A 137,381-nucleotide genomic window follows, 5' to 3' on the forward strand; every position below is an offset into this window, starting at 1 on the left:
CAAACCCATACCACCCGCATCGGAAGTATGGAATCTTAACCACTGGACCAACAGGGAGGTCCCTGGCACTTTTAATATCTATAGGGTAGGAAAATGGAAAATGACTACTTCAGGTACAGGGTTTAGCTCTAGGTGTTGAAAATATTCCAGAATTAGACAGTGGTGATATTTGCACAACTTTATAAATATACTAAGAGCCAGTGAAAAAGGGTACATGCGTGAGTGCTAAGTCTCTTCAGTTGTGTCCGACTCTTAGTGACCCCATGGACCGTAGCCTGCCAGGCTCCTCTGGCAATGGATACTCTAGGCAAGAACACTGGAGTGGGTTGCCATGCCCTCCTCCAGGAGGAGGTCTTCCTGACTCAAGGACTGAACCCGAGTCTCATGTCTCCTGCGTTGGCACTAGCTGATCACTGCATGGCCTGCATCACTAGCTGACTCCTGCACTGGTCACTGCATGGCCACGAGCACACCTGGGAAGCCCCGATGAGTGTATTATATTTCAGGAAAAAAAATTAGGTACTTTAATATATTTAATTTATATTTAAATATATTTAATATATTATTTAACTGACTGGTAATCTGCTCCACTGTGTGTGTGTGTGAGTGTGTTCGTATTTTCATTGCCATTTTACAGAAGGGGAAACTCAGGCTCTGGAAAGGGAAGTGATTCAGAGGTTGTTACGAGAATTAACCATAAATAGCTAATGTTTATGGAGCCTAAACTGCTTGGTCTAGGGTATCTTTCTAACAGTCCCATGACTTTCAACTCATTTTGTAGACAAGAAAAACAGGCTTTGCTGAAGGTCACGAGTAAAAAGAATGGGATTCAATCCCAGGCAATCTGATGGGGGAAGCCTGACTCCCAAATACCCAATTTCTCAAATGAAAAGGACTAACAGGGACTTCCCTGGTGGTCTACGCTCCCAATGCAGGGGGCCCAGGTCTGGTCCCTGGTCAGGGATCCCACGTGCGGTAACTAAGAGTTTGCATGCTGCAGCTGAAAGATCTCACATGCTGAAATGAGGATCGAAGATCCCACGTGCTGCAACTAAGACCCGGTGCAGACAAATAAATAAATAATTTTTAAAAAGACAAGCAATTGTTGGTGAGGATGCAGTGTGTGCAGAACCTCCTCCTCTGCCACCACCGCTGTGACTTGGCACAATCATTCTGGAAAACTATTAGTCAGTATCCACCAGAGCTGAACATCCGTGTACCTTATGACCCAGCAGTTCCACAGATATGTGCACATATGTGCACCAGAAGACATGTACAAGACTATTCAGAACAGCATTAGCCTTATTAGCTTGGTACTGGAAACAATGCAAATGTTTATCAACGGGCGAATGCATAAATATATCTCAGCGCAGACACATGACAGAGTCTTAACACAGCAAAGAGATGAACACTCTACTACCAAATGCAACCATATGGATGAATCTCACTGACAACATGCTGAGCAAAAGCAGCCTGACGTGGAAGTGTGGATGCTGTAAGGCTTCGTTTATATAAAGCTCCAAAACAGGCTGGTCTTCCCAGGTGGCACTAGTGGTAAAGAACCCGCCTGCCAATGCAGGAGACGTAAGAGATGCAGGTTCCCTGGGTCAGAAAGATCTCCTGGAGGAGGACATGGCAACCCACTCCAGTATTCTTGCCTGGAGAATCCCCGAGGGGCCTGGCAGGCTACAGTCCATAGGGTCGCAGAGTCAGACACAACTGACTCAGCAGACTTAGCATGCACTTACCAAAAGAGGCTAATCCCTGGTGTTAGGCTGTGGTTTAGCCTTGGGGTCACTAGAGGGGATCAAGAAGGGGCCACTAACATTTTGTCTCTTTATCTGGGCTCAGGAAACGTGCGTGTTCATTGTGAGTATTCACTGAACTGGACACTTATGAACAGTTTTTATATGGATGTTGAACTTACAAGTTTTTGAAAAGAGAGACTAAGGGACTTACCTGGAGGTCTAGTAGTTAAGACTCTGTGCTCCCAATACAGGGGGCCCGGATTTGATCCCTGGTCAGGGAACTAGATCCTGCATGATGCAACTAGGATCCTGGCGTGGCCACAAAAATTTTAAACAGACAGAGAGAGCTTAAGTTTGCATGTGCAGCCTCATGGAAGCCTGCCTGGCCTGGGAATGGACTGGGCATCTAGGTAGTGGCAGGAGGAGGAATCACTGAGTAAGTTGAGGGAATAGAGGATGGAGAGGTAGGTGAGAGAAAGAGGAGTCTTAGCTGGGTCTCTAACCGGTGGCAAGTTGGAAAGTCATTTCCCCTATCTGGGTCTCAGTTTCTGTATCTGAAAAATGGGTGAGCAAGTCACGAAGGGAAAATTGATAAATATGATAAATATTCCATCAAAGTGAGGAAGTTGGACTGAATGATTTTTCATATCAGAAGCACTCAATTGTTCTATCAAAAAATATGAGTCTCAGACTTCCCTGGTGGTCCCGTGGTTAAGAACCTGCCTTCAGGAGATGCAGGTTCAATCCTTGGCCAGGGAACTAAGATACTACATGGGGCAACTAAGTCTGTGTGCTGCAACTAAGACCCAACGCAGTCAAACAAATAAATCTTAAAAAAAAATATATATATATATATGAGTCTCATCGTAGGAGGAATGAAAAAAGTCACTTCCCTTGGCAAAAATACACTTCTTGCTTACAGAATTTCTGCTTCTGTATTTACAGTTAGTGATATTACAAGTAAGGTCATATTATTATACTTTAAAAAATTTTTATTTGGCTGTGCCAGGTCTTAGTTGCAGCATGTGGGATCTAGTTCCCCGCCCAGGTATAGAACCCCTGTGTTGGGAGCACAGAGTCTTAGCTACTGGATGGCCAGGCAAGGCCCACTAGTACAGCTGGATGGTAGAGAGGAGAGGAACGCAGCCCCTAGTAGGGCAGGGAGCGGGTGGCTGGTGTGCAGGGCCAGCTGGGGGAGAGCGGGGAGGAAAACAGCGGCCTGTGGCAGGATCGGGGGGAAGGGGTTATCCGCCTAGAAATTTTCTTTTTCTTTTTGGCTGCACCCTGAAGCTTGTGGGATCTTAGTTCCCCAACCAGGGACTGAACCCAGGTCCTCGGCAGTGGGAGCTTGGAGTCCTAATCACTGGCTGGCCAGGGAATTCCCTGCCCAGAAACTTCTTTATCCAGCACTGTGGCTGCTTCCTTGGCAGCCAGAGAACACTGTTCCAGGCCAGGAGGAGGCAGGAATGCCATGGGCCAGATTACAAGCTTTTCCCCTCTTCTGCTGGCAGACCAATAACATGGGATTCTATTTTTGCAGGACCATTTGGCAAAATCTACTACATCAAAAATGTTGGTACTCTTTGACCCAACAAGTTCAACTGTAGGAATCTGTCCTATGAAATATCTCCATAAGTGTGCAAAGATGTACAAAGACGTTCCGGGCAGCACTGCTTATAATACTGAGAAACCAGAGAATGGATGAATAAATTCTGATAAATCTCTACCATGAAATACTATGTAGCTGTTAACAACCTCATGTGTAAAACAGGGATAATAATAGGATCCGTCTCTCATAGTTTTCATGAGGATTTAGTGAATTAATACCTGTAAAATGCTTCCATAGTAATGCTAGCTGTAGAAATAAGGAAAGATGCAATGTTGATTAAAAAAGAAATGAGAAATGTGATCCCATTTGAGTAAATTAACAACAGTAAACACACATTAAAAAAGAAGAAAAGTCTGGACATACAAGTATCATATGATGACACTGGTGGTCTTTAGTGGAGGGTAGGGTAATGGAGACATTTATTTTGTAAATCTCAATAAATTTTTAAGTAATACCTGTGTATTGCTTTTGAAACCAGCGGGGGGGCGGAATCCTCCAAAACAGTAAAGGAAACAAGAGGAGATAGTGGAGTAGAAGACGGCATGAGAGGGACCTCCTTGGTGAACCAGTGGCTAAGACTCTGGGCTTCCAGTACAAGGGGCCTGGGTTTGATCCTTGGTCAGGGAACTAGATGCCACAACTAAAATCCTGCATGCTGTCAAATAAATACTAAAATATAAAATATATATGGCATGAGAAACCCCCTCCCCTCTTCTTGAGGACCCGGAAGTCCAGAGATCAAAGCCACCCAAACAGGCTCCCTGGGGAATTAAGGGCCCGGGTTTGATCCCTGATTGGGGAATTAGGATCCCACAAGCTTCGAGGCATGACCCTTCAAAAAAAGAAAAGGCTCACTGTTTTGGCCGATCAGACACTGCGGGGTGCAGCTTCCCACACAGCTTGTCTGACACTTTATTCTCATTCTGGACCCCATGGGGACATCTCTTTAGGGCACAAGGACGGGAGGTTGGCTCATGGGGGAGGCTGGGCCATCTTACACAAGCCGTTTGCCCTCTCTGGGCCTCAGCTGCCCTCCTTGCAACATGAGCAGAAGCAGCCCAGCCTCTTGGTATGTTGTGAACAGCTAGGGGAGCAGAATGTGCCACTGGCATCAGAGCAGAGTGAGGGAGGGGGGCCAGCCCGGAGCTGCTGCTTCACCAAGAAGAGCCGCTACGCCAAGAGTCTGTAAAAATGCCGACGGCTGCCATTTTTCAGTGGGCAGTTTGTACTCACAACACTGCTGACACCAAATGCGCGATGTCTTCTCCAGTTCTCCAATACCAGCTGGGTGTCCTCCAATTCAATTCAGCTCTGACATTGTCTACCCGGAGTTAGTGTCAGATCCCACAAGTTAAGGGCTCGGTCCCGCAAGCCTGCCTTCGCTTCAGACACGGAAGTACTGACCGACTGGCTATAAACAGGGGGATCCTTGACCCCTGACTGAGGTTCCATCATTTGTTAGAAAGGCTCACAGGACTCAGGAAAGCTCTTATATTTTGCAGTTCTTCGTAAAGGAGAGAACTCAGGAGACGTGAATGGAAGAGACGCATAGGGCAAAGTATGGGGGCAGGGGGTATGCGGAGCTTCTATGCCCCCGCCTGGTGCACCACTCCCTGCAGTACCCCAACCCAGAAGCTCTCTGAACTCCTTCATTTAGAGATTTTTATGGAGGTTTCATTTCATAAGCACGATTGATTAAATTGCATAACCCTGGGGACTTGCTGGCACTCCAGTGGCTAAGACTCCAAGCTCCCAATGCAGGAACCCTGGGTTTGACCCCTGGTCGGGGAACTAGATCCCCACAGGAACTAGACTAAAGATCCTGTGTGCCACAACTAAGACTTGGGTGCAGCCAAATAAATAAGTAGAAATGAAAATAAAAACAAATCATTAGCTCTTGATGGTTGAACTCAATCTCCAGCCCCTGTCCCCCCAACACAACCCTGGAGCTGAAATTCCAACTCTCTAACCATGCCTTGATCTTCCTACTGACCAGCTCAAAACTGTCTAGGGGCCACTAGTCATCTATTAGCATACAAAAGACTCTGAAGTTTCCAGGGGTTTTAGGTGCTGTGTGCTAGAAACTCGGAGACAAAAACCAGGTATATCTGTTTCCCAGTGGACCACAACCAGGCCTCCCAGTGGCTTGCCAGGCTCTGAACACTGGGTCTCCTGTCTAAGCAACACTCAGCCACGTGTCACCTGGGGCTGATGGCCCCCAGTTTATGGAGCACGCCTGGCTTGGAGTTGTTTGTTTACATGTGTTAGAGAGAGTAGGACGGTTGTTCCAGGTCGTACAGTTAATGAGCAGTGTCACCTGGATTTGAACCCGGTGTGTCCGATGCCAGAGTCCCAGTGTGTCTTTCCACTGGGCTGCTTGGAGGCACTGAGGGCTGATCTGACCTCCTGAAAACATCAAGTAGCAGAAGACGCACATACCAGGGTGGAAGGGGCAGCCGGCACACAGTAGGCGCTTTGTGAATACTTGCTGAGTCAACAAAGGATTGGCAAGTCCTTCTCCCCACACTCTCCAGGGTTCAGGGTGTCATCAGCTGCAGAAGACTCATATCCATGATCTAGAAGATTGTAGGTCAGCGAGGGCCACAGACCTCGTGTTACTCAGAGGGAGAGTGGGGATTGGTTGGGCTCAGGGGCTGTCTCAGACCACTGGCATGGTGCGTCAGTGACCATGCCAGGCCTCTTCCCCGCCAGCTCTGGAACCTTCATGCTGCATCACTGGAGTCTCGCAAGAGCAGGCTGGGAGAAGTAGAATGGGGACAATTCCACAGAGGAGGAAAGAGAGAGTTGGAAAGCAGGTGTGCAAACTCCTTCTTTGTACATTTCTGGCCACCTGTGTGTACCAAGTTGAAGTCTTGGTGTGGCCCAGGGTCAGTCCCTGGAGAGTAGAAAGGGGGGTACCTTGGAGGGGTGGAATCACCATCAAGGCCGAGACCTTCCTGGCCCCTCAGATCCTTGCCTGGCTGGGAAACATTAGGGCCAGAGGATGCCCAGCCCGTCTGGGGCTCCCTGGCCCAGAGCTGTGGACGGTGGTGCCCAAGCTGCGCCTGATCTGTGACTTTGGGCCCCGCTCTGAGTGCGATCCCTGTATAAGGAGCGAGTGCTTTGAGCACTGGTTTCTCATCTTTAAAATGGGTGTGGCAGGACGTCCCTGGTGGGCCAGTGGTTAGGACTCTGGGCTTCCAATGCAAGGGATGGAGATTCAACCCCTGGTCAGGGAATTGAGATCTCATGTGCCGTGTAGCCAGGTTGATAAAATAAAAATAAAATGGGTGTGTGATATGATGTTATATTTAACCTTAGGGGGTTGTTGTGAGGATCAAATGAAGTGAGTGACAGCCAGTGGTCGGCACTGATAAGTGTGGTTTCCTTCTTCGTTCCCTCTCTGCCTCTCCCACCCCTGCCCTTTGTTTTTTCCTTCCTTCCTAGCCAACACCTCTGGGCATGGTGTTAAAGAACTAGGTGCTCCAGGACACAGAGAACAACCTCCACCAGGGGACCTGGGGATGGAAAAAGCCTTGTCAGACCAGCTGTGGACGGGTGACAGACAGCTCAGCCCTGCCCAGAATCCCCGGGCCCCTCCAGTGCTGGGGAGCTCTGGGAGTCACACCAGCTGTGGCCCCTCACCAGCTCCATCAGGGCTTCAGGCCCCTGGACTGACATAGAAAGGGTGTCCCAGGGAGGCACATTTTTCACCCAGAGTCTTACAGCCAATGGGGTCCCTCAGCAGCTGACCATTACCTGCCCACCAACCTGCCAGCTGACCACCAGAGCCAGCCAAGGGGATGCATCGCCTACTTATTGGTGCCAGGCCCTGCCGGAGGAATGCCCTGTTCCTTCCTGCTGGGGTCGGCCAGGGTCCCCTATGCAAGGTCAGCTCGTGTGCATACGAAGTCGCTTCAGTCGTGTCTGATTCTTTGCGACCCCATGGACTGTAGCCCACCAGGGTCCTCTGTCCTTGGGATTCTCCAGGCAAGAATACTGGAGTGGATTGCCATGCCCTCTTCCAGGAGATCTTCCTGACCCAGGGATCAAACCCACAGTCTTCTTCATCTCCTGCATTGGCAGGTGGGTTCTTTACCACTAGCACCACCTAGGAAGCCCTAAGGTCAGCTCAGAAAGGAGAGACAATAGGAGTTGCCTCCTGTCCCTGTATCTCAGGAGGAGGAAAGACAGATGGGGAAATGGATGCGGTGGGCACAGGCCATGAGGACACCTACGAGCACCCATGAACACACCCCTTCTAGTGTGCTGCGTTTTGAATACAGAACACACACACACTCACGTTGCCCAGCAGTCCGGGTAAGAATGCTTAGACCCAGGTTATAGATGAGCAGAGTCATCTATAGATGAGCAGAGAGGACAGGGTCACCTGGAGAAAAGTCAGAGGCAGCAGGGGGAATAGAAGCTTTGGAATTAGGCTGCCTGAGTTTGAATCCCAGCCCTGCCTGACTTTAAGCCAGTGCCTTGACTTTTCTGAGCCTCTGTTTCCTCATCGGTAAAGTGGATAGAATACCCTTTCCATCTCAGGTTATTAGAAAGAAAGAAACAGCGACAGAAAAGCCCCACACAGTGCCCAGCACACAGTAGGTGCATGCCTGTCACACAGTAGGTGTACAAGAAATTTTGGTTCCTGCCCCGACTCCCAGCTCCCTTGAGTCTCCTTCCTCTGCTTCACATCCGAGCCCAAATCTCTTCCTCAGCCCTGATCAAGGAGTGAGAATTGACCTAAAGATGGCTTCTGCCAGCCTGACAGCTCCAAAACCTGTTTTTTGCCCATCACAGGGCCAGCAGCAGGGTCAAGGGCAGCCTCAGAAGGAGGACCCTGGGAGGGGAGTCTGAGTGTTTTCGCAAGTGAGGTCATGGAGCCTCCAAAAAGCCGCCCCTCCCACTTCCATTTGCCGGTGCTTATTACCATCCACCTCAGTTTACAAAAGTCACGTGCACCCGTATCAGACAGTTTCATTCACAGCATTCCAGGACCCCAGGTGGGGCCCTGACCCCAGCTCCCAGCAGCCCTCTCACCTAGGCCCAGGTTGAGTCCTGATCCCCGCCCGAGCCCTGAGCCCAGGTCTCAGATAGACTGTGTCCTTACAAGGGTAATACATTGGTCACCTGATACAAAGAACTGACTCATTGGGAAAGACCCTGACGCTGGGAAAGATTGAAGGCAGGAGGAGAAGGAGACGGCGGAGATGGTTGGATGGCATCACCGACTCAATGGACACGAGTTTGAGCAAGCTCCGGGAGTTGGTGATGGACAGGGAGGCCTGGCGTGCTGAAGTTCAGGGGGTAGCAAAGAGTCGGACACAACTGAGTGGCTGAACTGACTTAGGGGATAAGGGGGGGTGTGGAGGGGCACAGTCAGAAGAGTCACCCTCACAAAAGAGGGAACTCCTGGCTGCCACATCTCAGAGCTCCTCAGTGGGATTCTCCCTCTCCTCCAGGAGCCGTCCCTGCCCTGAGGCTGAGGCGCTAAGCCTCCCTAGGGTGGGCCTGAGCCCACTGCTCAGGTTCCCAGACCTGAGAGTCCCAGCCCCCTCTTCTGAGGATCTGAGCAGGTGTTGAGAGGATCTGGGTAAGATAGAGGCAGGGGCTAGATCCTTGGCCCCGTCTGCCACCTGATTCAGCTGAGCCTCCAACATCATCCCCCTTGGCAAGGACCAGACCCACCTGGCTTGGAGGGGGCTGCCCGGTCCTCTGAAGCGGCCCCAATTTATTCTGTCCCTGTTTCTATACCATTGGCCCAGGAACAAGCCTCCCTAAGTCCCAAGAGGGAGAGCCAGGCCCAGAAAAAGGAGGTAACGTGCCCAAGGTCACACAGCCAGCCACAGACAAGAGACCAGGCCTGACTCTGGCTTCCTGACCCTGCAGGTGGACTCAGCAGACCTGGAATGGGGGCAGGGTGGCTGGGGAGCCGGTGGGAAGCTCCTTCTCACGTCGGTAGGAGCCAGCATGGGTGCCTTGCACCACTTGCCTGGCTCCTGCCTGTTGGCTAGAAGCCTGGTGGCTGGGAATCCACACGGCTTCTCCCTGTCCAGCCAGGAGAAGTCTGGGTCCTTGTCCCTGACCCACCGGCCCACCTGGAACCAGCTTCTCTACAGGCACCCACACCTGCCCAGGGCAGGGGGCGACAATAGGGAGGAAGGTCCTTCCTCTTGCTTCCTGGCCCACACTCAGCTCCCTGGAGAGTCCCCTGGGCACCTGACCTCTCCCCTCATCCTCACCCCTGGCCGGAGATTCAGTCCCACCCAGCTGGTGGGACTGAGACAGCGGGGAGCCTGGGAAGCACGATGAATTCTTCTCCGATTCTTGATCTCGAGCCTTCTCTAGGGTATGAAATTGCCTCCTTCTCGAGGCAGCTGAACTTCAGGGAGGCAGGCAGGTTCGCGAGACTATTAACCCCTAATGCTCGGCAGAGCCATAGGAGCGCCCCTCCCTCTTTGACAGGTGGGGAGACTAAGGTCCGCGTGAGCGAGGCTCCGACTCCCCTAGGGCTAAGCACCTGTCCCCCCCTGCCCCTCCATACCCCTTACTTGGATTCCGCGCTATCTGCGGGCGGGGTGGCGCCCAGCCAGGGCCACCGGGTCTCCCCGGGCGGCGTCGGGGGCGCACGCGGGATGCTCGGGGCCGCGGCCGCTGCCTCTCGGTGTCTTCTCTACGCCGGCGGCAGAGGGCTCTGTGCACTGCGCTGCGTCCCCGGCCGGGCTTTTAGCAGTGGGTGTGGACTCTGGCACTGCCGGGGCCCCCGCCCTCCCCGCCTGCTTGGGATGTCCTTTGCCCCTTGATCCGGTGCCTCCTTCTCTCCTTAGCACGTGGGTGGCAGCCGCTCACCCAGCTGGCGGGCCGTGGGGCAGCTGTGGCCCGGGCTATGGGCTCAGGCGCCTGCCACTCCCCGTCTGCGACCCGCTCGTGCCTGATCACCTTTAACCACCCCCACCCCACCCCACACACCCCCTCCCCCGGCTCCGCGGGGGCTTGGTGCCCGGCGCCCAAATCTAGGGCTGGGTTGGAGAGAGGAGGAGCCACAGGTGTGGAGCCAGGCCCAGGTGGGCAAAGGCAGCGCCTGGGAGGCCGCAGTTACACTCTGAGCCCCAGCCCCTCTTAGCTCTCTTGAGTTCCCATCAGGCTATCTGAGCACCATTCATTCCCCTGGAAGCCAGCTCCATGCGGTGTTGGGTTCCGACCACCTCCGTCTCTGATTTCCCTTCACCCTTAGGATCCCCACTCCCATTCCTTCAGAGCAGCCCTCCCCTTCTCACACCCCTACCCCTTACTTCCCTAATCTCCTCCTCCACAGCCTCTACCTCCTTAAGCTCCGGTTCCTCCTGGAACCTCTTTCTGACATCTTTTCCCGCTGGGTCCCTGTGTCTTTCTATGACCCTGCCCTCTCCCGGAACCACTCCCCACCTTCTATGCTCATCCTTGAGGCTCTGTCCTCCTCCCTGAACCCCACCACTTTCCTGAATCCCCTTCCCTCATCCCCCCTTGCCTCCTAGGGCCCACTGATCTCCCCTTGTGTGACCTCCCTTTCTGGGTCCCTACATTCCTCCTGATTCTTAGCATTCATTCCACAAACACCCTGGACACTCACAGGGTAGCAGCCCAGAGAGACGACAGGGACAGGCCAAAAAGTATTCATAAATAAGAAATATTTTTTAAGTTCGAGTATGTCTCATGCACTATTTAGGGTATGTGTGTGCTTGCATGCTAAGTCACTTCAGTCGTGTCTGACTCTGTGTGACTCTATGGACTGTAGCCCGCCAGTCTCCTCTGTCTATGGGATTCTCCAGGCAAGAACTGGAGTGGGTTGCCACGCTCTCCCCCAGGGGATCCTTCCCCTCCCAGGGATTGAACCCGCGTCTCTTATGTCTACTTGCATTGGTGGGCAGATTCTTTACCACTAGCGCCACCTGGGAAGCCCTCTTTCAAAGCTAGTGGAGGTGATGGAATTCCAGTTGAGCTATTTCAAATCCTGAAAGATGATGCTGTGAAAGTGCTGCACTCAATATGCCAGCAAAGTTGGAACACTCAGCAGTGGCCACAGGACTGGAAAAGGTCAGTTTTCATTCCAATCCCAAAGAAAGGCAATGCCAAAGAATGCTCAAACTACCGCACAATTGCACTCATCTCACATGCTAGTAAAGTGATGCTCAAAATTCTCCAAGCCAGGCTTCAGCAATATGTGAACTGTGAACTTCCTGATGTTCAAGCTGGTTTTAGAAAAGGCAGAGGAACCAGAGATCAAATTGCCAACATCTCTGGATCATGGAAAAAGCAAGAGACTTCCAGAAAAACATCTATTTCTGCTTTATTGACTATGCCAAAGCCTTTGACTGTGTGGATCACAATAAAGTGTGGAAAATTCTGAAAGAGATGGGAATACCAGACCACCTGACCTGCCTCTTGAGAAATCTGTATGCAGGTCAGGAAGCAACAGTTAGAACTGGACATGGAACAACAGACTGGTTCCAAATAGGAAAAGGAGTACGTCAAGGCTGTATATTGTCACCCTGCTTATTTAACTTCTATGCAGAGTACATCATGAGAAACGCTGGGCTGGAAGAAACACAAACTGGAATCAAGATTGCCAGGAGAAATGTCAATAACCTCAGATATGCAGATGACACCACCCTTATGGCAGAAAGTGAAGAGGAACTAAAAAGTCTCTTGATGAAAGTGAAAGTGGAGAGTGAAAGAGTTGGCTTAAAGCTCAACATTCAGAAAACGAAGATCATGGCATCCGGTCCCATCACTTCATGGGAAATAGATGGGGAAACAGTGGAAACAGTGTCAGACTTTATTTTTTTGGGCTCCAAAATCACTGCAAATGGTGACTGCAGCCATGAAATTAAAAGACGCTTACTCCTTGGAAGGAAAGTTATGACCAACCTAGATAGCATATTGAAAAGCAGAGACATTACTTTGCCAACAAAGGTCCGTCTAGTCAAGGCTATGGTTTTTCCAGTGGTCATGTATGGATGTGAGAGTTGGACTGTGAAGAAGGCTGAGCGCCGAAGAATTGATGCTTTTGAACTGTGGTGTTGGAGAAGACTCTTGACAGTCCCTTGGACTGCAAGGAGATCCAACCAGTCCATTGTGAAGGAGATCAGCCCTGGGATTTCTTTGGAGGGAATGATGCTAAAGCTGAAACTCCAGTACTTTGGCCACCTCATGCGAAGAGTTGACTCATTGGAAAAGACTCTGATGCTGGGAGGGATTGGGGGCAGGAGGAAGAGGGGACGACAGAGGATGAGATGGCTGGATGACATCACTGACTCGATGGATGTGAGTCTGGGTAAACTCTGGGAGTTGGTGATGGACAGAGAGGCCTGGCGTGCTGTGATTCACGGGGTCGCAAAGAGTCAGACACGACTGAGCGACTGAACTGAACTGAACTGTCTAACAAGAGGGAGCATGGATGAGTCTTTAATGACTCTGGCACAGGTCAGGCTGGGATCGGGGCTGGGATAGAGTGGGCTGGGAAGGAAGGATGGATTCTGCCTGTGCAGGAGGAGGTATGTGCTGAGCCAAAAGGATGGGTCTGTTCTTCAATAGCTTTAGGATAAGGCATTGAGAGGAAGGCATTCTGGGTGGTGGGACATCTAGGGCAAAAGCAGGAGAGGTGCAGAGATGCAATGTGAGACTGAGGAATGGTCAAGAGTCTGGCATGACTGGAAGAGGATCTAGAGGTTGAGTATGAGATGGGCAAAAGGAAAAAGGAAAAAAGAGGAACACAGGCATTAGACAAAGTAATGTAGTCTCCATCTGGGAGAGGATAGGGAGCTGTAAGTTTCCATCAAAGGCAAGACTGGTCAGATTTGCTAGAACTAGAGGGAGGCAGTGGAGGGCCAGAAAGGGGTGGGGAGCTCAGCCCAGGAGTGGTCAGTCCGCCTGAGCTGGGCGAGGACCACACAACCGTCTTGGGGAGGTGGGTGGAGGATTTACCCAGCAGAAGGGACTGACTGTCACTTGACCAAAGTTCTTGGGCCTCATTCAAGATTCTAGATTCAGCCCCAGAACAGATTCTTTGTTAACAAAACGATACACTTGTAAATGTCAGGAGAACTGGCTAAAGAGGGGACTTCCCTGGTGGTCCAGTGGTTAAGAATCCACCTTGCAATGTGGGGACTGGGTTCAATCTCTGGTTGGGGAACTAAGATCCCACACGCACACGGGGATAAAAAAGGTGACGGAGGAGTGATAATCCCAAATTCAGGGGTGTGAGCAAGCAAGGTAGGAACACCCAAATGTAAGGTTTTGGTGAGGTTCCAGTTCTGGGGTTGAGTGGTAGATTCACTGGTGCTCATTATAGATGAATAAATCCACAAATAAATGAAATAAATGCAGGCCAAGTAGACACCAAAGAAAAGAGTGTATCAAAAAATAAGAATTACTATTAATCTATTTCTGTGTACCTGCCTGGGTGTTCTTTGGAAGGAATTATGCTAAAGCTGAAACTCCAGTACTTTGGCCACCTCATGCGAAGAGTTGACTCATTGGAAAAGACTCTGATGCTGGGAGGGATTGGGGGCAGGAGGAGAAGGGGACGACAGAGGATGAGATGGCTGGATGGCATCACTGACTCGATGGACGTGAGTTTGAGTGAACTCCGGGAGTTGGTGATGGACAGGGAGGCCTGGCGTGCTGCGATTCATGGGGTCGCAAAGAGTCAGACATGACTGAGCGACTGAACTGAACTGAACTGAGGTCCGGATTTTATTTTATTGCCTTTTCTTTTTTAATATAAATTTATTTTAATTGGAGGCTAATTAAATTAGCCAATACTGTATTGGTTTTGCCATACATTGACATGAATCCACCACAGGTGTACATGTGTTCCCCATCCTGAACCCCCCTCCCAACTCCCTCCCCATCCCATCCCTCTGGGTCATCCCAGTGCACCAGCCCCGAGCACCCTGTATCATGCATCGAACCTGGACTGGTGATTTGTTTCACATATGATAATATACATGTTTCAATGCCATTCTCCCAAATCATCCCACCCTTGCCCTCCCCCACAGAGTCCAAAAGACTGTTCTATACATCTGTGTCTCTTTTGCTGTCTCGCATACAGGGTTGTCGTTACCATCTTTCTAAATTCCATATATATGCGTTAGTATACTGTATTGGTGTTTTTCTTTCTGGCTTACTTCACTCTGTATAATAGGCTCCAGTTTCATCCACCTCATTAGAACTGATTCAAATGTATTCTTTTTAATAGCTGAGTAATACTCCATTGTGTATATGTACCACAGCTTTCTTATCCATTCATCTGCTGATGGGCATCTAGGTTGCTTCCATGTCCTGGCTATTATAAACAGTGCTGCGATGAACATTGGGGTACATGTGTCTCTTTCAATTCTGGTTTCCTCGGTGTGTATGCCCAGCAGTGGGATTGCTGGGTCATATGGCAGTTCTATTTCCAGTTTTTTAAGGAATCTCCACACTGTTCTCCATAGTGGCTGTACTAGTTTGCATTCCCACCAACAGTGTAAGAGGGTTCCCTTTTCTCCACACCCTCTCCAGCATTTATTGCTTGTATACTTTTGGATAGCAGCCATTCTGACTGGCATGAAATGGTGTGAGGTCTGGATTTTAAAAGAGGATGTGTATGTATCTGTTCTAGAATAACTGGATGTCCACATGCAAAAGTATGAAGGCAGACCCCTAACTCCCACCATATACAAAGATTAGTTCAAAATGGACCAATGACCTAAATGGAAGAGCTAAAAACTATAAAACCTTAGAAGAAAACATAATGGTGAATTTTTATGATCTAGAGTTATAAAATGATTTCTTAGATATGATGCCAAAGCACAAAGCAGCGGAAGAAAAAAATAAATAGGACTTCATCAAACTTTTTGTAAAAACTTGTGTGCATCAAAGGGCCCCATCAAGAAAGTGAAAAGACAACCTACAGAATGGGAAAAATTATAAACCATATCCCTGATAAAGGACTAGTGTCCAGAATATATAAAGAACTCTTACAAACTCAATAATAAAGAGACAAATATGGGCAAAGGATCAGAGTAGACATTTCTGTAAAGCAGATATTAAAAACAACAAATCGCATAAGAAAAGATGGTGAACATCATGAGTCATCAGAGAAATGCAAATCAAAATCATGAGACAACACTTCATACCCACTAGGAGAATTATAATTTAAAGAAAGATAGACAATAACAAGTGTTGGTGAAGGAACTGGAACCTTCTTTAAAATGATTAAAATGGTAAATTTTGTGTCATGCACGTACCACCAAAAAGTCAAAAGGAATTGAGCTCAGCTGGTAAAGAATCCGACTGCAATGTAGGAGACTCCAGTTCAATTCCTGGGTCAGGAAGATCCCCTGGAGAAGGGAAAGGCTACCCACTCCAGTATTCTGGCCTGGAGAATTCCAGGGACTGTATAGTCCATGGGATCGCAGAGTTGGACACGACTGAGCGACTTTCACTTTCACTTTTTTCTCAAGAATGAATCTTAAAAACATTCTGTTTTTAAAGAAGTTGGCCACGAAAGACCACATATTAAAGAATTCCGTTAATGTGAAATGTCCAGAGCAGGCAAGTAGGTTAGCTGTCTGGGGCTGGTGGTGGGAGTGGGGGTTTGGAGGAACTGGGGAATCACTGTTAATGAGTAGAGAGTTTTGGTTTGTTTTTGTTGTTTCACCTTGTGGGATCTGAATTCCCTGCCCAGAGATCGAACCCATACCCCCTGCAGTGGAAGCATGGAGTCATAACCTTTGAACCACCAGGGAATTCCAGGTACAGTTTCTTTTAGGGGTGATGAAAATGTTCTAAAATTGTGCCAATGGATTCACAATTTTGTGAATATACCAAAACCCATAGAATTGTACAATTTAAGTTGTTGACTTGTGTGGTATGTATCTCAATAAAGCTGCTTTTTTTTTTTTTTTTTAAGGGGGTAATGATTGAATCCTTGGAGAATAATGAATTTAAAGACTGAACCAGGGAGCAGAACCCCAAGAATAAAGTGTCCCCTTTCTTCCGGCAGCCCCTGGGAATCCCTGGCAGAGAGTAGGTGCTCCATAAGTTAAATTGAAGGAATTGTTTCTAGAAAGAGGAACCCATTGCAGCTGCTGTTTCTGGAGCACGACCAAGTGGCAGGCATTGTGTTAGATACATAGCAAGTCACTGAATCCTTCAACCATCCACTTCAGAGATGGTATCATTGAGACTCTGGGAATTAAGGAATTTGCTCTTGGTCACATAGGAAGCAGCAGAGCTCAGAAAGGGACCCAGGCTGACTTCAAGCTGTCTGACTTCAAAGCTAAGGTCTAAAAATATACCCTTAAAATTATTGGGTGAGCATGTGTGCTCAGTCATTTAGGCATATCCGACTCTTTGCGACCCCATGGACTATATAGCCCACCAGGCTCCACTGTCCATGGGATTTTCCAGGCAAGAGTACTGGAGTGGGTTGCTATTCCCTCTCCAGGGGATCTGACCCAGGGATCAAACCTGTGTCTCCTGCATCTCCTGCATTGGCAGGTGAATTCTTTTACCTCTGAACCACCAATTTTGTATAAAAATTTTCAGTTCAGTTCATTCAGTTCAGTCGCCCAGTCGTGTCCGACTCTTTGCAACCCCATGAATCGCAGCACGCCAGGCCTTCCTGTCCATCACCAACTCCCAGAGTTCACCCAGACTCACGTCCATCGAGTCAGTGATGCCATCCAGCCATCTCATCCTCTGTCGTCCCCTTCTCCTCCTGCCCCCAATCCCTCCCAGCATCAGAGTCTTTTCCAATGAGTCAACTCTTCGCATGAGGTGGCCAAAGTACTGGAGTTTCAGCTTTAGCATCATTCCCTCCAAAGAAATCCCAGGGCTGATCTCCTTCACAATGGACTGGTTGGATCTCCTTGCAGTCCAAGGGACTGTCAAGAGTCTTCTCCAACACCACAGTTCAAAAGCATCAATTCTTCGGCGCTCAGCCTTCTTCACAGTCCAACTCTCACATCCATACATGACCACTGGAAAAACCATAGCCTTGACTAGACGGACCTTTGTTGGCAAAGTAATGTCTCTGCTTTTCAATATGCTATCTAGGTTGGTCATAACTTTCCTTCCAAGGAGTAAGCGTCTTTTAATTTCATGGCTGCAGTCACCATTTGCAGTGATTTTGGAGCCCAAAAAAATAAAGTCTGACACTGTTTCCACTGTTTCCCCATCTATTTCCCATGAAGTGATGGGACCGGATGCCATGATCTTCGTTTTCTGAATGTTGAGCTTTAAGCCAACTCTTTCACTCTCCACTTTCACTTTCATCAAGAGGCTTTTTAGTTCCTCTTCACTTTCTGCCATAAGGGTGGTGTCATCTGCATATCTGAGGTTATTGACATTTCTCCTGGCAATCTTGATTCCAGCTTGTGTTTCTTCCAGCCCAGCGTTTCTCATGATGTACTCTGCATAGAAGTTAAATAAGCAGGGTGACAATATACAGCCTTGACGTACTCCTTTTCCTATTTGGAACCAGTCTGTTGTTCCATGTCCAGTTCTAACTGTTGCTTCCTGACCTGCATACAGATTTCTCAAGAGGCAGGTCAGGTGGTCTGGTATTCCCATCTCTTTCAGAATTTTCCACACTTTATTGTGATCCACACAGTCAAAGGCTTTGGCATAGTCAATAAAGCAGAAATAGATGTTTTTCTGGAAGTCTCTTGCTTTTTCCATGATCCAGCGGATGTTGGCAATTTGATCTCTGGTTCCTCTGCCTTTTCTAAAACCAGCTTGAACATCAGGAAGTTCACAGTTCACATATTGCTGAAGCCTGGCTTGGAGAATTTTGAGCATTACTTTACTAGCGTGTGAGATGAGTGCAAGTGTGCGGTCATTTGAGCATTCTTTGGCATTGCCTTTCTTTGGGACTGGAATGAAAACTGACCTTTTCCAGTCCTGTGGCCACTGCTGCGTTTTACAGATTTGCTGCCATATTGAGCGCAGCACTTATCCCAAAGTATTCACCTGTGTGTACCTACACTCAGTCTAAGAAACCGAACTATCTCTTTAATTCTAATTAAAAAAAAAATCTTTTGGGATCTTAGTTCCCTACCAGGGGTTGAACCCATACCGCCTGCATTGGCAGAATGGAGTCTTAACCACTGGACTGCCAGGGAAATCCCTGAACTATCTCTTAATGCCATTGAAGTCCCCTCTGTTGCCTTCTCAATTCCATCCTCTGCCAGACTGCCACACTGCTGAATTTGGTTATTTATTGTTCCCGTACTTTGTACATATCTCCAAGCAATATGAAGTATGGCTCTGCATGTTTCTAAATTTTACATAAACATTATTATACTGAGTGTACTCTTCTGAGACTGCTGCCTTTATTTGAGGTATTGTTTGTGAGATTTAGCCAGATTGACATGTGTAGCTGCAACGTGCCCATTTCTGTGTGTAGTATGAAGTCTTCTGTTGCCCTGGACATTTGGGCTGTTTCTAGTTTCTTGTTATTACAAGTAGAGTCACTGCAAACATTCCTGTTCTTGTCTTCCAGTCCAAGGCAGTGAATGTTCCAAGAAGTCTGTATTAGCTGCTTATTGCTACTATAACAAATTGCCAAACAACACAGATAATTTATTTATTCATTATTTGTTTGGCTGCCCTGGGTCTTAGCTGCAGAATGTGCGATCTCGAATCTTCGTCTCGGCATGCAGGAAGTAAGTTGCGGCATGTGAACTCTTAGTTGTGGCATGTGGGATCTAGTTCCTTGACCAGGGCTTGAACCCGAGTCCCCTGCATTGGGAGCACAGAGTCCCAGCCGCTGGACCCAACAACACAGACAGAATCTCTTACAGTTCTGGATGTCAGGAGTCTGTGATAGATGTCCCTGGACTGAAGTTAGGATACTGGCAGGGGCGCACCCCCTCTAGCATGTCTCGGGGAGAACCCACTTCCTTGTGTTTTCCAGTTTCTAGAGGCTGCTTGATTGTGGCTTCTTTCTCCGTCTTCAAAGCCAGCAACGTACTGCCTTCAAGTTTCTCACTGACTCCAGCACTCCAATTTTATTGTTGTGTCTTCTCTGATTCTGACCCTCCTGCCTCTCCCTTCTAAGAACCCCTGTGACTACAATGGGCGCACCTGGGTGATCCAGCATACTCTCTGCATCACAAGATCGTTGATTTAATCACAGCTGCAAAGTTCTTTTCACCATGGAAGGTGACATATCCACAGGTCTCAGGGATGAGTACGTGGCCAACTTTGGGGTCTATTACTCTGTCCACTGCACATTGAATGTTCTTTACGAGTTTGTCAAATTGCTCTCCAGTGAACTGATTCTCTCTCCCACTAGCAGCATGTAAGCATTCCTGTCACTCCCCAACCTCACCAACACTTGATATTACCTGACTTTTTAATTTTTGCCAACTTGACACTTGTGAAATGTCTGGATTCTGACTGCTATATGCTCAGGAAAGAGATGGTGGTCGATGGTGTTGAATGTGAGAAAGAAGGGCTCTGGAACTCAGAAGCGGTCTATGACCTTGGCTAGAGCAGGGTCCTTGAAGTGGTGGTGGGGTGAAGTCAGAGTCAGTCAAGGAATAAGGGGAGGTATAAGGAAATGGGGGCTTCCCAGGTGGCTCAGTGGTAAAGAATCCACCTGCCAATGCAGGAGGCATGGCTTCGGTCCCTAGATGGGAAAGATCCCCTGGAGTAGGAAGTAGCAACCCACTCCAGTATTCTTGCCTGGAGAATTCCGTGGACAGAGGAGCTTGGCGGGATACAATTCATGGGGTTGCAAAGGGTTGGACACAGCTGAGCGCACACACATGCTGATGAGGAAACGAATGCACGGAGTGCAGGGTGTAGATGGCATGTTGGTTGGCTTGGACTGTCACAACAAAACACCACACACTGGGTGGCTTAAACAAAAGATGCCTATCTCATAATTCTGGAGGCTGGGAAGCCCGAGATTAAGGTGCCAGCAGATTTGGCTTCTGGTAAGGGTTCTTTTCCTGATTCGCGGATGGTGGCCTTCTAACTGTGACCCCATATGGTGGAGAGAGAAAAAACTTTGGTCTCTTTTCCTCTTCTTAGAAGGACACTAATCCCATCATGGGAACCCACTTTCATGACCTCATCTACTTACCTCCCAAAACCCCACCTCCAAATATCATCACATTGGAGGCTAGGATTTCAAAATACCAACTGGGGGGCGGGGTACTCAGTTCATACAGAGGGAAATGGCAACCCACTCCAGTATTCTTGCCTGGGAAATCCCATGGACAGAGGAGCCTGGCAGACTACAGTCCATGGGGTCGCACAGAGCTGGACATGACTGAGCACACACTCAGTTCATAACCGGGTACTTTTTAAAATACTGGGTGGGGGTGAAAGGGACGTATCAGTCTAAAGGCAGAAATTAAACATGAAAGAGACAGAGAAAGAGAGACATATGAACTTCCTTGGTGATCCAGTGGCTTAGACTTCACACTCCCAATGCAGGGGGCCTGGGCTTCGATCCCTGGCCAGGAAACTTGGACCCCACATGCCATGACTAAGAGTTCGCATACCGCAACTGAAAGATTGCACATCCTGCGTGCCACATCTAAGACCAGCGAAGCTTAATAAATATTTTGTAAACATATTAACTAAAAAAAGAATCCGTTCTGCTATGCAGGGTACACAGGTCGGATCCCGGGTCCAGGGCGCCCCAACTACTGAGCCTTCATGCAACAACTAGAGTCTTTGCACTGCAATGAAAGACTGTTCATGTGGCAACAAAGATTCTGCCTGTTGCAACTAAGACCTGATGCAGCCAACTAAATAAGTAAATAAATAATTTTTTTTAAAAGAGAGAGAGAGACATAACTAACCACAGTAGGGGGGAAGGCTCTCAGAGGAGGCAAGGTGAAGGTGAGACCCATAGCAAGGGTACTTCGTTAACTTTGGAATGAGGGGAGGTTTCTCTTCCTGGAGGCGAGAGGGAAGGAAAGGCATTGGGGTGGGTGTAGAATAAAGAGGGGTTGGTGACGAAGAGGGACAAGCTGAGGGAAGAGCTCCCATCAGATCTCACCAAGGCCTCTTAGAGTGAAGAAAGATTGGAGGAGGGGGGCCAAAGGTGGGCCAGACAGGAGGGAATGTCTAGGAGGCCCCTGGAAGAACGGCGGAAATAGTGGGTCTGGAGGAGACACAGAAGAACCAAGGAGCTCATAAACTGGGACCTGTGGCAGGGCTCTTGATAATATCCAGGATCCTGATGGAGGGACAGCAGGGACTGTGGGGCACACAACGCCGCCTGGGGAGGTAAAGAGGGTTTCCTGGAAGTGGTGATGTTCCAACTGAGTCTGGAGAAGGAAAACCAAATTTCAGTTACCATAAAAATGTGGAGGAAGAGGACTTCCCTGGTGGTCCAGTGGCTAAGACTCTGCACTCCCAATGCAGGGGGTTTAGGCTCAATCCCTGGTTGGGGAACTAGCTCCCACATGACGCAACAAAAAAAGATCCCACATGTGGCAAGTAAGAACCAACACAGCCAAATAAATAAAAATAAATGTTTTGAAAAATGTGGGCAAAGCGTTGCCTTCACAATGCATCAGCAAGCCTGTCCTGCCCCATTCCATCTGTCTGTCTCTTTCTCAGACATCTCCAGCACACCCTCCGTCCTCTAGCTGGATTGAGGACCTGCATATACAGGAAGAACTGAGATTGTCTGTCTTTCACCTAGAACGTGATTTTGGGTAGGTGACATCATCTCTGAGAATCTGTATCCTCATCTCTGAAATAACAGTAATTCATATCAGGTATTCATTTAACTACAGGTAAGAGACTCTACAGGCTTCCCTGGCGGCTCAGTGGTCAAGAATCCACCTGCCAAAGCAAGAGGCGAGGGTTTGATCCCTGGGTTGGGAAGATCCCTTGGAGAAGGGAATGGCAACCCACTCCAGTATTCTTGCCTGAGAAATCCCATGGACAGAAGAGCCTGGCGGGCTACAGTCCATGGCTTCGCCAATGAGTCCGACATGACTTAGCGACTAAACCAAGGAACTCAACATTCACTGCCTCTTTTCCTCACTTTGTGTATCATCGCCCCATTTTGTAGAAGGGAAAACTGAGGCTGGGGGAGGTGAATGACTTATCCAAGTCATCAGCAGGTCAGGAGCTTCTGGAGCCTGGCCAAATTCAGAAAATCGTTCGAATTCAAGGGGTAAATGTGAAACAGCCTTGCAACCTGTAAACGCCTGGGGTAGGAGAGTCCGTGCCTGGAGGCGTGGTGACTGAAGGCCGAGAGAAGGGGAGCGGAGAGAGGCGGCCCTAGAGATCCAGACGGCGGAAGGATGATGGGTTGCCAGGATATCCGCGGGTGCGGGAGGCGCGCCGCCACCGGGGTGGGAAGGGGTGCGGCCCGCCCCCTCCGCGCCCCACCCCCAGCCTCCACGCCGCGGCCCCTTTAAGAGCGGGCGGGGCGCCCTCTGGCGGCGGAGCGCCGCGCGCCGCCGGAGATCGAGCCCGAGCCGGATCCCGGAGCCGGAGCCGGAGCGGAGCGGAGCCGGGGCGGAGCGGGCCGAGCGGGCCGAGCCAGCAGCCGAGCTGGGGGCGCGGGCGGGCGGCATGTACCGGGCCCGGGCGGCGCGGGCGGGGCCGGAGCCCGGCAGCCCGGGGCGCTTTGGGATCCTCAGCACCGGGCAGCTCCGGGACCTGCTTCAGGATGAGCCCAAGCTGGACCGGATCGTGCGGCTCAGCAGGAAGGTAGCACGGGGGGCGCGGGCGGGGGGCGCGGGGGACGGGCCGCGGCCTGTCGGACCTGCCGACCGACCGAAGGGCCGCGCTGGTCGGGCCGCGGGGCCGCCGGAGCCTGGCACGTACGAGTGGGCCCGGCGGAGCCGCCCCCGGGGGAGGGGGCGCCCGGAGCTGGCCTGGGGCGGGTGGGGCGCGCCGGAGACCCAGGGAGGCGCCCGTGCACCCCAGGGATGGCCGCGAGGCGTGTCCTACGGCGGATGCTCCAGGGAGGTGTGTTCCGGGGGGCGGCTGTGTTGTGGGGGGCCCTGGCTCGCACACCCACGTTCTGTAGGGCCAGAAAGGGGAGGCGCCTTCCATAGGGAGAACTAGGGGCCTGTTTGACACCTGGGGGCACCGTTGGGAGGGTGTCCGTATGCCGGGGGTGGAAGAAGGGGCTTTGTGTTTTCCGTTGGGGAGGGGTACTGAAAGCTGAGGTGTGTGTTCCATAGGCCACCATGAGAGAAAGTTGTATATTTCACAGGAGATAGGCCCGGGCTGGTTGTCTGTGGGGGGCGGAAAGGGAAAGTGTACATTGGAGGGAGGCAGGCGGGAGGGCCATGTGCATCCTATAGGGGACAGATGGAGGGTAGTGCGTTCTCCAGGGGCAGGGAGGGGAGGCTTGGCCCGCCTAGTAACAGAAGGAAAAAGCCTTCTCCAGGGCCAGGAAAGAAAGGGGTCTGCTTTCTGCAAGAGAAGGAGAGCTGGGAGCAGGTGCTAGGGGATCGGGGAGGAAAAGGGGGTGTGTATTCCTTGGGGTGTGGGGATTCCACTGGAGGGCAGACGAGGAGTGCGAGGAGGGGTGTGTGTGTGTGAGGGGGTGCCAGACAGGGACAGGGTGAACACCTCACTCTGGAGAGTCAGAGCAGGGGATGGGGAGTGTTTTCGGAGCAAACACCTGAAGAGGAAGCAGACAAAGGCCTGGAATGAGAGGGAAGCTGCCCATGCATGGAAAATGGGACAGAGGAGGGAGGGGGGCTCCTCGGGGACCTGAGCAGACATATTAATTGAAAAATTAAAGATTAACTAACATTTGTAGAGACCTTCGTAGTTTTCCTCACTTCAGTCTCCCAACAACCCTATAAGGGAGACGTTTTTAAGCTCACTTTGTGGACTAGGAAACCGAGGCAAAGTGGGGTCTGGGCTCTCCCAGCGCCTCCACCTGTTGGCTCGCCATCCTGAGGTTGGGGCGCCTTTGGCTTGGCCTGTGGGCACTGCCGCCTGGGTGGGGGGGCGGTCGGCGGCTGTGGGGAGAGTCCCTGAATGGGCCTCTGGGCTCTTCCCCGCCGGCAGTTCCAAGGCCTGCAGCTGGAGCGCGAGGCGTGCCTGGCTTCCAACTACGCGCTAGCCAAGGAGAATCTGGCGTTGCGTCCCCGCCTGGAGATGGGCCGCACTGCCCTGGCCATCAAGTACCAGGAGCTCCGGGAGGTGGCTGAGAGCTGTGCAGACAAGCTGCAGCGACTGGGTGAGGGACGGCGGGGAGAACTGCCCGGGGTGGGGGTGGGGGGTGCCTGGGAATTGCCAGGCTCTGAAGGTTGGGAACTTGGGCACACCTCTTCTTCGGGCAAGCTTGCAGGGGTGCTACTCCTGGGAAATTCCCAAGTTGGGAAAGTGAGCAGTTGGTGAGTATAGCTGGGTTGGAGAGACCAGAATGGGTCCCTGGGAGAAGAGGGGACCCGCTGCCCAAGGGCCTGGGGTGCTCTAGGAGACAGCCTCTGCTTCCTCTTTCGCACCAGGACGGGGTGCGGGGGGCACACAAACTGATGCTGTGGGGCGTTGTCCAGGTGAGGAAACTGAGGCCCCAGAGAGGGGAGGGGAAGCGTAGAGGCACACACAGGTCAGGGAGAGAGTCAGCAGTGGGCCCTGGGGCTCCGGCCTGTCTGTCCAGGGTGACAGGCCCTGAGGGCAGGGGCTATTCACTGCGTCCCTCTGCGGCCCTCAGAGGACAGCATGCACCGCTGGAGCCCCCACTGCGCGCTGGGCTGGCTGCAGGCTGAGCTGGAAGAAGCTGAGCAGGAGGCTGAGGTGAGAGGAGGGGGCAGCTGGGCCTGGGGACCCGGAGGGGGAACCCAACCTATCATTGTCCCCTCCCCTTGATTCTTACATTGCAGGCGTGAGAGCCCCTCTTCCAGGAAGCCTGCCCTGAGTGCCTGGCCCCCAGGAGGGCCTGCTGAATTGCTGTCCGCCCTGGACACAAGGCCCACCGTCCCCACCTGTGACTTTCCCCCGGCTTCCTGTGACCATCTCCGGCAGCTTAGGCTGGGGCTACAGAGGAGCCGGGGCAGTCAGTCGTCCCAGAACAGTGGGAGGGAGCACAGTGCTCAGGGTGTGGAGGGGTGGAGGTGGAGGGCCCTGGCCTGGAGGAGATGGACTCCCGTCCCCTTCACATGTGTCCCCATCCCTGGACCCCCTCGTCCCTGCCCCGGCAGGTCTGGTGATCGTGATCAAGGCTTGAGAGGAGAGGACTTGGTCCACAGTCACTCAGCAAGGGGCAGGCGAGGCTGGAACTCAGTGCCCCATCCCAGACCGGGGCGGTGGGGTCCATTGGAAGGGATTCAGGATGGGGGAGAGAGGACCAGCCCTGAGTCTTCGGTCATGGTCCTCCTAAACTGTCCCATCCCTCCTGTCCCAGGAGCAGATGGAGCAGCTGCTGCTGGGAGAGCAGAGCCTGGAGGCTTTCCTGCCCGCCTTCCAACGAGGCCGGGCCCTGGCCCACCTGAGGCGCACCCAGGCGGAGAAGCTGCAGGAGCTGCTGCGGCGCCGGGAGCGGTCTGGCCAGCCAGCCCCTACGGCTGCCGCGGAGCCCCCCAAATCCTTCCCCGCTGCCGCAGTCCTGCCCACCGGGGCCGCCCGGGGGCCGCCGGCAGTGCCCCGGAGCCTGCCCCCCTTGGACTCCCGCCCAGTGCCCCCACTGAAGGGCTCCCCCGGGTGCCCCCTGGGCCCAGCCCCTCTGCTGAGCCCTCGGCCCTCGCAGCCAGAGCCCCCCCACCGGTAGGATCCAGGGTATGGCCCCCCCATGGGGGGCCCAGACAAACTTGATGCGTGGCTCCTCCTCCTCCCCCACTGCCTGGGTGGGGGGAGGGGCAGGCCCCTCCCCCTGGCCCTAGGCAGGCCCTGGCCCTGGAGGCTGAGCTGGGGAGGAGGGTCCACTGGGAGATGCCCAGAGAGAGGGCTGGGGGTGGGGTGGGCAGGGTCTGATGCCTCTGGCGCTGAGGAACCTCTGCCTTTTTTTTCTCCCCGGCTGGGGCCTCCTGGGTGATGGGCCAGCCCCAGTGCAAGAACTTGACTCGAAGGGGCCTGGGAAGTTGCCCGCCTCCTTCAAGGGGCCCTGCCTAGGGGGCCCTAGCGCCCCTGCCCCTCCGCTGGGCTCGCACAATGCCACGGCTGACCGGAGTGTTTTCCATCATGTCCTGAGCCTACCTTTCCCCCAGTGCTGGGGTCCACCACCTAGGAGCCAGGGGGTCAGGCCCAGGGGCAGGGACACCATGGCCATGGGGCTACCACTACCTGCCCCGCTCAGGCTCCAGACCATGGGGCGAGGTAGGCCAGGGGCTTCTGACCTGCAGGGGTGACAGTGGGCCATCCCCTGGAAAGACCATTCTGTATTTTTCTGTCCCGTCTCCTTAGAATGGAACCTTTTTGAGGGCAGGTCCTTGTCTTTGTATGTTCTGTCCCCAGCCCCGCCTCCCAGGGGCCGTCAATAAATGTGATGATGAAGATGACCATGCTGCCCGACTCCTCTCTGACCCCTCACCCGGCCTCTCAGCTACTGCAGCCTCATCTCAGGTCCTGAGCTGCCTACTCTTGAGAGGCCCTCCTTTCCTCTCTGCGCATGCAAAGCCCAGCTGTCCTTCGGGTCCAGCACTGTTTCCGCCTCTTTCATGAAACCTTCTCTGGTTGCCAACCCCAGAGAGTCTTTTCCTAGCTCTGCACTTCCCAGCCCTGCTGGACAGAAGCGCACGCTGCGTCCCAGTTCTCAAGGGCCGCACCGCTGTGCACCCTCCTCTCCTCGGCGCCCTGTAGGCCCCATCAGGATGGCCCTGCTCCTTCTCTGGCCTGTCAAATGACCGCGCCCACTGGGTGATGGAGGGGCTCCCCGAAGGCTGAGGCTGTCTGTCTTCAGCTTGGCTGATGACGGTGGGACAAGACGACGGGAGAGTAGGAGCATGTCTTGGATCCGCTTAGGTCAAGTTTGATGAGACGAAGTTTGGCAGGGAGTCAAGGAAGATCCTCTCAGTGAGAGGAGTCAGAGTGCTGTAGAAGCTACTGTGACCTCGGTCCACGTTAGTAGGGAAGTAACCATCTAGACCGAGGCGAGTGCTGGGTTGGCACTACTTCTTACTGAAGTTTTAAACTCTAAGGGAACCCCACAGCAGCAGCACCTTTGATACAGTAAGTGTTAGTTGCACAGTTGTGCCTGACCTTTGCAACCCCATGGACTGTAGCCCGATAGGCATCTCTGTCCATGGGATTCTCCAGGCAAGAATACTGGAGTGGGTTGCCATGCCCTCCTCCAGGGAATCTTCCCGACTCAGGATTGAACCCAGGTCTCCTGCCTTACAGGCAGATTCTTTACCCCTGAGTCACCTGGGAAGCCCGCCTTTGGAGTAACAATAAAGAGAAAAAAAGGACTGGGACTGAGTCCCCTGCAGAACAGTTGAGGGATCTGTTTGGCATACAGGTAGGTGATGGCTGCCCTTTGAGTCTAAAGGGCTGCTTCACATAGAGCCAGAGGTCAGAGTCAAGACCAGTGGGTGGAGACCACAGGGAGCCAGATTTTGGCTCAGGATGAGGCTCTAGAGCCATGGCTGCTACTAGAGGTAGGTGGTCCCCGTTCCTAAAGCTGTCTGAGCAGCACCTGAGTGACTGCTTGATGGGATCTTGTTTTTTAATAATTTTGTTTTTGGGTTTTTTTTTCCCTTGGCTACACGGTGCAGCTCCTGGAATCTTAGTTCCCTGACCATGGATTGAAACCAGGTGCCCAGCAGTGGAAGTGTACAGTCCTAACCACTGGACTGCCAGGGAATTCCTCTGATGGGATCTTTAGAAACGTAGGCAACAGTTAAGAGGGACTGGCCCATTTGAGCTTCTGACAGCCCGTCAAGTCCAGTCAGATCCCTCCCAGCGGGGGCAAAGCACTGCCAGTGCCTGCTCAAGAGGCTCCACCCCACGGCGGCCTCGGCGCTCCTGCTCCTCCCTGCTAGCACTTGAGCTGCTGGAGGTGAGGGACGCCAAGATGACACCTAGTGCCTGCCTGAGACAGCAGACAGAAGACTGAGCAGCCTTGGAAGAACTTCTGCATTCTCAGCAGGGCCTGGTGCAAGCTGGGCCCCTCTCACCCTGGCCTCCCATTCCTGGTCCCTGCTTCCAGGGTGTTTTTCCAGGTTTGTAACCACAGGAAGAAGGGCTAAGGATGGGGATGCCGGAGCCTACCTCCACTACTGTGAGCTGGGCAGAGGCTAATGTCCACAGTCTGGTTCAGCCTCCCCTCCCCGAGGCAGGTCAGAGGAAGAAATGACCAGGCAAGGGCGGGACCAGAAAGGAAGAGCGTTACCATGGGACCCAGGTGGGGGCCCTCAAAAGGGCTTCCACACCCCTCCCCTTCCCCAAAGAGCTCAGTTTTAGAGGGCACAGGGAGTGACGCCCCTCAGGATTCAGCTCCAGCATGAAAAAGACCAAAGACCTGAGGGAGGTGGGTACAGATGCCGCCAGAGTGCCTGGCCCTAGTTCTGGGCCACAGGAAAGGCTTAGAGTTGGATGGTTAATAAGCTTTATTAGCCTCTCTGCTTGAAGGAAAATGGAATGTTCTGGAAAGTTCCAAGCAGTCTGGGCTCTCCTGCCAGATCACTTCTGTAACTGTCTAGGTTCTGGGGTACCAGGGAATGTTCTTGGCTATCATCCTCTGTGAGAGAGAATAAACTTGAGGGGCTACATCAAGGGGCCCATGAGAAAAGTTCTATTACAGACCACTGGTGCGTTTACAAACCAAACCCCCCAAATCGCCCCAGTAACAAAACTCCCACCCCTTTTTGATAAACACGTGTTCCTGCCCCTCAGAAGTCTGTTATGTGCATCTCCTTGCTTGGAAATCACTAGCTTCTGTGTCCTTTCTTAAGTCTCCTGCTTCATCTTCCAAATATGAAACACTACACGTAACTTCGTGTCTGTGTGCGCGCGAATCAAGGCTCACTGAGCTAAGCAGGCCTGAACCACAGTGAGCTCAAATCTCTACCCCTGAATCGTGTGGTCACTGCAAAGCCATGGCTAAGAAACTGCCCTTGACCTCCAAGGCTAGAGAGAATCCAGTGGTTTCAGAGAGACCAAGTAGGACTAGCTGAGGGTTTATCCCAATTTATACAAGGATTTTACATGAAAGACCAAGTGCAGGAATGGCATTATTGTACCAAGGGACCTCTGGCTTTGTCTGGGACCCTGCCCCTGCCACAGGCCTCTCAAGAGATTCTTCCTGTTCCACAGAAAGTAAGATTTACACTCTGCCTCCCAAAGTGTGAGCTCTTACGACGACACAGGAGGTTATCTGGGGATCTGCGACCTCAAACGCCTGGAGGGGCCAGGAAGGTCACAGTGCCCAGCAGCACCATTTCCACAAAGCACACCCGCCCCTATTTTCCTGGAAATGTGAGACCCCTTTTGTCTGTCTATTTTCCCTCTTTATAGACATGGGATACAGAGAGAGATTTCTTTACTAACAGCGAAATGGTTTCAAGTGTGTGCATTATGGCTTCTGACACATCCCTTTGCTGGTCAGAGTGCAGCAGCCTGGGGAGGAAGGACTTTGTCTACAAGGCAGACCTGACAGCTCTTCCCACGCGGTCATGTGGGTATGGGAGGAAGCTTAATGGTGGCATTTTCTCATTTTTTGGAGTGAAGTCAGAAAGCTAGATTTTTATGCAGTCTCCCAAGTTCTTAATGTTTGCTAAAGTTAAGACACCGTGCTAGCCACAGCCAAACACTACGTGCAGGTTGGCTGTGGCCTGTGAACCACGAATCTGGGTCAGTCCTTGGTTCTCCTAAAACAGGCCTTCTTTGGTCTAGCGGCAGCCCCTCCCAGGACCAAGGGTGTGAATGCTGAAGGGACAAAGGCCGAACGGGAGGGCTGACCTCCCTCAATAGTAGCGCCCAGGCCCCAGGTTGAGACAGCCTTAAGAGACACTGGTAAGATGGCTAGATCCATTGATACTATAATCTTACGACAGACGGGGAAGCGGCGCCTCTGGGGGATGAGAGCACTGAGCACCCCCGCATACACAAGTTTATGAGGCCCAGACTCAGGTCTTGCTATCATCCTAAAACCAACAGACGGATCCTCAGCTGCTTTGCTCAAACCCCATGGCCACCAGGGCTCCAGAGGCTGGCTGAGAGCCAGGCCGCTGAAGGCAGGTGAGGCGGGCCTTCTACAGTCCTGCTCAGAGGCAGGTGATAATGTGACCACATTCATCACAGGGCAGAGGAACGGACGGGGCAAAGGCCATGAGAGAGTGCTGAACTCAGAGAACTGAAGTAACCCTGCCACTTACCGGCTTCCTTTCTCAGCCTCTCTTCATGGGACCTGATGACCTTCCAGGAAGCCCAAAGGCCCGAGACAAGACCCCTCCTCCTCGCCATTTTCCCAAAAGTGGGTGTGGTGGCCACTCACTTGGGCTCCACCCTTGGTGTCTCAGCTTCAGGCTGTGGCTATAAGGGATGGAGATATACACATGGTCAGTGATGACCATCGGGCAACTCGCTGGCCTAAGATAGGCTATTCTTCTTTATCTTGGCTGAACCATTACAGAGGGTAAGGTGCACCCAGAGAAAGAAATGCCAGAACTTCAGAAGGAAGCAAGAAATCTTACTCCTTTAGCACTGTGAAGTGTAAAGGATCTTTTCACCCAGCAATTAAAAAAAAAAAAGGACAATGGAGGGGAAAAGTTTGGCTCAGGAGGAATAAAGTCCTGATTAAGCCCAAAGGCAGTATCACAACTGCCTAGACATACACACCTTTGATTCCTGTCTTCTCATTCAAGTCCCTCCATTCAGGATCTGTGCATGCTTCTCACTGGGCCTGGTACTGAACTACACCCCCACCCACCCCAATGAGCGCAGCCTGGAGCAAGCTGGACCCCTCTTGTCCCAGTCTCTCTTCCTCAGTCCAAACTTCTACTTTTTAGCTTGTGACCAAAAGGAAAAAAGGGACTAAAGCTGACCATGTCTCAGGAACACGGGAGCAGCCCCTGAAAGGCAGGGGCTAATGTCCATGGCCCGGTTCAGCCTCTCCTCCCAAGGGCAGATAAGAAACTGAGAATGGACAGATGCGGGTGGTGGTGGGGAGAGAAATGATGTAACAGGAACCAGTGTGGGAGGGTACTTCAGAAAGCCTCCCACACACCTCCTTGCCCACGATGAGCCCAGACTGTTTGAGGGATGGTAGGGAGTGGTGTCTCTGAGTTCAGCTCTGGCCTAAAAAAACCCCAACAGGCAAGACAGCACTAGAGAGAATAAAGGGGGGCGGAGTGGGGCGCCTAGTTCTAGGCCTAAGAAGAGGCTTAGAGGTGGATGGTTAATAAATTTTATTGACTGCCCTGTTTGGAGTTGCATGGAATGTTCCAGAGGTTTCACAGAGTCTGGACCCATCACCCCAAACCTTCTGGAATTTTCTATTCACCTCCATGTTCTGGGGCCCCTAGGGAATATTTTTGGCTGTGATCTTCACCGAGAGAAAACAAACTTGAGAGGTATATGTCACAGCCAATGAGAAAGGCCCTGGATATCACAGACCATTAATGCTTTTACAAACAAAACCCCAAAGAACCCTAACCCCATTTGATGGAAATTTGGATGAAATCTTGCCTCACAGACTGTTCAATGGCACCCCACTCCAGTACTCTTGCCTGGAAAATCCCATGGATGGAGGAGCCTGGTAGGTTGCAGTCCATGGGGTCTCGAAGAGTCAGACACGACTGAGCGACTTCACTTTCACTTTTCACTTCCATGCACTGGAGAAGGAAATGGCAACCCACTCCAGTGTTCTTGCCAGGGACGGGGAAGCCTGGTGGGCTGCCGTCTATGGGGTCGCACAGAGTCGGACATGACTGAAGCAACTTAGCAGCAGCAGCAGCAGCACAGACTGTTCAGTCCCAACTCTGGCTGAGAATTACCAGTCTCTGTACCTTTCACTAAGCTTCACTTCCTGTTGTCTGTGCTTTGAAAGAACAGACTTTCCCCACCTGTTTTCCAAATATGAAACATAATAACATTAAACGTTCTTTTTAAAAGTACACATGCCCCTCCCTTCAAACCAAGGCTTGCTGAGCCCAGCAGGTCTGAACCAGAGTGAGCTTAAAGCCTTACCACTGAGTTACATGGGTCACTGCAAAGCCATGCTGAAGAACTTGCGCCCAACCTCCAAGGCTAGAGAAAAGACCCAAGTTGAACCACCTATGGGTTTATACCCAAATTACACAAGAATTGCACACACAAGACTGAGTGCAGGAATTGGTGTTAATATAGCAAAGCACCTCTGGCCTCGTTTAGAAGCTAGACTTAGGTCCTGACTCTTGTAGTAGGTCTTCTGCACAAGTTTTCCTATCCCATGGCTTTCTGCTCAACAGCGCATACATACTTGAGTTCCTACTGCCTCACAGCTAATCCACACCCCGTGTGCAGAGATTCAGGGTTAAGAGGGCTGGATTACAACAGCTCTAGCAAGTGATCACCCACTTGTTTAGCACCAGTCAGGAACAGAGGAGGGGAAAAAACGGGGGGAGGGGACTTCTCTGGGGATGCAGTGGTTGAGACAGGAACATAGGTTCGATCCATGGTTGGGGAACTAAGATCCCACATGCCTGAGCTGTGCAGCCATAAAAAGAAAAAAAGGCCTCAGTTAGCTCTGAATAAGGAAGTGCATTTCTACATGTCCCTCCTCTCCCTCAATAATCTTGTTTACTCAAACTCCCCCAGTTCCCACAGCCTCAAGTAGCCATGTTTCAAGGACTTGGCTTGTGGGGACTGTGATAAGCGCTACCAGCAGAATGGGAGGCTGGGCCACTCTCACGCAACTCTTACCTCCGCTTTTGTTGCTCTGTTTCTAGGAGGAGAGGAACTGCACAGTTAGCAATGAGGCTGGCTGGTCAAGGAATGACCAGGTGCCAGGCACAGTGTCCCAAGGATAAATCTGGCTCTACCGACATCAATATTTTAATCACTGAGCCTACTAGAACATGGATAATCAAGTATGACAGATCTCGAAAGAGCAAACAATTTGCTCCCCTGCCATCATGCCCACAGATGAATTTTCTGCAAGGTCATATATTCGACAAGTATGGGCACAGGAAGACTCATGACCTCGCTTTCTTTCCCACTCCCAGAGGCCACCAACAGAAGGCCAAGTGGGATCTGACTACCCAAGAATGGCCAAGTTCCCACGGATTACATCTTTATCCTACATCAGGTCTCACCTGTGGCTTGGGGAACTCACAGAAAGGCAAGTTTCGTAAGACCCCAGATTTTTTCGTTTGGACAGCCACGATTGGTCACATTGCACGTTTCAAGGTTACACAGGAGCCCCACGCTACACGCACGGGGCAGGAGCAGACGAGTCTTGCTTGAGCTTTACAAGAAAGCCAGAGCAAATGTTCCAGAAGTTGACAACATCTGGAAGCAGGCACCCCAGGGCCTCCAGAAAACCCCTCACTCTCAGGCTTTCAGGACTCTTCATTAGGGGCCTGTTTTCTCGAGCATCGAAAAGCCTCCTTTTCTGGAGCGGGGCGGGGGTAGGGACGTGCAGGTCAATGGCTAAGTTGGACAGGTGGGCAACAGAAGGGGGAGAGCAGTTCCTTCGGGCCCCAGCAGAGGTAGACAATGGGAGGCAAGGGGTTCAAGAAGACACGCAGGGCCATTTTCTTGGGGGTGGGGTGGGGCGGGGGGGTGTTGGCTGGGGGCTGCTCCCCTGCCCTCCACTCCGATTAAATACGAGAGCTCACGATGAGGAAGACGGTGAGCAGAACGAGGACGAAAGCCAAGTCTCGGGTCTCGTCCCAGCCTAAGCCCTTCTTGGCCCGGTCCTCCTGCATCTTGCGGAAGGCCTCCCGGCGCGCCCTCAGGCGCCGTTCGCGTTCCAGCTGCTCACCGTAGTGCGCCTGGTAGAAGGCGTCAAAGTCGAACATGGTGCGCTTGGCTCCCGGAGAGGCCGGACCGCGGCCGTGGGCCCGAGGGCCGGGCGGAGGGGTACGAGGCGTCTCGGGGTCGGCGGCGGGAGTCTTGGAAGGCCTGACACCCGGACCGCGCAGGTCCTCGTCGCTCAGCAGGCCGCGGTCATACTTGCGACGCAAGGTGGTACTGCCCAGCACCACGTAAGCCTGGGAGATGCGCGTGAAGCGCTCGGCAGCCTCAGCGCTCCCCGAGTTGCGGTCCGGGTGGTAGAGGAAGCTCTGCCGGTAGTAAGCTGCCTTGATTTGCGCCTGCGTGGCCGTGGAGGGGACGCCGAGCAGATCATAGAGCGCCGTGCGCGAGTACGGGCCGTCGCTCCGGGTATAAGTCCTCGCTTCTGGGCCCAGGCCCGATCTCGGGTTTTGGGGAACCCCCCGGGGCTGCCACAATCTCCACAGTAACAGTTGCGACCACTTCAGATCGCGCCGGGCTGCCATCTTGAGTGAATCTGGCGGGCAGTGCAAGATAAACTGGCCAATGGGAGACGTGCGTTTTTCGCAGCCGGTCGGCCCTGTAGCCAATCGAGTAAAAGAGAAGGCGGGGAGAGGGCGGGTGGAGCATGCGTGTTACGGGGCGGGCGCCCGGCCGATGACATAAAAACCGGGCTCCGGAGCCACTCGCACGAGTTCTGCTGTTGAGGCGGGGTGATGGCTTTTCGCGGGCGGAGACCTGAGCTCCGCGGGCCCCCGGAGCTGGTGAGAGCTGTGACCACCCCCGCCCCTCTCTTTTCTCCTAGGGCGTCCGTGTCTTGATATCTTACCCGACTCCCCCCCAACCTTTTTCTCGTTCTTGCAGTATTACGACAAGAATGAAGCCCGGAAATACGTGCGCAAGTAAGGGAAGCCTGGATGTTGCTGGGTATCGGGGGTCGGGAACCGGCAAGTTGCCCTGAATGCGGAGGTGCTTGGAAAGCACGCAGAATTTGGGGGTGGCGGAAGGAAGACACTTGAATTGATCCATTGTTGACACCGTCAAAGTCAGCTCTTCAGTAAACCAAATTCTCTGGGTCTCGGTAATCTTAGTATTAGGAAGGGAGTGATCATACCTGCTTTGTTTAAGGTGACAGCTTATTTCAAGCATGTGAAGAATTAGGTAGGACGGAGTGGTGATGTGTAAACTATCAGTGCTGTCTGTAGGGGGGAGAAATAATACCCGTAGAATGTTTACTGTATGTCTCTAAAGAAAATGAAATATTTATTAATTTTTTTATGTTACATATTAAAATGATATTTTGAGCATATTGGATTAAGTAAAGTATAATATTGAGTATATTGGGTTAGGTTAAGGACTACTACAGTTAACTCTATGTACTTAGTTTCTTTTTAAATAGGGACTCAAGAATGTCCTGAGTGGCTTGTGTTGTATTTCTCATGGAGAGCACTGTTATAATTTTTACTGTGCATTGTTGACCCTTCTACATGGGAGTAGCTACAGTGGATAATTCTTCTAGAAAACATGTTTTTAAGTAAGAGGATGTCAGAGCTTGGTAGAGTTGAAAATACCAAATGATGCGTTATGAAGTAAATGATTTGTTCCCTTCATAGTAGCTCTGCAGCTGGTACAGTTTAATCTGTGTCACAGTAGAATAACACGTACTACATGGTCTTTGGGGGTTACTTTTAAATAGTCATAGTGCAGTTTATTGGCTGGGAAAGAGTACCTCAGGATGATTGTTTCCTTTGACTTTTCTTGGTCTGGGTGAGGTTTTAGCCCAGAACCCCTTTACCACGTTCTTGTGTTTTTAGCTCACGGATGATTGACGTCCAAATCAAGATGACTGGACGGGCACTGGAGCTTCTTTGTGTGCCCGAGGACAAGCCCTGTTACGTGTTGGATATTGGGTGAGATCCTGGGGCCCAGTTCAGACAGTCCAGGTGAGGGGATGTCCTTGGTCCTCACACTGTTGAGTCTCTGATTGTCTTCCAGCTGCGGTACTGGCCTGAGCGGTGATTATCTCTCAGATGAGGGGCACTACTGGGTGGGCATTGACATCAGCCCTGCCATGCTGGGTAAGTATGCCCTGTTTAGCACTGGGGTGGACACCCTTCCATGAGTTTGGAGTGGTGATGCAGATTGTCCTGATTCCTAACCCACTCTTTTCCAATGTAGATGAGGCCTTGGACCGTGAGACGCAGGGAGATGTGATTCTGGGGGACATGGGTCAGGGCATTCCCTTCAAACCGGGCACCTTTGATGCTTGTATCAGGTAAGGGTCTTCATTTCCTGCTTTTAGTCCTGCAGGTCAGTGCTTCCCAAAGCAGAGTTGTACAGAATACATAAATATACACATTCCCCAGGATTCTCAGGTCTGTTAGATCGGAGCAAGGCCCCCCAGATGAGTCTTCTTTGTGTTACAAAACTACTCCTATGCTTAACTTGTCCTGCTGGGTTTAGGTACCATGGTGTATAGATTTCTCTGCTTTGTGTGTGAGGGCTTCTAAGATGGCTCTGGGAGCCATCTTGTGGGCCCCAGCAGCCATCTTGTGGGCCCCAGCCTCCATCTTGTTGACTTCTTTTCAAGGAGTTTTATAGTGGAGAGTGGCCCTCAGGCTCCAGTCTTTTCAGTGGCTTGGGAGTCTTTTCTGAGGAGTCAGGGTCAGGCTTTGAGTGTGTTGTACATAGTACTTTGATAACATATTTTAGAACATTGGGCCCACAAGATGACTGCTGGGACCCACAAGATAGTTCCCAGAGGCTCAGAAGCCCCCACCCTGCTACACGCACAAAGCAGAAAAATCTATATACCCTGGTGCCTGAACCTGGCAGGACAAGTTAATCATAGGAGTAGTTTTGTAACACAAAAGAGAGGACTTTGGGGGTCTTGTTCTAATTACTGTTAGAAACATGAAGTTGTTCTTTGTCTTCTGTGGTAAGCTCTGTGGAGTATTTGGTTTAGTGTTTTGTTGCTGGGGTGGAAGTAGGGGCTAGGAGAGGATGTCAAAGCTGAATCATTATCTGGGAGGTGAAGACCTTCCTATGATAATAGATTGAGCTGTAGGGCTACACAGTAAGAACCTGGATGAGGAGTACAAATCTACATTTAAATGTTTTTTTAGGGTAAGTGATTAACATATATGTGGAAACAAGATTGGAGGAGAAAAAACGTTTCAAAGATAGCAACCGTGTTTTAGTAATGATCAGGTGAGATGTTCTAAGCTGCAGAGAGTCAAAGACCAGCAATATGATCTTGGGTGTTTCAGCAGTAAGCAGTCATTTTTAGTTTGTTTTTAAAAGGAGAAGGTGGTTTGGCCAGCATTTTTGTCTCAACATTTGTTACATGTAAGAAATTGTACTACATGCTATGGAGTTTATGGAAATAAAATTCCGTGTTTTTAAGACTCTCCATAGTTTTTTTGGTGCTATAAGGTGTGGACCAGGGGATTTCCCTGGTAGTCCAATGGTTTAGACTCTGCACTTGCTCTGCAGGGGTTGCAGGTTCGATCCATGGTCGGGGAACTAAGATCCCACGTGATGTGCGTTGTGGCTGAAAAATGAAAGATGTATACCAAGTTATTAAACATGAGCCCCAGGGTGAGGTGTACACTAGGAAGTCTGGGGACCCACCACAGTTATGAAGAGAAATAAGAGCACAGGAAAACTTTGAGCAGGAGGGGCCGGGGCTGGGCCTTGAAGGCTGGAAGGGATTTGGAGAGCCAAGGGAGAGGGTTTCAGAGTGAAGAAGCAGTGTGAACACAGGCATAGGAGTGAGTGGGAAAAAGGCATCTCATTGATGTAGCGATGAATGAGAAATTCCCTGGAAGCTGAGATATGTGGGTTTGGTTCCTAGAAAGCTTTTTACTCCATCCTAAGAAGTTGGGTCTTTATTCAGTAGTTGTTGATGGAGCACTGGTGAGTGATGAGACTTGGTCTGTGTTATAGGAACATTACTTAAGGGAGAAGATGCAAGAGAAAAGTTCGGTTGTTGAAGCAATCGAAGTGATAATAAATGCTGACCCAGGAGAGTGGTGGAAGGACGTAAAAGCTGGGAGAGGCAGTTGGGCACACCACCTGGGTTTGGGGTTCTGTCTTATGTGTGTGCTCAGCAGTGAGGAGGGGAATACTGGAAAAGAGGGCATATTCGTTGCTTGAAGTTTTACTTCTTTAAATATTTATTTGCTGCGTTGGGTCTTAGTTGCGGCATGCAGGATATTTACCTGTGACTCGCAGGCTTAGTTGCCCTGTGGCATATGGAACCTTAGTTCCTGGAACAGGGATTGAACCCACTTCCCCTGCACTGGCGGGCAGATTCTTAACCACTGCACCTCCAGGAAAATCCCTGCTTGAAGTTTTAAATCTGGGGATCGTGGAGACCCCTAGCAGGTAGAGTTGAAGGAAATGATTTAGGAGGAGAGTGAATGGCTTTGTGGAAGCCGGAAGCATATTTCTTTTGAATGGAGGAAGGGTATGAAGGGGTAGGTGGCAGGGAGAGCCTTGACCTGCTGAGTGATGCTGAACCAAACTTGAGATGCGTGAGAAAGTTTGAGGATGTGTTTCCTTGGACTGGCAGCAAGGAAACCTTTCATGCTCACCTTCTGGAGGCCCTGTTTGGTCCAGTGTTGTAAGATAATGATCCGAGGTGCTTGTGCCAACAGAGTTGTGGGCAGGAGGGTTTCATCTGGAGACTGAGGAATGTGGCATTGGTCACAAAGAGGCAGGGGTGGGCCGTGCATGTCGCTCCCTTTCCTGACGTGGTCTCTTCCTCTTGCAGCATTTCTGCAGTGCAGTGGCTCTGTAATGCTAACAAGAAGTCTGATATTCCTGCCAAGCGCCTGTACTGCTTCTTCTCTTCTCTTTACTCTGTTCTGGTGAGTTACGAGATCTCCCTGTCCCTCCCTCGTCCTGCAGATAGCGTGATGAGGCAGAGGCACCCCATGGGAAGGACACAGAATGGCAGGACCTTACTGTGGCTAATGCTGTCCCAGTGGACAGCCTTAAAAGAAGCGGGTGGGGTGGGGACCCGACACGCCAGTGAAATGCAAAGACACTGATGACCGAATCTGAGACTGATCACAACTGCTGTGTCTATGCTGCTGAATTTTAATCCTACGTTGGCTTGGGGGCCTGGACTCCCCAGATCAAGGACAGGGATGGCATATCAAGGGCACACACAACACTTTCCAGAGCTCACATCCTCCAGCTCCCACCTTCCTTCCCCCTCCCACCAGTGCTCAGAGAGGAGAGCAGGGTGGCTATTTACTAGTGAGAGAACCTCTTATTAGCTTTATCTTATCTTTAGAAATGATGGCATTGATTTCCATTGTTTACTAGGATTAGATTAGAGTGAGATTCTAAGTCCTAAAAATCTGTTGGTTCTTTTTTTTTTTGGATCCAAGTGTTTGCTTTCTTTTATCAAAAATTTGGCTGTGCTGGGTCTCAGTTGCGGCACGCAGGATCTTTGGGCTTAGTTGCAGCATGTGGGATTTATTAATAGTTCCCAGACCAGGGATGGAAGCTGGGCCCCCTGCATTGGGAGCACAGAGGCTTAGTCACCAGACCACTGGGGAGGTCCCAGATCCAGGTGTTTCTTGGTGCCCTTAAGTCACCTTCCTTCACCCCTGACTCTTCTAGAGTGGGTTTGGGCAGATAGCTTACTAGTCTTGTGCATTATGTAGTCTTTTCTCTGCTCAGGCTCTGGGGTTAATCCTGAAGTTCTGAGGGCCTCGGTGTTTACTTTTCCCTCTGCTGAAATGTTCTCCTCTCAGACATTTCCATAGCCACCTCCATCCTATAGTCAGGCCTCTGCTCCAGTGTCCCTTAGAGAGAGGCCTGCCTTGAAAACTGAAAGTAAGCTGGATAGTTTCTGTCACTTACCATCCCTTGTTCTAAGTTGTTTATCTTTTTGGCACTTAATCTGCTGTGGATTAGCTGCCTGAGCTGCAGACATTGGGGACTGTCTCTTTTGTTCATGGCTCTTTCCCACCCCCAAGAACAGTATCCCTTGCACACAGTGGGAACTCAACAAGTATTTTGTGAAGAAGAAAAGGGGAAGCATCTGGGTCTGGACCCCACGGATTATTTGAGAGACCACCACGTTTCTGTTGCAGGTTCGTGGAGGCCGAGCTGTCCTGCAGTTGTACCCTGAGAATTCAGAGCAGGTAAGCCCCTTGGCTAGTCGGGGTGCATGCAGGTAGGGGGAGCCCAGAACAGGTCAACTGTCCTGCTTCTCACTCTCCTGTCCTTCTGCTGTTGGGAAGTGACAGGACAAGCCACCTTAGGCTGCTCGGTGGGAAGGGAGGAGCTGAGAGTGGTCCTCCTCGCCGGCCATTTTATGGCCTAAGTCCTAAGGAGGGAGGGGTACCTGGGGCAGGTGGGGGATAGGGTGTTTGTCTCCTCTTGACAGACCCTCTGGTATTACTGATGTCCATAACTGAAGAAATAATGGGGGTCGGGGAGGGGATGTTAACAGTTGTATGCTGTGGAGTGTGATGCACGAGCAGAGGCGGGTCAGAGGTACCAACTCCGATGGACAAATATCGAGCTGTCCCTGAATGAGTCTGGCTCTCAGCTGGTGATCATTCATTGCCGGAGATTTAAGTGGGGAGGTGGGTCCCTGGGGTAGAAAGTGAGAAAAACGGGGCGGGGGGTGGTGGTTGGTGGTTCTGTGATCCCCAAGGGAGGTGTCTGCCATGGCTGGCTCCAGCCTGCACCTTCCCTGCATGGTTTTTGGGGACTCAGAATTGGGAACAGTCAATAAAGACCTTCAGTTCTCCCAGGCGAGGTCCGTCCTGGGACCAGATGAGGGCCCGGGGGATGAGCAGAGAGCCGCTGTTAGCCGGCTGCCCTGCCTGACTCCCTGCCGTTCTCTCCCCAGTTGGAGCTGATCACCACCCAGGCCACCAGGGCCGGCTTCACTGGTGGTGTGGTGGTGGACTACCCCAACAGTGCCAAAGCCAAGAAGTGAGTGCCGGGGGTCAGGGTGCGCCCGTGCAGCAGGAGAGAGGGTGGCGGGCTGGCCCTCACAGGCCAGTGACGAGTGGACCAGAGCAGTGCTGGCTTGGGTCACTGGGGCCCGGGTGTGTCTGCATCTGTTTGTGGCGGGGTAGGGTAAGGGTTTCACTTGTCCCTTAAGGCTTTCCGAGCCCAGCCCTCACTCTTCGTTTTCTCATTTCAGGTTCTACCTGTGTTTGTTTTCTGGACCTTCAACCTCTCTACCAGAGGTGAGGGCCCTTGAGTTTGTAGGCCCATCTGTCTGGGGTTCCCTTCCTGTGGGGTTAGGCCGTGGACCTGCTGGAAGGACTCACAGGCCTGGGTGCCAGGCCTTCGGGGTGGAGCGGGCGGGGAGGTTGAGAGATCTCCACGTCACCAGAAAGCACCTTGGTCTCTGCAGGGCCTGAGCGAAGATACCGAGGAGGAGAAGCCTGCCGAGTCCACGTTCACGGCTGATAGGTGAGAGGCGCCAACTCGGGGCAGGTGGTCGCCGTCCCCAGGTTCAGGCAGCAAGACTCTTCCATGTCTCTGCTTTCGCCAAGTCTCTCAGGGTCTGATGTGGCAGTGACAGCAAGGTGGAGAAGGGACTGGGGAACCCTTTGGGATGGCGTTTGCACCTGCCTCTGGCTGAGAGAGTAGAGCCCTGCTGGACGTCCATGGGCAGCAGGTGGCCCCCTCCTTCCCAGGCTGCCTCTGTCCCCTGGATCCCAGGCCCCCTCCCTGTGGCTCCTGCAGCTCCCTGTCCCCCTGCATCCTCATCTTCACCCTCTCGAGTCATGGCTCTCAGCACGTGGCAGTGCTGCGTAGTTTATCCCGACTTTAAAAAAGATCCTCCCTTATTCCCGTGACGGCTCCTGACTGTCACTGCATATCCACCCCTGCTTATTGGCTCCCACTGCGGCAGAACTCCTCGCACTGGCCCTCTGCCTTTCTCAGTCCTCTCCTGGCTCAGGCTTGTCTCATCGCAAATTGCTCTTGCCACCACAAGCCTGTCTTAGCAAACCCATGAGCCTTTTTTCCTTCTCCATCTTCATTGTAACTTGCTTGGTAAGTAGGAGCTAAGGCAGCCAATTGCTCCCTTAACGCTTTCTTCACTTGGCTTCCTACCTACCTCCCTGGCTGGTCCTTCTCCGTTCACTGTGCAGCTCCGCCTGGACCCCCTTTCTCTCCGTGCTGCTGCCTTAAACACCAGCTCCAGGTTGAGAACATCCACGTGTATAGCACTGGTCTCAATCCCACCTCTGATTTCCAAACCACCTGCCCTCCTGAATGTCCAGACCTGGACTTCCCACAGGCCTCCAGAGCAAAACAGAGCCCTTGGTTTCACCCCCAAACTTCCTTCCTCCGTCCTGCCTGTTGTCTACCCTTCCTGCCTGCCTTACATCTCACATCCAGTCAGTCCACCCCTTTCCCCCATACCTATATGGTCTCCATCCCCACTGCCCCGGTTTCTGAAAGCTGCGTCCCTGGTCTCCCCTGGCCGTGCAGCCAGACAGATCCTTCTCTTTTGCTTTTTAAAAGTGTACATCATATCTTGCGATTTTCCTGTTCAGTATCTTCAGTTGAGTTCTTAGTTTTACTTCCGTAACACTGTTCACAGCTCTGAATCAGAAATACTTGATTACATGGCATTATTTCTACCCCCAACTACAGTGAAAACTTGGTGGGGACTTGTATACCTGACACCAGAAGAATGTGTTGTTAGCGAAAGGTGTTTAGTATTTGTTGAAGGAGAAATGATTATGAAGAGTAAAGAAGGAGGTTATTTCTTCATTCTGATTAGAGTGAAAGGTCTTCAGACTTTAAGACATCAAAGAGGAAAAATAGGCGGAGTAAGGATGAGTTAGAAAGGCCCAGAGATGCTGAAAAATCATGAGTCCAGTCCTCGTATCTGCCACGCACTGATGCCTCCTGACCCCTTGGCCCTTCAGGCTCATCTCCCTTAGTTTCCTCAGCCCATTCCCCATGGGGACTTGGGGGCGCTCTCCTTGCTGTTTCTCCTCCAAGGTACCCAGCACTTGCTCCCAGCAAGCGGTCCCATCTCCTGCTTCACAGGGAAATTCAAGTGGTTTAACTCCCTCCGTCCACCTTAGGCTCCCTCTTGTCCTCACAGCGGTGTCTACAGACAACATGTCCTAGCTGTAAACTTAGGTAAGTTGTGGGACCTTCAGCAGCCGTTTCTCATCTCTCATTTAAAAATCTGGCGAGGGGGACTGTGCCCCCGGCTCAGGCAGCATGTTGAGGAGTTGAGGGCATGTCTGTGCAGGACTTGGCGCGGTGCCTGGCTCAGACCCTGTCTCCCTACAGACTCTTCCCCTTGAAATCCTCCGATTTGGGAAGGGTGGGGAGGAGGCTGTGGGCTGATGGGGCTTTGCTTCAGGTGCTGTCACTTTGGTCTGATCACATTTGAGCCTCTTAGAAATATTGTTTTGGCCAAAAAGTTCATTGAGGTTTTTCCATAACATCTTGCAGAAGTGAAAATTTTGGCCAATCCAATACACAGATAAATTAAGAAAAGGTATTCTAAACCTTTGCCAACTCATTTCTAATTTCCTCCCCCAACCCCATCAACTTTGCTTGACCGATGTATTCCTCACCCCTCGCCACCCGGCCTCCACCCTGCCACTCATCACCTGCGCGCTCCGTAGGTGCCGTCCCCTCTGGCCTTTGCCTGTAGACACCACTTACCTCTTCCTGTGGTCTGCACCGCTCGCCGTCCTTGCTGCTCCTGTGGCTCTCCTGATGACTCTTTCCCATCGACCCTCCTGCAGCTCACATCTTGCCCCCATTTGCTATGCTACCCCGGAGCTTGTCCTTCCTTACGAACTCCTGGGGTTCAGTCCTGCATCTTTAGCTGCTTCCTGCTTTGCATCTAATACACTGGACTCCTGCCCCCTCACTCTGAGCCTGTTAACTTTCTTCTGTGAACTGTTGTCTCTACACCCTGAAGTCTAGAGTATGTCATTCCTTTGGTCTAAGGCCTTGCTGCTTCCTGGAGAGAGGGCACGCTCCTTGCTGGTGTTCACAGCTCCATGAACTGGTTCAGACAAGTGGGAATCTGAGTTGTTGTTTTCTTTTAATCTGACTTTTATTACTGGGTTAGAACAGATGAGACGTAGCAGCAGGAAGATTGTGTCACGCAGTCTGGCTTGGAGTAGACTTCCAAGGATGACTCGATCCTCAGCAGACTCTCAGATTCTCCCTGGGACCCTCCCCTTCTTATACCCATCGCTCTAGGCACCAAGACTCTTCTGCTCCCTAACCTTCCCGCTCAGTCAACTCAGAGCCTTGCTTTCATGTATTGCTTCCTGTCTGGACTCTGCCCCATCTCCTGCATGAAGAAATACTCACAGCGGCTTAAGCTCGGTGGCATACTCGTTGCCCACCTCACTCCCTCAGCTGCTCCTAGCCTCTCTGCGCTCGGCCAGGTGTGGGTGGTCGCTGCCCCTGCCCAGCCGTGGACTCTTCACGGGCAGGGCTGGTTCGTACCCGCTGTAGAACACCCACGGGCTGGGCCCACCCAGGTACCTCGAGACGGTTGCTCACATGGCAGACAGCCTCCGTGGCGTGTCATCGCTGAAAACAGTTTCATTCCGGCTGCCAGGTGGGGAATGTGCCTTGAGGACTCGGCCTCTGCCCTTTCTCAGGGCCTCTCTCCCGTAGAGCTGAAGAGAAGAGTTCTCCTCAGCCGGGACTGGAGCCCAAGATGAACTCTTGAGGGTTGTTTTCGGGGCTGCTGTGAGCTGGGCAGCCGTGTTTTCCTACCTCGGACATTCACAGTTGCTGGAAGCCCCAGCTTGCTTTGGCTAGGCTGTGTTTTTGGAATGTCTTTGTCTGGCTGTGCTGGGTCCTGCTGGGTCTCCCTTGCTGCAGCAGCAGGGCCTACTCTCTAGTAGTGGTGCAAAGGCCTCTCATTGTGGTGGTTTCTCTTGTTGCGGAGGGCGGGCTCAGTAGTTGTGGCACCATGGCATGTGGGATCTTCCCAGACCAGGGATCGAACTTGTGTGGACGGCCAGGCCGATTTTTAACAATTGGATCACCAGGGAAGCCCTGGGGTCTTTTTTTTAAAGTTAGTTTTATTTTTGGCCATGCTGCACAGCATGTGGAATCTTAGTTCCCTGGCCATGGGGATCGAACCCACGTCCCCTGCAGGGGAAGTGAGGATTCTTAACCCCTGGACCGCCAGGAGAGTCCCTCCTTGGATAGGCTCTTATGAGCTGATCCTGGCCCCAAAGTAATTTGGCCCCTGCCTGCCCCGCAGGCAATTGTATGTAGGCCTAACACACGGTTCCCAATCTTGAGGATACTTGCAAATGAGGGGGACCCTCACCTCCTGCTGAATAGCTGCTCTGGCCCCAGCAGGTGTCACCAGGAAGGGGCTGTCCAGAATGGGGACCACAGAGGCCGCCTGCCTGGCAGGGGGACTTGCCACATTTCTCTGCCCGGCTACACCTGGGTGCCAGCTTAGGCTGCTCTGTCCCCTTCCTGACAGCTGTGTCCCCCCACAGGATCCCGTACAGGATAGCAAGACGGGGTGTGGTGAGGAAGAGCCGAGAATGGGTCCTGGAGAAGAAGGCACGCCGCCGCCGGCAGGGCAAGTGAGTGCTGGAGGGGTTGGGTTGTGGGCTGAAGGGGGGCTTGGCCACCCAGGGCCTGGGACTGTCTTGCCTCCAGGGTCCCAGGGGTTCATAGTTCACTTTCCTGAGCCTGTTTTGTCCTTCCCTCCCCTGTTCTCTCTTGGCACAGGGAGGTCTGCCCTGACACCCAGTACACCGGCCGCAAGCGCAAGCCTCGCTTCTGAGCAGGTGACTGCGTCCACGGGGACCCCCCGGGCAGAAGCTGTGCAATCCAGCACAGATGCTTGCCTCTGCAGAGTTCTCTCTATTGAAGTGCCTACTTGAGCTGCTGACAAAACGCGTTTTTCTTAGAAGAAGTTTTAGAAAAAGTTCGAAAAAGTTTTAATGTTCTAAAAGCATTTTCTTCACTTAAAAAAAAAAATTTTAAGAGCTTCTTTGTTCTGAAAGCAATAAACCACTTTCTGTGGAGCCCTGGCTCTGGCATTTTTCCCTCCCTGACAAATTTCAGAAGTTCTTCTGTTGTGGGTGGGGCTTTATTCCCAGGTGTGAGTTAGGTTTAAAGAACTTAAACGTGTGAAAGCTTTATTCTAACCTACAAGGAACAAGGTAGACTCCTTTAACTTCAGTTCAGTTGCTCAGTCGTGTCTAACTTCTTTGTGACCCTATGAATCGCAGCACACCAGGCCTCCCTGTCCATCACCAACTCCCGGAGTTCACCCAAACTCAGGTCCATCGAGTTGGTGATGCCATCCAGCCATCTCATCCTCTGTCGTCCCCTTCTCCTCCTGCCCCCAATCCCTCTCAGCATCAGAGTTTTTTCCAATAAGTCAACTCTTCACATGAGGTGGCCAAAGTACTGGAGTTTCAGCTTTAGCATCGTTCCTTCCACAAAGAACACCCAGGGCTGATCTCCTTCAGAATGGACTGGTTGGATCTCCTTGCAGTCCAAGGGACTCTCAAGAGTCTTCTCCAATACCACAGTTCAAAAGCATCAATCCTTTAAGAGTACTTATATGTTAACTTTGGTAAGACTGTATTTTGTTTTACATCAGGCAAAGTTGGGAAGCAAGGGCAGGGTGACGTGTATCCGTGGTACCCTGGGCCTGAGGCCACTGCCCAGTCATGGTTTCCCAGTGGCCTGGGCTGACCTTTGACCCTGAGCTGCTGCCTCAGGTGTTGACGGGCCAGCACTGGGCTCTTGCAGGTCTGTCTGCTCTCCAGTCACTGGTGGTCAGAGGTTCTGCCATGGGGTTGGCTGGGGACTGTCTAGTGGACTGGAGGGGATGCAGTGGTGGTTTGTGATTCCTGGTAAAGTGTGAAGAGGGGGTCCGTCTGGGCCCACGGTACAGAACAGGCAACAAGCTGGAGCTGGGAGGTTCAAGCTGCTGGGGGGCCGGCGAGAAGGCCTGGAGGTTGCAGGCGGAGGGAGGCGGCTGGGATCCTTGGCCTCCTGAGCCCCGTGGTGCCACTCAAGTTCACCCCCAAGATCTAAGGCCGTGACACTAAGAAAGCTGGAGCAGAGGCGTGGTACAGATACAAATGTTTATTCTACATAAAAACTTCACAAAATGGGCAGCTGGTTGTACCAAGACCTTTGGTGAGGGGTGGGGGTGGGGTGGGGAGTCGCTGTTCAAGAAGGCAACACGGACAGTGGTCACAGTCACTGGGCAGGAGCGAAGCGGAGGGCGGGTGGGGCACAGGCCTGGCCCCGGCCCTCGCTGCATGCGCACGCATGCACACTCCTTGACTGTCGACGAGGAAGAGGGCTTCTGGGCAGGGAGCACGTTTCAGACTTGAGAAGTCCCGGGCCGGTGGGGAGGAGGGAGGTGCCCCCTCCCTGGCTGAATACTGCATCTGAGACATCCAACACCCACGTGGTGGGGATGGGGGGCAGGCAGCAAGGGTGGGACAAGATTGCAGGCCTGAAGTGACACTGACTTCTCGAGCACAGGAGAGCCGGGACCACTGTCCCACACATGCAACACACAATGGCTTGAGGACCCAACCCGGGGAGAGCTGATGGCCCGGGCATGGGCTTCGCCAGTGCAGAGGCCCGACTAGGGCCTGCCCTGCTGCCCTAGCTCCAAGGGCAGGAGACCAGGCCCCCGGTCAGCCTCTTCCAGAATGTTCCCTGGGGTCAGCTATAGCCCTCTGGGGGCTGGAGGAACTAGGGAAGGAGGGAGGCTGAGGCAGCCGAAGACCTGTTGGGACTCTGCCCCCAGGTGGGGGAGGAAGCCGGGTCTTGACTCGGCCAGAAGCCACCCGGCCACGGCCCCTGGCAGTGATCGGCTGTTAGAGGCTTAGAGCTGGGCTGTCTCTTAGGGCCACCCCTCCCCTAAACCAAAAAGCAGCACCATGTGGCCAGCTGGTCCCCAGCCCTCAGAAGGGGGTGCCCATTCAGGGGGACAGCTGGAGAGCACACAGGACGGGGCAGGTAGGCTGGTCAAGAAGAGGCAAGGTTGGGGTCCAGAGAGAGCCTTGATCCAGAAGGGGGCAGACCCTGGGATGGAGTGGAACTACTGAAGGTTGGGGGACAGGAGCATGGCTAACTACCCTGGGGCAGCCCTCCTCGATCAGAAGGGCCTGGGCCTGAGTCTGTCCCTTGCTGGCCCGTCCCCACCCGGCTGGCTCTTTCCCAGCCTGGCTCCCCTCTGCCTCTTCGGTACAGACGCACACTGTCACAAGATCATGCACACAACGGCTCAGGGCGGGGTGGGAGTGGGGGTCCCTGTGGCAGAGAAAGGAGCAGTCTGGGGCGGCGGGGAGAGGGCTCCGAGCCAGAGGCGGGGCAGCAGCCAGGGGTCTCCTGGGGGTGGACCGTCCAGAGCAGAGTGGCAGGCGGGGTGGTTTCTATCCGAAGATGCCCCCGAAGGTGGAGGCGATCACGATGCCCAGAACCACACAGCAGATGACGATCATGATCTTCTTCTGCATGGGGAGACACAGAGAAGCCTCAGAGAGCGTGCAAGAGGGTGCCGGGAGGGAGGCTGAGCCTCCTCTGAGCAGAGCTTTGAGGGGTGGGGGGCCGCTGGGGAGCGGGCTCTGGTCAGGGCTGAGGGTTGGAGAGTTTGGGGGACTGGATGAGAAAGAAAGTGATGGCCCGGAGTATGTCTGGGTGGGATTTTAATGGGGTGCTGAAGGTCTGGGACTCCAGTATTCTTGCCTGAGAAATCCCATGGACAGAGGAGCCTGGTGAGCTGCAAGTCCACGGGGTCACAGAGTTGGACATGACTTAGCAACTAGACAACAACAAGGCCTGGGAGAGCCAGGTGGAGGCTCTGGTCGGAGCTGAGGGCCGAGGGGAGGCAAACGGGGAGGGACTTGTGATGCCTGAGGGCGGGGGACTCTGGGTACGTGAGGATGTGGGCTCCGGCAGGACGGGACTACTCACCCGGCGAGCCTTGCTCTGGTACTTGACGGCCTTCTTGGTGTCAGACACGGCCCTCTCCACGTAGTCCACCGAATGTTCCACGTTGTACTCAATCCTGTCAATCATCTCCCCCTGCAGGGCCAGGGGCACCCCAGCTCCAGAGGGGCCCCCTCCAGGCGGCGAGGGGGCCCGAGGAGGGATTTTGGGAAGACAGCGCCTGGGGTTAGAGAAAAGGGGAAGGTGAGGAGGAGGGGGGTCCAGGCACCCCGAGCAGCTCCCCAAAATGCAGCCATCCAGGGGCGGGAACTGGCCATGCAGCCTCAGCCAAGGGGGAGGGGACCATGCAGAGGACACTTGTCTGGGGCTCTGACCCCAGGGCCAAACAGAGGACAGCGCCAGGCAGAGCAAGGCGGGGGCGCGAGTGGTGGTGGGCAGGAGTCTGGCCATGGTGAGCCCTCCCCAGGCATGATGGTTCCATCCAGTCCTGACAGCTTTTGATGCCCCCGCCCAGTCCCACAGCCCTCGTGGGCCTGGTAGTAGCCCTCAGAGGCCACTCGACCATGCAGCTGACCGCTCTCTCCAATTCCATGGCCCCCACTGGTGGCCACAGCACCTCTCACCCCAATGGAAGCAGCAGCTTCCTAAGGTCTCCCTGCTTCCCCACATGGACCACGTCCCTCCCACACTAAGATCCTCCAACTAGAAAGGACTCCAGGGCCCAGCACCGCCTGCCAGGACCCCCGTCCCACCCCTGTCTCCATCATTTCCAACTCTCCCTGGGCTCTAACTGCCCGGAACGCCTTTCTGCTTTTCGGGGAAGTCAGGCTTTTGCTGGTCCTGATCAGAACTGTGGTGTTTCTGGTCCCTCTACTTGGGCCAGCTCTTTGCTCTTCCCCTGGGGAGTCTTTGGAGTTCAAATGCCACCTCCTCAGAGAGGGCCTTCCCTGACCATCCCGTCCAGTGGTCACTGCAGTGACTGTCACTCCAAGCGTGGCCCAGGGACTAGTAGCATCGGGATCACCCTTGAACTTTAAAGACATACAAATGTATGAATCCCTACCCCCAAGTCAACCCTAAAGGAAATCAACCCTGAATATTCATTGGAAGGACTGATGCTGAAGTTGAAGCTCCAGAACTCTGGCCACCCCTTGCAAAGAGCTGACGCACTGGAGAAGACCCTGACGCTGGGAAAAATTGAAGGCAGGAGGAGAAAGGGGTGACAGAGGATGAGATAGTTGGATGGCATCACTGACTCAACGGACGTGAATTTGAGCAAACTCTGGGAGACGCTGAAGGACAGGGGAGCCTGGTGTGCTGCAGTCCACGGAATCACAAAGAGTTGGACATGACTGAGCAACTGAACAACAAACCCCCACCTGCGAATCTCTGGGAACAGGGGCCAGCACAGGGAAGTGTAGAACAAGGGCTGTGAGTGTGGCTCTTGATCACTTTCAAGGCTGAGAACCACTGCTGTCAGGCTGCCGCCCTCTAACACCCAGTGCGGGTAGAGACCACGCCACTCGTCATTCACTGATGCTGCCCTATTGCCCAACAGACATCCGCTCTGGGAAGCAGGCCCTCCGTGGTCTTGCTCGTTGCTATTCCTCTGACTCCTAGAAAAATGCCCTTCCACGTGCCCACGTGACAAACAGCTGGTGAATGAGACAGGACAAGGCCGAGTGAAGGTGGGCAGGGCCATGCAGGGCCTGGGGTCCTGGAGAGCCAAGCAGAGCCATGCAGAGAGGATCCTTCAGGTGGGCAGTTTCAACCGCACGCAGCGAGTTACCTGAAGACTGGGTCCCTCCCAGGCGGGGGCAGCGTGGCGGGCAGAAAGGGGAGGGTTAGTGCAGCCCTGGGTGCTGCTAGGGGTGGGGTGTGGTGGCGGGGGGGCCCCGGGCACCCACCTGGCTCTCCACGAGCATGGCCATGTCCATGAACATGTCGTGCAGCTCCCGGATGCTGTTCTCCAGCTTGATGATCTCGCTGTGGCGTGTCTCAATCTCACTCAGGGCCTGCTTCGAGATGCTGGAGTCCATGATGATCTAGGGGGTGCGAGCCGTGGGCTGGGACCCGGGGACCCATCGAAGGGGGAGGGGTGGGGGCCAGGGCAGCAAGAGGCCAAGGGCAGAGGCCACCGGGATGGGCAGTGGCCTGAGCAGAATGTTCTGGAAGCAGGGCCTGCTGGAGGCTTTGTCCTTAGCCACAGCCCTCCCCCCACTTTCTGTTAGGCTCCCACCATTGTTGTTTAGTCACTAAGTATGGTCTGAATCTTTTGCAACCCCATGGACTGTAGCCCACCAGGTTCCTCTGCCCATGGGATTTCCCAGGCAAGAATATTGGAGTGGGTTGCCATTTCCTCCTCCAGGGGGATCTTCTCGACCCAGGGATCGAACCCAAGTCTCCTGCACTGGCAGGCAGATTTTTTACCACTGAGCCACCATCGAAGCCCAGGCTCTTACCAGCTGTTACCAGATTTCTCTGAGACCTGATTTCCTACCAGTAGGTTCCTACCTGTAACGTGGGTTAATAACAGTCCCCACCTGCATCTGCACACCTTTAACAGCCGAGTGGTAGTTCTCACCACCGGTGCTGTAGGAGCCCAAAATGACTGCGCGAAGGACCCAAGCCTTGAATGGCCTTTTTCCTGAAACCTCTCCTCCTGTTCTTCCTCCCACCCTGAATGTAGCTGATCCCTCCTCCTAAAATCACATGTCCACACTGCATCCCTTACCTGTATGCCACCTCCTTCAGGAAGCTCCCCTGCTTGGCAGCACATGGAGCTTCACTTGAATATAGAGAGGCCGAGGGCACCGTGTCCTCCCAGGTGGGAAGGGTCCTCAGGATGGTGGAAGGAGCCCCCTAGCTGGTGGCAAGTGAGCACAGGGCACAAGAAGCCGGCCCGACTGGGAGGAAGCAGGAGACGGGTCTTACTTCCACCTTTGGCACTAAAGTGGGACCTCTGCTTGTCCCTTGCCCTCTCCGGGACTCAGCCTTCTCTTCTCTAAAACCTGCCTCACCCGGTGATGGTGTCCAAACACTGCCCAGACATAGCACTTCGCACACACACCCGGGACTCCGGTGGGAGGGGTCCACACTTACCCCGGAGGCAAAGATGGCGGGGTTCCCACTCTCCAGCATGTCCTCCAGCTCCTCGCTGGTCGTGGTCCGGCCGGCTGCGATCAGGGGTCAAACTGAGCCAGGCCCTTCCCCAGAGTGGTCAGCGGCAGTCTGGCCCCGCCCCGCCCCCGCCCCTTCAACTTACTGATCTCCAGCTGCCTCTGGATGCGGCCCTTGCAGCGCTCGCGGTAGTCAGACTGCGTGGCGTTGTACTCGGACATCACCTCCACGAACTTCCGGGACAGCGTGGAGTGCTGGGGTCCCGAGACGGGGGTATAGGTGTCAGGCCCAGCCCATCGGGGCCCCAGAGCCTCCGGCGCCCGGCTACTCGCCCCGAAGACCCCTCCCATACCTGTGTCTTACGGATCCTCAGGTCTGCGGAGGAGCGGTTCAGGCCTTCCTCCTGCTCGATGCTCTGCTCGATGCCTGGGGAACAGCCGGCTGCTGATAACCTGCCCCGTTCGCCGCTCCCTCGCGGCCCACACACCCGGGATCGGGTTCGGAACCTCCCCTGGAGGGACTCGTGTTGTCTGTTGAGTGGGGTCACACAGGAAGCAGAGGAAGGGGCCGCGCCACGCACTGATGCAGGAGGGGCCGGCAAAGGCTATTCCAGGCAAGATGTGTGGGTGTGTGCGTGTACACTCACCTGTGAGGCCCCAGGCACACGCTAAGCTGTGTATCTGAAGTGTGTGAGTGTGAGCATCCACTATGTGCTAAGCCTGGTGGCGCAGGCCCACCCCGTCCTGATTATGAAGGTTGTACGGAACACCGGCTGGGGCATGCCACGGGGGCGGGGCAGGTGGCCACAACCACAGGGCACAGACATGACCCCGGCATTCCGCGGGGCATGTATACCTGTGCTCCCAGGAGTGCATGGGGCTCCTGCGTGGGGTCAGGCAGTACCAGCCACTCCTCTAACACTCTAGCCTAAGTGGGGGACAGTGTCCAGAGTGTCCCCGGCAACATCCTGAGGCCCAGCCCAGTGCCTGGCACAAACAGGTCTCGCCAGGTAGCTGCTGAGTGAATGGCACATGATGGTACCCTCACAAGGACAGCAAGGAAGACCCAGTGTACCCCTCTGAGTCAGTGAAACCCCCTGGGCAGTGTGGGGGAAGCAGGCCCGGAGTGCCCCCCACACCCCAGCCGAGGCCTGGAGCCCAGACTCACTCTTTAACTTGGAGCGGACTTTGTTTGCAGTCTTCTTTATGTCGGACATGAGTTCCTCCAGCTCCTCCTTTGTCTCTAGGGAGGTAGAAAGGGTGGGGTAGACACCCTGGGCTCCCCCGTGGAGGGCCGAGGAGGCGCTCCGGGCAGACCCTGGGTCTCCTTGTCCCCTGGCTAAGGCCCTGCCTGTTCTCCCATCCTGGGCTGGCCCACGCCAGCTGCAGCCTCACCCCTTCTTGCGCTGTCTTCCAAGGAGCCTCCCTTCCTCCTTGGCTGGCTTACCCCCCCCACCCCCTGTAGATAACAGATGGGTCTAAATTTAAGGCAGAAATAATTGTGGAGCAGCTGGCGATGCTGGAGTTGGCACTGGGGAACATTTAGCTGATACTTGCCGGAGTCGAGGGTGGGGGGAGCGGGCTCACCTAGCGCTACCTGGTGGCTCAGGAAGGGCTGACGGGCCAAGGGCCAAGGAGGCAGAAGGCAGACCCATCGAGCACCCTGGCCAGGGCAGACCTGTTCTACTCACAAAGCCCTGCTCCCCAGGTCTGAGCTCAGCGAAGGCCAACTGCTGAGGGCCAGGTAGGTGGGTGGCACCTGGCCTGGGTGGGAGCTGAGAGAAGTGCTGGAGAGAGGGGGCTCCTGGGGTACGGTTGGCTCTGGAGGTGGCATGCGGCTGGGCCTAAGAGAGGGTGGAGCTGGGGGAGGGCAGTGGCATAGTTTCTGGCCCTTGTTCCAGCCGGTACCATCTCCCTAAACCTGGCAGAGGCCATGGAAGTGCCCAGCTTGCCCTGCTCCTGGGGAGGGTCCACTGGCAAAGTGGGGCAAGAAGGCTCTTCCCGCTGGGGAGCTGGGTGGAGCTCAGCCTCAGGGTACCCCCGGACTCCACCCCGGAGAAACCCGGACTGAACGCCTGGATTCAACCTTTCACGCCCACCCTGTGCGTGCTTCTGGGGCTGGGGCTTCTCCCCTGGGGGGACTCAGGAGGGGCACTGACAGTGGCCAATTAAGTGTGGGCAGGGCACTTCCCAATTGGCATGTGAGTGAGGTGGAGTGGGGGGCTTCCAGGAGCGGGGGTGCATGAGCCTTATTCGCAGGAACAAAGGAAAACTCGGTTACCAGCTGCTCTGATGTCTCAGCCTCTTTTGCTCAGACCCAAAATAGCCCAGCCTGGATGGCAGTCCCTAGAGAAGGCAGAGCAAGCCTTGGCCCGGGAAAGCCCCCCACTTCCTGCCAACTTTCCTTGTGATGCCTTGGCGACCCTGCTCCGCCTCTGCCCCAGAACCCTTCTTGGGGAGCCCCTCCCCGCTTGGGAAGTGCCAGGTCCTGACTGCTCAGCTCACAGGTGGCAAATTCTGAAGTGGTCACTGCTGATATCCGATGAAGGCAACACAACACAGCTAAGGTTGGGGAGCAGGGCAACTCTGGCTCCCCATCCTCCCCCTCCCCCCACCTGCTCCATCTTCCGGCAGGTGAGAGGCCAAATCCAGCTCTTTACAGTCTCACCCCACAGTCAGCCCTCCTCCTGAGCCTCACCAGGAGTGACCCACCAGGGACATGCGCTGACCCAGATACATGTGGGCATGCAGACAAACCATGTCACGTGACGCCGTCCCTGACACACCTCTAGGTGGGGCGGGAGGGGAGCCAGGACGACCTGAGGACCACACTGGAGGTATGCCCTGCTCTGGGGGGGTCCCTGTCTCCTCTCCAGCCCTTCCCGGTTCAGTCTCCCCAGCTCCCAGTTGACTCGTTCTGCCTTCCAAGGGCCTGGCGCTGGGCTTGGTTGGTGTGGCACTGGGCTCAGGTCCAAACATACTTTGGGGCCGTGGAGAGATTTATTCTGGGTGCTTGAGGATGCCTGTGGGCCTGGGGTTGAGAGGCCACAGATAGAGAGGCAGTGCTGGAACTGAGAACAGAATCAAGCCTTGGGTGCCTGGGTAGGGGGCTATGGGCCCTAGGCCCTTCCTCCTGAACACCTGGGCAGCAGCTGGACCCTGCCCCGTGCTCTGTCCTGGGGCCTTCCAAAGGAGCTGGAGAAGAGAGAGGGGAGGTGAGCGAGCTTCGAGAACAGGCAGGCGGCAAACACACCCAATCTGATGAGTCCAGGCGGCTGGCCTGAGCCCTGGCCCATCACTGCCTCCCTGGGCTGAAGGTGAACCCCTTCTAGGGGAGGGGATCCCAGGTCAGCATGCTGTCAGCCTGGCCTATTATTACTGTAGTAGTAATCAGTGCCTCACAGGTCAGGGGGACCTGCCCAGGGACAGAGTAAAACAGACACACACATGTTCCCTGTGCAGGGGGAGAGGTGACTTCCTGGAGCCCTGAGAATGCCCGGCTCCGAGGCACCAATGGCCGAGTGCCAGGGCCGCCAGCTTTTTCCGGAAACTCTGCCTGCTTGGCCGGCTTGCCCTCCCACAGCGCTGATGCCTCAGAGCAGCCATCTGCTCCCCAGGGGAGGCGACGGAAAGGGAGGGGCTGGGCTGGGACGCCTCCTATTGATCACAGGCAGCTCCTCCCTCCATCCCTCCCTCCCAGAATCCAGGGCTGTCCTAGAAAGCAGCCAAGTTACCTGGGGATGGCGGGGCCGCCCCTCCCACCAGGCATCCCACGGTGATTAAGGGCACTGAACCGCCCCTCAACCCAGGCCTGGGACAGCCTGTGTTTCCTGACCCTCCCCAACCTGGCCAGGCCCCTCAGACGGCCAGCAAGGCAGGGCGTTCCTTCCCTGGCTGCAGCGTCTTTCTGGAGGCCTGCGGACGGCCCCCAACCCCGCACACCCACACACTCACTCTCGTCAGGGTTGGGGGAGGCCAGGATGGCGCTGTGTTTCCGCTTCACCTCCTCCACATTCTCCGAGATCTTGTCAATGAAGCCGCGGATCTCTTCCACCTGTGGGCCGAGGTCAGGTGCTCTGGGGGCGGAAATCCAGGGAGGGGCCTTCTGGGGCCCAGAGTAGGGCCGGAGGAGGTCAGGGCCAGGCTGGGCAAGGTTCAGGTGTGTGTGTGTGGTGAGGGGGGTGGGTAGTGCTGATCCAAGGATTCTTCTAGATTGGGGTGGGGGTGGGAAGGAGTGGGCAATCCCCACTTTTGCTCCCCGCTGAGCCTGTCTATTTACCCTCAAAATGGGCTCACTACTTGGTGCCTGTGGGCTGCTGAGCTCAGGCGCGGGTATGTAAGCGCCCCAGGCCGGCTGAGAGGTGAGACATGGCCGCCCCAGGTCTGCCGGTGTTTGGGGAGAGGCGGGAGTGCGGCTCCCACCTGCTCGAAGAACTCATCCATGAAGCGATCTCGGTCCACGGTGACAGTGACGTCGTCATCATCGTCGCTGTCCTTGGCCTGCAGGGGGGTGGACACACAAGCGCCCCTGTGGTAGGACCACTGGGTCCCATGGGTCCTGGGACCCCAAGCTGCCCAGGATCCCCCTATAGCAGGGTCTTCGGTTGGAGCTCCGAGGCCCGGCCATCCTTGTCTGTCCCCTTGGCAGGGACAAGGCCTGGCTGTGCCCTCAGCTCCCAGCCTCAGTGAGACCTGCAACATCCCTGGGGTTGTTCAGTCGTGTCCGACTCTGTGACCCCATGAACTGCAGCCCACCAGGCTCCTCTGTCCATGGAATTCTGCAGGCAAGAATACTGGAGTGGGTTGCCATTCCCTTCTGCAAAGCATCTTCCTGACCCAGGGATCGAACCTGAGTCTCCCACATTGCAAGCAGATTCTTTTACCTACTGAGCCACCAGAGAAGCCCCTAGGCCTAGGCACCACCAACACCTCCCTGCTAAAAACTAGGATGGCTCAGATACAGGTCATGCCCACAGCACCCAAGCTGGTCTGATAGCTACTGCCCATGGAGAGCTCTGGGAACCTCCAGGCCTGCTCCCTCAGACTGCCTGGAGACCTCTCTTGTTAGTCTTTTTTTTTTTTCTAAATATTTATTTACCTATTTGGTTGTGCCGGGTCTTAGTTTTGGCACATGGGACCTTCGATCTTCATTGCAACGTAAGGGATTTTTAGTTGTGGCATGTAGGATCTAGAACCCTGAGCAGGGATGGAACCCAGGTCCCCTGCATTGGGAGCACGGAGTCTTAGCCACTGGACTATCAGGAAGTCCCTCTCCCTGTTAGTTTTGGCATTGACATTGATCCTTTCTCCTTCCAGGCACAGAGTTGGGCCTGGCAGGCACCAGAGGCCAGTCATGTTGTTATTTGGCTCGGGGCCTGCCTTGGGTCTCAGCCGCAGGTGTCGGCTCGGCCCCTCCGCCCCAGGAGCCGCCACACAAAAGCCAGCCCATCACAGGGTTGGAGGTAATTACATCTCTGACTTCCCAGCATGCCGGCCACGCTCATTACTGTCCGTATCACACCTGGAGTTAGCCAGGGTTGGCTCGCTCTGCAGGCAAGGCCAAGGCCCCTCACAGCCAAGGCCAGGCTACTCAGGGTAGGACGGGCACCTGGGATTCTCGGGCTGGGTCCTGCCCCCTCATCCTCAGTGCCCCATGGGGAGGAGGCACTGGCCCTCGGCCTGATGCTCTCTTGTGAGGATGCGAGCAGGCAGAGGGGGAGGAGAGGGGGTGCTGGGGCCCCGCCACCTCCAAAGGGACTGGGTTCTGTGCCCAGACAGACACCGACGGGCTGAGGGACTTCCCGCGGGGTCTGTCTGCTCCTCTATGAAATGGGGACAGCGATGCTCTGCTGGGGGAGGGCGGGCCCACGAGTGATGGGGAACCGTAGCACGTTCTGCAAAGGACTGGGGCTCTTGGGGTCCCACCACCCCACCCAAGTGGGGCCAACCAAGAGAAGGGGCTGGTTGGGAGCTTTATGGAGGCGGCCCCTCTCATCAAGAGATCACACCTCCTCCCCCAGCAGCTAAAATAAGTCCTCGCTCCCACAAGTGCCTGTGGCTGCCACCAGGTGGTCCCCATCCCCCACCAAGCCCACCCTTAGCCACAGAGAATCTAGAAGCCGAGCTGGAGGAGGAGCACTCCCTAGGGAAACCAAGGCAGGGTGCGATGGGGGCACCCAGGGCCCCCTCCACAGCAGCTGGCCAGCTTGGGAGGTGTCCTTGGGAGCTCCTGCCATTCAGCATCCTGGCCTCTCTGTCCTTCCGGTACCCAGAGGATAGGGGTGAGCGGAAAGAGGTGGAAGGAGAATTTTCCAGCTCCATTCCCTCTGGGAGTAATGACCAGCTGGAGCCCAAGACAAGTCACCAGAAATGAGACTCATCTCTGAGTCACCAGAGACGAGAGTCACGGCCAGGGGCTCCAGGGCTGGTGCCCCCCACCCTCTGGGCCTCAGCTTGCCCACCTGCAAAATGGACTTGTCTTCTCCAGGCATCCAGCCAGGTCTGACCTGCTCCCTGCACGGCCTCCGTGCACAGAGGCTGGATTCGGGTAGTTTCTCCAACAGAAGGATAGCAGGGAGATGCCACATCCTCCTCCACGCTCTCCATCAATTAGGTGGCGCTAGCAATAAGAGTCAGACACAACTGAGCGACTTCTCTTTCACTTTTCATTTTCATGCATTGGAGAAGGAAATGGCAACCCACTCCAGTGTTCTTGCCTGGAGAATCCCAGGGACAGAGGAACCCGCAGGCTACAGTCCATGGGGTCGCAGAGAGTCGGACACAACTGAGCATGCACACACGCACACATATACATTAGGGCCTGACCTCACAGCCTGCGTCAAACCAACCGTGGCTCTGAGCAAAACCGGGAGTGGATGCTCCCAGGGCATCCCTTCCAAGTGCTACAACTTCTTCCTCCTCAGGCTCTTTTCACTCTCACCCCTCCACCCACCTCCACTTTATCTCACTGCTCCAGTCTGAAATCTGATCCCAGCACACCCCACCTATAACCATCCACTCCTAGAATCTGCCCACTGTCCTCCCTGCGGTCCCCAGGCGGCTCCCGCTGCCTGCAGTGCTGATTCCATGAAACCGACATTCCCTTCTTCATTAGGTGCCACCTCTTTCGGAAGCCTTCCTCATCTCCCCAGGGATGGGATCTCGCTCCTCTCATTCCCCACACCCTATTCACATCCCTACTGGAGCCACTGCAACACACTCTCAAGCCCTGGGAGACCTGAAAAGCCACCTTGGCCACAGCTTCTAGTCTCAGCTTTCACACCTCCAGTGGTGGAGAGCTCACTAGCTCCCCCAGGCTCTTCTGTCTATCTGGGGCAGCCCCAACTGTTAGAAAGCCCTTCCCTTTCCTCCAAGCTGGCCCCAGGCCATAAAGAACCTGTTGGTGCCCTCTCCCTGGGCTGGCCCTGCCAGAAATCTGAGGGTAGCATCTGCATCCTCCCTGGTTTTTTTTTCTCAAGTTGACCAAGTTTCCTCTGCTTCAGATCCTTCCCAGAGGCCTTAAGTTGAAGCCCCTACCCCAGATCTGTTCCACTTAGTCTCTGTCTTCTCCAGCAGGACAAGATAGAAACTGAATCTGCTGCTGACTGTGGTCTGAGCAGGGCCAAAGATCCGACCCACCACCTCCCTCTTTCTACAAAGTCGACCTCTGTTAATGCAGCCAGAGATCACAGAAGCCAAGGAAGAAGCCCTTCCCCTCCCTGTTTACTTGGTTGGCTTTTGGGCTCAAATGAAGGATCTTCATTTGTTCTGACCCTTGTCCCAGTCTGTGAGAATCTGATGGTTTATGCCTTTGTTGCCCCCTCCTACTTTATCCCCATCTATGCCAAGGCCCTGATTGATTAGGGCCCCAGCTCCCTTGGGAACCGGCCAACCCTCTCAAAGTGGCAGTCACAGCTCCAGAAAGACGGCTGGACTAGAGTTGGGACTGGAGAGGCTGTGGTGCGGAGGCAGCAGCTGGAGTCGTGAGGCAGTTACAAGCTCCGAGGTACAACCGTCTTCCGGACAAACTCCCCCAGACATCACATGGGCACCTTGCCAACCACCTGGCCAGAACTAAGTTCCACTTCTTCCTCCTGAGCCCCCGTTCTTAAAGAGTCTCCGAAGCCAGAAACTGGGGGGCATCCACACTCTTCCTCCTCCTCTCATATCCAACCAACATCCAATTGGTCCTGGTGTTTGTTTTTTGATCCTGGTGTTTTTAATTCGTGGCTTCCCAGGTGGCTCAGTGATAAAGAATCTGCCTGCCAGTGCAGGAGATGTGGGTTTGATCCCTGGTTTGGGAAGATCTCCTGGAGGAGGAAATGGCAACCCATTCCAGCATTCTTGCTTGGAAGATCCCATGGACAGAGGAGCCTGGTGGGCTATAGTCCATGGGGTCACAAAGAGTCGGACATGACTGAGCATGCACGCACATTTTTAATTATCTTTCAGGGGTTCTCAACCTTGGTCCAGCAACAGAGCCCCTTGGGGGTAGGGTGTTTTTGTTTGTTTGTTTGTTTGTTTGTTTGTTTTTAAAAAAAACTTCCAGACCAAATGAGAATCTATGGGGGTGGCGCGGTGAAGTTGTTTTTTTTCCTTAAAGCCCCTCAGGATTGGGAACCATTGGCCTGGTCTCTGGCCAGCTGGCTATCTTGACTCTGGTCTCATCGCCTCCAGCCTGAGCAATCAGAAAAGGAAGTCAGGGTGGGTGTGAGCACTGCCCCCACCACAGGGACCTGTTGAGACAGGGGAGGGGACCCCACTAGAAGCCCCCGCTGCGCAGCCCTGATGGTCTCTCTAGGCAGAGGCACCAGGATTCCACGATCCCTTCCTGGAAATAAGAGTGTGATTCCTCCAAGAGGTGCGGAGGCCAGGCAGTCTCCAGGCCTGTCCCGGGAGATGGCGGCTGGCCAGCAGGCAGGGTTGATTCATTGCTGCTGGAGCAGGAGTTGCTGTTGTCTGTCTCGAGGGCTATTTTCTTTTCCCCCTTCTTTTTAATGACTAATCAAAGCCTATCTCACTAAAGCAGAGAGGCCCAGAGCTGAGTCAGGGGTGTGCCAGAGACTGAGATAGGTCTCTAGAAAGAAAGGACTCTCTCTGACCCCTTCCTCTTTTCCCCACCCTGCAACCACCCCCCCAACCGCCCCCCAGATCGCCTCTGCCAGTCTACCCCTTAGCAGGGCCCCAGCACAACTCAGGGAAGCAGCTTCAGGGTGTGGGGAGGGGCTGGGCTCTGCCTCCCTCCAGGTGCTGTGTGACCTGAGATAAACTCCTGGCCCTTTCTGGACCTCAGTTTTCCACTCTGTAGAATAGGAAGTTGCACTAGATAGTCCCTGGACACCATCTGCACCTCAGATGGACATGTGCCCAAATTCATTATTAATTTTTTTTTTTTTTTTTAAGAAATCCCAAGAAGGTGATGGGAAGGAAGGAAGGGCCCCTAGCCTGGGTCTATTCTTACATCCCCCCTTTCTTCTGCTCTGCAGGGTGAAGCCGGCCGGCTCCATTATGCAGACAAATGAGCACGGAGAGGTTAAGGCACCCACCTGCCTGTTCTTGCTCCGAGACCCTCAGTCCCTTCAGAAGTCGGCAGAGGGGGCACTGGGCTTCACCACTCAGGCCTGCCTGCTGCCCCAGTGAGCGAGGGGGGACCCTGGGTGTCAGACCCAGGCATCGCCAGCCCCTCTGCTGTTTCTCATACGGGTCCCTTCTTTTGGCCCACCCTCCCTCCCTCCTCCCAGTCAAATCCAGCTCCTCCCCCCGGCGATCTCAGACCTCCTGTTCCAGGAAGGTTGCTGCTCTGACTGCCCCCCGCTCCCTCCTCTCTCTGGCTTCTGGCTCCTGCACAGGCCCCCGCTGTGTCACATGGCCCAGGAGGTACAGAAACAGAGTTCTGCGCCCAGGGAGGGGTATCAGCTCTGAGCAGTCCTTGGAAGGAAAACCGGGGAGGCCTTAGAACTGGGGGACGGAGGTGGCTGCTGGCCAGGCTGGGGCTGCCTGGGGACACCTGTCCCCAAAGTCCCCCTGGTTTTATACATTCTGGTCGCACACGTCCGCACCCGTCTCCTTGGGCTCCAGGTTGCCCTTTTGATCTCCGAGGGCTGTTGGACGCTTTCAGGCCCCCACACTGGCCCTGGATGACCCCTTCCTTCTCTCTCTGCAGGAGAGGATCAGCCCCCGTGAGAGATGAGGAGGGCTGGAGAAGGCTGGAGGGCTGGGCCCGGCCTGCAGCGCGGAGGAAACATGCCAGCTCCTTCCCCAAGTGTGACTTTTATAAATAAGCTCCCTTCTCTTGCCTTCCTTCTTCCAAATGTGGTGGCGTGGGGTGAGGAAGGAGGAGGAGGGGGGAGGGAGGGGGAGGGAGGGTGGGGATGGTGCAAGCAGCTGTCCCAAGCACCACCCTCTGTCCAGCCCAGCCAGCACTGGCCCTCTCGGTTCCTTGGGGATTCTGGTTCCTGGGGTTCAAGGTCTCCCTCAGATATAGAATTGGAGTCAGGAGACCCGTGACTGCTTGCCCTAAGAAGCTGGATTCTCAGTTTTCCTATACCTACTTCCTAGATGGGAATCTGTGCAGCCCAAAGGAAGACTTGTGGGAATGGCCGCCCCCCCCTAGACTAACGGTTGCACCCCACTCAGTGTGGGCTTCTGCCAGCTGATCCTCAAGGGTGCTAGCAGCCCCTAAGGGACAGGGCCACCCAGCCACGAGTACGGCAGCCTGCGTGGGCAGTGAATGCCTGGAGTGGGGGAACGTCTGGAGAGGAAGCCTCAGATTACTTTAGAGAAGCCAGGCCTCATCACCTAAGGACCAGTCTGGCTAGCGTGTGTGCGTGTGTATATGTGCTGGGCTCGGGGAGGGATTCACCAGAGCAAAGACCTAGCTTCAAGCTCCTACAGTCCAATGTCTCTTAGCCCTTAGGTCTCAGCCGCGTCTAAGTCTGACTGTTTTCAGGCCTAGGTAAAGCCCCTTCATCCCACCTGATCTGCCAGGCTAGCCACATCTCTCTCTCTCATGCCTCTGTCTTCCCTTCAGTGAAGGGGATGAAGGGGATGAAGGTGATGAGTCAGAAGACGTCAGATGTCAAGGGCTCTGTTCCCCCTGAGCACTGGTTCCCACAGACACTCTGGTCTGACCCACCAGGCACCCAAACACCAGGAAATGCACTACACGCCCTTCATCCCCAAGATAACAACGCTCCTTCTGATTCAACTGCGCGCAGGAAACTTGAGGGCAACCGCAAGCCTGGCAGGGGAAGTGTTTATAGACACCATATTCGACATGAGGGACCATCTTCTTCCTTTGAAACCTCCAGGGGTTTACCCTGAGGTGGGGGGTGCTGGGGGGGGTGGTGCTGGGCACTCAGCCAGGAATAATACAGGTCTAATGGGAGAGTGGGGCTGGCAGCCACAGCAAGGGGGTGATGGAGGCAGGAGAGCACAAGTGCCAGCCCCAGGCTGCCCAGGAGACAAGACTGGTACGATGGGGGAGAGCCAGGCACAAGTGCAGGGAAGCTGTGTGCAGAGAGGACCAGCCATGGGATCACAAGCCCAAAGGATACTTGGGACTTTCCATATAAGGGGTCCAGGTCTCTGGCTCTAAGCTGGGTAGCAGGGGAAGGGTTCTAGGGAGACTCTGCCCCACCCCCCACCCCCGCAAGAGATCAGCAGGGTGGTCAGCCAGGGCCTCAGAGGAGCCTCAACCTGGTCTAGAGCCCTGATGTCCGGGTTCCCCGCAGGCAAGCTTCACTTCCTTCTGTGCACGGTCCCGGCCGCGTAGCCCCTCCCAAGATTGCCATCTTTAAGGGCAGAGGTGCTAACACCCTGGTTAAGAGCAGAGGCCAGGGGAGAGGGGCTTTGATGATAAGGAGCAGGCAGCAGGGATCTCTGTCTGGGCTGGCAGAGGGCGGACTCTGACTCGAAACCTTTGCGCATCCTTCTGCTCCCCCCACTGGAACCACGCCCCAGAAGCCACACCCCAGTGGCCTCCGAAACACAGGTGGAAAAAAATAGGTTCAAGTCGGAATACGATCTGGAAAACCAGGAAGGGTCTGGAAACGCCGGCTCCCGGCTGCCCGGAAGCCAAGAAGAGGGAAAGACAGCGGGCCTGACCCCTCCCGGATCGGGGAGGGCAGCAGCTGCCGATCACCACCGGCTGGGGAGCCACAGGTGATGGGAGCTACAGGTGACGGAAGGTGATGGGGGCGGCGGCCGTCCCGCGAGACAGCGCCAGCCCGAGAAGCCCGGCCCCACCCGACCGGCCAGGTTCCGCAGCGCGCCCTGCAGCCGGGCTCTGGACAGGGGACCGCCCCCGGCCGTTCCCTTCCCACAGGTCCCGCCGTCGGTCTAAACCAGAGGGAGGGCAGGAGGGTCAGTGAGGAGGCACAGCGGGGAGACAAGGGTCGGGACCTGCTCCGCCGGGCGACGGGGAGGCCAAGCTTCGGTCCCGCCACCGATATTCCAGAATATCCCTCCGAAAACAAGGGGGGCGCCGAAAAGTTTATCTAGGACCCCAGGTTCCAGCCGCCAGCCCGCGGGCCATCGGAGCCGAGCTCACGCGAGCTCGTGACCCCAGTGGGTCCGAGGGGCGGGACCCGGGGCGGTCGGGGTCCCCGGCTTGGCACCGCTCGCTCCCGCCCTGGCCGGGGACGCAGGGGCGACCGCCCCAGGGGACGCTAGAGCCGCTCGGGAAGCGGACCCGGCGCTGGGCGCCGGCGGCCAGCGGCGCCGCGCAGGGGTCGGACTCACCGTGCGGAGCTCCTGAGTTCGGTCCTTCATGCTCCCGGGAGTGGCAGCGGCGCCGGCTGCAGCCCGGTGAGCCCCGCATGCGCGGCGGCCGCCCCGCGGCTGCGCAGCGCCAGCCCGGCCCCGCCCCGGCCCCCGGGACCCCGGCCCAGCCCCCAGCCCGGCCCCGCCCCGCGCCTGCTCCGCCCCGGTGGGTCCCAGCCGAGAGCCCAGCTCTGGGGCTCTTGATACCCGGGCTCCTACCCCATCCCGCTTAAGGTGCTCCGAAGGGGCTGAAGGGTCACAGACCCCGGGACCTCGTTCCCTTGCGTTCCCAACGTCCGTTCGACCCCGCCCGGAGGTCCCATCCCAATCCTCCCTCGACTCAACCGCTCAGCATCCCTCCTTCTGGACATAGACAGTGTTTTTGGATCTTCACCTCCAGAGCTCCTCACATCTCTGCTAGAGGCCAGACACCACCTCCCTCCTTAATTTTATTGCCTTGGGGTCTGCAGCATCACCCCACTCCACAAACCTCCAGAGTTCCAGCCTTTGTGCCTCCCACCCCTTCGGCCTTCCCCCCAGTATCTCATCCAGACTCAGGCTCAGGAGGATTTCCTCTTTCCCCAGGATTTCTCGGTTCACAGTCTGATGCTGAGTGACCACCTCCTTTAGTTTCTACTCTCAGCAAGATTGCAGGAACCCCTCCATTTGGGGGGAAGGAGATCTAGGTTATTGCCTCATCTCGTTCTCCTTCCCCTGTATTCCCAACCCTGCATCCCAGCCCCGAGCCTGAGAGCTTATTTCCTGTCTAGAAGCTGAGGGTAGCTAAGCAGGGGCCCAGCTCCACTGGACTAATGGGAAGATCTTCGCAGCGCTGGAGAGGGATGGTGGCTGGGGGTTAGTCAGTAGCAGATGCTCCTTTCCGGGTTCCTGCCAGCCTCTTGTTGAGCAACAGCCACTTGCACACCCCCAGCTGCCCCCTCCGTGCCCTGGCCCAGACGCTCTTGACCTGGAGCCAAGCATTCCCCCTTCCCCTCCCCGGGGGCTGCCAAAGGTGTTGCTCTGGAGTTGAGCCAGCCCCCTGCTGCACAGTGTGTCAGAGCCTGGCACTTCTCCCAGACTGTGGGCTCAGGTTAGCTGCCTGGCAGACGGGCTGGAGGCACTGTTCCAGCCATCCCTCCTTCCCTGGAAAGTCCGGCCCAAGGCTAGCTCAGATGTAGCCTGGCCTGAGAGACAGCCACACCCCTTCCACTTGTCCAGACCTCAATCTTGAGTAACCCACACAGCAAGTGCTGGTGGTGCCCTGTTTGACAGATGCAAGACCGGGACTCATCTACTAGGGGGCTTGCCCAGGGTTCCAGGGGACAGGTGGCAGGGAGAGTGCTGATTCCTGGTCCAGAGTGCTTTCCTGTGTGCAGGGTGACTCAGTGGGGTGAGTCATGGGTGCAGCCCCGGAGCTCGTTGTCTGGCCCTGTGGGGAAGAGGACAGGAAGGGGAGACACAGCTCCTGCCCTCAGAGAGTCCTGGTACCATGTCAAGCATCCCTTATTGAGATGCATATTAAATGGTAGCGTGAAAAATTATAAAGAATGAATGTGTGCCCTTCACCTTAAACTACCTTTCTGATACAGGTCTTACGCTCATTCATTCATTCATCGAACATTAGCTGGGAATGCATGTTCTGGGGCCACTGTTCTGCTCTTAAGGTGCTCCTGGGTTGTGGGAGGGACATGATTTCAGTGTGTAAGGGATTCAGGGTGGCTTCCCAGAGACAGTGATGTTCAAGCTGGATGTTGAAGGAGTGGTGTGCAGCAGGCAGTGCTGCAGGCTTTCTGGACAGAAGGAGCATGCCCAGACACTGGGGGTGGGAGTGGGGAGCAACCAGATAACCTCAGGAACCTGCTGTGATGCTCAGGCACAGGAGTGGGAAGCAACCAGAGAACCTCAGGAACCTGCTGTGATGCTCAGGCACAGGGGTAAGCGTGGGTGGGAGATAACACCAGTGAGAGAGGCCTTGAATGTTAAACTTCATCATGCAGACAAGGTTGGAAGGCAATCAAAGGTCCAACTTTCACTCCCTTAATCAAAAAGTATTCATTGAGCATATACTGTGCTGTGCTAAGTTGCTTCAGTCGTGTCCAACTCTTTCCAACCCTATGGACTGAAGCCCGCTGGGCACCTCTGTCCGTGGGATTCTCCAGGCAAGTATACTGGAGTGGGTTGCCATGCCCTCCTCCAGGGGATCTTCTCTAGCCAAGGATCAAACCTGTGTCTTTTAACATCTCCTGCATTGACAGGTAGATTCTTTACCACTAGCGCCATCTGGGAAGCCCTGAGCGACTGACACTGTCACTGAGCATCTACTATGTACTGGTTATTCTAGATGTTGGACACGTGACAGACAAAAGTCCTTGTGCTCATGGGGTTCTGGGAGAGGAAAGAGATGATAAATAAACAACATATATAATGGTGATAATAAGTTATGGAGAAGATAAAGTAGGACAGAAGGGTTAGGGTGCTGGCTTTGAGGGAGGGAGCCACATCGATCTCTGGGGGAAGAGCATTCTGGCGAGGAAGCATCAGGTGCAATGGCCAGGAGCAGGAGTATGCCTGGCATATGAGAGAGACAGTAAGGAGGTGAGGATGCCTGGAACGTGGTAGGTGAGGAAGAGCTCCAAGGAGGTGGTATCAGAGTAGATGGAGGGGCCTTGAAAGGGACTGTGTCCCTTGACTTTGCCTCTGAGAGGGATGGGAGCCCCCAGAGGGTTTTGAGCAGAGGACCTGATCCATCTTGGACTTCAGCAGGATCGCTCTGATTGCTGGGTGGAGAATGGATGGAAGAGGACATAGGAGGAAGCAGGGATGTATTTAGGAAGTGATTGCTATTGTGTGTGTGGCTGGGACAAAGGTGATGGCAGTGGTGGTGATGAGAAGTGGTCACATCCTGGAAACATTTTTAAAAATTTATTTAGCTTTACTTATTGGCTGCATCTTGTGGCTTGTGGGACTTAAGATCCCTGACCAGGAATTGAAACCAGGCTATGGTAGTGAAAGGGTTGAGTCCTAACCACTGGACCTCCAGGGAATTCCCCTGGATACTTTTTTTTTTGCCTGCACCACGAAGCTTGTGGGATCTTAGTATTTATCCTGACTACAGCACTTATTGTACTGTTTGGATATAGTGTGTGTTAGGTGTCTGTCCCCTCGTTGGATGGGGACACCTAAAGGAAAGGAGGGGTTTCCCAGGGGGTGCTAGTGGTAAAGAACCTGCCTGCCAATGCAGGAGATATGAGACTCGGGTTTGATCCCTGGGTTGGAAAGATCCGCTGGAGGAGGGTATGGCAACCCACTCCAGGATTCTTGCCTGGAGAATCCCATGGACAGAGGAGCCTGGTCGGCTACAGTCCGTGGGGTCACAAAGAGTGGGACACGACTGTGCAATTCAGCAGCACAAGGGAAGGAACTGGGTCAGGCTCCTGTTGATTCCCCAGGAATGGCACAGAAAGTGTGTTTGCGGAGTAAGCGATAAACATTGGCACGTGTGGATGAGCTGTGTTCCTGTAAAGGAGCAGGGACAGGTTGGGCATCTGGAAGCCCTCTAAGCCCAGGCACAGTTTGGGGTTTCCATTTTACAGGCTGGGAGGGAGCAGGTGGCGGTCCTTGCCCACCAGATGGCTGATATTGGCAACTGCTGCCACCTGCTGGGCAAAGCCGGTGTTGCCTCGGCCATGCCCTTGCCTTGGAGCACCTGTGTGCCCAGGTTGGGATGAAGACAATCATCACCTGTCCTCCAGACTGGTGGGAGAGACACCCTGACCATAACAAGACAATGATGGGGAAGTCTAGGGGCTGTTGGGGTCAGGAGGAGGAATGGAGGCAGTTTATATAGGATTTGGGAGCAGAACTGTTCTTGGGGCCAACTTGTGGGGGCTGCAGAGCAGGAAGAGGCAGCTGACCCAGGCTCCATGGCTGGGGGAAGTGTGTGTGTGTGTGTGTGTGTGTGTGTGTGGTCAATGTTCTCCATTGTGGCTTTTCTGCTGCTTTCTGGCAGGATTTCTCCTTCTTTCTCCTCTCCTGGGTAGTCTGGCCCCGGCCCATTGTTGTACAAAGTGCTGGCCATTGTGTAAGCCTCACCCTTACTGTGACCCTATCAGGGACGCCCTCCTTAGTTTCAATTCACAGACGAGACGATGAGGCTCAGAGAGGTAAACGCACAGCAGGCATTGAGGGTTAGGTGACATGGTTTCTAAGCCACCTAGCCCTTGCAAACCCAAGCTGTTTTGACCACCAAGCCTGGCCCTGCCCAGCAGGCAGCTCTCCTTCTTCTTCCAAGCTCCAGACTCCCAGCCCACCGTCAACCTGTAACCATCTTCCAGTTCAGTCTTGAGGCTTGGGCTCAGCCATGCTGGGGGTGCAGTGGAGGAGGGAGACTCAGGGAGTAGGCAGCTGGGGAAGGAGTCTCACTGCTCAGCACGTGATACTGGAGGTAGGGTGGGTGATGGAATTGACAATATGCTTGAATACATTGCCCTCCTTTTCCCAACAAGATATTTTTAAAAAAGGAATTTGGCCCACTATTCTAATTAAAACATTTAGGGATGCAGATGAAACACGTAACTCCCTGGTTATGATATTTAGTGAAAACATTTCATATTTAAAGTTATTTTTTTTCAAATTGTAAGATTTTAAAGCACATATTTTTAAGAATAACTTTATTTCAAAGGCAATTCTTTTCCATGCTCACGGTTTGTGAAAGTTGATGTAAACCCTTCACTTGCATTTGTGCTGCTCATTGGCATCTGCCATGAGCCATACCCAGCCCCTCGTTTGACTTCCCCCATACAGTTTTCTCGAATGTATCATCTTCACTTGTGTGTGGAAATACAGACCTTTTGAATTCATAAATGATGCTGTTGCTGGAAAAATTATTATTCCAAGTCATGAGAATGGCTATTTTTCATCTAAGTGATAGGTTAATATTTGCAGTTTCCCTAGGGTCCATGGACAGAGGAGCCTGGTGGGCTGCAGTCCATGGGGTCTCGAAGAGTTGGACACAACTGAGCGACTTCACTTTCACTTTTCACTTTCATGCATTGGAGAAGGAAATGGCAACCCACTCCAGTGTTCTTGCCTGGAGAATCCCAGGGACAGAGGAGCCTAGTGGGCTGCTGTCTATGGGGTCGCACTGAGTCGGACACGACTGAAGTGACTTAGCAGCAGCAGCAGGGTAGCACAGAATTACATAAACTAGCAGTCTCCTAGTCTTTTCTTATTCTCCTTCTCTTTCTTCACAGAACTTCTTACCATCTGGTGTACTTTTTGTTTATCATCTGTCTCCCTTCACTAGAACGTGAGCTCGGGAGGCCAGGGAACTTTGTCTGTCTTCCTGCTTTCCATCACCGGGAAACAGCCTGAAGCAATAGTAGGTGCTCAGTAAATACCTGTGGAATGAATGAATATAAGGCTCTTAGAGGGCCTTCCCTGGTGGTCCAGTGGTTAGGTCTTGTCTTCCAGTGCAGTGGGCGTGGGTTTTATCCCTGGTTAGGGAACTAAGATCCCACATATAGTGAAGCACCACCTCCCCCCCCCGACCCCGGAAAAAAAATCTCTTAGAAATGTCTGATAGCCCAATGGCAGCCAGGGCCATGTATGCAGATAGGATTGGGGTGGGGTGAGAAGGCAGCTCTGCTGGACCCAACCCCTTGAAAGGAGGGCATTTAAGTCAGGGGCAGCCTGTTGTCTCAGGGGATTACCTATATATAGGATTAGCTACATACATTGAACAAATTACAAGAATGTATTGAAGACAACTGGGGAAAAGGGAGTAAAAATCTGGAAAGGGGGAAAGCTATGATGAACCCAGTGCCACTGGACTGGAACGTAATGTCTGAATGACCACTATCTTTCAATACCTGGAAGTTGTATTTGTTTGGGTTTTCGGAGAACCAAAACCAATATGATAAATATAGAGAAAGAAATTTTATTATGAGGAATTGACTCATGCCATTATGGAGGCTGAGAAGTCTCACAGTCTGCTGTCTGCAAGCTGGAGACTTGGAAAGCGGGGTGCTGGAGTTCCAGACTGAGAAAAAAGGCCTGAGAAGGGGCAGTGCCCTGGTGGTGCAAGTACCAGCCCAAGGGCAGGAGAAGACCAAGATCTCAGCTCAACAGGCTGGAAGAGAGAATTTAGCCTTTCCTCTGGCTTTTTGTTCTATTCAGGCCCTCAATGGGTTGGATGATTCCTGTCCATCTTGGGGAGGGCCACCGTTTTATTCAGGCCACCAAGTCAAATGCTAATCTCTTCTGGAAACACCCTCACTGACACACCCGGAAGTAATGTTTAACCAGATAACTGGGCATCCAGTGACTCAGTCCTAAGTTGACACACAAAATTAACTCTCACACAGATGAAGGAACAGAGGTATAAATGTGCATGTTTATGTGTGTATGGAGAATGTGAGTCTACTGAGTGGGCCTGGCAGGAGACGTTACCTTAACTGCATTGAGCACAACTAACACCCACATCTTGGTTTCTAAATACTATTCACCACCAAAAAGAAATAGGTATTCTTGCCAAAATGGATAATTCTAGGGCTGGGGGCAGGGAAAAATAAGGTGAACCTGGAATATCTTCTTGAGCCAGAAAGAATGGAAGATTCCAAAGAAGGATGTGACACATTAAAATGAAGAGGTCAGTAAGGGGTACCCACTGACCAGTTCTGGACAATATGAGCATCAAAATAAATGATAAGAATGTGTTATAGCCTACTGAATATATTAGAATATCACAAGTCCACCTGACATAAGTAAAATGAATAAATGGGGTGAAGTAAAAGTTCTTCTTTATATTAATAATAGAAGGCCAACTAATAAATGCGGAAGAAATTATTAAACTGGAAAACTCCATTTGCAAGCCATTGTATTAATTCAGACAAGATACATCAATGGATGCTGAAACCTATGATCATAAAATACCTCATTTTCTCAATACTAATTATGATCAAATGATCAATATTACCAGCACCACCAGTCATGGTTCCAAATGATACTGGATGTAAGAACACAGCATCGGGAATTCCCTGGTGGTCCAGTGGTTAGGACTTGGCACTTTGGCGCTTTCACTGCCATGGCTTGGGTTCAATCCCCGTTCAGGGAACTAAGATCCCACAGGCTCCGCGGTGCAGCAAAACAAAAAAACCCACAGCATCTTTTTTTTGTGATATTTCTGCCCAAAATGTGTAACAGTTGTTTAAATGTGCGGGAGGAACGAAGAAACCCATATCAAAGAACAGGCCAGTCTACAAAATAACTTCCCTGTAATCTTCAAACATGCCAAGGTCAAAATTCAAAGAAAGGTTGCAAAGTTGTTCTAGATTGAGGGAGAGAGATGTGACAACTGGGAGCAAGGGTTTTACACTAGATTTTTTTTTTTTTTTTTTTTTACCCTAAAAGGAATTTTTTTTTGGGGGGGGGGGGCATTACAGTTTGAAATTGTTTCAAAGAAAAAAGTTAAAATAAACGTCATGAATTTTAGCCTGGCATGAATGTTAGCCCTTCTGGCTGACTCCGGCTGGCCTTCAGGACTCATTTTCAGACAAGCTCCTGTGGAATCCCCATGACTGGATGTGAGGGCCCTCTGTGCTCCCCCTGTGCCTGGGCTCTCTAACACCCTTCTCTGATAATACCCAGAGTTCCGAGAGCAGGGGTCCTGTCTGGATCATGACAGAGTAGCCTCCTCCGGAAATACACTGAATGCAAACTTCCACAAAAGGGGTGTTTAGGGGTACAGCTCAGTTCTACCTCTTCACTGGGGTTCAGTCAAAGAAACTGGGATGTCTGGCTGTTGGAGGTGCACCTGGCTGAGTGGGACCCACGGACCATCAGGAGTCATGTCTGCAGGGAGCTTCCTAGTGGGGATCTTGGAAGAAGGATATACTGTTTAGAGCAGGACCGAGGGTCTAATGTCCAAGGTGGACATGTGCTGCAGAGGTCTCTCAAAGGGGAAGCCCTTTTATATCTTTGATGTCACCTGGGCACTCAGCGGTTGCAGCTAGGAAGGTGTGGGATACTGAGATTCCGAGACCTCCCCCTCCCCACCCACGCTCCAGGATCAGAATGTGGGGAGTATTCGGGGGATAATGAGCAATAATGTAGGAATACTGGAGGATATTTCTAGGGAGGATGGATGTTCAAGATGTTAGAATTTTTTTTTTTTTGCTATGCAACTTGTGGGATTTTAGTTCTCTGACAAGAGATTGAACCTAAGCCCCTGGCAGTGAGAGCATGGAGCCCTAACCACTAGACTGCCTGGGAATCCCCAAATGGGAACTGTTTTTGCTAAGATGTTAGGAGAAGTTTGCCTAGTTAGACCTATTTCCCTTCTGGTTCTGGTTATATGGATGATGCCGTTCATTCAGGGTTCCAGGATGCCAGCTCTGCAGGATAGGGGGGTGGGGCACCAGTCTCAGCACTGGAGCCAGCTGGGCTCTGTCCCTCCTTTCTCATCTGGCTTCCCAGGTGGCTCAGTGGTGAAGAATCTGCCTGTCAATGAAGGAGCTGCAGGAGACGTGGGTTTGATCCCCGGATCAGGAAGATCCCCTGGAGGAGGAAATGGCAACCCACTCCATTATTCTTCCCTGGAGAATCCCATGGACAGAGGAGCCTGGGTGCTGCAGTCCACAGGGTCACAGAGTCTGACAGGACTTAAGTCACTGAGCACAGGCTCTCACGCTCCTTTCTCATTTCCTGATATGAGTGGAGCGCCCCCTTGAGGTGCAGGGCACGAATGACTGGGCAAGGAAGGGGCTGAGAAAACTGGGTCTGGCCAGAGGGTTCCAGGAGGGGAGACAAGGGCACGGCCAGCCGGCCGGGGGTGGGGCCTGACAGGGAGTGCCCGGACAGGAAGCAAGGGCAAAGGGCCATGTCCTCCGCCTGCCCCACCCCGCTGACAAGAGTCCCAGTCGCCAGGCCACCCTCTCAGTCTGGGGCCCTCGAGGGGTAAGTTGTCCTTCGGAAGCCACTTCGCCCCTTTCGTGGGGATCGGATAAGAATGCCTTTCCTCCCTGGGGGTCCAAACACCCAGCCCCTCTGCTCCCTGTTAGGTGGAAAGAGGGGGGCCACACCTACTATCCCCTCAGCAGGAAGCAGAGACTAGGGCACTGGCAGGCAGGTGCAAAGTGTCTCAGACCCTTCCCCTCCTGACATCGGCATCAGGATCAAGGTCAGGGCGGAAGGGCCACGTGGGGCACCTCATCCAGGCAAGACCCAGAAACCCCTGTTCCCTCCTCTGTCGCCCGACTGCAGAGCCAGGAATCCCAAGCAGCTGGAGCACTGGGGGACACCCAGACAGAGCCTTTGCTGGACCAGGTCCTCCGGGAGCGAGATGACGCTATCGCCAAGTGAGAGGCAGCTGCTTGCGGGGGTTGGGAGGGCGGTGGATGGCTCCCCATCGAGGCTCTGTCCTGCCAGGAGGGGAAGCGGGGAAGTCGGGCATTCCTGGGAGGAAAGCTGCATAGATACTTGTACGAATACTGTCCCAAGGCAGGGGGCTGTGGCCACACTGGTCCACCCCCAGGGCCCAGAATCATGTCTGCAGGGCCTGAGCCTCAGGCTGCTCTCTGCCCCCATCAGGAAGCGGGCCGTGGAGGCTGAGCTGGACACCTGCAGAGCCAAGCTGCGTGCTGTGGAGGCCCAACTGCTGGAAGTTCTGGAGGAGAAGCTGAGACTGAGGCAGGAGGTGGAGGCCTGGGAGGTAAGGTGGGTGTGCCGGCCGGGCCTGGGAGGCAGGGCCAGACAAGCACAGGCCTGGCCCCTGACCCTGCTCTCCTGGCCCCCAGGAGGACATGCAATGGCTGGTGAGGCAGCAGGTTGAGAGTCAGCTGCAGAGAGAGTCCTGGGGCGCTCCGGGAGCCCCCGCGGACCCTGGAACTGCCAGGACCCCCTGGATCCGATTCCCCCTGAGTCGGTGGGGACGCTGGCGGTGAGAAAGCTCAGCCCAAGACCTTGGGAGGAGTGTCTTTATTCATTAAAGTTTGAGGTCTGACCCCTTCTGAATCCTCATGCCCTTGGAGTGCCCACCTGAGTGCTTCTGTACAGAAACAAGGAGCAGGATACAGAGCCTTGACGCCTGGGGTTTCACGTCCCCTCTGGCCAGCAACCCTTAGGCCAGGAAGCTTTGGACTGCCGCCATGAAGTCCTGTGGGCGGTCGCTATGGACCCAGTGGCCAGCGTTCGGCACAGTCTGCATCTGGGCCCGAGGAAACAGCCGCCTAATCTCAGGGTAGTGGCTGGGACTGAACACCAGAGAGAAGGCAGCCGAGAAGGGATGACAGGAGGAAAGTGGAGAGAGAAGGAGGGACACAGAGGCCAAGCGGGGAAAGAGGGAGAACCACGTGAGTCTATGTGCCCAGTGGTGTTTCCGGTTTTCAGGCACCCCTTACCCACACCCCAGCCCTCCCCAAGGCAGGCTGAGGGGCTGGGTAAGTCGGGTATGCCCGTCCCTACCACCCAGCCTGGCTTACAGCAGGAATTGAGAGTTTCCACCCCGGAGGAAGAGGGTTGGCCCAGAGTAGGTTTCTTGTCGTGCGGGGAAGTCCAAGATCTTGTCCAAGTGCTGGGCCAAGGCGTCCAAGTTCAGCCTCCACACGAAGCGCCCGTCCACCTCCACCAGGTTGGTGAGCAGCAACTGCCGAATGCTCGCGCTCTGTGGGGGTCCCGCAGTTGCGGGGTGGGAGGTTCTGTGTGAGGCCTGGGGCTGCCACTCTTCCTCTGCCCACACCACGCAGGGGCTTGCGTGCATTACCTGGATAACAGAGCGGAGCCTTTCATCAGCCAGTTTTCGGGCGCCGGAAAGGGACGCCTCATTCGCCATGTCCACGGCCCTCATGGCTGCAATGTAGTTTGGAAAGTTCGAGCTGGATGTGGTCTCCACTTGGCTGATGTCCACGGCAATCAGGCGCTCCACCAGCTCTGGCTGCGGGAGAGAAGCAGACTGGGTACCTTAGGGCAGGTTCCTGGATCTGGAACTCGGCCATCCAAGGCTCGCTGGAGTTCCAGGCTGCCTGCTGAGCACTCAGGGTCGACAACAGATAGGAGGAAGCCCTGGAGAGAGACGGCTCACCCTCTGAAGTGCCAGCAGCATGGCGGTCCTGCCTCCCATGCTGTGGCCAATGAGGACGCAGGGCACCAGGCCCAGGTGGGGTAGGAGGTCTTGCAGATCCTTGCTCATGGCCTCGTAGCTCATGTCTGGGCTGTGGGAGCTCTCACCATGGTTCCGAGCATCCACTGTCAGCACCTGGGGAAGCGGGAGGTGGGGAGCAGCGCTAGCATCCAGTCAGGGCAGAGCCAAAAGCCTGGCAGATCTGCAGGCTGAGGGAGGTGGAGAGCCCGGGGTGGGGGAGATCCAGAAGGGGGAAAGGGCCCGGATGGTGAGAAGACCCCCGTTCTCAGACCTTGGTGGCCCAGATGAAGAACCGGAGCCACTGTGCCAGAAGGCCCAAGGAGTGTGACCACATCTCCAGACATTTGGCCTAGCTGGCTGGCAGCTACAGAGAAAGCAGACAGCAAGAACTGGCAACAGCTGGAGCACAGCAGGGCGGGCAGCTGCAGGAGGTGGAAAGCCCGTCATCCCCTGGTGAACAAGCAGGGTCTGGCCCCCTTAGCGGGCAGGATGTTGGTGCCTAGGTATCTGAGAGCAGAGGCTAAGTCAGGGTGGATCACACAGACGGAGATCTATAATACGAATGAAGGACTGGGTGGGTGAAAGCACCAGGGAATGAATGGGGTTCGTCGTGGGCCTGGGTCTGCCCTGGGGCCTCCAACCTCAGAAGGTCAATCTCTTCTTTGATTTCTTATCAGAGAGACCCGCCGCTCCCAAGCGTTAGGGACAGAGAAGCTGGCCACACCTCGGCCTCCTCTAGGGCCCCGCCCACCCAGACCCCACCTCCCTCAGGGCCCCGCCGACTCCAGAAGCTCACCCTCCGGCCTGTCTGCTGAGCCAGGGTCTTGGCGACGAAGTTAAAGTTGGTTTTGCTGCCGAAGAGCCCATGCAGAAAGACAAGCGCGGGGCTAGCTGCCTCGCCGTCCAGAAGCTTGTAGGAAAGCCGCACCGGTCTGGCGGGAGGAACGAGGGTGGGAGAAGTGTCTGAGCCAGCAGGGGAAGCGAGTGGCCTGGGAGAGGGAGGGCCCAAGCGGAGGAAGCGGAGCCAACTGGGACAAACTCGGGGGGGCGGGGGGTCGCGGGGGGAGGAGCGAGGGACGGCCTCCCAGCGGACGCCCTTGACTGACCTCGGCTCGGTGCCGCCTTGACTGCTGCTGGGTGCGATAGGCAGTCTGGAGAAGCTCGAATTGGAGAGGCCGATCCCCCTATAGGGGGCCGTCCAAGCACGCGTCCAGCGGAGCATCTCCAGGATCTGCTACCCGGCGCGCACCTCGTGCTGTCCCCTTGGCTCCGCCTCGCTCAGGGCCTCGCCCAATTCCGGCCGGAGCTCCGGCTTCTCCCCGCCCCCTAGCGCGGAGCGCCCCGCCTTCGCTCACGTCTCCTTACGTAATCCCGGAAACATGTCTCTCTTCTAGGCTCCGCCCCTTTCGCCCATACGTAACCCTGCGGGTGCCACGCCCACAGGCGAGAGCCCCGCCCCTGGCCACGCTCCGGGCGGAGCCACCCAACACCCTGACCCCGCCACGCTGAGCTCCCTCTCGGCTCCTCCCAAGTGGAGAACCTATGCCGGGAATCAGAGCTTTCGTTTTGGAGTCTGGTCTCGGTCGCTCAGGATGTAGTCACGGGGTTTGGGCTTGAACTCTGGTCGCGGGGCAGATCCTTGGCAATCCGCTGAAGTCCGGCCTGGCCCTGCTGCGGCCTGCTCCTCTGCCCTCTAGCGCCGGCTTGGGTAGATGCGGTATTTTCTGTGCGGCGGGCGGCGGCCGGAGTGGCTCCCCTCGCCGAGACGCCAGCTTGGAGGCGCCGTGCTCCACTGCCGCGGGCCCAGGCAGGCCGGAAGGAGCAGAACAACTCTCACTAATCTTGAAGTCGACTCTAGAAGGAGCTCGGAGAGACTCTGGAGGTCGTCTCCAACCTTCCCGCCTCCCCGCCCTTTACAGATGGGGAAACCGAGGCAAATAACTTTTACAAGCAGTAGAACCGGAATCTCTGGTCTTCGAGTCAAGGTGGGAGGCCAGTTGTTTGTACTAGAGAGGGCATTTGCTTAGTGCACTGAGCTGTATTGGGTTCAGCTGTGCTCACCACGCCCCCCATTTATCAGCAGAGAAATAATAAATAATCCTCCCACCCGCTCAGCACATCGTGCAGGGATGTCACCCCCTTTTTGGAACCCTGACGGGCTGCCATGTTCTCTTCCTTGTCTGGGCTAATGTGGCAGTGGCGACGTCTCAGGTCTCAGCTGGCTTCCGCAGCAGTAGAGCCTTCAGCAGTTACAAGAGTAGCTGCTCTTTCTAAGGCATTCTTCTGCTCAGAAACCATCAGGGGAGGGACTTCCTTGGTGGGCCAGTGGCTAAGACTGTGCTCCCAATGCAGAGGCCTGGGTTTGACACCTGGTTAGGGAACATGCTGCAACAAAGATTCTGCATGGGCTTCCCTGGTGGCTCAGTGGTGGAGAATCTCTGCCTGCGATGCAATAGATGCCAGTCTTATCCCTGGTCTGGGAAGATCCCACATTTTACGGAGTAACTGGTCCCCTGCGCTGTAACTATTGAGCCTGTGTCCTAGAGCCCAGGAGCTGCAACAAGAGAAGCCACCACAATGAGAAGCCCTTGAATTGCAACAAAGTGTAGCCCCCACTCGCTGCAACTAGAGAAAAGCCCGTGCAACAACGAAGACCCAGCACAGCCAAAAACAAGCAAATGAAATTATATATATATATATATGATCCTGCATGCTGAAACGAGGATTAAAGATCCTGCATGCTAAGACCAAAGACAGCCAAACAAATAAAATAGCTTATCTGTTTAAAAACAAACAAACATCAAGGGGAATTCCCTGGTGGTCCAGTGGTTAGGACTCTGCGTTCTCACTGGTGAGGGTCCTGAGTCAATTTCTGTTGGGGAACTAAGATCCTATAAGGCATGTGGTGCAGACCAACCAGGCACCCCTAAAGACTACACTACACACCTCCCTTCAGGTCCTTACCCTGAAGGAGGAAACAGACAGAACAGGCTCCATCTTGAAAGCAGGACTTCATCTTGGGCCGGGCTGTGGACTTTGAGCTCTACGCCCAGTATCTATGGAAATGACATACCAACTGGAAAACCAGGCACCCCGGATGGAAGAACCCCAGGGCTCATACCTAGACTCTCCATTGCCTAAAAGAATACCCTAATTATCTGTGTAACCAAATAGAATCATAAGTTCTATTATGCTTATTGGGGTATGACCACAGGCCTATTGATAATTGTCCACTGTTAACTACCCAGACTTAAGGCATATGAATCGTGGGTTAACTTTGTATCTTTCTCTTCCTTTGTTCAGACTAGTTTCAGGGAAATTGGGGACGTGGGTTTGGGCACGTACACTTAGGGTATATAAGGTTTTCACAAAAACTGGTTGGGGTCCTTGGCTAAGAGGAGACTCTGCCTTGGGCCCGCCGGTGTAATAAACTTCACTCCACTATCTGCATTGTCCTTCTGAGTGAGTTTGTTTCCTGGAACCCGTGGCTACAAAAACCCCTGCTACTTCCCACTGGGGAGCTGTGTTGTTCTTCAGTCACTCAGTCTTGTCTGACTCTGCGACCCTGTGGACTGCAGCACACCAGGCTTCTCTGTCCTTCACCATCTCCCGGAACTTGCTCAAACTCATGTCCATTGGGTTGGTGATGCTGTCCAACCATCTCGTCCTCTGTCATCCCCTTCTCCTGCTTTCAGTGCTGTACCACCATCCAAATAGCCAGTTGGCCATCCTCCACATCTTTTAAGGTCCAGGATAACTGCCACCTTTTTCTCAAACCTCTCCAGATTTACCCAGTTGAAACTAATCTCTTCCACCCCACGTTCTCAAAGCATTTGTCAAGAGTCCGACCTTCTATATGTCCACCATAGGCTGGATGTTCCTGGAAGCCCCTGGTCATGTTTTGTTCATCTGGTGCAAAGAGCAATAGTAATTTTACTTAATGATCATGGAGAGAGTCAGGCACCAGCTGAGGCTTAGGTGTCAGTTCAGCTGGTGGCTGGGTCACTCCTTCAAGGACATGGTACCTGGGCCAGCCAGGGTTACACTGGCTTCTCCCCTACCTCCTTAGGACAAGCCTGATGGAGTCAGTACAGTTACAAGCATCCTAATTACATGGCATCATCAATGCCTTGCCTAATAAAGTGGCCCCCATCTTGAGCCAGCTGGTGATAGGCCGGAGTTTTGTTCTAATCTGGGGAGGGCTCTGAGGTCACTGGGGACTCTAAACACACCAGGTGGTGTAATCATTTGTTGCCAGCATAGTCATTAGGGGAGTGAGGAAAACATCTGAGCACTGGAGAGGGGGTTGGCCTAAGGTCTGGGAGGGGTCCTTGGAGGAGAATGGGCAGGATGTTTTTCTAGAATTGGTGGGTAAATGGGAAGGGGGTTGACCTCATGTTAGTGATTCAGAAGCGTAACATTTCAAAGGTGGTTTCAAGTGAGTCCCCACCCCACCCCAGCCTGCTGTCTAACTGGGTAACCTGAACCTGGCCCTCAGCCCTTGACCATCTGCCTCCGGCTGGAGCCCTGGGTCTAGGGGCAGAAGCAGTCTTGAGATGTTTCTGAGTTCTGGGCCCCAGCTGTATCACGTGGCTGGTTAGGGCCTGGCTGGCTGGCAAGCAGAAAAACCAGTTGGCTTGAGGTTTTCACTTGAACACTCCAGAAAAAGCTGTGGGGCCAGGAGAGGGGTTTTTGCTACCTCGGAGGGACTCTGCTGATAGGGTGTTGGGGAGGGGTCCACCTGAGGGCTGCCCACCCCGCCCTTCCAGCATGTCAGGAATGGGCCAGTGGACTCGCTGGCGGTTGGTGAGGGTCTCCCTCTTGGGGAAAGTGGCAAGCCCCTGATATACTGAGGCTGATGAAAGGGAAGAAGCGGGGTACAGAACGAGGATGCTCTATGTCTGCGATGGCTTTCCACTTCCGCATCTCTGTTCCAGTGGTCCAACCTCCCTGGGAAGGGGGAGGGTGTTAGCACCCTCATTTTCCTGCTGAGAGAACGGAGACGCGGGGGGTGAAGTGACCCAGCTGCAGTCACACAGTCCCCGCTTGGCCCAGCCCGAAGTCCTTCCCGGGTTGTGACTCCCAGTCAGTGCTCCGGGGATTTCGTCACCACCCATCTGGCTGGGGACGGAGAGCCAGGGGGGTGGGGCCTGCAGCGGCAGGGACACTGAGGTGTTGAATGGGTTAAGACAGGGAGGCGGCGGGTGTCCCTTAACCGCACCTGGCCCAGTATCGGTCACGTGGCCGGGGTTTCACCTGCCCCGCTGAGCAGGGACAATCAAGCTGCTTGTTTTGCGATTGATCACCATGGTGACAGGAGTGTGCCTGGGGAGGTCACCAGGGCAAATTCCTGCCCCCCCCACAACTGCCCCATAGGGTAGGGGTGTCAGTCAGTCAGGCTGGGGTCGCTGAGGCTCCTGAGAGACCCCTTACGGTTTCCCCTGGGTCTGCCCCAGTGGGTGGCCCCGCTCACCCTGTGACACCCGTCTGGCCTCTTCCCACAACACTCCCCATTCTCAACCCAGCTTCTCTCTTCCTAGATTTTGAGCCCGGGGGTATTAAATTGCCAAGACTTTGTCTTGTTTAATCCACACAGGAGCAGTAGTAATCCCCTATGCCTCCGCCCCACCACACACACACTCAGGGAACACTTTGAGAACGTTTGCTCCTGCCTGCCTTCATTCAACAATCGACAGATATTCCTGGAGCCTCACGCCTTTATAGACACAGGCACCGTTCTAGAGATGGGGCAGCGGGGTGGGGGCTCGGGGGCGGGGGGCGGGGTTTCCTCAGTGGCTCAGGCAGTCAAAAAACATCTGCCTGCAATGCAGGAGAACAGGGTTTGATCCCTGGGCTGGGAAGATCCCCTGGAGAAGGGCATGGCAACCCATTCCAGTATTCTGGCCTGGAGAATTCCACGGACAGAGGAGCCTGGCAGGTTACAGTCCGTGGGGTCACAAACAGCTGGACACGACTGAGCATCTAACACCTTTCTGAAGACAGCCAGTGAACCGAACAACAGACTAATGAGCCACACCACAGCGGATGTGTGTTAGTGAGAGCTTCCCTGGTGGCTCCGTGATAAAGAACCCACCTGCAATGCAGGAGACCCAGGTTCAATTCCAGGGTCGGGAAGATCCCCTGAAGAAGGAAATGGCAACCCACTCCAGCATTCCGGCCTGGGAAATCCTGTGGACAGAGGAGCCTGGCCGACTACAGTCCATGGGATCGCAGAGTTGGACAGGACTGAGCGACTGACACCCACCCCTGGTTTGTTATTTCTTTTCTTTGGAGCAGATGGCGAGGAGACTCCTGGGGACCTGTGCAGAGGAAAGAGACTGCACGTTATCATCCTCCAGTCCTGCTGTCCAGAACACCTCTGGGGACACTTTCTGCCACCTCCAGGCCTGACCTGTGAGTCCTCCCCTCTAAGCTTCCCGCCGGCCCCCAGCTCCTCGTCTCCTGCTTTCACCTACTGGCTCCTTGCTCCAGAACCCCCGACAGGCCCTGCTCCAGAACCCCCGACAGGCCCTGCTAACTTTTGTCAACATTTTTCCTACCTCACGTGCACACTGTACTCCCAGTAACAGCCTCATCACACACACAGATTCTTAAAGTAGGTCGAGTGAGGACACCTCCTCTTTTGAGGGTGGAGGAGTCTGTGTTTTGAAATCAGCAGCCTACACTCCCCTACACTCCCCTTGAGAAACAACAGCCAGCATAACGCACATGAGCCTCCTCTGCCTGCATTTTGGAGCTTTCATTTCATTTTGGAGCCTTCTGTGCCAGGCACTGCAGATGCAGGGGAGAACTCCGATCCACTCACACACCTGACGGTGGGGAAGACATGAACGGATGTGTGATCACACGCCCAGTAAATATGCAAAGGAGAGGGAGCGCATCAAACCGAAGAATGTGACTGGCCCTGCAGAAGTAACGCTTGGATGGAGATAAGAAGGAGTGGGACTCAGTCAGGACTGCTCAAAGGACTCAGTAACTTCGGTGAGGAGGTTACAGTGGAGGAGGATGTTCCAGAAGTGGGGACTCCATGTGCAATTGCAAAGCCGTCCTGTTTCTCAAGATTGAATCAGGACTCATTCCTGATGCCTCCTTCCTTACCTCCCCCACCCCGAAGCAGTCCCTCACCTACTTCTGCTGATTTTTATCTCCCAGATATCTCTGAGATCCATTGGCTTCTGTCCATCTCCAGAGCCCCATCACTCCCCTCCATCACTGTCACCTTCTCACTGGACTTGTCCATTTCAGTCTCCATAGTCATTTCCCTACACAGTAGGAAGCTTGATCTCTCCAAACACATATTTCTGTGTTAATCCAGTTTTTTTCCCCCTATTTTTTTGTGCTCTGGGTTCTGTGTTCAATGCTCCTGGGGATACATATGGCAAATGTTCAGTTGCCCAGTGGTGTCTGACTCTTTGTGACCCCATGGACCACAGCACACCAGGCTTCTCTATCCTTCACCATCTCCTGGAATTTGCTCAAACTTATGTGCATTGAGTCAGTGATGCCATCCAACCATCTCATCCTCTGTTGCCCCCTTCTCCTGCTCCTTTCAATCTTTCCCAGCATCAGGGTCTCGGAATAATAGAAAAGCTGGTCTCTGTGTTTCAAAAGCTGAAGTCCAGAGGGGAAGAAGATGCCTCAGTAGTGTTAACTATCTTGGCCAAGAATGCCAAGGGGGGTCTGCCACTTACCTCTTAGCAGGGTCCCCAGAAAGAAGTGGCTCAGGGGTTTACTAGGCAGGCAAGACCATAGGCAGCTTGCAAAATCATTCTCAGCTCTGACCCCAAAGCAGACACAGTGCAAACCACAGGACCAAAAGGGTCAGGGGGACAAGATGGTGATGTTTTAGCAGGGATCACTGTTGCCTGAGGTCTGGATACTGTCCAGCCTGGCCGCCCTCCCAGCCTCCTCCCTCATCTACCTGCTTCTCCACATGTGTGTGCTTGCTAAGTAGCTTCAGTCATGGCCAACTGTTTGTGATCCTATGAACTATAGCCCACCAGGCTCCTCTATCCATGGGATTCTTCAGGCAAGAATACTGGAGTGGGTTGCCATGCCCTCCGCCAGGGGATCTTCCCAATCGAGGGATTGAAACTGCATCTCTTATGTCTGCTGCATTGGCAGGCAGGTTCTTTACCACTAGGGCCACCTGGGAAGCCCCCCGCCCCGCCGTCTGCCATACCCCCAGCAAATTTGACCCTGCTGAATATCCTGGAATTGTAGTCCAGCCTCAGAAAGATTGAAGTCCATCCTCTAACTGCCTCAGCAGAATGGAGCATCAAGGAAATAACATTATTGCACTGCTCAGTTTATGGACTGACTTTCATAATTGCCACAATGCCATATACACTGATTTCCTTTATGAATCAACAATCCAATAATTCATTCCACAAATATTTACCAAGCACCTGCAGTTACCAAATATGAATTTTAGAGCCAGGGATGTGGCAATTACGTGGCCCTCTTCCTCAAGGAACACAAAAAGGCAACCCCTGCTGCCAACCTATCTACTCTCAAGTGGCGAAGACAGGCCATCAACAAAGAAATAAGCAAATAAATTTGTAAGTACAAATTGTGTTAAGTTCAGTGGGCAGGGTGCTGTGTTCAGTAGTAACAGGGGTAGAGGATATTAAGTAGGGTGATAAGGAAAGTTCTCAGGTAAGATGAAGTTTGGAGGATAAGAAGGAGGCAGTCATACAAACATCAGGGAAAAGTGTTTTAGGCAGTGGGAATAGTATGTGCAAAGGCCCTGAGGTACATAAGACTGTATCTTGTTAGAAGAACAGAGAAGAAGGCAGAGGAAGCTCAGGCAGAGAAAACAAGAGGAGAAAGGCATATAGGAGGTAGGCTAGGGTGGGTCCATGTACGGGTCCATTATTAAAGAGGAATGAGAGCCAGTAAGGGTTTAAGTTTCAGAGAAGGCAATGGCACCCCACTCCAGTACTCTTGCCTGGAAAATCCCATGGACCGAGGAGCCTGGTGGGCTGCAGTCCATGGGGTCACTAAGAGTCGGACACAACTGAGCAACTTAACTTTCACTTTCCACTTTCATGCATTGGAGAAGGAAATGGCAACCCACTCCAGTGTTCTTGCCTGGAGAATCCCAGGGACGGGGGAGCCTGGTGGGCTGCCGACTATGGGGTCACACAGAGTCGGACACGACTGAAGTGATGTAGCAAGGGTTTAAGTAGGCATCCCTGGTGGCTCAGTAGTAGTACCATTCCAGTATTATTGCTATGGACAGAGAAGCCTGGCAGGCTACAATCCATGGGGGGCACAAAAGAGTTGGACACAACTCAGCCACTAAACAACAACAAGAGTTTAAGCAGGGAGAGACATATTTTCCATTTTCTTTTATTTTACTTGTTTTTTAAGACTGTGCCCTGCAGTATGCGGGATCTTAGTTCTCCAGCCAAGGATGGAACCTGTGCCCCCTGCGTTAGGAGCACAAAGTCTTAACTACTGGGCTGCCAGAGACTCCCCTGGATGAAGAATTAGATGGGGAAAAAAAAAAAGAATTTAGATGGGTAGAGAGGAAGATGGTACAAAGGAAAAGGAAGAGATCAAGGACAACCCCGTTTCTGAGGGTAGTTGTGTCATTTATAGAGATGAGGAAGGCTGGAGAGGAATTTTTTTCTTTTCTTCCCTCTGTTGCTGCTGCTAAGTCGCTTCAGTCGTGTCCGACTCTGTGCGACCCCACAGATGGCAGCCCACCAGGCTTCCCCGTCCCTGGGATTCTCCAGGCAAGAACACTGGAGTGGGTTGCCATTTCCTTTTTCCCTCCAAAGCGTACCAATAGTAAGGGAGAATCCAGAGTTCCACTTGAGGTATGTTAAGTTTGCGAAGCCCGTGAGATACCATGATAGTTAATATTTACTGAGTTTAACATGCCAAGCACTGTTCCCACTGCTACATATTCATTGACTCATTTACCCCTCATAATGACAGTGAGAGGGTATGTGTATTATTTAGCCCCTCCTTTAACAGCTGAGAGAACTGAGCCGCAGAGGGGTTAATTAATCACCCATGGTCACACAGCTTGGAAACTGCAGGGCCAGGATCCAAACCAAAATGGTTGGGCCCAAGGGCCACACTGTTAACCACTGCCCTCCACTGTCGTCGAGGCATTCGGGACACAGGCGATGCAGGCAGTGGGGGGCTTGGAGGAGAGGTGTCGGGGCTGGAGGATGTTAAAGGCGAGGGAATGGGAGAGACACTCAAAGGGGATGATGGTGCACTGGAGGAAGAGAAGAGGACTGAAGACAGAGGATCCTGGGAAGACGACAGGAAGGGATAAGGACGGGATGTGTAGAGGGAGGAGGAAGGCGAGGCTGGTGTCACAAAGGCCAAGACAGGGGAGAGTTCAGAAGGGGAGAGCGAGCAATCAGCCGTGTCAAAAGTTGCTGAGAGCATTTAGAGTACACTCTGGATAGAAAAGTTAAGTGACCGTTGGCCGTGGCAACCTGGAGGCCTCTGGGACCTTGCCAGGAGCAGCTTGGAGTGGAGAAAAAAAGGGTGGGGGCAGGAGCAGACAGGAGTGGCCGAGGGGCAAGTGGGGAGGAAGCAAAAGCAGGGGTGAGATACCGCTTGACATGAACAGAGAAATGGGCGGCATCTCTTTGGAGACGTGAAGGCAAGGATACTTTTATTTTTTAAGATGGGAGATATTCAATCATGTTTATATGTTGATGTGAAGGATATAGTAGAGAGCGGGTGGAGTTTGACAATGCAAGAGAAAGAAGGTATTTCAGAGGGAGATTTTTTTTTTCTGTCTACCTTTAAAAATTTTTATTTTTAAAATTGAAAAAATTTTAATTTATTTTTATTATTTATTTATTTAATTTACTTTGTAGGATCTAACTTTTAAAATTCTGGTAAATTTTATTTTGGCTGTGCTGCATGGCTTTCGAGATCTTAGTTCCCTGACCAGGGATCGAACCCAGGCCCATGGCAGTGAAAACCATTGGACCACCAGGGAATTCCCTGGCTCTACCTTTAAAAAAAAAAACACCTTTTTATAATGGAAAATTTTAAAGCATACCTGAAGGGAGATAGGATCACCATCACCCAGTTTCAACAATTGTGATGAATTCAACAATTCAACAACTCAAAGCCAATCTTGTTTCATTTGTCCCCATGTATCTCCTGTCTCATCTCCACATTATTTTGAAGTAAATATCACACATTATACTATTTCATCTGTAAATAGTTCTAATGTTTCTCTAAAAGCTAAGGACTTTTCTGTTTTTTAAACATAAACCACTGTATCATTTACATCAGGGATCCCCAACTGCTAGGCCATGATGGACCAGTATCAGCCTGTGGCCTCTTAGCCACCTGGCCATACAGCAGGAGGTAAACGGCTGGCCAGAAAGCGAAGTTTCATCTGTATTTACAGCTGAGCTCTCCTTCCTTAATGCGCTTGAATCATCCTGAAACCATCCCCTCACCTGTCCATGGAAAAATTGTCTTCCACGAAACTGGCCCCTGGTGCCCAAAAGGTTGGGGATGACTGATTTACATGCTTTGTGTTAGTCCCTCAGTCATGTCCAACTCTTTGTGACCCCATGGACTATAGCCTGCCAGCCTGCCCTGTCCGTGGAATTCTCCAGGCAAAAATACTGGAGTGGGTTGCCATTCCCTCTCCAGGAGATCTTCCAGGGATCGAACTCAGGTCTCCTGCATTGGAGATAGATTCTTTACTGTCTGAGCCATCAGGAACAGTGACTTATATACTTTAAAGAGTAATAATTTCTTAATGTTATCAATTATCCATTCAATGTTCACTTTTCTAATTGTCTCACAAATGCCATACTTTATTTTAACAGGTTGAATCTGGAATCAGTTGAGACCCACATCCGTGGTTGGTTGATAAGTCTTTTGTTCTTTTTTGATCTACTGGTCCCTACACCTCATTTTCTTTTTTTAAAGTTTTTTATTGATGAAGAATCCATTTGTCTGATAGAGTTCTCCGCATCTGAATTTTGCTGACTGTATTCTGTGTATGTATGTGTTCCTCTCTCTTTTGCATGTGCTGTAAATTTGTCTTCTGATCAAGAAATTGACAAGATTTAGAGTTCATTTAGGAGAAGGCAATGGCACCCCACTCCAGTACTCTTGCCTGGAAACTCCCATGGATGGAGGAGCCTGGTGGGCTGCAGCCCATGGAGTCGCTAAGAGTCAGACATGACTGAGCAACTTCACTTTCACTTTTCACTTTCATGCATTGGAGAAGGAAATGGCAATCCACTCCAGTGTTCTTGCCTGGAGAATCCCAGGGATGGGGGAGCCTGGTGGGCTGCCATCTATGGGGTCGCACAGAGTTGGACACGACTGAAGCGACTTAGCAGCAGCAGCAGCATAGTTCATTTATTTATGATTTTTATTTTTCTTCAAGACTATTTAACAAGAGATGTTGAACTTGCTTCTTCTTTTATGGCAGCCAAGTCATACTAGTTAGGACACCTTTGGCTGGAAACCCCAGGTCAAACCAGCTTAACCAATGAGAAAACCCACATCTCCCACAACCAGAGATCTAGAGGAACTTGAGAGCCCCAAAGAGGAGGCAGTTACTGGATAGAAAATGTTTCCAGGGCTCCAAGTTCCTCCTCTCCAGATAGAGGTCCTCCTCATTGGTCTCAATCCTCAGGCTCGTTCTCTTTGGGGTTCAAGTTGGTGATAGAATTTGATGTCACCACCTGCCTGAAGAACATCTGGGGAAGGAGGGGAGTGACTTCTTTCTTAGGCAAGTGGAGGCTGCCTGCTGCCTGGCAACAGACCTTCCCTTCTGTCTGATAGGCTGCAACTGTCACATGCCCACTCTGAGCCAATAACCATGGAAGGAAGAGACCAACAGCCACCGGCTTAGGCTAATCAGGAGTTATCATTGAAGCTGGAGGTGGGGGTGTATTCCAGTTATCTAAAAATGTATAAGATGAATACCCTATATCCTTGGACACTGAGTATTTCTGAACAATGTTACTTAGAAGTGGAATTGCTAGATCTCAGACTTTTTATATTTATAAGGTCTTTATTTTTTATAGAAGTGGTCAAATTGCCCTCCAAAAAATCAGTTATTGTATCAATATATATATACTGCACCAACTAGGGAAAAGGAAAACAAGAGTCAGAGGAGTGCAGTGGTTAATAACTTGGGTTCTAGCAAATCAGATACCTGTGTTCAAAGCCCAGCACCTCTGTGTGATATCTGTGTGAAGTCTGGACAACTAGTGTAACTTCTCTGTGCCTCAGTTTTCCTATCTGTAAAATGGGGATGGTGCTAATAATGCCACTATTCAGACACTTGCTCTTAGACATTGTTAGTTATTATTCTATCATATGGGATATCATCAAAGCGCAGGTTACTGTCCCCAAATCCATTTTCTACTCTTGTCTGTGTTTCTGGGAGGTTCACCTTTGCAGGATGTATTAGCCTTGCCTTCTGGCTTCTGAAGGTGAGAAGAGAGAGAGGTGCTGGCCTATTCTTTTCCCCTGCTGCTCCCTGGTTTGCTGTGGTTCCAGCAGAGGGTGTGCCCTCCTACAGCCGTGGCTACTGTCTGGTAACCCTATTTCCCACAGCTCCATGTTTCAACCTGGCTCCTGTAACTCAGCTTCCTCCCATTGCTTCTTTAGGCTTACGGGTGATAAAGGGTCCCCACTATTGTTAGTTTCTTGATACCTCAATATTCTTTACTAAATTCCCTAGCTCTACCCATGCCTCTCTATACATAGTCCCTCCGTAAAGTCTCATTAAAACACAGCATGTGAGACTTTCCTGGTGGTCCAGTGGTTAAGAATCCACCTTGCAATGCAGAGGACTCAACTCCGATCCCTGGTCGAGGAACTAAGATTCCACATGCCACAGAGCAATGCAGCTGGCGCACGGCAACGACTGAGCCTTTGTGCTGCAACTATGAAGCCCACAGGCCTAGAGACCTTGCTCTGCAACGAGAAGCCACTGCAGTGAGAAGCTCACACACCACAACTGGAGAGTAGCCCTCCCTCGCTGCAGCCAGAGAAAGCCTGAGCATAGCGAGGAAGACCCAGTGCAGCCAGAAATAAATGCAAAATAAACAAAAATTAAAAACAAAAACATAACAGGGAAAATTGATTTCACTTAGAGAATTTAGAGAAATAACACTAAATAGGGAAGTTGTGCATCCTTTCATACCTTTATTAGGATAAATAGTTACTTTTATAGTTGCTTCTTTTCCTTTGCAGATTATTCTTTTGGATTGCTATACTTTCTCTTATTGTTTTGCAGGAACGCTTTTTTACTCTAATGAAAAGTTTTTAAAATTAGAGGATAATTTCTTTACAATATCGTGATGGTTTTTGCCATGTATCAACATGAATCGACGTTAGGGATACGTATGTCCCCTCCCTCTTGAACCCCCCCAACTCCCTCCCCATCCCACCCTTCTAGGCTGTCACAGAGCACTGACTTTGGGAGGAACTCTTCATATTAGATATTTTAAGCATTTTTTTTCTGTTACATATGATGTAAACGTTTCTCCCTGTTTCTTGCTTATCATTGACATTTGTTGATTTTTCTCTGCTACATAATTTTTTATTGTGGGAAAAATACCACACAATGTAAAATATACCACCTTCAATTCAGTTCATTTCAGTTGCTCATCTTATCTGACTCTTTGCGACCACGTGGACTGCAGCATGCCAGGCTTCCCTTGTCCATCATCAACTCCCGGAGTTTGCTCAAACTCATGTCCATCGAGTCTGTGATGCCATCCAACCATCTCATCCACTATTGCCCCTTCTCCTTCTGCCCTCAAGCTTTCCCAGCATCAGGTCAGTTCTTTGCATCAGGTGGCCAAAGTATTGGAGTTTCAGCTTCAGCATCAGTCCTTCCAATAAACATTCAGGACTGACTTCCTTTAGGGTTAACTGGTTTGATCTCCTTGCAGTCCAAGGGACTCTCAGGGGTCTTCTCCAACACCACAGTTCAAAAGCATCAATATACCACCTTAATCATGGGGTATAGCTCAGTCATTTTAAATAAATCTATATTAGTGTGAAACATATATTCAGAACCTTTTCACCTGAAAATCTGAAACTATAATCATTAAAGGACAACACCCCTTTTCCTCCTCTTCCTGCCCTTGGGAGCTATCATTCTACTTTCAAATTTATCATTGAATTTGACTATTCTATGTATTTCATATAAGTGGAATCATACAGTATTTGTCTTTTCATGGCTGGATTATTTCAATGTAGCACATGTCCTCAAGGCTCATCCATATGATAGCATGTGTCAAAATTTTCCTCTTTGTTAAGGCTGAATAATATTTCATTTTACGTTTATACCACATTTTGCTTGTCCATTCATTCATAGGTGGACAATTGCATTCCATCTCTTGACTATTGTGAATAGTACAGTGAACATAGGTGTGCAAATATCTGTTCAAAACCCTGCTTTCAACTCTTTGGGGTATATACCCAGAAGTGGCATTATTGGGTCTTATGGTAGCTCGATTTAAAATTTCTTACTCCCACACTGTTTTCCCCAGTAGCTGTGCCATTTTCCATTCCCACCAACAGGTCATAGAAGTTCCAGTTTCTCCATATGCTTGCCAACAGTTGTTATTTTGTTGGCTTTTTTTTTTTCTTCAAGTTTTAGGAATTCTCTATATAATCTGGATATTAATCATATATCAGATATATGATTTGCAAATATATTGCAAATCCATCCTGTGGATTGCTTTTTCATTCTGTCCACAGTGAGTTTTGATGCATGAAATTTAAATTTTCATCAAGTCAAATTTGACTATTCTTTTCTTTTGCTGCCTGTGCCTTTGACGTCACATTCAAGAAACTGTCACCAAATCCAATGATGCAAAGTTTTGCCCCACATTCCTCAAAAAGTTTTATTGTTTTACCTTTTGTGTTTACGTCTTTGATCTAGCGTGAGTTAGGTTTTGTATATGGCGTTAGGCAAGGGTCCAACTTCATTCTTTCGCTTGTGGTGATCCAGGTGAAAAAATTGTTCTTTCCTTGTTGAGTGTTCTTGGCATCCTTATTGAAACTCATTTGAGATTTTTGTGCGTATGTGAGAGAGTTTATTTCTGAGTTCTCTCTTCTATTTCATTTGTCTCTATGTCTGTCTTTATGCTGCTACCACACTGATCTGATTACTCTAACTTTGTAATATTTTCAAATCCAGAAGTGCAGACCCTTCAACTTTGTTCTTCTTTTTGGCTATTCAGTTCCCTTGAGAGTCCATATGAATTTCAGGATGAACTTTTCTATTTCTGTAAAAAAAAAAGAAAATGGGATTTTTCATTGTATTGAAACTGTAGATCACTGGGTGACATGGATCTCTGAGCAATTATAAGTCTTTCAATGCATAAACATGGGATGTCTTTCCATCTATTTGTGCTTAATTTCTTTCAGTAGTTTTTTGTGTACAAGTCTTTCACCTCCTGGCTTAGGCTTTATTTCTAAGACTTTTATTCATTTTGATGCTATTGTAAGTGGCATTATTTTCTTAACTTCCTTTTCGGTTTATTTATTTTATATTTTTTATGCACTCAAATCTTATCATCTTTTCTTTCACTTTTGGGGTTTGTGTCTTGCTTAGGGAGGCTTTCCTCAGTTTGATATTATAAGAACACTCTGCATTGCCTTCTAGTTCATTCCTAGTTTGTTTCGTTGTGTTAAACCCTTAATCCATCCAGATTTTCAGTGAATTGCCAACTCCCTGGTGATGATTAGAACGTGGACAGAAGGCAAGGTGGAAGGATAGGGACTGCAAAACGTGTTGGGACGTCCCTGGAGGTCCAGTGGTTAAGACCTCGCACTTCCGTTGCAAGGGGCATGGGCTCGATTCCTGCACACTGCACACTGCACACTGAGACCCTGCACACTGCTGCACTGTGTTCGAGCCCTGCACCCCGCACAGCGAAAAGTTACTGTAGAGGCTGGAGGCGAGAGGGAGGGAGGAGGAGCAATAAAGGGGCAAAGGATTAAAAGGTACAAACTGCTAAGTGTGAAATAAGCTCCAAGGCTATGTCGTGCAACACGGGGAATATAGTCAATACTTCATAGTAATTACAAATGGAGTACAACCTTTAAAAATTGTGAATCACTATATTGTACACCTGTAACTTATGTAACATTACTGTGCATCAGCTGTACTTCAATAAAAGGAAAAAATGTGGGGGCTGGAACAACTCCAGGGGCTCCATTGTTGGGTCTGGGAAGGAGGCAGTGAAGGGCCTGGGATACAATACCAGCCAGAGAAATTTGGCTGGAATTGTCACTCCATGTCCCTATTCAATCTTTTCTCTTACTGACTTCCATACAAATTTTCAACTTCAGCCAGGTCGGCCTTTTGATCAACTCCTGACTTCTGGCCTGACTCTATGCCTTTGTCCAGTCTGTGATTCCTGCCTGGAAAACCTTTTCCTCTTAGCTCTGCCCATCTAAGGCAGATATGTTCAATTAAAGTGATAAAAGTATCTTTAACATGTAAAAGTGAAAGTTTTGCCGTTCCATATAAATATAATAAATATATCAAATGAAAAGCAGGCAAAGGCTATATCAAAGCAAGTCATAAAAAGAAATAGTCTATGTATCAGGCAGTCGATTCAGGTCTGCTTTGTAACCCAATTTGTATTTGTCAAGTTCCTACTTCATAAAGGAACTCTCCTTTATACTTTACGAAGAATGCAAGGATAAGCAAGACTATTTCCATGATCAATAAATTTTACAATCTAGAAAAGAGATAGGACAGTACACAGATTGACCATAATTGACAAGAGAGAAAAGAAGTCTTGAAAAAGGAGTCCAAGAAGAGAGAGATTACGCAGAGTTCAGTTAGAAAAATTAGTAAAGGGACTTTCCTGGTGGTCCAGTGGTTAAGAATCTGCCTGCCAATGCAGGCGGACGTGGGTTTGATCCCTGGTATGGGAAGATCCTACCTGCTGCCAGGCAACTAAGCCCACACACCGCAACTGCTGGGCCTGTGTGCCCTGGAGCCCAGGCTCTGAAACAAGAGAAGCCACCTCAGTCAGAAGCCCGCATACCGCAACTGGAGAGAAACTCCTGCTCGCTGCAACTAGAGAAAGCCTGCACTCAGCAACTATGACCCAGTGCAGCCAAAAATGAATAAATAAAAATTTGAAAAAGAGGGGATATATATAAACATAGATCTGTTCACTTTGCTGTACAGCAGAAACCAACATAGCACCCAATAAGATGTCAATAAATACACTCCAATATGCATGAATAAAAATTAATAAGAAGTAATAAAAATTGATAATAATTAATAAAATTACTGGACTGTGTTAGTCACTTACTCAGTCATGTCCAACTCTTTGCAACCCCATGAACTGTAGCCCGCCAGGATCCTCTGCTCATGAAATTCTCCAGGCAAGAATACTGGAGTGGATTGCCATTCCCTTCTCCAGAAGAACTTCCCAACCCAGGGACTGAACCCTAGTCTCCTGCCTTGCAGGCAGATTCTTTACCATTAGAGCTACAGGGAAGTCTCCTCCATCAATGCAGGTAAGTAGTTTTGATTAGAACATTGTCTAGATCTAACAAAAACTCCATTAATGTTAAAAAAAAAAAAATAACAGGGGAGGATTGAGAGTATCAAGAGGGATTCTAGAGATGGAAGATCCTCTTGAGACTGTTACAGAAAGATGGTGACAGCCTGGTTGGAGTCCCGGCAGTGCAACTAGGGAAGACGGAAGTAATAACAGACGTAATTGACAGGAGGCGGCAGGGCCTGCAGCCGAGCCCTGGGGGTCTCCTTGTGTAAGGCCTGCCTTGCAGAGTTCTTAAGGGGATCAAACAGAAGAGGGGCAACATCCGCCTCTTTTACAGAGGAGGGTGAGAGCTGGCCAGTGACTCGCCCAAGGTCCCTCAGCGGGCACCAGGGCCAATGCCCTCACTCTCTGTACCTGCTCTGCAGTGCATACTTGGCAAGGATGACCTTTCATGAAGCCCTGGCAGGGCAGGGAGAAGGAAGGTACTGTCTGTTCCTCCAGGCCTGCCACAGACCTTGAGGGAACCACAATAAATGCTGTGTTTGTTTGATAAAGCACTTGGCTTTTGGTCTCAGTAGGAGGAAGAGCTAGAACAGGTGTGGCGAGCCCAGGGCAGCCTGCAGCACAGGTGGAGGGTGGGGTGGGACAGAGCCCCAGGGCCTGGCAGGGGGCTCCAGGGGCCGTGGATTTTGAAGAAATCCAAGGACTTTCTCACGAACCAACCATCTCTCTCATGTTCCCAGACTCCTGCCTGGCAGAATACACCAAGATCTTTTTTTTTTTTCCCTCACCAAAATCGTAAGGATACCGGCTCACACTAATTGAGGTCTTACTGCGTGCTTAGCTTTGTGGCAGGTGCTTTTCATGCACACAGACATGCCATCATTCCATAAATGGGTGCTGACTACACTGGGTGCTGCAGACAGAGGGAAATTTGGGACAGTGTCCCTGAGCTTGGGAGATGACCTTCTGTAGAGGACATTTCAGAAGAAACAGAACAACAATATAGTGTCGTATGTGCTGTGATGGGGTGAAACTAGACCGCATGGGAATCCAGAGGATGGCTGAGCTAATCCTCAACACAGCATATCCATTTTGCAGATGAGGAAGCTGAGGCTCAGAGAGTGAACTGCCCTACTTACCTGGTCAGTTTGGTTCTGACTTTTTTTCTTCTTTAAAAAAAATTTTTTTTTAATTTTATTATTGGAATATAATTGCTTTATAATGTAGTGTTAGTTTCTGCTGTATGACAAAGTGGATCAGCTATATGTATACATATATCCCCTCCCTCTCAAGCCTCCCTCCCACTCCTCCCATCCCACCCTTCTATGTCTTGACTAATTTTCTGCTTCAGGAGATGATACGGATAAAAATGGGGATGGAAAAGACAAGTTAGAGGCGGGCCTCAACCCCTATGTTGAAACGATGGGGAAACTGAGACCCAGGAGGGAAGGGAGTTGCGCAGAAAAGGAGTGGATCCCAGGAAAAGGAGTGGATCCCACCTGACTCCCAGTCCAGTCACGCCAGATGGCTTTCTCTTCTCTAGTGGTCTCAAGATTTCCTGGGACCTCCTCACGTGGGACCCTTCCCAACTTGTGGTTTGCATGCTGCACACTCTAACCTGTTTAGACTGGAAATTCCAGAAAGAATAAGAAGAGGTTGAGTTAGGACAGATCCAGAAGTCAGGCAAGGACGTGTGTGCGTGTTGGGGTGGGAAAGGTACCTCACTCCCCACCAGGGGAGCCCAGCCTTGGGGAGAGACTAGGGAGCCAGGGGAAGATCTGATGGGGTCCGTCTGCCTTCTCTGCCCAGCTCGGGGGTGCTGGGACGGACCATGGGGGGCTGGTTCGGCAGCTGGGAGCCCTTGGGTCCAGGCTTCCCTCTTGAAGCCAGTGGTAAGTGAATAACCTCACTCCTGCCTGCGGGGCCCTCTGGGATGGAGAGCCACCCGGTGCCCTTCGGTTCTGGCTCGGGGCAACCTGACTCCCTGGTGCCCCTGGCCAGAGACCTTGAGGGTTCAGATGTAAATCCCTTGGCTCCTTCTGCCTACACCCCCAAATCCCGTCCAGAGAGGCCCAGAGAGCATGTCTGCTCAGTTCCTCCTGCCCCTCTACTACTAAGCCTCCTTCCTGTCTGACCCTTTCCCCCACAAAGCCCCCTCCCCTTCACTGACCCTCTTCTCTGGGTCCCTTCCCTCTCATTGAGCTCCCTTCCCTCCCTTCCCCCCCAACCTAACCCCCTTCCCCAGAGGCCTCCCCATGAGCCCCTCCCCTCTTGCTAAGTCTATCCCTCTCTGAGCCCAGGTCCACTTCCTCCAGCTCTTCCTGGGATCCGTCTCCATCACCCGCTCCCCACCTTCATATTCACAGCCCTCTCCCTCTTTCCTTTCCCCAGGCCAGAGGAATGGTTCCCAAAGAGGCCTGGGTTGGAGAGAGAGTAATGCCAACCCCAAGCCTTTTCCAGGAATCTCCTAAGAATGAACACTCTAAAGCCAGGGTGCTCTTACTGTTTACAGTAACCTATTTCCTCTTCTTCTGGTAATAAAGCACAGTGACTTGTCAGTTGTTGCTTAATGAGAGGAGAATATTTTGGACCAATGTAAAGCATTCCGGGAGTTGGTGATGGACAGGGAGGCCTGGAGTGCTGTGGTTCATGGGGTCGCAAAGAGTTGGACAGGACTGAGCGACTGAACTGAACTGAACTGAAAGCCTTCTACTGAAAAATCTGCCTGCTCCTGGGGCCTTTTGCTTTCTGCTTTGCTGCAGGTCAAGAAGTTCAAGATACAATAACTTTGAAATAATTGCGAGCCTCCACAATCCCAAATACCTGTCCTGGGATAAATAACTGTCCTTGCTCTTTTGCAAGTTGCTCTCCTGGCCTGGAAGCCGCAAACCTCTAGGACGCATGGCCTACATGGTCTGTTTCTGCTTCTCATCTCCCACCCATCTGTCTGTTCACTGTGTCCGCTGTCAGGCCTCTTGCCAAGGCCACCAGTGACCAGCTCGGTGCTCTGAATTCTCAGGCTTCTTGCCTGACGACTTCCGCAGCCTCCGACACCATTGCCAATGCCCGCCTTCTTGAAACTCTTTTTTTCTCCTCTTTGGTTTCTAGACTGACCTCATCTACTTCCCTGGTTTCGGTTGCCATATGTATTCTAACAACAGCAGGTTTACCACTCCTGAGTTCCAGATCTCTATATATGCCCTGTCTCTTCCTGGACGTCTGTGCCTGGAGGTCCCACAGGCTGGCCAAACTCTGTTCACTCACAGATAAGCCCATCAACTGCCCCCAGCAACCTGGTCCTATTTTGGTAAATGGTACCACCATTCAATCACTGACCTAAGGCAAAAAATTTGGGTTAACCCAGCTATTTCCGCTGTCTCTCCCCACATACCCAAATGGTTCTCCAGCCTGGCTCTGGCTCATCCTGCCTCTTTCACAGCACTCCCTGCCACCCTCCCCATCAGGCCTGGTCCCCCATCCCCCCGTCCCTACTTTATTTCTGGGCTGCATCATCTCACGTGATGACAGCTGCACAGCCTCTAAGATGGTCTCCTGCCTTCATCCCTCTACCTGAGTGCCAGTTCCGCAGGCCAGCTGGAGAGGTTATTCTAGAGCATAAATCTGATCAGGTACCTCCCTTCCATGATTCCGGTAACAATCCAGTACAATCCAGGGTCTGTAATTCTGCACACAAGACTCCCCGTGACTTGGCCTCTCCAGGGTCCAGGGCCCCATCGCCACTTCCTCCCTCACCTTGCTATCTACCCAGCCAGGTGAAATCCCACTTTCCTGGCTCTGGACACTGGGCCCCTTTCCCACTGCCTGAACCTCCTACACCTTCTCTGAGACACAAGTGCTTCCAGCCTTGTTTACCTTAAGCATTAGAGTGTCACCAGAGAGTTCTGAGTATCCCTTCCCCCCACCTACCCTTTCCTTCCCTCAAGAGTTTCAGGGAAAAAAATGAGGCCCCTCTCTCTTCTCTCCTCCTGGGGACACAATTCTACCCAGTTTCCTTTGGCGGTGTGTTTTACCAGAACAATAGATCTTTTTGTTCTCCTTTCCCAAATATGAAATCATAGCATTGAATGTGCTCTTTAACACGCCGCAGGGCGATTCAGGCATTGGGGAGCGCTTTGGAGGGCCGGTGTCTCAGGCCTAAGCCTGGAGAAGGGGGTCCCTGACATCTCCCCACCTCCTCCATGCCCGGAAGTGCACCTGCCCGCTCCTCCGGAGTGGGCCTTCCTTGTCTGAATCCCCAGTGAATAGGCCAAAGGACCAGATAGCTAGTGAGTACCCAGCTCAGTTTACAACTTATTGAAACTCTCTAAGCTTCATCCCGCAGCCGGAGCGCAGAATTCAGCCAGGGCAAATCCTTGGGGGTCGCACGCGGGGCGGGGGGTTGGGATGGGGAAGTTTTGGAAGTAGGTGGAGGCCTGTCCGCGCTCAGGACAAGGAGGCGCCAGCAACTGCAAAACGAAAGATTTTTATTGAAAAATATCGTGGCCCCTTTTCAAAGCTGCGGTTCCCTGCGCAAAGAGAACTTTGTGGCCACAGTCCGACCGGGCGGGCAAGTAGAGGTGGTCACCCCAGTTCCGCGCACCAGAGGGGCAAGGTTTCAAAGGTTCGTGCCGGCAGGCCCCTGGGCTCCACAATCCCGCTCCCCGGGCCGAGGAGGGCTAGCAGCTGGGGAAGGGGGCGCCGGGCGGGCCCCTCCCAGTCCAGTGAGGGAGCAGACTGGCATCTGGGGGGCGGGGGCTGGACTCCGATGCAAGGCTGCACGCAGGACTGGTGGGCGCGCCAGCTTGTGGGAGTGGTCGGGGCTTCCCGCGGTCGCCCCATCAGACGTAGTCCTTGCGGTCGTAGGCCGTGCCGGTGCTAGTGACGGGCCCGGTGGAGCGCGGCGCCGAGTAGACGATCTTGGTCCGCGCGTAGTTGTCGCGCGGCGGGCAGGAGCAGCAGAGCAGCGCGCCCCCCAGCAGCTGCAGCGCGGACGCCGCCCAGCCCACGTACAGGGCGGCGCCCATCTCGCGCTTCTGAGCCTCGGGCACCAAGGGGTTGTAAAAGTCCCGGATGATGGTGTTGGCCGACCAGGACACCGGCACGAGGGTCAGCAGGGCGGCCAGCAGGAAGAGCACGCCCGCCACGATGGTGATCTTGGCCTTGGCCGTGTCGTCCTGCACGCAGTTGGTGCACTGGGCGCCCACGAGCGCCACGAGGAGCCCGAAGACGGCCAGTAGGATGGCGATGACGATGAGGGCGCGGGCCGCCTGCAGGTCCTGCGGCAGCGCCAGCAGTGAGTCGTACACCTTGCACTGCATCTGGCCGGTGCTCTGCACCACGCAGTTCATCCACAGTCCCTCCCAGGTGATCTGCGCCGTGATGATGCTGCTGCCGATGAAGGCCGTCACGCGCCACATGGGCAGCGCGCAGCACACGATGGTGCACAGCCAGCCCAGCACGGCCAGCGAGGTGCCCGCGATCTCCAGGCCCATGGACATGGCTGCCGCGCCAAAGCCGGCTCTGCCGGGCGGCTCCACGTGCGGGACGACGAGGGTCCGGGGCCGCTGGGGCCTGGGCAGGAGCCGCGGTGCAGCCGATGGACTGACGCCCCGCTTGACGGACGGACGGACGGACGGACACAAGGGCGGCGCGCGCTAACGGCTCCGCTCTCCCGGCTGGCGCAGCGGCTGCGCCTGCACCTGCCCGTGGTTTTGTAGGCGGGCGGCTGCGACTGGGCTGGCCCCTAGGAAGGGGCCGGTTAGTCTTCGATCCCGGCCCAGCGCTCCGGCGGGGGCGGGAGGGGCGGAGCCGCGCTCTCCCAGGCCTGGGGACAGTGACGTGGCCCCTCTTCTCCTTTCACTAAAGCGCCCCGGGAGGAAGCACTTGGCCAGGAGTGGCTCAAGGCGCCAGGGTGCGGGCTGCCGAGAGGGCGGGGCCGAGATCTGCGCCCCAGCCCCTCGCTCCTGCCCACCCCACCCTCGCCCCAGAGCTCGGAAAGGAATTCTCCGGGGGATGGGGTGAAAAGGACAACCTGCTTGACACTCCACCACTCTACCCGCAGCAAGGAGGAGTGGGGAGGGGGGCGCTGCTAGCGGCCGGGGATCCGCGGGGAAGGGGCGGGCAGTGTGGGCGTGGCCAGCCCGCTGTGGGCGTGGCCCAGCTGTTTACCAGAGTGGGCGGCTGTCCCCGGAGCTGCTCACCTGCTCCTGGTACCCCTGGCCTCTGGGCAGCGCTCCTCCCTGCGCGCGCTCTCGGCCTGATCCAGGCCCCTGGGACTGCCAGTCCTGGTCGTCTGGACTCAGAAGCGGGGGACAGCCCGCAAAGGGGCCCTGAAGACACCCCTGAGCCAGTGCTGAACTCAGATTCTCTAGCCCCTCCTCAGTTCCCAGGTCTTCACCCTCACGGTGTCCCTGGATCTCTTTCGCTGAGCTGGCCTCGCCTCCTAGAAACACCGCACCCGCACCCTCCTCCCACAGAGCCTGGGTCCTAACCCCGGGGGAGTCAGTACCCACGTTATTGAAACGATGGTGAAAGACCTTTGATCCAAGCAAAGGTGGGAAGTCAGAGACATTATCTCTAAGGGCCTTGCTCCCACACCTGAGCTATCCCTCACCTTGCTCTCTGCCCTACAGAGGTGACCTGGGAGATTCTGTCCCTCACTTCCCCTCTCCTCAGGGCCCCCACCCTTGCCGTGTCCACTACAGGGATCATGTAGAGACCACATGGCCCATTCTTTCCACCTTTCAGCTTTTTGCTCCCAGCCAGGCCTTCCCCTGACCACACTATTTAAAATCACAGCCGGGAATTCCCTGGCTGTCCAGTGGTTAGGGCTCCATGCTTTCACGGCCATGGCCAGGGTTCAACCCCTGGTTAGCACAAGGTAAGGATCCCCCAAGCTAGGATCCCACAAGATTCCCCGAGGGCCATGTGGCCAAAAAAGAAATAGATAAAAATTTAAAATCACAGCTATTCACCCCACAATGTCCTGTCCCCATTTTTATACTTTACATTCCTTTTAGCATTTCACACTGCCTGTTATTTGCTTTCTGCTCTGGTATGTCAGCTCCATTGGGACATGCAGAATGCCCCCAACCGGGCAAGGGTTTCTGCTGGTTTTATTCACTGCCAATGTCTCCAGTGTCTGAAACCATGTTAGGTCCTGAAGACAAAGTTGATGTAGTGACTTTTTAAAAAAATTTTTACTTATTTGGCTGCGTGCACAGAATCTTCTTTTCAGCAGGGTAACTCTTAGCTGGGGCATGAGGACTCTAGTTCCACAACCAGGGATTGAACCCTGGGCCTCCTGCACTGGGAGTACAGAGTCTTAGTCACTGAACCACCAGGAAAGTCCCTGATCTAGTGACTTGAATGGAGGATAAGCATCACTTTCTTGCCTTCCTGCAACCTTGTCTGCCCCGGGGGTGCCCCCTCCTCCTGGCATGAATGCCTGGTAATGGGATATTACCCTGTTACCTGCCTTTGGAATCTAGTCGGAAACTTGGGCACTTTGAGGTGAGAGGAGGGACCTCATGGAATCGGCCCTAGGGGTTTTCCTGCTTTGTCGCATCTCTCAAATTATAGGCTTGCATCCTGTGTCCTCTCTGTGAATGTCCTAGCCCTGGGGTGAGGTAAACAGGGTCAAGGCCCATGGAAACCAGGGTCCTACTTCTTGCAGGAGCAAAGGTCTTGGGCTGGGCCAGCTGGGGCTGGGCTGGGCAGGGCTGGGAGTGCCTGGCCAGAGGGCCCAGCTGGTGCTGGGTGTGGGTTGCCCTGGAGGAAGTTCTTGAAGTCCAGTGAAGTGCTGGTTATTGGGCTGACTTTGAGGCAGAGGAGTGGCCATGGGGGCCTGAGACCAGATGCTTTTGTCTCGAGAGTGGGCTTCCTACTCTTTGTGCTGTGAGCTCTATCTCTTGCTACCTGCGAGGCCAAGGAAAGTCACACCCCCGCTCCTCACCTCAATTTCTTCTTCTGCAAAATGAGGAAACTGATGTCTACATGATCTACCTCACAGCGCTGTGATGAGTACAGAGGCAACGTGAGCATATTGCAAATTAAAAAACAACAAGGGCCGGACAAGCCAGTGTGCAGAGAAACTGTGTGAAGGTGTGGGGTTTAGATGGATGGACCTGAATTGGAGTCCGCCTCCACTCTCACCAGTCCTGTGACCTTGAGCAAGTCCTCTCCCACCTGGAGCCTCAGTTTCTTCATCTGTGAAGAGGGGTTTATTCTGAGTTGCTTGGGTTTGGGGTACAGGCAGGAAGAGGTGCCTTGTTCCTGAGTGAGGTGGACCTACTAGGTTGGGCTGGGAAGAGATGAGGCCAGAAGGACAGAAAGTTTCATGCCCAGGGGCCAAACTTCAGGAACTCTGCAAGTAAGACTTTGGCTCTGGGCAAATAGCTTCAATCAGCTTTTTGCTTAATATCGTCCATGGTCCTTACAACTCAGTAATAAAAAACAAATAGCCCAATTAAAAAAAAAAATACAGTCAAAGGATCTGCATAGACATTCAGAATAAACAAGGAAGATATCCAAATAGCCAAGGTGCACGTGAAAAGTTGTCGGACACCAGTAGTCATCAGGGAAACACAAATCAAAACCACGAAGAGATACCACTTCACACCTACAAGGATGGCTAGAATCAAAAACACGATAACAAGTGTCACAGAGACTGTAGAGAAACTACAACTCTCCGACAAAGCTGATGGCATTGTTCAATGCTACAGCTGCTTTTGAGAACAGTCTGGCAATTCCTCAAAAGGCAGAGTCACCACTTGTTGTTTAGTCGCTAAGTCGTGTCCAACTTCTTTGCGACCCCATGGACCGTAATCCGCTAGGCTCTTCTGTCCGTGGGATTTCCCAGGCAAGAATACTGGACTGGGTTGCCATTTCCTTCTCCAGGGGATCTTCCCAACCAGGGATCGAACCTGCATCTCTTGCATTGGCAGGCAGATTCTTTACCACTGAGCCATCAGGGAAGCCCCCTGGCAGAGTTATACTGTATGACCCAGCAATTCCATGATTAGATATTTACCCTAATAATGAGAAATGGAAGATACAAAGAGAAATAAAGAACATATCAAGAAGAAATAAAGAGAAATGGAAACATGTGTTTACCAAAGAATTCACACACGGGATTCCCTGGTGGTCCAGTGGTTAAGAATCCGTCTGCCAGTGCAGGGGACATGGGTTTGATCCCTGGTCCAAGAAGATCCCACATGGTGCAGGACAGCTAAGCCTGGGTGCACCACGCTACTGAAACCTGGGTGACTAGAGCTTTGCAACAAGAGAAGCACCTGCAATGGGAGGCCTGTGCACCCCAACAAAGAGTAAGCCCACACCGCTCACCACAACTAGAGAAAGCCCACACACAGCAACGAAGACCCTGTGTAGCCAAAAATAAAATAAATAAATTATAAAAAGCAAAACCAAAAGGACTTGTGCACTAATGTTCAGAGCAACATTCCTAACAGCCTCAAAGTAGAAACGTCCTAAATGTCGGTTGGTGAATGAATAAACAAAAAGGAGTATGTCTATACAATGGGATATGATTCAGTCACAGAAAGGAATAAAATTCTGTTCTGTGGCACAATGTGGATGAACCTTCAAGACATTATGGTAAGTGTGTTGCAAGGAATGGTGTGTATTATGTGAGTTCATTCATAAAAATGATCCAGAGTAGGAAAATCTATTTGAGATAGAAAGTAGATCCAATGGTGCTGGGGTGGGGCATTGGAGGAAATGGAGATTGATTGCTAATGGGTACAGTGAGAATATCCACTCCAGTATTCTTTTTAGGGTGATGAAAATGTTCTACAATTGATTATGCTGATGGTTGCATAGCTCTGGGAAGATACTAAAAAACCATTAAATAAATTGTGAAATGGTCTATAAATCATATCAATAAAGCTATTAAAATAAAAACCACTATGGTGCTTGGGCTCCAAAATTACTGCAGATGGTGACTGCAGCCATGAAATTAAAAGACACTTGCTCCTTGGAAGAAAAACTATGACCAACCTAGACAGCATATTAAAAAGCAGAGACATTATTTTGCCAACAAAGGTCTGTTTAGTCAAAGCTATAGTTTATTTAAATAGTCATGTATGGATGTGAAAGTTGGACTATAAAGAAAGCTGAGCGCCGAAAAATTGATGGTTTTGAACTGTGGTGTTGGAGAAGACTCTTGAGTTCCTTGGACTGCAAGGAGATCAAACCAGTCAGTCCTAAAGGAAATCAGTCCTGAAACTCCATTGGAAGCTGAAACTCCAATACTTAGGCCACTTTTGGTGAAGAACTGACTCATAGGAAAAGACCCTGATGCTGGGAAAGGTTGAAAGCAGGAGGAGAAGGGGATGACAGAGGACGAGATGGTTGGATGGCATCACCAACTCAATGGACATGAGTTTGAGCAAGCTCGGGGGTTGGTGATGGACATGGAAGCCTGGCATGCTGCAGTCCATGGGGTTGCAAAGAGTTGGACACAACTGAACAACTGACCTGAACTGAACTGATGGTGCTTGGGGCCCACAATATTTGTTGGTGTGGTGTGTGTGACCCCAGAAGGTGGGAATGAGGATGGGATGAAGCTGTCTTTGTATGGAGAGCTATGACTATGGGCAGTGGGGGAGTGCTGTTGAGAGGAGGGTAAGGCTTGGGGGCTCCAACGCAGTGCTTGTCTCTCCCTTCCGTTCCTGAGCCTCTTGTCCAGACACAGCACCTTGACCCAAGATGACACTGATGCTCCAAAATCCCTCCAGTTAGTGCCCAGTGACCATTGGAAGGAGAGTACTGAGGCTGTCTTGATCTAGGAGAAATTCTTGTAGGAGGAGGTTGGGCAGGAGTTGGTGGAGAAGGCTTTGCTTGGTGAAGGTGACCAGGTGTGCTGGAGTGAAGTGTGTGTGTGTGTGTGTGTCACTCCAAGAAGCAAATGCTAGAAAAAGAGGAACTGAAAGAAGAGTTTCCACAGCTAGGAGATTAACCTGTTCCCCCACCCAGTGTCCACCCCCCAGAAGTAGCCATCAGGGCCCCAGGGCCTGCCGCTCCCATACTGTGGCCGTGACACCCTCCCCCATCCCCCACCCCCCAGCGCACTCAGTCTGGGCTCCTCCTCTGCCCAGTGGGCACTCTGTACTGAATTATACCATTGGCTTTCTTGGTTCTCCAGCTTGCAGATGGCAGACTGTGGGACTTCTTGGCTCCTATAGCTGCCCAAGCCAATTCCTCTAATAAATCCTCTTTTACATATTGTGGCTCAGATGGTAAAGAATATGCCTGCAATGCAGGATACACGGGTTCAATCCTTGTGTCGGGAAGATCCCCTGGAGAAGGAAATAGCCACCCACTCCAGTATTCTTGCCTGGGAAATCCCATGGACAGAGGAGACTGGTGGGCTACAGTCCATGGAGTCCCAAAAGAGTCGGACGTGACTTAGCAACTAAACAACAATAACAAGTATATTCTATTAGTGAAACTCTACTATTGTGGTAGAATTCTTTAACTGACACAGAGGCACACCTTCTTTTATTGCACTTCACACTACAGTGTGCTTTCTTAAGTTGAAGGTTTGTGGCAACCTGGACTGAACAAGTCTATTGGTGCTGTTTTTCCAACAGTATTTGCTCACTTGGTGTTTCTGTGTCATATTTTGGTGAAATATTTCAAACCTTTTCATTATTATTATGTTATGATGATCTGTAATCAGTGATCTTTGAAGTTACTATTGCAAAAAGATTATGACTTGTGAGGCTCATGAAGGTTAGCCTTTTTAAGCAATGAAGTATTTTTATTTTAAAAAACTTTTTGCCGCACCTCAAGACATGTGGGATCTTAGTTCCCCAACCAGGGATTAAACCTATGCCCCCCGCAGTTGAAGCAGAGTCTTAAGCACTGGGCTGCCAGGGAATTTCCAGCAATGAGGTGTTTTAATTTTTTTAATTTATTTTTTAAATTAAGGTATATACACTGTTTCTTGGGCTTCCCAGGTGGCACTAATGGTAAAGAACTTGGCTGCCAATGCAGGAGACGTAAGAGATGTGGGTTTGATCCCGGGGTCAGGAAGATGCCCTGGAGGAGGGTATGGCAACCCACTCTAGTATTCTTACCTGCAGATCCCATGGACAGAGGAGCTTGGTTACAGTCCATGGAGTCCCAAAGAGTTGGACACGACTGAAGCAACTTAGCAAGCACACACGTTGTTTTTTTAGACATAATGCTATTACACAATTAACGAATACAGTGTAGTGTAAGCATAGGGGCTTCCCAGGAGGCGCCAGTAAAGAATCCATGTGACAGTGCAAGAGATGTAAGAGACTCAGTTTCGAGCCCTGGGTCCGGAAGATCCCCTGGAGGAGGAAATGGCACACCACTCCAGTACTCTTGCCGGGAAAATCTCATGGACAGAGGTCCATGGGGTCAGAAAAAGTCAGACCTGATTGATCATCTGAGCACTATATAGTATAAACGTAACTTTTATAGGTGCCAGGAAACTGAAAAATGTGAGTGACTCACTTTATTGCTGTATTCGCTTTATTGGGGAGTCTGGAACCAAAACTGCAATTTCTCTGAAGGATGCCTATATTTAGACTCTTTACCTTTAAGGTAAATATTGCCATGTTAAAGCTTGGTCTAATATGTTCACTGCAGCTTTATTTACATTAGCCAAGATACAGAAACAACCTATGGTGTATATATACAATGGAATGTTAGCCATTAAAAAGAACAAAATCTTGCCATTTGAGACAAGATGGTTAGATCTAGAGGGTATTATGCTAAGTTAAATAAGTCAGAGAAAGACAAATACTGTATGATTTCATGTATGTGTGGAATCTAAAAAATGAAACAAGTGAACTCACATAACAGAACAGAAACAGTTATAAATACTGAGAACAAACAGGTGGTGGCAGCGGGGAGGAGGTTGGGGGAAGGAAAGAAATAGGTGAGGAAGATTATGAGGTACAAACTTTCGATTGCAAAAGGGATGAGTCATGCGTGTGAAATGTACAGTGTGAGGAACAGCAGTCAATAACTTTGTAATATCTTTATATGGTGATATATCCTAACTAGACTTATTATAGTAGTCATTTCGCAATGTATCGAACCAGGGTATTGTGTAACAGAAACTAATACAGTATTATAGGTCAATTATATTTAAAAAACAAACTCATAGAAAAGGAGATCAGATTTGTGGTTATCAGGGCAGGAGCCAGCAGGGGGAATTGAAGGAAAGCAGTCGTAGCTCAGCTGGTAAAGAATCTGGCTGCAATGCAAGAGACATGGGTTCGATTCCTGTGTTGGGAAGATCCCTTGGAGAAGGAAAGGGCAGCCCACTCCAGTATCCTTGCCTGGAGAATCCCATGGACAGAGGAGCCTGGCGGGCCCCATCCATGGGGTCACAAGAGTTGGACACGACTAGGCGACTAAACCACCAAACCACCACAGTCAAAAGCACAAATTTCCAGCTTTAAGATAAATTAATACTAGGGATGTAAATTACATAATAAATATAATGAATATTGCTATGTGTTATATATGAAAGTTGTTAAGAGAGTAAATCCTAGGAGTTCTCAACACAAGGAAAAAAATTATTCTCTATGTCTTTAATTTTGTGTCTGTATGAGATGATGGACGTTCACTAAACTTACTGTGATAATCATTTCACAATGTATGTAAGTCAAGGTTTTCCTGGTGGCTCAGATGGTAAAGAATTTGCCTGCAATGTGGGAGACCAGGGTTCGATCCCTGGGCAAGGAAGATCCCTTGGAGAAGAAAAGGACAACCCACTCCTTTGGACAGAGGAGCCTGGTGGACTACAATCCATGGGGTCACAAAGAGTCAGACTAGACTGTGTGACTGAGCACACATATACACATATAAGTCAGACCATTATGCTGTACACCTTAAACTTACACAGTGCCAACATCAACCATATCTCAATAAAACTGGGAGAAAAAAACTGAAAAAAAAAAAAAAAGCTGCGGCCCTCGCCATGCACCACTAGGAGTTTTAGGGCGGCCAGCTGGATGGTGACCACGACGAGGGCACCAGGTGCCCTTGGGTCCAGAGGTCCCGAGCTGCTCTACCTTCCCTCCACCTTTCAATCTTCTTATGCCTGTTTTATCTATAAAGTCCAGGGGTTTTGGCTGTACTTGGCAGAAGGAATAGGGCCACGTATGTCTATTTCATCTTCTCAAGAGTGAAAGTTCCTGGGACTTCCCTGGTGGTCTAGTGGTTAGGAATCTGCTTTGCAATACAGAGGACATGAGTTCAACCCCTGGTCAGGGGACTAAGATCCCACATGCCTTGGAGCAACTAAACCCATATGCTGCAACTCCTAAGTGTCACAACTAGAGAGTCCGTGAGCCACAACTAAAGATTCCGTGTGATGCAATGAAGACCTGATGCAGCCAAATAAATAAATAAATATTTTTAAAAAGGAGTGTAAGTTCCCCAACTGTTGTCTTTTTTTTTTTTTTTTTGCCTCACCATACAGGATCTTAGTTCCCCGACCAAGGATCGAACCCATGCCCCCTGCAATGGAAGCGCAGAGTCCTAGTCACTGGACTGCCAGGGAACTTCCCCCCCTAACCGATTTTCTTTCACTTGGTTCTCTGTACACTTATTCATTACCTGCTCGGCTCCTGTAACCACTTGAGTTTAAGACCCCTAAGTTGGCCTTTGTAGTTCAGTGTTTTGGCCTTGGGTCTCCTACTGGCGACCAGAATGAGAAAAAGGAAAAGAAAAAGAAACCGCAGGGAAGCTCAGTTGGGATAGGCTGGGGCTGGGGGCACTGCAGGAGAGAGGGCTGGGAGACCCCGGCCCCCAGCCCCTGCATGGTGCTCGTCCTCCCCCTCACTAAGCCTCCCTTCCGGGAACGGAGGGTAAAGGGCTCCGTTGACTTTTAAGTTTATTTAAGCCTTGGGGATCTTATCATATCTGGATCCTAACAGCACAAAGTTAAACAAAGCAGCTTCTGAGGCCCAAGGAAAGAGTGGTTGATTTAACATAGGGCTCTATCAGAGGTTATTCAACCCTTAGTGCCTCCCGCCTTATCGCTGACAGGGGCCATGATCCCCAGCCAGGGCAGTCCCCTGGCATTCTGTGCTCTGGCTAAGCTCCAGCCCCAAGGGGAGTCTTCTGGGGAAGGAGCTCAAATAACTTTGTCAGTTGATGAGCAGCCCTGCCGGGGCCAGGCAGCCTCTTTATCCGCCAGCCTGCTCAATGCGTTTATAATGACAGCAGCCACTGTGGTAGAGAGGTAGGGGGTGGGAGGACATGCAGGGTTTTCTCTCACCAAGGCTGATCCCAGTGCCCATCGGCTGCAAAGCAACACCGATCCTGAATCCAATATGGTGCCATCCTTCCTTAGGGGCCAGCCAACCCAATGTGACCCCCGTCACTCCAGACCCCTTCTGTGGTGAGGACGTTGGCCATTTGTCCATACACTCATTGATGCTTACTTGGGATCTGGATTTGTTTTACTTGAGCATCATGGTTCTGCCAGTACCACCATTCTTGAACTTATTCACGCCTCATATGCTGTTCTTGTGAATCTTGCAATATTGCTTCTGACCTAGAAGCTGCCATACAGCAAAAGAAGTACAGGGAGATGTCCCTGCTTTCATCATGATCCCCACCATCTAGAAGCATCTGGCTTTGCAGGATGCAAGGATGAAATGACCCTTTGAAGACAGCTGCGGTCCACCTGGGAAACAAAAGCGTGGGAGGTTGGACTGCCATCTCAAAATTGCCCTTATACAGTGCCTTTTCTCCTGTAGACAGAACATATGTGCATTCGGACTTCCTCCTCTCCTGGTCTGCTAAAGAGGATTCAGTAATTGCACCAAGTTTCCCCTCACCCCTCCCATCTTACTGATTGTAAGGAGAAAGGGTTGCTTGCTGGGAGAAAGGCATTGTAGATACATATAATAAAGGGTTGAGATGGACAGAGGAAGAACAGAACTTTTTAGACTAGGAATGAAAGAAAGGTTTGGGAGGGCAACTTCCGGAAGATCTGCTGAGGACCAACAGAGGGGTGTGGGGTGTGAGAGGAAAGGAAGGTATTTTTCACCTGTATTGTGGTCGACCACATATTTCAATACCTTTGATATCTTTCAAAAGGCAAGGGTGGGGAAGGGAATAGGGAGTGAAAGTGTTAATCACTCAGTCGTGTCCAACTCTTTGAGACCCTGTGGACTGTAGCCCTCCAGGCTCCTCTGTCCATGGGATTCTCCCGGCAAGAATACTGGAGTGGGTAGCCACTCCTTTCTCCAGAGGATCTTCCGGACCCAGGGATAGAACCTGGGTCTCCTGCATTACAGGAGGATTCTTTACTGTCTGAGCCACCAGGGAAGCCCCAGGGGGGAGTGAGTAGGGGGTTCCTATGTACTTCTAGTTCAGGCTGTATAAATGTGACACTGAGCCTAGACTGCTTTAGGATCTAGGATCTCAGTGCTATTTGAGGATCTTGGAACTGAGGGGCAAAAATGGGGGAGGCATCACCCTGAGGTACAACAATGACCACTGTCAAGAGTTTTGTTTCCTGAACTCTGCTGAAGGGAGGATGCTCTCCTGGGGGGTTGCATGATAACAGGCCCACTACAGTGAAAGGGAGGGGGTCTCCTGACCATTTGGGGTTCCTTGGGCCCCTACAAGAACAGGCAAAGGAGGATCGCTGCAATGGCTGAGACAATCGACTCTGACCACAGAGGGTAAGTGAAATCGCAGTTAAGAGATGGGAGCATGGGCAATTGTGTAGAGCTCAGGGACCCTCCTGGGTGTCTGCGTGTTGCCATCACCAGTGGTAAGTTGTTCAAAGAAGACCACTGCCACCCCAGGCAGGACCACCAAGTACAGGTCATCTCCGTGGGAGAAGAACGCTGGCCCAGCTGAGGAGCTGCCAAAGTCGAACTGTGGAGTGAAGGAGGGAAGGTACAGCCTGGGATCGGCTACAGAAACCAAGATGGCATCCCACCGTCTTGCAGCTAGCCTGCAAAATTGCCCTCCTCCCTTGGAATATATTTTTTAAAATTATAAGGGGAGTTTCTTGGTGGTCTCGTGAGGACTTGGTACTTTCACTGCCATGGCTCAGGTTCAGTCCCTGGTTGGGGAACTGAGATCCCGCAAGCTGCAAAGCACAGCCAAAAAAAAAGAAGACACACCACCAAACACACTGGTAAGTACAAAGAAGAACATAAGAGATACCCACGGGGCCCCACCACTCAGATTTAGCAAGTCGTTACATTCTTATTTGGAGAAGGAAATGGCAACCCACCCTAGTACTCTTGCCTGGAGAATCCCATGGAGGGAGGAGCCTGGTAGGCTACAGTCCATGGGGTCGCAAAGAGTCCGACACGACTGAGCGACTTCACTTTCACTTTTCACTTTACATTCTTATTCTTATTTATTTATTTATTTTTTCTCCCACCACATGGCATGTGGGATCTTCATTCCCTGACCAGGAATCAAACCTGTGTCCCTAGCATTGGAAGCACGGAGTCTTAACCACTGGCCCACCTAGGAATTCCCACAAGTCATTACGTTCTGCCAGAAATCCTTTGCACCTCTTCCCTATGCCACTCACTTCTCTCCTTCTGGGTAATAATATCCTGAAGTTGACATGGCATCTTCCTGTTCAGTTTTACATAGTTTTCTACTTGGGTATATATTCATTCACAATATATAGAACTACCTGTGTATTAAACATTCTTACATAGGCAATCTTACATTGTACACCTCTATCCAAGGAATTCTCCAGGCAAGAATACTGGAGTGGGCAACTGTTCCCTTCTCCAGGGGATCTTCCCTAACTAGGGATCGAACCTGGGTCTTCCACATTGCAGGCAGATTCTTTACCATCTGAGCCATCAGGGAAGCCCTATATTGTACACAGAATTTGACAATTTGCTTTATTCAATGGTGTTATGGCTTTGAAATGTACACAAGAAGCTCCAGTTCATTCAATGTAACTGCTGTGTGGTATTTCATGTCTGTGAGAATGTCACGGTTTCCATTCATTCTCCTCTTTGTGAGCACTTGGATTATTTCTGTTTTGCTATTTCAAACATGTGACATACATCCTTGTAAATGCCTCCAGGTGCCTATGTATGAGTTTCTCTAGAAGTGGAATTGCTGGATTGTAGGGTTTAGGCACCTTCCACCTCACCAGGTGTTGCAAAATGATTCTAGAGAATATTGCCTGTTAGTCTTAGACACTCCCTTCAGCACAGAGTTTCTATTGCTACACATCTCTGCTAAAACTTGGTAGCATTCAGATTTTTGTTTTCTCTCATTCTGTGGGTGTCAAGTGGCATCTCCTTATTGTTTTAATTTGCATTTCTTTTTTTTTTAATTTGCATTTCTTTTTTTTTTAATTTGCATTTCTTTATTCATGACACTGAGCCTCTTTAATTTGCTCATTGTTTATCTCTGCATTGTCATCTATGAGCTACTCACTGATGGAATTTGCCTAGTTTTCTGTTGGAATGTTTTCCCCTTTTCTTATTGATGTGTTGAATCTGTTTATATGCTCTCAGCATCAGTTGATTGTTGCCTGTGTGTGTTAGTCGCTCAGTCGTGTCTTACTCTGCTACCCCATGGACTGTAGCCTGCCAGGCTTCTCTGTCCATGGGATTCTCCAAGCAAGAATACTGGAGTGGGTTGCCATTTCCTCTTCCAGGGCATCTTCCTGATCCAGGGATCGAACCCAGGTCTCCTGCATTGCAGACAGATTCTTTACCATCTGAGCCACTGGGGAAGCCCTGATTGTTGGCTATATGGCAGTAAATATCTTCTCCTGGACTACAGCTTATCTCTTACCATGTTTAGGTTATCTATTGTTTCTTTTTTGAGGCATAAAATACATTTAGCGAGGTCCTTAAAATGCACAAATCTTAAAAGTACAACTTGAAATTTTTACACTTGCACATATTATGTGCCCACCACCCAAATCAAGATATAGAACATTTCCATAACCCCAGAGGGTTTCCTTAAGTCCCATCCCCCTTCTCCCCAGAGGTGGCCATTTTCCTTTTCCCTTTAAATTTTTTAAAAAAGACATTTATTATTATTTTTAAATTAAATTAGTTTATTTATCTGGCTGTGCCCCGTGGCATGTGGGATCTTAGTTCCGCCACCAGGGATCAACTCTGCACTTCCTGCAGTAGAAGCACAGAGTCTTAACCACTGGACCACCAGGGAAGTCCTGTGACCAGAGGTAGCCACTTCCAAACTCCTGTCACCATGGATTACTTCTGCTTCTTTTTGACCTTTGTAGAAGTGGAGTCACAGTGCGTACGCTTCTGTATCTGGTTTCACTCAGTATAATGTGTGTGAGGTCCACTCATGTTGTGTGTGTGTATTCTTTTTCATTGTTGTATACCATTCCGTTGTGTGACTCTGTCACAGTTCCTATCCATTCTTGTGAGCATTTGGATGGTTTCTAATGGTTTTTCTGTTACATACAAGATGTGGCACACGCCCTTGTCCTCCAGGTACACATACCTGAGAGTTTCTCTAGAAGTAAAAATGTTGGGTCATAAGGTGTATGCATCAACCACGCTACCAGATATTGTGAAATGATTCTCTAAAATTGTCCCAGCCAACTCTTTCTTAAGCATGTTGGAAAGTTTCTGATGTACACATCTCTACCCACACTGGGTAGTACTTTCGTTCTTCTGTGGATGAGAAATGTAATTGTAATTTGCCTTTAGAAGTAAACTAAACATCTACATGAGAAGAAAACTGTAAAACTTTCAGAAGAACATAGAGACTATCTCTATTTCTTGGGGCTGGAAAGCATTTCTAAATATGATACAAAAGTATATTAAATAATTGATAAGTTCGAGTACATTTTAAAAACTGGTGTGATAAAGGACAATAAAAATTAAAAAAAATAAGCTAGGTAATTTGCCATTGTAATTTGCCTTTCTCTGATTGTTAGTGAAGTTGAACACTTTTATGTAGTCATTGGTCATTCCGGTTTCTTCTGTATATTGCCAATTCATAGCCTTGGTCTATCTTTCTAATAGGTTGTCTTTTCTTTATAGATTAATAGAAATTTCTTACATATTCTGATTACTAACCATTTGTTGGCTATACAGATTTGATATGACTTATTTTTTAAAATAGATATTTATTTCATATTAATTTTTGCACGCAAAGTCTTTTTTGTGGCATGTGGGGCTCTTGAGCTATGGCATGGGGGATCTAATTCCTGACCAGGTGTCAAATCCAGGCATTGGGAGTATGAATCTTAGCCACTGGTCCACCAGGGAAGTGGTGCCTAGCTTATTTGTAAAAAAAAAAAAAAAAAAAAAGATTATTGTCTTTTATCATGCCAGTTTTTAAAATGTACTCAAATTTATCAATTTTTTTCTTTTTTACATACTTTTGTATCTTGTTTAGAAACACTTTCCAGCCCCAAGAAATAGAGATAGCTCCTGTTTTCATCTAAAATTTTTATAGTTTTCTTCTCATGTAGATGTTTAGTTTATTTCTAATATCTACATTGTTGTTATTGTTGAGTCACATCCGATTCTTTTGCAACCCCATGGACTGTAGCCTGCAAGGCTCCTCTGTCCATGAGATTTTCCAGGCAAGAATACTGGAGTGGGTTGCTATTTCCAACTCTGGGGGATCTTCCTGACCCAGGGAGAGAACCCGCATCTCCTGTATTGGTAGGTGGATTCTTTACCACTGAGCCACGAGGGAAGCCCATATATCTACAAGGAGACCTTTTTGAGAAGAGACAGGCCCTGCCGTGGGATGTCTCAGTCTGAGGCAGATAATCACACATACTGGGAGCAGATGTCACACCAAGGAACAAAAATGGCCCCTGTACTCAGGTGCTGGGGATTTCGGGGGTGATTGGAGAGGTAATTTTGCAGCTGGCTCTTGTTACATGGACACCTGTGCTGAGATACCACAATTACGTGTGTTTTCTGAGATGGAGCCTAAGGCCAGGAAAACGATTAGGTGCAGGAGGCACCTAAGGAAGCAGTGAGGACAGGGGTGGTGGCATCTTAGAATCTTGTGATACTTGGCCCTGGGCCAGTTAAAACCCGCTCTGTCCTTTCTCTTCTCAGCAGCAAGGTTGGGGTCCCCCCGCTACCCTCGTTTGGCATCCCCTCCACCTCAGCCTCCCTCATGAGCCTCTTAAACTGGCCAGCTGAAAAACCAAATTGGTTCAGGGCCAGCGGGTCAGACTCACCCACCCCCGGGGCCGGCTGAGTCTGTGAGCTGGTCCTCAGGCGCACTGGGGGCTGTGTTTGGCTGTGAGTGGTGGAGGTGGGCTGGGCCCTGGCGGCTCTGGGGGTTGCCGCCGGTGGGGTGGGGGGTGTATTTATCTCTGGGTGGGGAGGTTTGGGTTTGGGTTTAGCCCGCGGGTGTGTGTCTGTGTGGGTTTGTTTGTGTGTTTCTCTCCCAGGGTGTCCACAGTTCCGGGCAGGGTCTGTCCCTCCCTGTGAGTGATGGCGACGGCAGGAGACCTGAGGTAAGAGTGGCCGGGGTGGGGTGGAGCCGTGTCCTCGAGGCCTGGCCTGGTTGGCTGCTTTGGGGGTAATTCCCAGGCTCTGGGGTGTCATGAGCCTGGGAGGGAGGCATGAGTCACTCCTCCCCTCCCACTGCCCTAGAGAAACTTCTTCCCTGTCCCCGGGGCCAGGTTTCGCCAGAAGCCATAAAGAGGCCCTGCGTAAGCCTCTTCCGTTTTCAGGTAGGTGGCTGAAACCCAGCCCGGGAGCTGCCTCGGAGCTGAAACGAGGGCGCCGCCCAGATGGGATCCAGCAGCCTGGACCCACCCTTCAGGCCCTCCCGGGTCTTTTCTGTGTCCTGAAAGTTCTGTCCGATTCCGGTAGGCCCGCTGCTCACTGAGCCCTCCCCTCACCGAGCCCCTCCCCTTATTGAGCCCCCTCCCCTCACCGAGCCCCTCCCCTCATTGAGTCCCGTCCCCTCAGAGGCCCTCCGCTCAGAGGCCCTCCCCTCACTGAGCCCCCTCCCCTCACTGAGGCCCCTCCCCTCACGAGGACCTCTCCCCTCAAGAAACCTCCTCCCCTCACTGAGCCTCCTCCCCTCACTGAGCCCTTCCCTCACGAGGACCCCTCTCCGAGTCCACTCTGCGCCTCGTCTCTTCATCAAGCTCTTTTTCCCTGGGGGGCCACGGGCGTAATCGGGGGCGGGCGGGGCTCAGGGCAGCGATGGGTTGCGCCTGTGCCAGCTTGTCTTCCGTCTGGCTGGCTCTCCAACGCATCACGAACATGAGGGCCAGTGTTCCCGCCATCTTCCCAGGCCCAGGGGCTGGATGGGGAGGAGGGCAGACCAGGGGGCTGTGGCTGCCATCACCCCGGGGGGCTCCTGGACAGCCCCTGCCTCCCCTCCCCTTCTTTCTCTCTCCTCGCACAGGCACACGTTCACCTGCCTACCCGTCCTCCCCACACACACCACCCTCCTCCGTGGAGGGCTCGAGAGGAGCCCCCCTCCTCACTCCTGGGCCCCTGGTTCTCGGGTAGGTCGGAGCCCTTAGTCTAGGCGCCCCTGCCCCTTTGGACCCGACAGACCCCCGCGGGGTACCTGGGCTTTCCCCGGGGACTTAGAGGCGGGCTGCAGTAACGCCCGACTCCACTGGGGGGCCCTCCTCTGCTGCTGGGGCCACAGCCGTCCATCAGGTATGGACGGTTGGACCTCACAGTCCTGCCCTGGATGGCCGCCTCCCCGGCCTCTGCCTCAGGGCCTCGGCCACACTGGCTGTGCCCTCCGCAGACACCCAAGGGCGTCCACCTCAGGCCTGTCCAGCTGGGCCCTCCCTGGGAAAGATGGGCCTCTGCCATGCATATAGCACTGATCAGCTTTTATCATCAGAGTGAAAAAAATCTGTAAACCCTAATGGCTCACCATTGAGCCCTTTCCCTTCTCTGAACCCCAACTTAGGGGTACCTTGCGCAGCCCCATCAGTTTTCTAATGGCCACAGCTCTTCATTCCTTCACTTTCTTTTCTGTGCATGTAGATTCAGGTGTGTCTGACTCATTGGGATCATATGGACAGTAGCCTGCCAGGCTCCTCTGTCCATGGGATTCTCCAGGCCAGAATACTGGAGTGGGTTGCCATACCCTCCTCCAGGAGATCTTCCTGACCCAGGGATCAAACCTGGGTCTTTCACATCTCCTGCATTGGCAGGTGGCTTCTTTACCACTAGTGCCACCTGGGAAGCTTACTTTGGCAGCGGGGATTTTTGAAATTCCCATCCACAGGTGGAGTATGCCTCAGAGGCTGCAGTGGCCACAAGCAGACATGGGGGTGACACCTGAGAGGGCCACACGTGGCGACGGACACACAGCCATTGTGTCCCCCTCCACCTCACTACCCTCTTCTGGCATGCGGCACCACGACCAGGGCCTCTGTCTCCTGGCTGGGCATCCCAGCTCATTCTGGACAGGGGGTCGGGGGAGGGGATGTTGCCTAGGACAGGCAACCTGAATTTCCACTATCCTGCTAGGTCCCCCCACTCTTTACCCCAGCCCTGCACCATCTGACCACTCCTGCGTGTCCACAGCGGGACTGGCAACCCTTGAAGACAGGGCCTGACGGTTTCTGAGTTTCTCTCCAGCTCCAGCAAGCTGGAGTTCAGTCACATCTCGAAAACAAACAAATTTGAGCGTCTTAATGCTTGTTGCAGTGGTTACACACACTGCTGGGTTCAAATCCTGCCTCCACGAGCTGTGTGACCTGGTGGAAGTCACTTTAAATGCTCTAAGCTTTGGTTTCTACATTAGTAGACTGGGACGGTATCCCCCTCCCTCCCCTTTTTCAATGTTTATTTTTCAAAGAAAAACAGCAGCAGCCAATTGGAAACCTGTGTATTCTTCAATTCCAGTTTTGTTTAATTTAGAAATGACTTACTGATCCACTGTTTTAAACACTCCTCTTTCCTCTTTAAATATTTATCTTTTACTTGTGTTGAATTCTTCAAAGGAGATTGTTTCAGTATATATCTCCAGGTCCTTGCTTTGCTACTTTAACCAAATACATAAAGAAAAATAAAAATGCAAAACGCAATTCCATCATGCACTTGTGCACGTTAAGGGCTCCAATCATCAAAAATAGAAAAGAGGGGACTTCTCTGGTGGTTCAGAGGCTAAGACTCTGCACCCCCAATGCAGGGGGACCTGGGTTCCATATCTAATCAGGGAACTAGATCCTACGTGCTGTAACTAAGAGCTCACATGCTGCAACTAAAGATCCCACGTGCTGCAACTAAGACACAGAATAACCAAATAAATAAAAGCAAAATATTTTTAAAAAATAGACAAAGGAAAACTTTTTGGAACAGCCAGTTAAGTGAATTAAAAAAAAGACTCACATGAATTTGGCTTCGTTGGGGCAGAAATCCATTCCTATTATCCATCTCATCACAGGGTTGTGCAGGGTAACAGAGGTTGTGTGGAGCCTTCCTGGCACCTGATAGACATTTGACAAGTGATCATTATTATTTTGGGAGAAGCTCTACTGATAAATTGGGTTGGCCAAAAAGTTCAATTTGGTTTTAAGTAAAAATAAAAGACATATTTTGGGGGACTTCCCTGGTGGTGTGGTGGCTAAGACTCTGAGCTCCCAGTGCAGGGGACCTGGATTCAATCCTCATAACCACAGTCAGTTTTAGAACATTTTCATCATACCTAAGAGCAGCCCCATACCCTCTATGACCCTACCCCACGTCCTCTCCAGCCCTAAGTCACTCATCTATTTGCTGTCTCTGTAGATTTGCCTGTTCTAGATGTTTCATGGAAACAGAATCATGCACTATGTGACCTTTCTCGCTGACACTTGCATTTAGCGTGTTTTCAAGGTTCATTCATGTTGTAGCATATATCAGTACTTCATTCCTTTTTATGGCTGAAAAATAATTTCAATGAATGAATATTGCCCACTTGGTTGATCAGCTCATCCTCTGATGGCCACTTGGGCTGTTTCCTCTTTGGCTATTGGAATCGTGCTGCTGTGAACATTCAGGTAGCTATTATTATTAATAATATAGATACTAGTATATAATACATTATCAACATATTGTATTATTATTAATATATTGTGTTATTATTGATAATATATTAATTAATAAGATAATGAGGCCTGAGCTCTCCAGACTGTCCAGAGCACATAGAAGGGAAAGAGCCGGGGGGGTGTCATTTTGTACCAGATTTATCCCAGAGGGAGGTCCCGGGCCACAGAGTTACATGGGATGGGGGGTCACCTCCCCATCAGCAGGGAAGCCTGGTGTGTACAGATATGATTCAGGATATGAATGCGGAGTAGGCTGGGCCAGACTTTAGTACAGGGGAAGGATTGTTGGTGCCTGGGTTAGACTTCTGTGGGTGAGTTGGGGTTGGGAGCAAGTGGGTATGGAGGGTGAAGCCTGTAGGAGGCCAGAGAGGAGGATGAGGAAACAATGGCTGGTGTGAGTGTGTGTGAGTGATTATTGCCACATCAGTTTGCCTTTGCTCTCTCCCCTTCCCCATTCCCAGCAGCAAGAGGTCAGGCTTGGGACTGGGGTGGGGTGGAAAAAGAGTCAAGGTCCCCCTGAGCTTGACCTTGAGGGAAAGGCCAAGGTCAAGAAGAGCTGGGAGTTGGTGTTCTGGACTGGGGACAGGAGGAATGGATGTGGGAGAGAATCCTCCATTGGGACGCAATGACTATGGGGTGTGGGTGACTTGAGAGTGTGCCCTGTCAGGTGTCAGAGGAAGTTCCTACTGTGTGCTCCTACTGTGCATCCGCCACTGTTCACAGGATTCACCTTTTAGTTGACAACTGTAGGGTTCCTGGCCAGTGATTTCTGATGCCTGGGTGTGGCCGGGAGGTTACCGAGCCCCAGGCCCTGAAGGGGCCACCCACACTGGAGCTTGGAGGTTTCCAGGGCAATCAGGGCTTGGCCTTGACTTATGATTCAAGAAAGTATTTCTCTCAATGTCCTGGGATGTTGAGTTTCCCTGATCAGACATGGAGCTGCAGGAAGATCTGAGGTTGAGGACATTTGCTTCATATTGAAGAAATGTTAGCCAGCCTGGCAAAGAGCTGGAATGAGGTCAGTTAAAAGAAAATAAACACACAGGACCCTTGGTGTACACCCGAGTGTGGTAGGGCAGCTTCATGCCGATGTGTGTGGTCTGAGTGGGCCCTGGGGGTGGACGGCTGTGGGGAGATGCTGAGGGGCAGTGACATGAAGCCAGTGGCAGCTGGCCAGGCCCCCGGGCACCTGCAGTCCCTCAGCATCATCGGAGGGAGGCAGGGAGTGGACGGGCAGAGAAGGAAGGGTGGGACCAAGGGCCTTGCGTGAGCTCTCAGGCCCATGACAGAAGCTCAAACCATGCAGCTTAAGCCCTGCTATAAAGCACCTTGAAAAGGAAAAAAAGTTCAAACTAACCACAAGCGTGGCTGCTCCCAGCTGATGGGGCAGGTCGGGGCCGGCTGCACCCTTCCCCAGGGCTAGACTGATCCAGAACTGGGAGCCAGCAGAGAATGAGGGCTGGGCCAGAGGGTATACCTGGCAGTGGCACAAAGATCTGCCTGATGAACTAGGCCCCAAGCGGGCCAGGGGTCAGGACCTGTGGGTGGTGTCTCCCCCATCCATGCCTGGAGGCACTCGGACAGGAGGAAGTCTGGAGGGGCCCGAAGGCCAGGCCTGGGAGCCTTCTCGCCAGGAGGAGAGTGCAATTAATATGATCTCTGAGTCACCTGGGGCTGGGGTGCCCCTCGTGATCCTTAGACTTCTGGTTTGGTCCCTGGCTTGTCACCACTGACTCACTGGCTACCTACCTGGGAGTAGTACCCTGGCTGGCCTACTGGTTTCTCTCTTCCTCTCAGTGTGTCATGGAAGCAGAGATAGCTTTTCTGTAAGGCGGAGTCATCAGGTGTAAGCTGCCCAGGCTGCTGGGAGGGAAAACGTGCTAGGTTCCAGGGTCCTCTGGGTTCTCCATGGAGTTCTCATTTCATGTTCCAGAGGTCTCCACTGGAGGGATGAGGAGGAGGTGAGTCAAGGTGAACCCAGCCCCTGGCTCTGTCCACTGGAGAGCTCAGTCTGTCCTGACCTGGGGCCAGCAGGGCTGCTGTGGGGTCAAGATGTCCCATAATGTCCTAAGGCTCCATCCATGTGTCTTCTCATCCAGTTAAGAAGTCACAGCTAGCTGGGCCTGCCCTTGACTGCCCATGACTCCCCTGGGCCTCCAAGCTTTGAGCTGGGTACTAGTGGTTTTTCCTGATGTGCCCAATGTGCCTTCCAGATTCCACAAGCCCCCCAAAAGGCCCCCCAGTCTCCCTGACCCTCTTTTTAGAGAACTCTCTCCTTTCCATACACTTCCATGCTTTTACTCGCCTTTCACAGCTCTCCTCTCCCCTCTCCCTCCTCCAGAAAGTCTGCCTTAGGCCTCAAGATGCTGCTGCCTGTGGCTCCTCCAGAGACCATAGAGTGGCTTCTCTGGGCTAGGGAATTGTCTGTGTAGATCAGGGGGGTCTCAAGGTCAGCTGTCATTCATTTGCTCAGTTGTGTCCAATTCTGTGACCCCATGGACTGCAGCACACCAGGCTTCCCTGTCCTTCACCATCTCCCAGAGTTTGCTCAAATTCATATCCATTGACCTCAGGGTCAGGCACCAGCTCAGTTCCCCACTGTTCTCAATATTTTTGTGCCCCTGGAATGTCATCTGAGTTCTCCAAGCCTTAGTTTTCTCATCTCTGAAAGGCCCTTCATGGTTTTGTAGTGAGATACGATAACTTGCGGAGAAGGCAATGGCACCCCACTCCAGTACTCTTGCCTAGAAAATCCCATGGACGGAGGAGCCTGGTGGGCTGCAGTCCATGGGGTCCTAAGAGTCGGACAGGACTGAGCAACTTCACTTTCACTTTTCACTTTCATGCATTGGAGAAGGAAATGGCAACCCACTCCAGTGTTCTTGCCTGGAGAATTCCAGGGACGGGGTAGCCTGGTGGGCTGCCGTCTATGGGGTCGCACAGAGTCGGACACGACTGAAGCGACTTAGCAGCAGCAGCAGCAGCAGCCGCAGCAGCAGCACGATAACTTGTCATAATACTAAGGCACGTAGCCCACTCCCTGGCCCAACTCTTGCTGACCAGTGGGAAGAGAGACCTGGTTGGAAGGAGGATTCTCTGGCTGGGGGGTCGAGGCGGGGAAGGTATGGACTGGGCAGGACTGATCCCTCCAAAGGGTTATTGGGTCCTCAGGGATCCCCTGGCCTTTAGGTCCTCTTCTTCCTCTGCCTATGGAAAACAGAAATCTTACAACCAGGAGACAGGGGTTGCTCTGAAGTGAGGTAGGGGGAGCAGAAGGGAGGGATGGGTTGGGGTAGGGGGGAAGGAGTTTTCCTGTCCCTGCGATGGACCCCTCTGAGAAGTAGGGGACAGCTTGTGAAGAGCAGACAGCAGGGTGGGATGGTGGGGATGGCTGCAGTCTTGCATAAATACAGGCTCTTTAAAACTGCCAGGCAGAAGCTCGACTCAGGAGGACTAATTTAATGGAAAGTAATTAAAAACCGCTGGCTCAGTGGTAAAGAATCCACCTGCCAGGGCAGGAGATGCAGGAGGGGCAGGTTACATCCCTGGGTGGGGAAGATTCCCTGGAGGAGGAAATGGCAACCTATTGCAGTATTCTTGCCTGGGGAATCCCATGGACAGAGGAGCCTGGCGGGCGACAGTCCATGGGGTCGAAAAACAATTAAAAACTCATTTTCACCCATCTTTCAGTCTCCTCCCCTTCACAGAACCCTTCCCCCGCATCTGAGCCCCTCTCTCTCACCAAGCCTATTCAGAGCATCTGCAACCCCTACTCAGCCCCGCCTGGCCTGCGTGCGCTCTCTCTTTCTCTCTGAACCCCTCTCCACCCCAACCCCATCCCTCATCCTTCCATCCTGTCACGGGAAGTGCTGGCCTTGCCTGGACTATGGGACTGTAACCAGCAGCAAGGTCTTGCTCCTCCTCCTTGGAGATGCCACCCCACCCCCCGCCTTCTCCCTCCATACATGTGGGGCCCAGCCTGGGGGCAGCACTGGCTCAGCCAGTCCAGCCAGGCTGGGCAGCTGGGCCTCTTGTGCAACCAGGCCTGTCATTACCCTTTCCTGGGCCAACTGGGGAGGAGGGCCACCAGTGTGGGCTGTCAGGCCGCAGGCGGAAGGGCTACCCGCTCAACCGAGGGCCTGGCCTCCACTTCTGAGCCCAGAGCCCGTGGCTTTCTAGGGCCTGGGCTGGACCCTCCAGACCCTTGTCAGGGCAGCCAGAAGAATCTCAGTGGACTAAGTGGGCCTTGATTCCCTGTTTTCACGGAGCCTCCCAGTCTCAGAGGGAGATGCTGTCATCCTCCTTGCCTGGATGAGAAAATTGGCTGAGCGAGTTTGAATCTATTGCCCAGTATCACAGAATCGGTAGTGACAGAGCTGGGACTCAACTGAAGGATGGTTGGGGTCGTCTTAGATGAGAGCCATGAAGACACCACATTCTGCTCCAGATTTCGGAAGTACCAGCTGGGGACCCAGCCCTCCCAGCCAGCGCTGGGTCTTGCCTGCTGAAATCTCCATCGTTGCTAGAGCCATCAAGAGGTGGCCAGCGCACATTGGCCCGGGTTTGGATGTGAACACCCGTTTGCTGAAAGCATCTAGGAGATCCTGCTTCCGGGACAATCCAGGGAGATGGCTCACAAGTGACTCAGTGACACAATCTTTACACTCACAGGGAATTAGGACGCCCCTTTGCAGATTATTTACTGAAACTTAAACAAATTTTTAACTTAATGACATTGTCTGTGGTTAAAAAACAACAGGATCTTAACTTGTGTCCGTGGGCAGAGAAGTTAATGAACTCCTGCAAAAACAAGTCATTTAGAAACAACTTTCGGCTAGACTAATTTTTCAGCTGAGAGTGAAACTGCTTCTTTTTTTCTTCAAAAAAGCCATTTGGTTTTATACTGATCAAAACGTTATGTCTGGGGAAGAATAAACTTTTTTTTTTTTTCTTGGCTGCACTGCACAGCATGTGGGATCTTAGTTCCCTCACCAGGGATGGAAACTGCACCCCTTGCATTTGAAGCGTGGAATCTTTAACCACTGGATCACTAGGGAAGTCACAAGAAGAATGATTTTAAGCTGACACTGACTTACTGGCTTTGGAGTTCCAGGTCCCATAAGATGAGTGAAGGGGCCGAGACCTGGGTCTGCTCAACCCTCAGAGATTCTTCTGGGTGCCTGGCAGGGGTCTGGTGGACCCGCACAGACCAGGGAGGGACAAAGAAAGTTCAGAAGGTAGCAGAGCACCTCAGGGTTGGATGAGACACTTTATCTGTCCCTTTCCCAGGGACACTCAGGGAGCTGGGCACGAGCACTGTGCGTGTGTGTGTGTGTGTGTGTGTGTGTGTGCTGTGATCAAAGACTTGGCTGAGCCCCTGGGGCCCTGGGGACCCTGGTCTGAGAAGTCCTAGTGGAACCAGAGCTGAGGGGCTGTTGGTTTGGGACATAAACTTGGCTCTTTCCTCTTCAAGCTTTTCAGCTCACAAAGGATTTTCATATCCTCATCTTATTTCACATCTGGGAGAGGTGCTAACGCCTTCAGTTTTCAAAGAGAGGTGATGCTCAGATGTGGAGCTGGCTTCCCCCGAAGTCACAGGGCTGGTGAGAGGTTATGGGCAGGGATAGGTGAGATGATCTGGTTGGGAAAGAGGGTTATCATAGATTTAAAAAACCAGCATGTGGTGGCTCAGTGGTAAAGAACCCGTCTGCCAAGGCAGGAGACGTGGGTTTGATCCCTGGGTTAGGAAGATCCCCTTGAGAAAGAAATGGCCACCCACTCCAGTATTCTTGCCTGGAAAATCCCATGGACAGAGGAGCCTGGTGGGCTACAGTGTATGGGGTCACAAAAGAGTTGGACACAACTTAGCACTTAGAAAAGTGTAAGACACAATTCTATTGGCATAAAATTAGTGTCTGTTGGGAGAAAGAAAAAGATGTAAGTGCTAACCCTGCCCTCCCAGCCTCAAAAGCAAAAGTGATGAATGGCAGACACATTATTAAAGTGTCACAGTGAAAGGTTGTCTAAGCTGTTGGGAGGACCAGGCTTGGGGAGCCGGAGTGGGTGTAGCAGAAGTGTTCTGGCTTCACTGGTGTTTTTCCTTTTCCTGGGAGGGGCCCAGCCAGTGTCTCCTGGCATGAATGAAGCATCAACAAATAGCTCTCCAGCTCCATTCATGTGCAGAGGGTTCATGGCTCCCCCAGGACCGGCTCCTAATTCTCTTTCATACCTGGGCACCTCCAGCTCTGCCTGAGCTCCCCCACAGAGCCCCCCTACCCACCCCGACACCTCCCCCCTTAGCTTGTCCTCTGGGGCTCTCCTGCAGCTGTCCACCCCTCTAGCTCTCAGCCCCTCCCCCATCTCTGATGTGCTTGGCTGAGCTGGGAAGGACAGCTTCTTAGTCATTTCTGTTGGGCCACACGTAGAAGGTTCTAGGGCCTGAGTGCTTCCCCACCCCTACTCCTGCTTCTCCAAGTGCCAGCTGACGGTGTCCCAGAACGAGAGCCGGAAGTTGGCAGGGGCTGTCGTGGGGTGAATGAAGGCCTGGCCATCTGGCCAATTCACTCTTGTAGGCAGAAACCTTACAGAAGGGCTGGGATGACCGGCCCGCCCCATGTTGGGCAAGCTCTCCCCCTCCCCAGCCCTCTCTAGGCCTCAGTTTACCCATCTGTGCAGAGGCAGTAAGAGTCTTTGCCCGGCTCACTGATGGGCAGGCTGTGATGAGGTCATCCCAGAGAAGCACTTATCCTGCATCTCAAAGGGTAGTTATCTCTGTTGCTCAGTCCACAGCCTGTGTGCGTGCCGTTCCTCAAAGCCTTGTAAGGAAAACGCCAGGAAGGCGTGGTCCTGGCAGAAACCATCCCTGTTTGTGTTGCTGTGTGTGCTTGGGAGTGAGGCCGGGGGAGGGGAACCGGAATAATGCCTCCTGCCTTACTGAGCACCCAGTATGTGTCAAACTGGGCACTGAGCTCTGAGGTTGAATATCCTCAGGAGCCCCCAGCATCGTCCAGCCCCAGGCTTGACGCCCTGGGGCGGAGGCTTTGTGTCTAATCTGACCCAGACACAGTTCTTTGAGCTTCCTGAAAGAGAGCTTGCGTGACTTGGGTGGAAGCCTTCTGTGAGCTATCTGAAGCGTGCTGATGGCCGGTGGAGCCCCCAGCCTTGTAGGGGAGACCGAAGTGTTTACAGTCAACCACAGTACAGGACTTCAGCTTCTCCATCAAGCTAGGTGATGCCCGCCAGCCCTGTGGTTCCACGGGCCATCAGCACACTTCAGATAGCTCACAGAAGGCTTCCACCCAAATCATGCAAGCTCTCTTTCAGGAAGCTCAAGGAACACTGTCTGGGTTGGATTATACACCCAGCTGCCCCAGGGCGTCAGGCATGGGGCTGGATGATGCTGGGGGCTCGGGGACTAATGGGAGCCCTGGCCCCTGGGATGAGCTCCCCAGCATGTGGAGCTCTGCAGCACGTGGATCACGTAGGGTGCCCTTGATCCAGTCAGGATGAGCCCGGCCACTCTCTCTCACCTCCATAATGGCTGCTTCTTTAGGTTCCCAAAGTCCTCGGCCCTGAATCAGGCCCTTCCTGGTCCTCTGCCTGCTTTCATCTTCATTCTGTCTCCAGAGACTCCCCCTTCTTTTTTTTTTTTTAATTTATTTTTGTATGTGGACCATTTAAAAAGTCTTTGTTGAATTCATTACAATACTGCTTCTGTTTTATGTTTTGGTTTTTTGGCCCAGGAGGCACATAGGGTCTTAGCTCCCTGACCAGGGATCGAACCAGCATCCCCTGCGTTGGGAAGCGAAGTCTTACCCACCGGACCACCGGAGAAGTCCCCCAGAAAGCCGCTCAGCCTGCATCCACTGCCTCTGTTCACAGCCCAGGGCTCCGCGGTGCCCGAGGCAGACATTTCTGGCTCTTTCACTCCGGCCCCTCCCCCATTCCCCCTGTCTCTGGTCAGACTGGATTCCTCTGAATCCGTCTGGCTCCCAGAACTGGCTGCATTTCCCCACCTTGGGCACCTTTGTCCTCGCTGTTCCCTCTCTCTGTTCTCCTTCCCCTAGTCTGGCTGCCTTGCCCAACTCCAGGGGGACCCCTCCATGGAGATTTCTGTCCTCAGAGTCCTCTGCTGCACAACCCAAGAATTCAGTGCCGCCTGGAGTTGAGCCAGGCAGCTCCTCCTCCCAATCAGGCCCCCTCCCTGGCAACCCCATCTCCAACTCCATCTGATTTAACCCTCCCCTTCGAAGTCTCGTGGGACTTTGCTCCCGCTCTGGCTTTATCGGAGGACCGCTCTGTGTATCTTCACTAAGTAAACACCTGTTTGTTGGGCTGAAGTCCCCACAGTCTGATCCATGGCTTTCTCTTGCTGACTTCCCCCACCACCTAGTTCTGGCCAAGCCAACTTAGCTCCAGCAGCAACTGGCTGAAACTTCTCAGCTTGGGGGTCCGGGAGTGGGGTGGAGCAGGCTTCCTTCTCTCTTTGGCCAAAAAGGTGTCTCCTCCAACACCCATCCTCCGCAGGGCTGGGAAGCCAGGTGATGGTGGGGAGAGAGGAGGAGGGCAGGTGAGGGACCCAGGAGTCCTGGCGCCCCCCAGCCCCTTGCTCCTTAAAACTGGACCTCACCAGGCCAATGTCCAGACCTCAGGTGAGGATGGTGGCTGGTGAGACTCTTAGCTATTAATAATTATCAGGCCAGTGATGAAGCTGATACAGACTCTGCCAACAGTAATCAAGGTGGGGCTGCTCTTTGGCATTTCCAGGACTCTATCCTCAGACCCTCTCCCTGAAGGTGGTCACACAATCCCCCACTCCCACCCCGTCCATCCATCGAAGCCTGGAATGAGGGAGCTCTGGGACGTGGGGATCCTTCTCTTCAGGTCCCCAACCCAGCTGGGCCTGACTCCTCCTCTGGCCCCTCAGGGATGTCCAGGTGCTTGGAGGCTGTGACTCAGTGTCTGTCTCCTGGGTGACCTCAACAGGGGCCTGGGGGCAGGGGGAAAGGGCAGTTTCCTCTGAGACTGGATCGTGACTCAGGGGCCCAGGGCTGGGACCTAAAAGTCCCTTTGTTGGCAGGCTCAGGAATCTAGAGGAACTGGTCAGGGGGGCGGCTCCAGGGACTGAAAGCCCTCCCTCGGCCTCCGCCCCTCCCGCGGAGCACCATATAACCGCACCAGTTTTGAGCCGCGAGCTTGTGGCAGCTGTTGGCAGGAAGGGAACTGGTCGGGTCACATTCGCTGGGTTTGTGCCTCTCTCGGGAGAGACGCCTGAAGCGGCTCCAACTGGCTTTGCCCCCGGACTCCCTCCCGGTGTAAGGCCTTGCTGCGAAGTAGCCGTCCGCGGCTCCTGGACTCCTACAGCCTCCAGAGCCGGATCCTCAGCGCCTTTTCAGGTCCTAGACGCGTCTCGCCTCTTCGCCGACGCTGAGCCATGGCTTCCATGGGGCTGCAGGTGATGGGCATCGCGCTGGCCGTGCTGGGCTGGCTGGGCGCCATCCTGAGCTGCGCGCTGCCCATGTGGCGCGTGACGGCCTTCATCGGCAGCAACATCGTCACGTCGCAGACCATCTGGGAGGGCCTATGGATGAACTGCGTGGTGCAGAGCACCGGCCAGATGCAGTGCAAGGTGTACGACTCGCTGCTGGCGCTGCCGCAGGACCTGCAGGCGGCCCGTGCCCTCATCGTCATCTGTATCATCCTGGCCGTGTTTGGCGTGCTGTTGTCGGTGGTGGGCGGCAAGTGCACCAACTGTGTGGATGATGAGAGCTCCAAGGCCAAGATCATGATCGTGGCCGGCGTGGTGTTCCTGCTGGCCGGCCTGCTGGTGATGGTGCCCGTGTCCTGGACGGCTAACAACGTCATCCGCGACTTCTACAACCCCCTGGTGGCCTCGGGCCAGAAGCGGGAGATGGGGGCCTCGCTCTACGTGGGCTGGGCCGCCGCTGGCTTGCTGATCCTTGGGGGGGCCCTGCTCTGCTTCAACTGCCCGCCCCGCAACGACAAGCCCTACTCCGCTAAGTACTCCGCCGCCCGCTCCGCCCCAGCCAGCAACTACGTCTAAGGCACTACTGTTGACTCTTTTTAATTTTTTTTCCTTTCATCTTTGTTTCTCCCTGGACTGAGCTCACTGCAATCTGTGACCCTAGGCGGATGGCCCGGCCATGGGCAGCAGGGGACCGGGTTAGCAGCCCCCAGAGCCTCCTGGCTCTCTCGGACACTTTCTCAATGCCACCTCCAAAACCAGCAAGGAGGAATGGAAAGAGACTCCTGGGCCACCCTCCTCTGAATGGCTGTGGACACAGGGGGCTGGCTCCTGCTGGCCAGGACAGTTCAGCCTTGACTTTGCTTGGGCTCTGCCTCTGAGTGGGTGCTCAGTGGACCATGGGGCCCACGTTGACCACCGTCCCCCTTCTTCCATCCTTCCTGCTCCACTCTGCCAGCATTCTCTGGCTGGGCCAGTGAGCACTCAGGCTGGGTCTTGCCCACGGAAACCTGGGGTCATGAGAATGGCCGCCTTGCTCACCTGCCTGCCCTTGGAGCTTAGTTGCACAGAGTGGACGGACAGGTTTAGAGGGGAGGGGTGGAGGTGCTACAAACTGGTTTGGGTAGTGGTGGGGGAGGAGGCCACAGAGGTGGCCCAAGCTGCCTGCACCCCTCCAGCCCCCGACCGTGGCCCCCAGCCCCTTGATCCTGGCCACCTCTGGATCCTCCGCCCCTGCCAAGGTCATTGGCAGCCTGGAGAGGGCAGGAGGAATACTCTTTCTCTGGCCCTCATCCCAGGAAGTCCTGGGGCTTTCCCCTGCCTCCTACGTGGTTTCTGTTTTGTAATTTAAGCTATTTGTCACGGTAATTGCTATTATTTTCTACAATAAATGGGACCTGTGCACAGGAATTCTCTGTATTGATCTGATTTCAGTTGTGGACATGGGGTGGAGGGGCGGGGTTGGAGGCCTGGGCAGGGGGTTGGTAAGGGGCAGGACCCCCGTGGAGTGGCTGGGATGGGAAGACTTAACAAAACTGATATTGGGGAACTGTGAGGCATGGAAACTGGCCCTGACCTTTGTAGCCACCTTGCTCAAGCCCTCTGTTTGTCAGTGTAAAGCCCAGGATCCTCGTGAAGTGCTGGGGACCCTAGAAGGGAGGACACAGGAGAACAGCCAGCCCTGGGGGATGGGCCACCTGCCCTCTCCCACTTTTGTTCAAGGTTTGTCTGGGCTGCCAGGCTGGTCAGCTCACCCTCCAGATCCTTTCTCCCAGCCTGTGCTCAGGCTGTCCCTGCCCTCAGCCTGGAATGTCTTTTTTCCCTCCTCCACCCTCTGAACCCTGTTAGTCCTGAAGGCCCGGCTCCCCGCCTCCTCCTCCATGAAGCCTTCCTGTGGCTCCTGTATGGAGGAGTTATCATCGGCCCTGGGCACATCCCCACCAGTGCTGGTGCTGACTAGTCACCCAGGCCCTTTCACCTGCCCGGCTCTGGGGCAGCCTCCAAGCTACGCCCTGAGATCCTTCACTCTGCATTCCAATCCCTCTAGAGATGAGGAAACCGAACCCAGGACACGTGAAAGTATTCGGTCAGATGTGTGAGCATGGGTTCCTGGTCTGCGGGTTAGAGGGAGGGGGCCTTCCACGTTGGGAGGAGTCACGGAGTCGCATCTGTGGCCCTGCATGCCAAGGCCCAGGGACAGCCAGGGATGGGGGCCCTCTTTGTCCTGTTTCTTCCCTCTGTCTCCCACTGAGACAGACATCACTCTGGCGGGGGGTGAGAAAAACCACAGCGCCAGAATTCTGATGCGCACTTTGGGTCTCATTTAATAGGCACAGCTCTCCTGGGGGCAGGGGTGACTCACTGGCTTCATTTTACAGGCAAAGCAGAGGGTGAGGCCACAGGAGGGTTAGAGGCCAGCTGGGGGCTAGGCACCGGGCCTCCCTCCCTCAGCCTGGGCTGCCGCCTGCTTCCGGTACAGGTAGATGATACCGGAGATGAAGCCGTCACTGTCGGAGGTGCCAGGCCTCACCTCGAGCTCGGAGGTGGCCAGTTCCCACTGGTCTACAGGCCGGGCCACCAGGCGTTCCCATGCCCCGGCCTGCTCCAGCCTGTCCAGGGTAGCCTCCAGCACCTCTTTGTATCGCAGGTTAGATGGGTTGGTCCTGGTGGTCAGACACACCAGCCCACCTGGGGAGGAGTGGGAGAGGAGCAGGTGAGTGGGGGGAGGGCGGGAGCCAGGGACAGGGAAGTTTGTCCCCTTCCCACTCGCATCCTCACAGGCAAAAGTCCTCCCAGCTTTGAACCCAGGCCGGCTGTTTTCCATCTCCAAGCCTCTGGGGCCCACTGCCCCCTCCCCCAGGCATACCTTCTGCTCCCCCAGCTTGATGGCCTCCTATGTACCTTTCAAGGCTCAAGGATCCTTTCCGCTGGGAATTCTTGGCTGAATCCCCTTGACAGAGGGGGCTACCTTCTCACTGCTCACCCAGTCTGTCTGCTGGAGGGTATGGTTGTGTCTGAACACTCATGGGCTTTGGACCTAGAGCAAGTCCCTTCACCTCTTGGCGCCTCAGTTTCCCAGCTTACAAAGCGAGGAAGGTTACCCTGTCTCACAGGAAGGCCAGCACATTCAATAAGCACTGGCTGAATGAATGAGTGACCTCGTCCCTCCAGGTCTTCTCTAGGCACCTACTGTATGCCCAGCACGGGCTCAGATATACTCAGGAGAGACAGGGGTCTGGAAGGCTTCCTGGAGGAGGAGGTAAGGAGAAGCAGGGTGCTACTGGTGGAGAGGGGGCTTTGTAGAGGAAAGGCTCTGAAGCAGAAGAGCCTGTGACCTGTGGGCAGGCAGATTGGCCAGCTAAGGGGTCTGGCAAGCCCAGGTTGGGCAAGGTGGCCTGGTCTCCTTACTGATACAGGTGATGGAAGTTTCCTGTCCCCCTGAGCCTGATCACTACCTCTCTCTCTGACCCCAACACGATGTCCTTGCATCTGTCAGCCTCTGTGGTTCCCTGAGGGTGAAGCCTGCCCGGACCTGCCCTGATTTAACCACAGCCCCTGCTGGGCCCTGCGGGCAGGAGTAGATGAGGTTTTGCTGGGATAGGGCACCTTCGGGCTTCCAGATCCTGTGCTTCAGCCGGGTCTTAACCACAGAATCCTCATACTTCATCACTCTCCTTTCTGCCTGGGACTTTGCTTAGACTGTGCGCCTGTGTGTCACCGCCCCCCCCCCCTCCCCCGCCACCGCCCATGCCAGAAGTGGGAGATGCCTCTCTTCCCTGAATTCTAGGAGGACTGAATACCCACATTCCTGGGGCCTACGTCCAGCCTGGTGTTTTTCCCCTGGCCCCTTCCCAGGGTGTGTGGGGTGCGTGTGTACCTTCTCTCCAGTCCAGAGGCTCCCATGGGGTAAGGCACACAGTAGGAACACAGTAACCACAATCCCTAGCTGCACACCAGCCCCGTGTGTGGAGTTTATAGAAAAGTGCTTATATCTGTCGCTCCATTTCACAGATAAGAAAACTGAGGCCTCCAAAGTGAAAGAGACTCTTCTAATGGCTGGCTCTGAGTTAGTGGGGAAGCTGGAAGATGAGGGAACTGAACTGAGCCCCTACTATGTGCCAGGATTGAAATACAGGCCTTATAGACACTGAGTGAGCAAGTGAAAATCATTCAGTCGTGTCCAGCTTGTTGCGATTCCACGGACTATAGCCTGCCAGGCTCCTCTGTCCGTGGAATTCTCCAGGCAAGAATACTGGAGTAGGTAGTTAGTTATTCCCTTCTCCAGGGGATCTTCCTGATCCAGGGATCGAACCCAGGTCTCCCACATTGCAGGCAGATTCTTTACTGTCTGAGCCACCAGGGAAGCCCTGATAGACACTACTTCACCCAATTCTCACTGCAACGCTTGTGGGGAAGGGACTGTGGCATTCTGCTTATTGGTGAAGATGCAGAGGCCAAAAAGGAGTGGAGCTGTTTCTGGTTTCCCAAAGGCTGAGAGGCAAGATGACCACCTGGGTCTGTTGATGGTGGCAGCTGAGGCCGAGGCTGGGCTGGAAGCTGGTGGCTGAGATGCTAGGCTGTGTGACCCCAGGCACAACGCCACCGCACACCTCGCTTGGCCTGAGGGGTTCTGAGGCTTGTGTCTGTGCGTGTGGAGAAGGGAAGGTGTGCATGGGTGTGGTTGGATGGGCTGCTTCTCACCTGGCTTGGTAACTCGCAGGAGCTCAGGTATCGCACTGCAGGGCACCTGGCCATCACTGAGGGCACCCACCATCAGCACCGCGTCAAAGGTCCCTGTGTGGGCGTGCGGACATGATGTGGTGGTTTGGCTTCAGTGTGGCCTCAGACCACCCTGGAGGATGGTGTTCATGGTGGGCACTGGGGAGGGACAAGGCCTGCTGCTAGGGTCTGCAGGACCATGATCCCTTGGGCCATATGGCAGCTGTGGCTCAGTCCTGGACTGAGATAAGGTCATGGGATGGAGGTTTCAGAGGAAGCATCTCAATGCAAAATTGTCCCTCAATGAGAGATTGAGGGGCTCGGTGTGGGAGGGGACTTGGGGAGGGCTAGGCAAGGGGGATGGCGTCTTGGCAAAAGGAAGGGGCTCTGTCAGCTGTCAGGTGGGCTAGGTCAGAGGGTGGGCCTTGGGCTGTCAAGCGGGGAGGGGTAGTACCTTCAGCGCTGGGTAGTGGCTCCTGGCCCAGGATGCAGAGGTTGAGGCACTGGTAGAGGCCGCGGGCCCGGGCCTGATCCAACATCCCTGGGCTTCCATCCACCCCATGCAGCTGGTGGAAGCCCCGAGCCTGCAGCTGGGGTGGGGGAACCCACTCACAGTTCATACCTGCCACCTCCCAGGTGGGTCCCCACACCTTGAGGAGGACAGTGGGCCCCACGGTGGATGTGGCCCCAGTGTCTGGAAACAGTGAGTCTGAGCAGGCAAGTGGGGATCTGGGGCTGGGGTAGTAGGAATTTTCAGCAAGTAGGGGCTGATGGGAGGGAAGGGGGTCTGGAGTGGCCTCACCTCTGCAGCCACAAGGCCAGTACCACAGGCCGCGTCCAGGATCAGGGCAGCGTGGTGTGGACCCGGAAGGGCTTGCATGAGGCAGTCAACTGCGAGACGGGGAGCACGGTACTGCAGGGCAGCCACATCCTGGGGACAGAATGCTGAGCCAACCACCACCCCATGCTCCAGCATTTAGGGGCCCTTCTTGTGGGGTTGAGTCAACCAAGCCAAGCTGTATGTGTGTGCTGGGGGCCCAGGATCTGGTGGAACTACAGTGAGGGGAGACGCAGATGTGAGGTGCTTTTCTCTCCCAGTGGGCCCTTTCTGTGGGCCTTGGCATCGCTGTCTGCTTAATTCATTGTGATCGCTCACAGCACCTCGTCCAGGTAGCTCCTCTGCCTGGACTCCTGTACCCGGGTGAGGAGGTCTTGGCTCCTGGTCTCTAGGGGCTGCCAATCTGGAAGAGGATCAGAGGGCAGGGCCACCGTGGTTGGGCTGAAGAGGAGTTGGATGGAGAGCAGACAGGGCTGGAGGTTGCACCCAGATCTTACTTCACTCTCACATTCATCTCCCTGGGATGATTCTAGGCTTACTATACCGGCTTTACAGACAGGAAAACTGAGGCCAGGTGAGCGGAGGAGAGCAGAGGTGAGGACATGGCCGATTTACCTGGTCATAGTTCGGAGCCCATTGGTCATAGAAGTGAAGCTTGTGGGCCAGGTCAGTGATGCCATGCGAAGCCCCAACCAGCGCACGCACCTCGGGCAGGCTCCTGCCCTCCGCCATCCTGCTGTGGGGACATGGCCCACCTAAAGCTCTAACCCCCTCCCACTCTCGTGCGGAGCAGAGGAGGCTGTCAGGACGCCTCTGCCCGGTGAACAATGCAATCCCATTTCACAGGAAGGAACACTAAGCACAGAGAGGGCGAGGCTGGACACCTGGGGGCTCAGGGCTGCGGAAGGGGTGTTTCCCGCGGTGGGGGCAGGGGGAGGACCTGCCCTAGTCTCCCAATCGGCCTTGGTGAGAAGGATTCCAGGGTAGAAGGGCCCTTAAGACGTAGGTGGTCAGAACTCACCGCCAATCTGACCCGCCAGGGAGGTGGGTGGGCTCCGGAACGCTGGGCGGGGCCTGTACTGCGAGCCTGGCCCCGCCCCCATCACCCTCAATGATTGGTTTTCCGCTGAGAGAAAATGCCCAATCAGAGCAAAGCGCTGGCAACCCGTCCCTCCACCACCAGCCAATGAGTTCAAAGTTCTTGGGAACGCCTTCAGCCTGGAAAGATTCCAGAATCTTCAGAGACGCTTTGAAAGGTATCCTGGTGGAGGTATATTTCTTTTTCCTCCTGGCTCCTGACGTCCTTTATGCTTCCCCAAAGCCTCAGCTTTTAGGCAGTAGGAGCCTTAGAATTCCGGCGGGACAAAGAGGGACGTAGGATCAGCCTTCAGTTTTAGAATAGTCACCAAGATCCATGCGAGGCTGTCCAGTAGAACGGATGATGGCTTTGTTTTATAATACACGCTGTTCAAATGGCTGTTGAGCACTTGAAGTGCGTCTAGTGCTGCTGAAACCAAACAACTCAGATTGGGACTCGAACCCAGTTGTGCTTCAGATGGAACATGAACCCACAATCTCTGGCTATGGAGCAGGCTCCAAGCACCAGAGAAGAGTGGGTCTGTAGATGGAGGAATCTGGGCCCTAGATTGTGTGGGGCAGTGTCCTCTCTACCAACCTGCATTGCATTGTAACATGAACAACAAAAAAAACTTTCATATTGTTAAGCCACTGAGATTTTAGAATTTGTCTACTACAGTAACTATTGTGTATGTGTTATATATGAAAGAAATGGCAACCCACTCCAGTATTCTTGCCTGGGAAATCCATCCCATGGACAGAGAAGCCTGGCAAGCTACAGTCCAAGGGGTCACAGGAGTTGGACACGACATAGTGACTAAACAACAACAGTAATATCACATGCTCTTTTTCGTATTCTTTTTCATGATAGTTCACCAAAGGATATTGAATATAGTTTCCTGTGCTATACAGTAAGACCTTGTTGTTTATCCATTCTATAGATAATAGATTGTAGCTGCAAATCCCAACCTCTCCCTTGGCAACCACCGGTCGGTTCTGTATGTCTGTTTCTGTTTTGTAGATAAGTTCATCGATGTCATATTTTAGATTCCACATACAAGTGATATCCTATGGTATTTGCCTTTCCCTGATGAAACAGGGGGGAAAGGGCCAGGGCACAACTTTTAAAAGGATGACATAGCCGTCGAGGGTATGACAAACTGGTTAGAACCCACTAGGTCCAAGATGGCAGAAGATTCAACTTCCAGCAGACCCTGAGCCTCGTTACAAGCTCATTGTAATTCACTGTTGTTGTTCAGTCGTGTCTGACTCTTTGTGACCCCATGGACTGCAGCACATCAGGCTTTCCTATCCTTCACCATCTCCCGGAGTTTGCTCAAACTCATGTCGATTGAGTCGGTGATGCCATGCAACCATCTCATTCTCAAACCCAGTTGTGCCTCACAGGGGACATGAACCCAGCTGTGCTTCAGATGGGACATGAACCCACAATGAACTGTGTAATTCATTATGTAT

The 137,381-nt window shown here is 52.6% G+C and overlaps 8 protein-coding genes, 1 long non-coding RNA gene and 2 other non-coding genes across 17 annotated transcripts; 6 read left to right on the forward strand and 5 right to left on the reverse strand.

Annotated features, from left to right (window-relative positions):
* The first annotated feature begins 22,827 nt into the window (after window positions 1–22,827).
* Window positions 22,828–26,831, forward strand: VPS37D (VPS37D, ESCRT-I subunit). Of its 2 annotated transcripts, XM_027527584.1 has the most exons (4): window positions 22,828–23,082; window positions 24,403–24,574; window positions 25,052–25,134; window positions 25,742–26,831. In XM_027527584.1, the coding sequence occupies exons 1-4, from the start codon at window positions 22,945–22,947 to the stop codon at window positions 26,102–26,104; spliced, it is 756 nt and encodes a 251-aa protein (XP_027383385.1). In that variant the 5' UTR covers window positions 22,828–22,944; the 3' UTR covers window positions 26,105–26,831. The 2 variants fall into 2 exon arrangements, with proteins under 2 accessions (XP_027383385.1, XP_027383387.1); XM_027527586.1 differs by lacking the exon at window positions 25,052–25,134 and having other exon boundaries at window positions 22,901–23,082.
* Window positions 26,832–31,661: 4,830 nt separating this feature from the next.
* On the reverse strand, window positions 31,662–34,793 carry DNAJC30 (DnaJ heat shock protein family (Hsp40) member C30). The gene is made up of 2 exons (XM_027526933.1): window positions 33,567–34,793; window positions 31,662–32,336 (listed from the first exon to the last, which is right to left on the reverse strand). The coding sequence occupies exon 1, from the start codon at window positions 34,752–34,754 to the stop codon at window positions 34,074–34,076; it is 681 nt and encodes a 226-aa protein (XP_027382734.1). The 5' UTR covers window positions 34,755–34,793; the 3' UTR covers window positions 31,662–32,336; window positions 33,567–34,073.
* Window positions 34,794–34,881: 88 nt separating this feature from the next.
* On the forward strand, window positions 34,882–46,289 carry BUD23 (BUD23, rRNA methyltransferase and ribosome maturation factor). Its single transcript, XM_027526932.1, has 12 exons — window positions 34,882–35,012; window positions 35,113–35,150; window positions 36,063–36,158; window positions 36,244–36,326; window positions 36,427–36,523; window positions 39,026–39,122; window positions 40,362–40,412; window positions 41,129–41,214; window positions 41,429–41,474; window positions 41,645–41,703; window positions 45,753–45,842; window positions 45,991–46,289. The coding sequence occupies exons 1-12, from the start codon at window positions 34,965–34,967 to the stop codon at window positions 46,043–46,045; spliced, it is 846 nt and encodes a 281-aa protein (XP_027382733.1). The 5' UTR covers window positions 34,882–34,964; the 3' UTR covers window positions 46,046–46,289.
* Window positions 44,892–45,020, forward strand: LOC113884058. Its single transcript, XR_003508807.1, has one exon.
* Window positions 46,290–47,345: 1,056 nt separating the features above from the next.
* On the reverse strand, window positions 47,346–65,135 carry STX1A (syntaxin 1A). Of its 3 annotated transcripts, none has more exons than XR_003508624.1 (10): window positions 65,049–65,135; window positions 56,730–56,807; window positions 56,262–56,361; window positions 53,476–53,550; window positions 52,661–52,734; window positions 52,454–52,562; window positions 52,291–52,364; window positions 51,096–51,233; window positions 49,213–49,408; window positions 47,346–48,749 (listed from the first exon to the last, which is right to left on the reverse strand). XR_003508624.1 is itself a non-coding variant. In XM_027526971.1 (10 exons), the coding sequence occupies exons 1-10, from the start codon at window positions 65,076–65,078 to the stop codon at window positions 48,672–48,674; spliced, it is 867 nt and encodes a 288-aa protein (XP_027382772.1). In that variant the 5' UTR covers window positions 65,079–65,135; the 3' UTR covers window positions 47,346–48,671. The 3 variants fall into 3 exon arrangements, 2 of the variants coding, with proteins under 2 accessions (XP_027382772.1, XP_027382773.1); XM_027526971.1 differs by having other exon boundaries at window positions 49,213–49,323; XM_027526972.1 differs by lacking the exon at window positions 65,049–65,135 and adding an exon at window positions 61,853–61,937 and having other exon boundaries at window positions 49,213–49,323.
* Window positions 63,125–75,075, forward strand: LOC113883329. Its single transcript, XR_003508625.1, has 4 exons — window positions 63,125–64,469; window positions 74,331–74,425; window positions 74,658–74,778; window positions 74,864–75,075. It is a non-coding gene; the product is annotated as an uncharacterized LOC113883329 (long non-coding RNA).
* TRNAQ-UUG lies at window positions 72,104–72,183 on the forward strand. Its single transcript is given in 2 exon segments — window positions 72,104–72,140; window positions 72,149–72,183. It is a non-coding gene; the product is annotated as a tRNA-Gln (tRNA).
* Window positions 75,030–77,617, reverse strand: ABHD11 (abhydrolase domain containing 11). 3 transcript variants are annotated; one of them, XM_027526969.1, is made up of 6 exons: window positions 77,313–77,617; window positions 77,003–77,138; window positions 76,147–76,320; window positions 75,829–75,999; window positions 75,548–75,729; window positions 75,030–75,319 (listed from the first exon to the last, which is right to left on the reverse strand). In XM_027526969.1, the coding sequence occupies exons 1-6, from the start codon at window positions 77,426–77,428 to the stop codon at window positions 75,187–75,189; spliced, it is 912 nt and encodes a 303-aa protein (XP_027382770.1). In that variant the 5' UTR covers window positions 77,429–77,617; the 3' UTR covers window positions 75,030–75,186. The 3 variants fall into 3 exon arrangements, with proteins under 3 accessions (XP_027382770.1, XP_027382771.1, XP_027382769.1); XM_027526970.1 differs by lacking the exon at window positions 76,147–76,320 and having other exon boundaries at window positions 77,313–77,495; XM_027526968.1 differs by having other exon boundaries at window positions 77,003–77,492.
* A 21,589-nt stretch (window positions 77,618–99,206) lies between these two features.
* Window positions 99,207–100,662, reverse strand: CLDN3 (claudin 3). The gene has a single exon (XM_027527632.1). It carries the CDS (start codon window positions 100,238–100,240, stop codon window positions 99,581–99,583), a length of 660 nt encoding a protein of 219 aa, XP_027383433.1. The 5' UTR covers window positions 100,241–100,662; the 3' UTR covers window positions 99,207–99,580.
* A 28,259-nt stretch (window positions 100,663–128,921) lies between these two features.
* On the forward strand, window positions 128,922–130,681 carry CLDN4 (claudin 4). The gene has a single exon (XM_027527588.1). The coding sequence runs from the start codon at window positions 129,221–129,223 to the stop codon at window positions 129,848–129,850; it is 630 nt and encodes a 209-aa protein (XP_027383389.1). The 5' UTR covers window positions 128,922–129,220; the 3' UTR covers window positions 129,851–130,681.
* An 888-nt stretch (window positions 130,682–131,569) lies between these two features.
* On the reverse strand, window positions 131,570–135,977 carry METTL27 (methyltransferase like 27). 2 transcript variants are annotated; one of them, XM_027527617.1, is made up of 6 exons: window positions 135,850–135,977; window positions 135,444–135,561; window positions 134,793–134,921; window positions 134,445–134,580; window positions 133,973–134,065; window positions 131,570–131,959 (listed from the first exon to the last, which is right to left on the reverse strand). In XM_027527617.1, exons 2-6 carry the CDS (start codon window positions 135,558–135,560, stop codon window positions 131,697–131,699), a joined length of 738 nt encoding a protein of 245 aa, XP_027383418.1. In that variant the 5' UTR covers window position 135,561; window positions 135,850–135,977; the 3' UTR covers window positions 131,570–131,696. The 2 variants fall into 2 exon arrangements, with proteins under 2 accessions (XP_027383418.1, XP_027383419.1); XM_027527618.1 differs by having other exon boundaries at window positions 135,444–135,564.
* Window positions 135,978–137,381: the final 1,404 nt, after the last annotated feature.

The sequence above is a fragment of the Bos indicus x Bos taurus genome, chromosome 25 (genome assembly GCF_003369695.1).
Source record: "Bos indicus x Bos taurus breed Angus x Brahman F1 hybrid chromosome 25, Bos_hybrid_MaternalHap_v2.0, whole genome shotgun sequence".
Taxonomy (NCBI): Eukaryota; Metazoa; Chordata; class Mammalia; order Artiodactyla; family Bovidae; genus Bos; species Bos indicus x Bos taurus.

Excerpts from the sequence above, each read along its gene's own strand:
- METTL27 (XM_027527617.1), bottom strand. The coding sequence starts at position 135,560 with ATGGCGGAGGGCAGGAGCCTGCCCGAGGTGCGTGCGCTGGTTGGGGCT. Across the intron at positions 134,066-134,444 it reads GCCACTACCCAGCGCTGAAG|GGACCTTTGACGCGGTGCTG; the intron begins GTACTACCCCTC and ends ACGCCCACACAG. Across the intron at positions 131,960-133,972 it reads CCTGCGAGTTACCAAGCCAG|GTGGGCTGGTGTGTCTGACC; the intron begins GTGAGAAGCAGC and ends ACTCCTCCCCAG.
- DNAJC30 (XM_027526933.1), bottom strand. The coding sequence starts at position 34,754 with ATGGCAGCCCGGCGCGATCTGAAGTGGTCGCAACTGTTACTGTGGAGA.
- VPS37D (XM_027527584.1), top strand. The coding sequence starts at position 22,945 with ATGTACCGGGCCCGGGCGGCGCGGGCGGGGCCGGAGCCCGGCAGCCCG. Across the intron at positions 24,575-25,051 it reads AGACAAGCTGCAGCGACTGG|AGGACAGCATGCACCGCTGG; the intron begins GTGAGGGACGGC and ends TGCGGCCCTCAG. Across the intron at positions 25,135-25,741 it reads AAGCTGAGCAGGAGGCTGAG|GAGCAGATGGAGCAGCTGCT; the intron begins GTGAGAGGAGGG and ends CTCCTGTCCCAG.
- CLDN3 (XM_027527632.1), bottom strand. The coding sequence starts at position 100,240 with ATGTCCATGGGCCTGGAGATCGCGGGCACCTCGCTGGCCGTGCTGGGC.
- ABHD11 (XM_027526968.1), bottom strand. The coding sequence starts at position 77,428 with ATGCTCCGCTGGACGCGTGCTTGGACGGCCCCCTATAGGGGGATCGGC. Across the intron at positions 76,321-77,002 it reads CTCAGCAGACAGGCCGGAGG|GTGCTGACAGTGGATGCTCG; the intron begins GTGAGCTTCTGG and ends CCGCTTCCCCAG. Across the intron at positions 75,320-75,547 it reads GGAAACTCTCAATTCCTGCT|TCCCAGCCACTACCCTGAGA; the intron begins GTAAGCCAGGCT and ends TCTGGTGTTCAG.
- CLDN4 (XM_027527588.1), top strand. The coding sequence starts at position 129,221 with ATGGCTTCCATGGGGCTGCAGGTGATGGGCATCGCGCTGGCCGTGCTG.
- STX1A (XM_027526971.1), bottom strand. The coding sequence starts at position 65,078 with ATGAAGGACCGAACTCAGGAGCTCCGCACG. Across the intron at positions 56,808-65,048 it reads GAACTCAGGAGCTCCGCACG|GCCAAGGACAGCGACGATGA; the intron begins GTGAGTCCGACC and ends ACCCCCCTGCAG. Across the intron at positions 51,234-52,290 it reads CCGCCATCTTTGCCTCCGGG|ATCATCATGGACTCCAGCAT; the intron begins GTAAGTGTGGAC and ends CGCACCCCCTAG.
- BUD23 (XM_027526932.1), top strand. The coding sequence starts at position 34,965 with ATGGCTTTTCGCGGGCGGAGACCTGAGCTCCGCGGGCCCCCGGAGCTG. Across the intron at positions 35,151-36,062 it reads GCCCGGAAATACGTGCGCAA|CTCACGGATGATTGACGTCC; the intron begins GTAAGGGAAGCC and ends TTGTGTTTTTAG. Across the intron at positions 41,704-45,752 it reads TCCACGTTCACGGCTGATAG|GATCCCGTACAGGATAGCAA; the intron begins GTGAGAGGCGCC and ends GTCCCCCCACAG.